The sequence below is a fragment of the Mobula hypostoma genome, chromosome 14 (assembly GCF_963921235.1).
Source record: "Mobula hypostoma chromosome 14, sMobHyp1.1, whole genome shotgun sequence".
In the NCBI taxonomy this organism is placed as follows: Eukaryota; Metazoa; Chordata; class Chondrichthyes; order Myliobatiformes; family Myliobatidae; genus Mobula; species Mobula hypostoma.
Window position 1 is genome coordinate 73,885,974 of NC_086110.1, and position 121,896 is coordinate 74,007,869.

The 121,896-nt window shown below is 44.3% G+C and overlaps 1 protein-coding gene across 1 annotated transcript; it reads left to right on the forward strand.

Moving 5' to 3' along the window:
- Positions 1–15,775: 15,775 nt before the first annotated feature.
- Positions 15,776–121,190, forward strand: LOC134356340 (cadherin-5-like). Its single transcript, XM_063067234.1, has 12 exons — positions 15,776–15,915; positions 54,245–54,422; positions 57,116–57,407; positions 64,353–64,472; positions 69,498–69,665; positions 72,598–72,776; positions 77,361–77,602; positions 91,026–91,159; positions 94,083–94,195; positions 97,977–98,085; positions 106,678–106,926; positions 116,466–121,190. The coding sequence occupies exons 2-12, from the start codon at positions 54,258–54,260 to the stop codon at positions 116,951–116,953; spliced, it is 2,259 nt and encodes a 752-aa protein (XP_062923304.1). The 5' UTR covers positions 15,776–15,915; positions 54,245–54,257; the 3' UTR covers positions 116,954–121,190.
- Positions 121,191–121,896: the final 706 nt, after the last annotated feature.

A 121,896-nucleotide genomic window follows, 5' to 3' on the forward strand; every position in this document is an offset into this window, starting at 1 on the left:
AGTCTCACACTCATTATTTCAGGAACAGCTTCTTCCCCTTTGCCATCAGATTCCTGAATGGACAATGAACCTCACTATTTTTGCCTCTCTTTTTGCACCAATTATTTAATTTTATTTATATATATGTTTCTTATTTCAATCTATTGTTTATTATTATTATGTATTGCAATACACCGTTGCCATAAAAGAACAAATTTCACAACATACGGTAGTGATATTAAACTTGATTTTGACAGACACAGAGAGAGAGAGACAAAGAGAGACAGACAGAGACAGAGGTGCAGAGAGACAGACAGGGAGTAAAGGATGGGAAGAGGCAAGAGGTAGAGGCTGGAAGGGCAGGCTGAGTGTGGGGACGGAGATCTGTGGGTGGGGGTAAGACAGCCCCCCACTGAGGACCAGCCAGTGTGTTGGTACATTTCTCTGTAGAAGCCAGAAGCCGCTGTTTGTTGTGGCTTCCTACAGCCACTCAGTCCTGTGCTCCTTGTACAATCACAGACCTCTGCCCCACCCAGCAATTTGTCTCTGCATTTAGCACAAAGTCATGATTTACCCAAACCAAGGGAACCGGTATCCCCAAGGCCTTTCATTAGATCAGTCATGAAACCACAGAGAGGAAGTGATTGTTAACAACGCACACAAAATGCCAGGGGAACTGAGCAGATCAGGCGGCATCTATGGAAATGAACAGTCAATGCTTTGAACCGAGACCCTTCATCAGGACTGGAGAGGAAGGGAGAAGATGCCAGAATAAAAATGTTGTGGGGTGGGGAAGGAGGAAGCTAGAAAGTGATATGTGAAGCCAGGTGGGCGGATGGGAAGCTGGTCTTTCAGGATCATAACCTCCATGCTCACAGTCTCTGCTCTGTCCAGGACTTCCAGCTCTGTAACTCAGACCTACCAGCAGATACCCAGGATCGGAAGCCTCGAAACCTTTTCCCTCTACATACCTGCCCAAATGTCTTTTAAACATAACTGTACCCACCTCTAGCACTTCCCTGACAGCTCGTTCGTTCCGCACACCCACAACTCAGTGTGAAAAAGTTGTCAGTCAGGTGCCCTTTAAGTCAAAGATCAAATTTATTCACCACATAGAGTTACATTGATTAGGAATTTACTGTGGTGTGTTCATCAGGGTGTGACATGCAACTAAAACAACTTTCAGCAATTCTAAAGAATAAAGAATTATATAAAAAATAAAGAATTACATAGAGAGATGCGGAGAGGACATTTCCTATAGTTGGGTAGTCTAGGACCAGAGGGCACAGCCTCAGAATAGAGGGACGTCCATTTAGAACAAAGATAAGGAGGAATGTCAGAGGTTGGTGAGTCTGTGGAATTTTTTTGTCACAGACAGCTGTGAAGGCCAAGTCATTGGGTATATTGAAAGAGAAGCGTGACAGGCTTTTAATTAGTCAGGGTGTCAAAGGTTATGGGAAGGAGGCAGGAGAATGGGGTTGAGAGGGATAATAAATCAGCCATGATAGAATGATGGTGCAGACTATGGGCCGAATGGCCTAATTCTGCTCCTATGTCTAATGGTCCTATATATAAAAAGCTAATAAAGTTAGAGGTTAAAGTATGGATATGGAATAAAATTAGCATAAATATATAAACAGCGTTACAGTTAATGGTTTAAAGTGTTCACAGTACTGTGACTGGGGTCGTAGATAGATGGGAGTGTGGGCTGCTAACTAGATTGACTGCCTGGGCAAGAAACTTTCAAGGTGGCGTGAAGTTTTTGTTTTAATAGCCCTACAGCACTTTCCAGATGGGAGCTTTTGGAAAAGGCATTTGCTGGGGGATAGTGTCCACAATGATTTGCACAATATATCTTTCCCCTCTCACCTTAGACCTGACCCTCTAGGTTTATCCTGGGGGAAAAGACTGTGGCTACCCACCTTATCTGTTCCTCTCATGATTTTATAAACGTTACCATTCAGCCCCCTTCACTGCAGTGAAAATGGCCCCAGCCTATCCACCTCTCCTTACAGCTCACCTGGCACAGTATTGAGCGCATCTACACGGAGCGCGGTCGGAGGAAAGCAGCATCCACCATCAACGGCCCCCACCATCTTCTCACTGTGGCCATCAGGAAGGAGGTACAGGAGCCTCAGGACCCACACCACCAGGTTATTACCCGTCAACCATCAGTGTGGATAACTTCACTCACTACAACACTGAACTGATTCCACAACCTATAGACACACTTTCAACAACTCCACAGCTCATGTTCTCAATATTTACTACTTTCTTATTTATTGTAATTATTTCATTTTTTAGTATTTGTGTGATTTGTTGCCATTTGCATGTTGATTGTCTGTCCACTTTTGCTTGTGTGCAGTTTTTCCATTGATTCTATTGTGTTTCTTTGTACTTACTGTGAATGCCTGCCAGAAAATGGATCTCAGGGTTGGATACGGTGACATCTATGGACTTTGATAATAAATTTACATTGAATTTTGAAATTTTGCTTTGAAGCCCAGTAATGTTGCGATGGATCTATCATGCACCCTCTCCAGCTTAAGGACAACGGCAGTAGAGATACGGTGCCTGCAGGTCCCACCACCCTGACTGACAGCCTTTCATCACTGGGTCCCCTGTCCAATAGTACCCATGGGAGCACCTTCACCCAAGGGACTGCAGTGGTTCAGGAAGGCGGATCACCCCCATCTTGACCCGGATAATCCCGGATGGCCAATAAACAATAATCTTGCTCGTGATCAGAATCAGAATCAGGTTTAATGTCACTGGCATATGTCGTGAAATTTGTGGTTCTGCTTCAGTAGTACATTGCAATACATAATAACAAGTTATAAAACCTCGAAGTATAATAAGCATCCGTAAAAAGGTGTTGGTTAGGCTGCAACTGGAGTGCTGTGTGCAGTTGGTCACTGCATTACAGAAAGGATGTGGAGACTTTGGAGAGGGTGAAGAAGAGATTCACTGCGAGGTTGCCTGCATTGGTGAGTATTAGCGATGGGAACTATTGGACAAGAATTGTTTTCTACTCAGTGAATTGTGCTCTCTTACTTTTATTGTTTCATGATTTGTTTTTATTTGCATATTTGGTGTTTGATGAATTCTTTAGAGTCTCTTTGTTTGGTGGCTGCCTGTGAGGTTGGATGTAGTATACATACTTCGATAATAAATGTACTTTAAAATTGAACACTCTTCCTCTCTCTGACACACACACGTGAAGGGAAATATATGCACATGAGAGGAACTCAGGAGAGTGAATGAGGGACACACACAGTATTGAAGGAGTGACACTCAGACACAGAGAGAAGTGTATACACACAAGTCAAATTTACACACTAGGGTGAAAGAGAGACACACACAACAGCCTCCTACAACCAAGTCCAGCTCCTGGCCTTCACGTGTGGCCTAGTTACTGAGCCCAACAGAACCACTTCTACTGACAGGAGAAGGGGCAAAGACAGGTTACTGGCCCCTTAAAACCAGCCACTTCAGGCAGATGGGGCTCGTCAGCCGTGGTTGGCAGCTCATCCAGGAGAAGGAAAACTCTAACCTCAAACCTCCGCTGCCTTGTAGCTGGGGAGGGCTTCGGGAGTAAACCCCAAGGGAAGAATCTGGGGCTAGAGTCGCTAAGCTGTCCTACACGGAGTTCGATGCTGACTGGCAACTCCTGCGATGCTGCTGGTACCAAACTGTATCGGCGTCCGCTATTCCTTTGGGGTCATCAGATGCGTGGAGAGGGGGAGCTTGCTGCATGGGGAACAGCTCGCTCTCCATATCGTACTGCCCTAGACAGCCAGGATGCAACATCCATGGTCAACTCTGACCGACAGAGGCCTCAAACAGAGACTCTGCAAAAAGAGAGCTCCTGTATCTCCTCCCTGAAATCTGATATCCACCAATGTTAGCAGTAAGTTATCAACTGCAGTAAACAAAAAGAGAGGCTAATGTGGGTGGGGTGGGGGAAGGGCACTTGTATACACACACACACACACACACACACAAAAGCACACTCACACAGACACACATACATTCACACTCAGACACACACACACGCAAACACACTCACTCACACACACATACAATCACACACACAGACACACATACATTCACACTCAGACACACTCACACATACACACTCACACATATACACACACACACACACACACACACACGCACACACACACACACACACACAAAAGCACACTCACACAGACACACATACATTCACACAGACACACACACACGCAAACACACTCACTCACACACACATACAATCACACACACACACACACACACACACGCACACACACACACACACACAAAAGCACACTCACACAGACACACATACATTCACACTCAGACACACACACACGCAAACACACTCACTCACACACACATACAATCACACACACAGACACACATACATTTACACTCAGACACACTCACACATACACACTCACACATATACATTCACACTCACTCACAGACATTCACTCACACGTTCGCAAACACATATACAATCACACACAGACACACATACACACACACTCACGTATACACACACACACACTCACACTCATACACTCTCACACACATGCAGACACACACACACTCACAAACACTCGCACACACTCACACACACACACACACACACACACACACACACACACACACACACACATACACACACGCACCGTAAGAACATGAGACCATAAGACATAAGAGCAGAATTAGGCCATTTGGCCCATCAAGTCTGCTCTGCCATTTCATCATGGCTGATCATTTTTCCTCTCAGCCCCAATCTCCTGTCTTCTCCCTGTGTCCCTTCATGCCCTGACCAAGTAAGAATCTATCAGCTTCTGTATGCGGTGAAATGCATTACCTTCACTAATGACGAACACAGCCGAAGGAAGTTCTGAGGATGGCCTGCAAGCGATGCCACACCTGCTGGTGCCAGTGCTCGGCAGAACAACACAGAACACAACAAGCAACAGACCAACAGTCAGACAAGCCCCGTCCTTCCCCTTCACTGGGTCTTCAATGTCAAACTCAGCACTTAGTGACCACAGCGAATAAAGACCCTGAACTCCAGACTCACAGGTTCATTGTACCTGTGCATAGGACCATAAGACATAGGAATGGAATTAGGCCATTCAGCCCATCAAGTCTACTCTGCCATTCCATCATGGTTGATTTGTTATCTCTCTCAACCCCATTTTCCTGCCTTCTCCCTGTAATCTTTGATGGCCTAACAAATTAAGAACCTACCAACCTTTGCTTTAAATATATCCAAAGACTTGGCCTCCCCGACTGTCTGTGGCGATGAATTGCACAGATTCTCCACCTTCTGGTTTAAGAAATTTTCTGTTCTGAATGGATGTGTCTCTATTCTGAGGCTGTACCCTCTTGTCCTAGACTCCGCCTCTATAGGAGACATCCTCTCCATATCCATTTTACCTGGGCCTTTTAATACTCGATAGGTTTCTGTGAGATATACATTCATAGTCATAGTCATATTCATACTTTATTGATCCCAGGGGAAATCGGTTCATATGACAATAGGCTCGGCTTTGACTTTGACTTTGGCACAACGGGGTGGATGGGACCAGCTCCATGAGGAATATCAAGGACCAGTTTATTTGGGAATCTTGGTAAGCATAAACCAGTTGGGCTGAAGGGCCTGTTTCTGTGCTCTATGACTCCATGACTATGACCAGCAGCAGGGAAGGTGTGGCTTGGATGCAGAGCTCCCTGTACTTGAGTCAAATGCTGGCTCACTAGCAGCGAACACAGAACAAGTAACTGGCCTTTGAAGAGCAGAGCAACAGGAACACGGTGTGATGGCTGGAGTTAATTTCAAACGGAAAAGCTGACTGACGAATGCTTTCCTCCAGCCTGGTGACCCAACTCCCCGAGAGGCCTAGACAATGAACACATAATTAGTCATTTGATTTCTTGGAAGCTGTGCCCGCTGACTAAATCACCCAGAAGAAGAGATGTGCTCACACTTTGGAATATCTGTTGCGCACGTTTGGTGTCGATATTTGTCCTCCTATCTATCCATATCCCTCCGAAGTTCAAACTACATACATGTCACCATACACAATGCTGGGATTCATCTTCTTATGGGCTTTCACAGTAAAAAAAAAGAAACACAATAGAATCAATGACAGACCACACACAACAAAATGAACAAACATCCCATTTGCAAAAGACAACAAACAAGTAAATAATAATTAAATATCGAAAACATGAGGTGAAGAGTCCTTGAAAGTGAGTCCATAGGTTGAGGGAACAGTGTTGGACGAGTGTAGTTGAGTGCAGTTATTCCCTCTGGTTCAGGAGCCTGATGGTTGAGGGGTAATAACTGTTCCTGAACCTGGTGGTGTGAGTCCTGAGGCTCCTGTACCTCCTTCCAGATGGCAGCAGTAAGAAGAGAGCATGACCTGGGTGGTGGGAGTCTCTGATGATGGATGCTGCTTTCCTGCGACAATGCTCCATGCAGATGTGACAGTGCTCTGTGCAGATGTGACAGTGCTCTGTGCAGATGTGACAGTGCTCTGTACAGATGTGACAGTGCTCCATGCAGATGTGACAGTGCTCTGTGCAGATGTGACAGTGCTCTGTACAGATGTGACAGTGCTCCATGCAGATGTGACAGTGCTCCATGCAGATGTGACAGTGCTCTGTGCAGATGTGACAGTGCTCCATGCAGATGTGACAGTGCTCTGTGCAGATGTGACAGTACTCCATGCAGATGTGACAGTGCTCCATGCAGATGTGACAGTGCTCTGTGCAGATGTGACAGTGCTCTGTGCAGATGTGACAGTGCTCCATGCAGATGTGACAGTGCTCTGTGCAGATGTGACAGTGCTCCATGCAGATGTGACAGTGCTCTGTGCAGACGTGACAGTGCTCTGTGCAGATGTGACAGTGCTCCATGCAGATGTGACAGTGCTCTGTGCAGATGTGACAGTGCTCTGTGCAGATGTGACAGTGCTCCATGCAGATGTGACAGTGCTCTGTACAGATGTGACAGTGCTCTGTGCAGACGTGACAGTGCTCTGTGCAGATGTGACAGTGCTCTGTGCAGATGTGACAGTGCTCCATGCAGATGTGACAGTGCTCTGTGCAGATGTGACAGTGCTCCATGCAGATGTGACAGTGCTCTGTGCAGACGTGACAGTGCTCTGTGCAGATGTGACAGTGCTCCATGCAGATGTGACAGTGCTCTGTGCAGATGTGACAGTGCTCCATGCAGATGTGACAGTGCTCTGTACAGATGTGACAGTGCTCTGTGTCGATGTGACAGTGCTCTGTACAGATGTGACAGTGCTCTGTGCAGATGTGACAGTGCTCTGTACAGATGTGACAGTGCTCTGTGTCGATGTGACAGTGCTCTGTACAGATGTGACAGTGCTCCATGCAGATGTGACAGTGCTCTGTGCAGATGTGACAGTGCTCTGTACAGATGTGACAGTGCTCCATGCAGATGTGACAGTGCTCCATGCAGATGTGACAGTGCTCTGTGCAGATGTGACAGTGCTCCATGCAGATGTGACAGTGCTCTGTGCAGATGTGACAGTACTCCATGCAGATGTGACAGTGCTCCATGCAGATGTGACAGTGCTCTGTGCAGATGTGACAGTGCTCTGTGCAGATGTGACAGTGCTCCATGCAGATGTGACAGTGCTCTGTGCAGATGTGACAGTGCTCCATGCAGATGTGACAGTGCTCTGTGCAGACGTGACAGTGCTCTGTGCAGATGTGACAGTGCTCCATGCAGATGTGACAGTGCTCTGTGCAGATGTGACAGTGCTCTGTGCAGATGTGACAGTGCTCCATGCAGATGTGACAGTGCTCTGTACAGATGTGACAGTGCTCTGTGCAGATGTGACAGTGCTCTGTGCAGATGTGACAGTGCTCCATGCAGATGTGACAGTGCTCTGTGCAGATGTGACAGTGCTCCATGCAGATGTGACAGTGCTCTGTGCAGATGTGACAGTGCTCCATGCAGATGTGACAGTGCTCTGTGCAGATGTGACAGTGCTCTGTGCAGATGTGACAGTGCTCCATGCAGATGTGACAGTGCTCTGTACAGATGTGACAGTGCTCTGTGTCGATGTGACAGTGCTCTGTACAGATGTGACAGTGCTCTGTGCAGATGTGACAGTGCTCTGTACAGATGTGACAGTGCTCTGTGTCGATGTGACAGTGCTCTGTACAGATGTGACAGTGCTCCGTGCAGATGTGACAGTGCTCTGTGCAGATGTGACAGTGCTCCGTGCAGATGTGACAGTGCTCTGTGCAGATGTGACAGTGCTCTGTGTCGATGTGACAGTGCTCTGTACAGATGTGACAGTGCTCTGTGCAGATGTGACAGTGCTCTGTACAGATGTGACAGTGCTCTGTGTCGATGTGACAGTGCTCTGTACAGATGTGACAGTGCTCTGTGCAGATGTGACAGTGCTCTGTGTCGATGTGATCAATGGTGGGGAGGGTTTTCATATTCAATTGTCTATCTAAATCCTCTGAAGCTTCTCCAAACTGCCAGATATCACAAGGCTCAAAGGTAAATTTATTATCAAAGTACACATGCTGAGATGTTGGTAAATCTTAAGTGAGGGATGGGGAAAGACATTGGAAAATGTGAGGTTATTCTCTTTGGTAAGAGGACTAGAAAAGCAGGTTTATTTTAAACCAGGGAGCAGTACAGCATGATCTGGATTCTCTGGTTCCTGACATGTAGATTGAACATAGAACAGAGACAAGGACACACTGGACAAGATATTTGGTTACAATGTTGTGCTAATTCTGATGCTAATTTATACTAAATGTCCTTCTCTTGTATGTTATCCATATTCTTCATTACCTTCAGATTGATGTGTTTCTCTAAAAGTCTCTGAGCATCCTCCAAACTGCCTGAATCCACTAGCCCCTCAAAGTTCAAAGTAAATTTATTATCAAAGTACATATACTACCTTCAGATACTTTTCCTTGCTGACAATTGCAGGAAAGTAAAGAAACGCAATATTTTTATAGCCCATTCTAAATACCTACCACTCTCCACATAAGGAATAAACTTGCCTCTCACATCTCATTTACAGCATGCACTCTGGGTTTTGGTCATTCTACCCGGCGGAAAAGATTCTAACTGTCTGCCCTATGTACTCGGGTGGCAGGGTGGAGATACATATCTACCAAAGGAGATGTAAGGCACTCCTTCCCTTCGCTAGCCAGAAAATCACCCTTAGGAAAGATGTGGCACCTCCTTAGCTCCCCGATCAGGGTCATGTGAAACCATGGGAGCAGGTGGTGGATGCTCGTATGAGCAGCCGGTCCATATCATAACTCTAGGTTATGTGACCACAGGCACCAGACAGACAATCTCTAAAGGGTATTGATAATGGCTGGGGTCACCCGTCTTGTAAAGACACTGCCCAGAAGAAGGCACTTCTGTAGAAAAATTTGCCAAGAACAATTATGGTCATGAATAGAGAAGAGAATGAAGTCTTCCCCACAGGTAACGACAGATGGAAGACCAAGATTGCCCATGTCATGATGATGATGATGATGATAGTGATGCTGACCCCATGAATGCTTTTCATCATTTTAAATTCTAGCAGGTCTCCTTTCAGTATCCGAAACACTTAGGATGACAACCCAGTTGTCCGACCTCTCCTTATATTCTCTAATTCAGGCAGCATCCTCATGAATCTCTTCTGCACGCTCTCCAAAGCCTCCACTTCCTTCCCATAATGTTTTGATCAGAACTGCACACAATGCTCCAAGTGCGGTCTGACTAACATTTTGTATAGCTGCAGTATGACTTCCTTACTCTTATACTCAACACCCCCTACCAAAGACACCAAGCGTGCCCTGCACCTTCTTTACCAGCCTAGCCACCTGTGTGGCCACTTTTAGTGAACTATGGAGACGGACCCCAAGATCATTCTGCGCTAATGGCCTCTGTGATCACTTTGCAGCAAAATGAACTTCTTTTTGTTTAGTTGTTTTTCACCCAATAAAAATTGAGTATAATTTATATTTAATTTATGTGTTTCTTGTGAACGTTGCTTATCTGATGCTCCGTGCCTGAGATGCTGCTGTATGTAAGTCTTTTATTGCTCCTGTGCGCATGCGTACTTGTGTAGATGGCAATAAACCCAGCTTTGACTTTGATTTTGAAGAACACACATAAATTGCTGGAGGAAATCAGCAGGTCAGACAGCTTTTATGGAAATGAATAAACAGTCGGCGTTTCAGGCCAGGACCCTTCATCAGGACTTCTCTATTTTTCTCTCTCATTGCTGTTCGAGTTGACTGTTGTAATGAGCTCTTTTAGCCTGTGCAAGGCACCGGACAGCATTGGGCTCCAAGGATTTTAGAGCACCTGAGTTGGTTAATTGTTGTTTAACGAAAGTCATGAATCATTTAGAGTTCCTTGTGCTTTTCTGAAGCGACTCGCTTGTAGTAATGTATCTCCTGGTGCTTTCTGTTTAAGCTTGTTAAGTTTATTTTGATAGGTTCAGGGATTCCATGTGACTTGGTATGATTTAAGTGGACGCCCGATTAGCACTAATTACAGGGCCCGAGTTTTGAGAAAGTTACTTCTCACAGTGTCGCTTGGTTGAGCCATCAATGTTCTTTAACAAATATGCTGAATAAACTCTCATCGTCGTCTCTACAAATGGTGTTGAAGTATATCAATTCCTGTCTGAATGGTGAATTGATTCCACTCCAATTCACCTACCAAAGTAATGGGTCTACAGCTGATGCTATTTTGTTGGCTCTTCACACAACTCTGGAACGTTTGGACAGCAAAGGTGCATCCTTCAGGAAGCTCTTTATCGCTTACAGCTCGGCATTTAATACCATCATCCCATCAAAACTAATCAGGAAACTCGAAGACCTGGACCTCAATACCCCCTTTGCAATTGGATCATGAATTTCCTCACTTGTAGACCCCAGTCAGTTCGGTTTGGCAAAAACATCTCCTCCACAATTTCCATCAGCACAGGAGCACTTCAGGGAAGTGTACTTAGTTCCCAGCTGTACTCGCTTTACACCAGTGACTGTGTGGCTATGAACAGCTCCAACACCATGTACAAGTTTGTTGATGACACCACTGGTGTAGGCTGTATCAATGGTGATGATGAATCAGCATACAGGAGGGAGATTGAAAACCTGGCTGAGTGGTGCAATAGCAACAACCTCTCACTCAATGTCAATAAGACCAAGGATCTGATTGTAGACTTCAAGAGAGGGAAACTAGAGGTTCATGAGCCAGTAATCATTGGAGGATCAGAGGTGGAGAGAGTCAGTAACTTTAAATTCCTGGGTGTCACTATTTCAGAGAACCTGCCCTGGATCCATCACTTAAATATAGTTGTGAAGAAAGCCCCTCTACTTTCTCAGGAGTCTGCGGAGGTTTGTCATAGAACCATAGAACCATACAAACTACAGCACAGAAACAGGCCTTTTGGCCCTTCTTGGCTGTGCCAAACCATTTTCTGCCTAGTCCCACTGACCTGCACACGGACCATATCCCTCCATACACCTCCCATCCATGTATCTGTTCAATTTATTCTTAAATGTTAAAAAAGAACCCGCATTTACCACCTCATCTGGCAGCTCATTCCATACTCCCACCACTCTCTGTGTGAAGAAGCCCCCCCTAATGTTCCCTTTAAACTTTTCCCCCCTCACCCTTAACCCATGTCCTCTGGCTTTTTTCTCCCCTTGCCTCAGTGGAAAAAGCCTGCTTGCATTCACTCTATCTATACCCATCATAATTTTATATACTTCTATCAAATCTCCCCTCATTCTTCTACGCTCCAGGGAATAAAGTCCTAACCTATTCAACCTTTCTCTGTAACTCAGTTTCTCAAGTCCCAGCAACATCCTTGTAAACCTTCTCTGCACTCTTTCAACCTTATTAATATCCTTCCTGTAATTTGGTGACCAAAACTGAACACAATACTCCAGATTCAGCCTCACCAATGCCTTATAAAACCTCATCATAACATTCAGCTCTTATACTCAATACTTTGATTAATAAAGGCCAATGTACCAAAAGTTCTCTTTACGACCCTATCTACCTGTGATGTTACTTTTAGGGAATTTTGTATCTGTATTCCCAGATCCCTCTGTTCCACTGCACTCCTCAGTGCCTTACCATTAACCCTGTATGTTCTACCTTGGTTTGTCCTTCCAACATGCAATACCTCACACTTGTCAGTATTAAACTCCATCTGCCATTTTTCAGCCCATTTTTCCAGCTGGTCCAAGTCCCTCTGCAGGCTCTGAAAACCTTCCTCATTGTCTACTACACCTCCAATCTTTGTATCATCAGCAAATTTGCTGATCCAATTTACCACATTATCATCCAGATCATTGATATAGATGACAAATAACAATGGACCCAGCACTGATCCCTGTGGCACATCATATCTTCAAAACCTTGGCAAACTTCTATAGATGCGTGGTGGAAAGTGTGCTGGCTGCTTTATACCAATGTCTTTGAGCATAAAATCCTATAAAAGGTAGGGGATTTGGCCCAGTGAGTTGGGGGTAAAACTCTCTCAACCATTGAAACATGAAACATTACCATAGAAAAGCAGCATCCATCATCAAAGATCCTCACCACCCAGGCCATGCTCTTTTCTCACTGCTGCCATCAGGTAGGTACAGGAGCCTTAAGACTCACACCACCAGGTTCAAGGACAGTTGCTATCCCTCAACAATTAGGCTCTTGAACAAAAGGAGATAACTCCATTCATTTAAGGACCCTTTTATCTTGTTATTTCATGATCGTTATTTATTGCTATTTATTTATATCTGCATTTGCACAGTTTGTTGTTCACTGATTCTGTTTACAGTTCCTGTTCTATAGATTTGCTAAGTATACCTGCAGAAACAGATCCTCAGGGCTGTATGTAGTGACATGTATGTACCCTGATATTAAACTTTACTTTGAACATTAGAGTCTATCTTTCCTCCGCACTTGGGTTCCAATATTGCCAGCGCACATCTTGGCAACTATAGTGACTCTTCTGCATTTTTGTTTCTCAAATGGAAGAACTTTGGATCAACATCCTTTCCTTTCAGCTGTCAGTAGAGGAAATGATCTTTGCCGAAGTGAATGCAAGCTCCTGTTTGTTCCGGTCAGCCCAGGGGACATGGACCTTTGTGTCTCTATAAAGGCCGTCTCTGAAATTATCCCATTTCCTTTCCTCTGAGGACATACCGGCACAGCGTTGATTTGTAGATGCAAGGTAGCAATGCAATTTGCAAGGTCATCTCGATGATCTATTTGAGATAGAATTGTGCTGAATGAATCACTGAACACGTAAGAATAGGTCGAGTGAGCTAGGGATTCTCTCTTTATTTTTATTTAATTTTATTTTATTTAGAGTTACAGCATGCTGTATAATTTATACATACTTTGATAATCAATGCACTTTGAACTTTGACAGCCACTTTATTAGGTATAGGAGATAATAATCAATATGGCCACTGAGTGTATGTTCTTATGGTTTTCCCTGCATGCTCCTATCCATAAAAAATGAGCCTACCATCACTTTAAATCCTTCCAATGATCCATCCTCCACAACCCTCTGGGGCAAAGAACTCCAAGGATCTACTAACCACTGTGAGAAAAATCGTCTGTATACCCCTCGGCTCCCACAGTATCAATTTCATGTTAGTTCTCTCTTATTAATCTCTGTCCAAGGAAATAATAATTCTGTTTTTATTATTTTTCCTAGAATTTTCAAGTTCAAGTTTATTGTCATCTAACTATACATATATACAACCAAACAAAACAACATTGATCAAAGTCACCATCATCATTTTGTGCCATGTCGTATGATGTGGTCTATCCATGGTCTTTAATCTGAGAAGTTCTCATAAGCTCTTCAAAACTTTTGTCTGTCCATCCCTTGATGTCACTCATGAATGTCATGATCTCCTGTACCTCCTTCTGGACAGTAGTGAGCGAAAGAGATTGCGGGATGGGTGGTAGGGATCCTCAACAAGTTACAGTTACATTGTGACTTGTCAGGGAACGCGGGTCAAAAACGAGGAAGTCTACTAAGAAGGAAAGTCACAGGAGTGGGATGGCATCTAATACTAGAGGACATGCACTGAAGTTAGAGAGGGAAAGTTCAAATGGGATTTGCAAGGCAAGTTTTTTTTTCACACAGAGAGTGGGGGTGACTGGAACGTGCTTCTGGGGTGATGATGGAGGTAGATCTGTTTCAGAGCCTCTTAGATAGTCAGATGAATGTGAAGTAAATGGAGGGGTAGGGACCATATGCAAACAGAAGAGATTGGTTTTAATTAGGAGCAATTAGCTTAATTATTTCAGCACAACATTGTGGACCAAAGGGTCAGTTCCATACTGTACTGTTCGGTGGTCTACGTTCTATATTCTATGTCCATTTTTCTGTACAACATAGAAAGAGATTGTTCAGCCCATCCAGTCAATGCCATCCCTCAGGTTAATCCCATTAAGTTTCTTTCCTGTAATTGATACTGCTCTTTCCCCATTCACCCATCTCAGGGGTGATGTGAAGCAGCAAACAGAGGAGGAAACAGAACACCTGGAGGAAATCCACCTGCAAACTCCACACAGACAGCGCCCAAGGTCAGCATTGAATCCAGGTCACAAAAGCTGTATTAAATTAGTTGCCCCACCACATTTTCTTCACTCACATTACAAGCAGCTTCCAAAACCTATTCAAAATCATAATCGGGTCTACTATCACTGACGCATGTCATGAAATCTGATTTTTTGAGGCTGCAGTGCAGTGCAATGCATAAAATAACTATAAGTTAAAATAAAACATATACAAAGTTCCAAATTCAAAGTACATTTATTATCAAAGTACAGGCACTTCACCATATGTAACTCAGATTTGTTTTCCTACAAGTATACTCAATAATTCTAATAACCATAACAGAATCAATGAAAGACCACACCCAAGAGGGTGGACAAACAACCAATATGCCAAACACAACTGTGCAAAGGAAAAAATAAATAACAATCATAAATAAATAAGCAATAAATATTGAGAACATGAGATGAAGAATCCTTGATAGTGAGTCCATAGTTTGTGGGAACAGTTCAGTGATGGGACAGGTGAAGTTGAGTGAAACTATTGTCTCTGGTTGAAGAGCTTGATGGTTGAAGGGTAATAACTGTTCCTGAACTTCGTGGTGTGAATCCTGAGGCTCCTGTAAATTCTTCCTGATGGCAGCAGGAACTGCACTTAAAAATTAAATGTAATAACTGGTGCAAAAAGAGGGCAGAATAGTGAGGTAGTGTTCACCATCTGTTCAGAAATCTGGTGGTGGAGGGGAAGAAGCTGTTCCTAAAATGTTGTGTGTGTGTCTTTGGGCTGAGATCCTTCATCAAAAGAGGGCATATCCTGGGTGATCGGGGTCCTTAAAGCTGGATGCCGCCTTCTTGAGGCATCACTACCCTCAGTGGTGGGAGGCTAGCCTCCATGATGGAGCTGGCTGAGTTTACAACCCTCGGCAGCGTTTTCCCCACCCTGTACAGTTGCCTGCTCAGACCAGTCAGTGATACTACAATACTGCGTGCAACAACATTACTTAAATTATTTTTCTGGAAGTCAAAAGGCTACTTTAGGATAATTGCGCTCGTTTATCTGGTTTCCGACACTCTCAACTCTCTACTCTGATATCACAAATGTGTCGGACAATGGCAGGAAATGAGTGAGCGGCAAACAGGCTGGGTCCCTCCAGCAGGCTGTGGAAGCCTGGGACTGCAGTGACCACACAGGTCAGTCCTGAGCACACTTACTCCACTCTGCCTGAGATAATTTCTCTTCTACTGATTCTTTTTTTGGATGTAAACTGCACAGCAAAAGGTGAACCATACCGTGGCCAGTGATTTAAAAAGAGGTGAGTGAGTTTCATTCAATTATCCAATAGGCTGTTCTCCTGTTGGAGATAATTCTCGGTGGTGGAGACAGGGATACGACTGGAACCAGAAAGGGACAGAGTTCCACCCTTAACTTTTTTGGTACTTGTCCCGGGAGTGTATGATGGGACTTTGAGGAGGGGGTTTCATTCTGTGTCTCACCCTCTCACCCCAAGTGTATGTGATGGGACTGTGTGGAGGGAGCTTCATTCTTTGCCTGATTTCAGGAGTGTGTGATGGGATGATGTGGAAGGAGCTTCTCTCTGTGTCTGGAAAACTGGGAATGTTTGATGGGAGGATGTAGAAGGAACTTCACTCTGTGCCTGACCCTGGGAGTGTGCAATGGGACAGTGTAACAGGAGCTTCACCCTGTGTCTGACCCTGGGAGTGTGTGATGGGATAGTGTAATGGGAGCTTCACTCTGTGTCTGACCCCGGGAGTGTGTGATGGGATGGTGTAGTGGGAGATCCACACCGTCTCATTACACACTCCCGGGGTCAGACACAGAGTGAAGCTCTCTCCACACTGACCCATCACACACTCCCGGGGTCAGACACAGAGTAGGCTCCCTCAACACCATTCATCACACATTTCCCCCTTGTGTGATTTAACAATCAGCTGCATTTTGATTCTTATTGAAAACTTGGTCAGTGCATTTCTCGAAACAGGAGCAAAATCTGTTCCTGCTTGGTGGGAATTAGAAGATAGAAGCAGATTGTTTGACCAACACAAAACTAAAGTTTGAAGGTAAGAGGACTTTCCATGGTGGACAAATTGTAACAGGCAGTGTGTCACGGAGTGCCATGGCCATTTACAATTGACTTACATGTGAAGATAACAAAGGTGCTTTTGTTCATTCTGCTGATAGAACAACAGGTAGGAAAATTGAAATATGCATATGCTGAGTGGGAGAAGGTCTAACAAGGAGTTTAATAGAAGATAGATGATAGAACATCGAACAGTACAGCATATGAACACTTCAGTACAGAACACTACAGCTTCAGACCCCGATAACAGTGATGAACATGATGCTGAATTAAATTAAACCTGGTCTGCCTGCTTAAAGATTAAAGATTAAAGATTAAAACTGAAGATTAAAATAAGATTGAAGGTGTACAGAGAAAATTGGCAAGGATGTTGCTGGGACTGGACAATCTGAGTTATATGGAAAGATTGATTAGGTTAGGACTCTATCCCCAGAAAACTGAGGATTGAGGGGAGATTTGATGGAGATGTATAAAATTATGAGGGGTATGGATAGGGTTAATGCGAGCAGGCTTTTTCCTCTGAGGTTGGGTGGGACTACTGCTAGAGGTTATGGGTTAAGGGTGAAAGGTGAAATATCTGTAGGGAACATGAGGGGAAACTCCTTCATTTGGAGGATTGTGAGTATGGAAAGAGCTGCCTGTGCAGGTGGGACATGTGAGCTCAATTTCAATGTTTAAGAGAAGTTTGGATAGGTACATGGAAGGGAGGGGTATGGAGGGGTAAGAGAAGTTTGGATAGGTACATGGGAGGGAGGGGTATGGAGGGGTAAGAGAAGTTTGGATAGGTACATGGAAGGGAGGGGTATGGAGGGGTAAGAGAAGTTTGGATAGGTACATGGAAGGGAGGGGTATGGAGGGGTAAGAGAAGTTTGGATAGGTACATGGAAGGGAGGGGTATGGAGGGGTAAGAGAAGTTTGGATAGGTACATGGAAGGGAGGGGTATGGAGGGGTAAGAGAAGTTTGGATAGGTACATGGAAGGGAGGGGTATGGAGGGGTAGGAAAAGTTTGGATAGGTACATGGAAGGGAGGGGTATGGAGGGCTATGGTCCTGGTGCAGATCATTGGGACTAGGTAGTGCAAATGGTTCAGCATGAGTGAAATGGGCTAAAGGTCCTGTTTCTGTGCTATAGTGCTCCATGAATCTATGACCCTATAAGTTTTATTTGTTACGTTTACCTTGAAACATCAAAACATACAGTGAAATGCGTTATTTGTGTCAACCACCAACACAGTCCAAGGATCTGCTGGGACAGCCTGCAAGGGTTGCCACGCTTCAGGAGCCAACATAGCGTGCCCATAATTTACTAACCCAATCTGTGCATTTTGGGATTGTGAGGAAAAGCGGGAGCACCTGGATGAAATCCACGCGGTCACAAGGAGAACGTACAAACTCCTTGCAGACAGTGGCGAAAATAGAACCCTGATTGCCGTTGCTGTGAAATGTTATGCTAACTACTATGCTACCATGATGCTTTTGTGCCATGTATGGTCTATATCTGTCCATTCCCTGCATTTCATGTGTCTAATATCCTATAAAACCACAATGATTTCTGCTCCTATCACCCCTGTCTATCATGAGCCCTACGGGCTTGTGTGGTCAACCATAAAGCATTGGTCTTTGAGGTTTCTCAAGCCCCTCTGTTTATTAGTTGTTCTCTTGAGTAGAGTTGTGAAACCCTTGAGCTTTCTATTTAATCTTGTCAAGTTAATCGTGATTGGCACGGGTTTTCCGCGCTCTGTGATTATTTATAACAGACTCCTGATTAGCGCTTATCGTGGGGTCCTTGTGAGGAGAATGTTTTGCCTCACAAGGTCACTCAGTTATGCCTTCAATGTTCTGTTGGAATTCCTATATTTAAACATCTTACATAGGAGTCTGTTGTTTCTCCACGCCTGGGTTCAGTCATTGTTAGTGCTCACTGTGAAACCAACAGCCTGTTCCAGGCACCTACCACTCTTTGCGTAAAAAACTAAAAGCACACATCTCCCCTAATCATTCTCCTCTCCCACTTTCAACACCCGTCCTCTAGTATATCACACTTCCACCCTGGGATAGAGGCTCCAAACATCTTCTCTATCTATTGCGTCTTGTACTTTTGTCGTGTCTCCCCTCAGCCTCTGACACTGCAGAATATACCTTTCGAATAAAACTACAATCGATAAAGAAGCCTATTTTTGAATTTTTACGTAACACACAGTATTGTGCAGAAGTCTTAAGTACATATGTGTAGCTAGAGTGTCCAAGACCTTTGCACTGTACTGTAGTAAATTTTTGTATTACACTGTGCTGCTTTCGCAAAAATAAACAAATTTCATGACATATGTGAGTGATGATAAACCTGATTCTGATGTGGGTCTGTATTGTGGACTGAGAGTGGGAGGGGAGAGAGGAATCATGGTTGGAAAAAGGGGAAGGGAGAGAGGAGGGAGTGGAAAGCACCAGAGAGATATTCTGTAGTAGTTGATAAGCCAATTGTTTGGAATCAAGTGGCCTTGCCTGGTGTCTCAGGGCTGGAGGTTTCTCAAGTCACATCAACCCCCGCCACTGGCTCTCCTTCTCTGCCACCTGTCCCACACTCCTCCCACAGCACTCCACCCTCGCCATTCCCAACATCCTTTCCTCTAGCCAGATTTACAAACTTGCTCTCCACTCCATGTTGACAAATACAGTACTGTGCAAAAGTCATAGGCACCCTAATACTTCTACACAGTACTGTTGAACATAGAGCATTACAGCATAGAACAAACCTTCCGGTCCATGTTGTTGTACTGACCTTTTATTTTTGGAAACATTATTTTAGAGATACTGTATGGAAAGGATCCTTACAGCCTTTTATGCTGCACTAAACAGCAATTCCCAACAACCCCCAATTTAACACTAGACTAATCAAGGAACAATTTACAATGACCAATTAACCTACCTCTTTAGACCGTAGGAGGAAACTGAAGCACCTGGAGAAAATTCATGCATTCCACGGAAAAGGACATGCAAACTCCTTACAGAGGATGCCAGGATTGAATGAAGAACTCCAATGCCACAGGCTGTAATAGCGTTGCACTAGCCACTATATTAGCCTACTCTAAGATCAATCTAACCCCTCCCTCCCACACTCCGGGACCTCCGGTTTCCTCTCACAGTCCAAAGACATGCCGGGTAGGTTAATTGGTCACTGTAAGTTATTCCGTGATTAGGTTAAGGTTAAATCGGAGTTGTCGGAGGTTGCTGGTTGTTGCGGCTCGAAGGGCTTATTCTGTGTTGTATCGCTAACTAGGTGTAGCACCTGCTTAGCCCCCCCGTCAGGGTCATGTGAAGGCATGCGAGCAGGTGGTAGATGCTCGTATGAGCAGCTGGTGCAGATCACCTGGTTATGTGACCACTGACATCAGGCAGACAATCTCTGAAGGGTATTGATAATGGCTAGTGTCAGCCATCTTGTAAAGACACTGCCCTGAAGAAGGCAATGGCAAACCACTTCCGCAGAAAAATTTGTCAAGAGCAGTTATGGGAATGGAAAGACCACAATCACTACATGGCATGCAACAAATCAACGATCTCTAAATAAACAAATAACCCTCTACTTTTTTATCACCCATGTGCTCATAGAAGAGTTTCTTAAATGTCCCAAATATATCCGTATCTACCACCACCATCACTGGCAGTGTGCTCAATGCACATACCACTCTGTGTGTTTTAAAACAATAGAGAATCCAAGGGGGTGAAATTTTAGCCCAGCCAGCTTCAAAAGTTTATTGTTTTGACCCCCAACTTTCAGCTATGAGAGTGTGAACCCTATTGTGTTCATACTTCTTTGTCTAAATGACTCACTGACTCCCAAGTACAGTATAATCAGAATCCCATTCACTTATCAAGAATGTGTGGGAAGTGAGAAGCCAGGAGGAAGTGAGAAATAAAAATAGATTACTGACTTAAACAGGAAACTCGTCAAAGAGATGGTGGAGAGGGTGCCTGTGCTATCAGTTCTGCCTCAGTGAGTCTCTCTCTCGTATCTCAGTATGGTGGCTAAAGCCCCAACTTCAAAGAGGGCAAAGCTTATCTGATGCTCCCAGTGCTGTCCTGGGAATGTTGCATTGTTGAAGGCATCAGACTATGTCTCACATTGGAACCCAAACTTCACAGAATCAGAATCAGGTTTATTATCACCGACATGCAATACTGTGCAAAACTCTAGGCACCTACAGTATATATATTGGTGCCTAAGAGTTTAACACAGTACTACAGTTATTTTATATATTGTACTCTACTGCTGCCACAAAAAAGAACAACTTCCAAGACATACATGAGTGATGATAATCCAGATTCTGATACAGGTCTCTATTGTGGACTCGAGTGGGAAGGGGATAAGGAGAGAGAAATCATGGTTAGGAAAAGGGGTAAGGAGAGGGAAGGGAGCAGGAAGCATTAGAGAGACAAATTACCTTGCCAGGTGTCTCATGGCTGGCTGTGTCTGCACCCACACCACTCCCTGCCCCTGGCACTCCTTCTCTGCCACCTGTCCCACACCCCTTCAACAGCACACCACTATTTCTAACATCCTTTACCCCCACCAGATTTACAAACTCACTCTCCACTCCATGTTGAGAAATACAGTACTGTGCAAAAGTCTTAGGCACTCTAGTTATATGTTTTGCCTAAGACTTTTGCCCAGTACTATACATTGTGAAATTCATTGCTTTGCAGTATCAGTACAGACTAACACATTAAAAATATTATAAATTACAGTAAGAAATATATTAAAAAACAAATGTAATTCAAAAAATGAGATAGTGTTCATGGTTTCGTTGACCATTCTGAAATTTTTTGGTGGAGGGGGAAGAAGCTGTTCCTGAAACATTGAGTGTGTATCTTCAGACTCCTGTACCTCCTCCTTGACGTAGCAATGAGAAGAGGGCATGACCCGGGTGATGGGGGTCCTTCATGCTAGATGCCACTTTGTTGAGGCATCACCTTTTGAAGATGTCCTAGTCGCTGAAGAGGCCAGTGCCCATAACGTAGGTGGCTGAGTTTACAACTTCCCACAGCTTTTTCCGATCCTGTGCATTGGCCTCTCCAAACCAGACAGTGATGCAACCAGTCAGAATGCTCTCCACGTACATTTGTAGAAATATTTTAGAGTCTTTGGTGGCATACCAAATCTCCTCAAACTCCTAATGCTGGTGTGCCTTCTTCATAATTTCATAAATACCTCGGTCCAAAGATAGATCCTCGGAGATGTTGACACCCAGGATCTTGAAACTACTCACTCTTTCCACTGCCGACCCCTCAATGAGAACTGGTGTGTGGTCCCTTGACTTCTCCTTCCTGAAGCCAAAAATCACTTCCTCGATGTTTCTGGTGGGGTGGAGGTACGCCTCTACCAAAGGAGGTGTAAGGCACTCCTTCCCTCCAATAGCCTGTATGTCAAGTGTAGCACCTGCTTAGTAACTCCAGTCAGGGTCACGTGAAGCCATGGAGGCAGGTGGGGGATGGTCGTACGAGCAACTGGTGTACATCACAAGTCCTGGTTATGTGACCACTGACACCAGGCAGACAGTCCCAGTAGAGCATTGATAATGGCTGGGGTCATCCATCTTGTAAAGACACTGCCCAGAAGAAGGCAATGGAAAATCACTTCTGTAGAAAAATTTGCTAATAATAGTCATGGTCATGGAAAGAAAATGTTCACTCACGTCATACATCAAGGCACATAGTGATAATGATGATAATGTTTCTGACACATTCTCAGCTGGAGGCAGAAGATTCTGTGACACTATTTCAAACAGGTCGACTTGGAACTTGCAAGAATGAGAGGTGACCTATTGGAATTGTTTTAAATTATGATGTATAGACAGAGTGGGTGGTAACGGTATGGCACAGTAGCATAGCGGCTAGCATAAAATAGTACAGCGCCAGAGACCCAGGTTCAATTCCTGCCGCCGTCTGTGAGAAGCTTGTACATTCTTCTCATGAACTTGTGTGTTTTCACTGGGTGCTCCAGTTTCCTCCCACCTTCCAAAGACCGAAGGATTAGGAGGTTCATTGGTCATATAGGTGGCTTGGACGGAAGGGCTTCTTACTGTACTGTATCTCTAAGTAAAAAAAAAACAGTCTTTTCCCCAGGATAGGAGAGTCCAAAACTAGGGAGATATATGTTTAAGATGAGAGGGGAAAGATTTAAGAAGGGCAACTTATACACCCAGAAGATGATGAGTATCTGGAATGAGCTGCCGGTGGAAGTGGTTGAGCCAGGTACAATATCATCTTTTAAGAAGCACTTGGACAGGTACGTGGAGGAGAGAGACTCAGAGAGATATGGATTGAACACAGGAAATTGGGACTAGCTGGATAGGTATGGTGATCGGCCTAGGTCTGTTGGGCTGAAGGCCTGTATCCATGTTGTATTGCTATATGACTCGAAGTACATATTAAAAATTTAACTTAAACTTAACTTGCAGAAAGTGTTGGATTCTTACTGATCTGAATCTTGAGCACCATCAATGACTGGTCATCTACAAACCTGACTCTTGGGAATCTCACAATATTTGCAATCCTTTGAGGAAAAAAAGTTCTCTGTGCCTCCCCCACACCCCTCCGCAATATCCCACCCTTTAATTCCAAGACCATGAAGAGGTAACAATCTTCTTGGCAAACTGACAAATTTAAAGAGAAATTAAATGGCACCATGCCCTTTAACTTCAAAGCTGATTCTGCCTCCTCTGTGTAATGAACACTACAGCGTGCGATAGTCCTATTGCTGAGAAAACCTCATGAATCCATCTCGAAGAACAAATTAAAGAGATAGAAATTAGCTTTATTTGTCACACGTATGTCGTACATCGAAACAGTGAAATGTGTCATTTGTGTCAAATCAGATCAGTGAAGCGTGTGCTGGGGGCAGCCCACAAGTGTTGCCACACTTCCAATGCCAACATGGATTATCAAATGTGTGGTGTGCATCTTCCAAACGTTTCAGTGTTTGGTCACACTGGGTGAAAAGACAGTGTCACCCACACCATCAGGAGGAACCTCTCAGCCATTGACCCGTCTCGGAGAAAAAATTAGCTTCATATGTCACATACGCATCAAAACATACAGTGAAACGCATCATTTTGCATCAAATCAAATCAGCAAAGATTGTGCCAGGCAGCCCACAAATGTCACCATGTTTCCGGCACCAACATAGCATTCACAATGTACTAACCTTAACCTGTATGTCTTTGGAATGTGGGAGGAATCTGATGCACGCACAGGAAACCCATGTCATGACTAGAACATACAAACTGTTTATAAAGAGCAGCAGAAATTAAGCCCTATTCTTATGTAATAGCATGCACCAACCATCACACTACCCTTCCCCAGCATGGTAAACAGAATAATTTCTGCAGAATTACTTAGCAAAACTTTTTCCTTCTACACAAGAATCAAAACTATTATTAGAAAACAGTGGAAATATTCAGGTGGGTCAGGCAGAACCGACGAAAGTCACTACCAGTGACATCCCATCCCTTGGGAATAACGCTTGGGTTGCCAGCAGATGAGAATGGCACAGTGTGGGTGACCTTTGCACTGACTGAGGATACAATGGCAGCATAACACTCAGTCTTTACTCTTGGAAGAAGCAAAAAGACAAGTTACTCGTCCAATATGTTTCGAAGAAGGAGTAGGTCAGCAGTCGTAAGGAATGTCTTCATTTATTGGTTTGTTAGATTAGACTGTTTAATTCAGTTTAACAATTAATTGGCTTCAGTTTAGTTTGATTTCCAGTGGTCATGGTATGTATTTGCAGCTGTTTAGTCTGGCCCCTAGCGGTTACACTTGTTTGATTCTGGAAAGCTCTGGAAGTTTCTCAGGTGCTGCGTTATTTGAATAGGGGCTTCCTGACTGGCTGACTTTTATCTGTGAGATTGAATGGAGTTTTTCTTGTCTCTGTGTATAACAAGAGCTGACTGTGCAGAGGCACATTTTCTTTTTGCTTCTATCTCCCTTCACTTAGTAGACCACTAAAACTCTCCAGTTTCGACTCTCTTTGTTCTATTCATGATTTAAAAAACCGTTAGTTAAGTTTTGTGCCTCTTTCCTGACTTCTGAACAAACCTTAGATGAAAAAAATATCAGAATGCAACACCAGTAACAATCCTACAACAACCTTCATACCGGTGACTGTTTCTTGACTTCTGAAAGAATCTTGGATCAAAAACAATAGAATCCAAAAGGAATAATCCTTGGTTGCCAGCAGAATCAAATGGCACAGTGTGGGTGACCTTTGCACTGACTGAGGGATACAATGGCAGCATTGCACTCAATGTTTATTCTTGGATGCGACAAAAGACAAGTTACTTGTCCAGTATGTTTGCAAGAAGGGTTAGGTCAGCCGTCGTAAGGAACACCACTATCCATGAATTACCCTTCTCCTTCATGGTTTGAAAATATACTCCAGTTCCTTCACTGGGTCTAAATGCTGGAACTTCCTTCCTCCCTCCTTTTGGTGATCATATACAGTACATTAGACTCAGGTTCAGATTTAGATTAAGATTTTCTCTGGGACAGAACCTGGGCACTGCCTGAATTCATGGAGAGATGGGCTCTTGACCTCATAGCCTACTTTATATATCATTGTCTGCCTGGACTGCACTCTCTCTCTGTAGCTGTAACACTTCATTCTGCATTCTGTGATTGTACTACCTCAGCACACTGTGTAATGCTGTATGAACAGTATGCAAGACAATTTTTTGGTACATCTGACAATAAGAAACCATTTGTAAGTACCTATGTCACAGTAAACAGGATGGTGTGCTTTTGTCCTGAGGTGTGAACTGAGAGCAATAACAACCCAAGCTTTATTGTTTGGCGACAATAAAGTATAAAGTAAAGTAAAAGCTGCTGTAATGCGGAGACAGAGTCTCAGCCATTAGCAGAGAAGCATTCTGTTACCATGTACAATAACAGTAGTCAAAGCACTCAGACCAAATTATTGATCAGAGACACGTTCAGATCTCACTACAACATGGGAAATGAATTTATTAATCTAAAATGATAATATTAGAGCCAGTAATGCTGACAATTATACTAATTAGATTGTCATAAAGAAAAACTATTTCAGTGATGTGCTCCAGGGAAGGAAAATGCCATTCCACAGAGGTGTGATGAGGTAAGACTGTAGACCTGTAGTAATGTAAACACAAGGAAATCTGCAGATGCTGGAATTTCAAGCAACACACATAAAAGTTGCTGGTGAACGCAGCAGACCAGGCAGCATCTCTAGGAAGAGGTACAGTCGACGTTTCGGGCTGAGACCCTTCGTCAGGACTAACTGAAAGAAGAGCTAGTAAGAGATTAGAAAGTGGGAGGGGGAGGGGGAACTCCGAAATGATAGGAGAAGACAGGAGGGGGAGGGATGGAGCCAAGAGCTGGACAGGTGATTGGCAAAAGGGATATGAGAGGATCATGGGACAGGAGGCCCAGGGAGTAGGAAAAGGGGGAGGGGGAAAAAAACAGATGATGGGCAAGGGGTATAGTGAGGGGGACAGAGGGTAGTGGGGCATTAGCGGAAGTTTGAGAAGGCAATGTTCATGCCATCAGGTTGGAGGCTACCCAGACAGAACATAAGGTGTTGTTCCTCCAACCTGAGTGTGGCTTCATCTTTACAGTAGAGGAGGCCGTGGATATACATATCAGAATGGGAATGTGATGTGGAATTAAAATGTGTGGCCACTGGAAAATCCTGCTTTCTCTGGCGGACAGAGTGTAGGTGTTCAGCGAAACGATCTCCTAGTCTGCGTCGGGTCTCGCCAATATATAGAAGGCCACATCGGGAGCACCGGACGCAGTATATCACCCCACCCTGTAGTAATGTGACTGATTTGTAGTGATCTCTGCAATAACCCAGTAAACTGCTCAGCTCAGGGGTAATTAGGACTGACCATTAAATGCCGGTCTTACTAGAATTTCACCTTATAAATGAATAAATGAAAGCAGAACAGGTATAGTGTAAGCTTGGGATTGGAATTAGTTTATTATGGTCACATGTACCAAGGTACGGTGAAAAGTTGGTTTTGCATGCTGTTCATACAGATCAAATCATTACACCGTCGATGGAGCTAGAACAAGGTGAAACAATAACAATGCAGAATAAAGTGTAACAGTGCAGTGCAGGTAGACAATAAGGTTCAAGATCATAACGAGGTAGACTGTGAGGGAATCATTCAATAGTCCAATAACAGTGGGACAGAAGCTGTCCTTGAGCTAGGTGGTACGAGCTTTCCGGCTTTTGTATCCTCTGCCCAATGACAGGGGGGAGAGAAGAGAATGTCTCCTATTGGTGTGAGGTTCAAATCGCCTCTTACAACCAAGTCCAGCTCCTGGCCTTCACATGTAGCTTAGCTACTAAGCCCTACTGACAGGAGAAGGGTCAAAGGCACATTACTGTTGCCTTAAAACCAGTTGCTTTGGGCAGATGGGGCTCATCAGTCATGGTTGGCAGCTCATCTAGGAGAAGGAAAACTCTGATCTCAAACCTCTGTTGCCCTGGAGAGGCTACTCATGGGGAAGCTTTGGTAGTAAACTCCGAGGAACTATCTGGAGCCAAGGTCCCTGAGGCAGTCCCACATTGAGTTCAACACTGACTGGCAACTCCTACAACACCGTTGGTGCAAACTGTATCAGTCTCACTGCTCCTTTGGATTCAACAGCTCCATGTCATACTGCCCTGGCTAGTACATCATGTAGACAGCCCGGACACACTATACACGGTCGGCCCCGATAAAAGGAGGGCCTATCACAGTACAGAAACACACCAAACTAATTGAACAACTGATGACTAATTATAGCAATTTCTTATAGAAGACTGAGTCCGAGATCTGTGAGGTAATGTTGCAGATCTATAAAACCCTGTTAGACCACTCCTGAAATATTGTGTTCGGTTCTTGTTACCTTATCATAGGAAGGATGTAGAAACTTCAGAGAAAGTGCAGATATTTATCAGGATTCTGCCTGCACAAGGGAAAATGTCTTGTAAGGAAAGGTTAAAGAAGTTTATTCAAAAGTACACAAGAGCTGAAAGCAGCCTGTGCTGATATCCACCAGGAAGTGGGGGTTAGCATTGAAATTATCCCGTTTGTCACACCGGTATCTCAGCAGAAAACAGCATGCAAAGCATACAGACGGTCTCAGTGGGAAGGATGCCAGAAGAACATCACATCAGAGATTTTCCCAGCTAAATAGCAGGAAGGGTGGAGTTAAAAAAAAAACACAGAGCTTTTTATAAAGCAAGGTTCGCCTATGGTTTATGTTCCGAACTGAGTAAGTTCAAATACAAAGGACCATCGTGGTGACCCTCAAGTTGGTCGGGGTCAAGGATGGATGTTACGTCCTAACGGTCTACATTGAAGCCAATATGCAAAGCTGTTCAGTATGATATGGAGAGCAAGCTGGTGCTCGCACAGCAGACTCTCCTCTCCACACATCTGATGAACCCAAAGGAACAGCACAGAATGATACATTTCGGCATCAGCAGGGTAGCAGGAGTTGCCAGTCAGTATTGAACTCAACGGAGGACTGCCTTAGGGACTCCAGCTCCGGATTTTTCCTCGGGGTTTACTCCCAAAGCCTTCGCTGTGAGTGGGTATAGCTGCAAGGCATCAAAGCTTTGAGATCAGAGTTTTCCTTCTCCTAGGTGAGCTGCTAACTATAGCTGACGAGCCCCAACAGCCTGAAGTGACTGGCTTTAAGGCACCAGTAACCCACACTTGCCCTTTCTCCTGTCAGTAAAATGGTTCCGTCAGGCTTAGTAGCTGAAGGTCAGGAGCTGGACTTGGTTGTCAGAAGTTATTTGAGACACACACCATTGGGAGCTTATCCCCTCTAGCCCAAACCCCGCCCCACCCCACCCCCAGCTATGACAACCTTAAGGAACCAAAGAGAGTATCAGTACTGTATGAATTGCTCCCTTTAAAATAATCCCTTCTCGAAGGTGCAGCTGGTATCCTGTCAGAAGGATCACGGCTTCAGGCTTCAGCAGGTCAAAGCAACAACATCAAAACATTCGGGCAAAGGAACGGAGCGCAGGATATAGCTTTGTTTGTTTATGACAGGAAAACGAGAAACTGAAGCGGGGGAGGTTGTCTGGATCCTTGGTTTTGTTTATGGCTTATCAATAAGACCATAAGACCTCGGAGCAGAAATTGACTGAAGCAGGACAGCCATGCCTTTGCTGCCTCCTGACATCTTCGCTACTAGTCAGAGGCCTGTACATAATTCCCATCAGGGTTCTCTTACCTTTGCAGTTCACCAGCTCCACCTAAAGTTCAAAATTCAAAGTAAATTTACTATCAAAGTATGTAAATGTCACCACACTGAGGTTCGTTTTCTTGCAAGCATTCACAGTAGAACAAAGAAATATAATAGAATCAATGAAGAACTATACCCCAAGACTGACAAAAAACCAACGTGCAAAAGAAGATATTCTGTGCAAATACGAAACAATATTAAGTAAATAGTACTGAGAACGTGATTTGTCGGGTCGTTGAAAGTGAGTCTGCGGGTTGTAGAGTCACTTCAGCATTGAGATGAGTGAGGTTACCCACGCTGTTTCGGGAAACTCATGGCTGCAGGTTAGTAACTGTTCCTGAAGCTGGGTGGTGTGGGACCTAAGGCTCCTCTACCTCCTTGTCAAAGGCAGCAGCAAGCTAAGAGCGTGGCCTGAATGGATGCTGCTTTCTTGTGGCTGTGCTCCTCATGAATGTGCTCAATGATGGGGAGTGTTTTCACTGTGATGGGCTGTCTGTATCTACTACATTTTCTGTTATTGGGCATTGGTGTTTCCAAACCAGGCTGTGATTCTTCATCTTCTGATCCTATAATGTTCCACAAAGATTCTTCATCTTCTGATCCTATTATGTTTCTAGCTCCTGATTTTATTTAATTTATTTTTACCAAGTGGGCACATGGCCAAGTGGTTAAGGCATTGGACTAGCGACCTGAAGGTCGTGAGTTCGAGCCCCAGCCGAGGCAACGTGTTGTGTCCTTGAGCAAAGCACTTAATCACACATTGCTCTGCGACGACACTGGTGCCAAGCTGTATGGGTCCTAATGCCCTTCCCTTGGACAACATTAGTGTCATGGAGAGGGGAGACTTGCAGCGTGGGCAACTGCTGGTCTTCCATACAACCTTGCCCGGGCCTGCGCCCTGGAGAGACAAGACTTTCCAGGCGCAGATCCATGGTCTCGCAAGACTAACGGATGCCTTTACTTTACCAAGACACTTGCGATCTGCCCCAGCACATCCTTAGTTGTATTGTTTGTTCATTAACACAAACAACATATTTAGTCATAGATTCATAGAGTCACAGAACACTACAGTACAGAAGGAGGCCCTTTGGCCCATCTGGTTTGTGCCTGACCATTATATTTTATTAACCATTATATTTCACTGTCTGTTTCCATGTACATGTGATAAATAAATCTGAAGAGGGCCACCCCTCCTCCTCGGCCCACATGCTCATCTGTTTGATAGGATGCACGTCCATTGTTCCCTCTAAGCTGTGTGGGTGCACGGCCATGTGGCCGTGCCATAACTAGAATGTTCCCACGCACATAGCCTTTGTTGCCACACAGCTGGAATAAAGGCAGACAAAAAAAGTTTACAAAACATAAAAAGATTTTCTTCATTGTACTGGATTTCATTCTATCCTTCAATTAATACATAAAATCAAAAATATGTGATTCTTCAATTTTCATTCTAAATATTCTTCGTATACATATTATGAAAAAAACATTTAAAGTGCCACACAGTTTGCAAGCGGCGTAAACATTTCCTGTTCAGAGCAATGGTTGGTCCGTGCAGCTGTAAAAAACAATTGGAGGGAACATTGAACATACATGTCCTCAGATGTTTTGCTCCCAGCTGCAAGCCTCTTCCACCCGTAATGCCCACCAATTCTGATCTGCATTGTAAACTCATTTACCTTGTTTTGTACACTGGGTGCACTCAAATACAGCATCCTCACTCCTGTGAAGTTGAAGATGATTTTTGATCCTTGTTCTAGTATTCACTATTCAGCTCTTCTCACAGTCATCCCCGTGTTACCTGAAGTTCAAATGGTTCAAATAGTTCAAAGTGTTCAATTTAATATCAGGGAATATATACAATATACAAACCTGAAATTCTTAATCTTCACAGACATCCATGAAACAGAAATGAATGAATGAATGAATGACAGAAATATCAGAACCCCAAAAGCCCCTCTCCACCTTCTCACGCACAAGTAGAACAGAAGCATCAACCCTCCTCTCCCCCACCCCCCATTTGCTTCAGGAAAAGCATCAACCCCCTGCCACACACCATGCGAGCAATAGCAAAAGCCCCCCAAAGAGACCATGATCTGGAGTCTATCAAAAAACTACTGTCCATCCCAACACTTCAACATCCCAGGCAGGCTCTTTCTCACCAGCGAGGAACAGAGAGATATCACTCCTGCAACAATGAGAGGGAAAACCAACAGCTCGCTGTTTCTGTGTTACAATCTGCTGCGTCGCTTGTTTGAGTTCGCCGATTCGAGGACCAGCAGACTCTCACTCACCATTGAGAGAGAGGGGGAGAGAGAGAAAAGAGAAGAGAGAGAGAAGAAAGAGAAGAGAGGAGAGAGAGAGAGAGAGAGAGAGAGAGAGAGCTATATCATGAAATGCTGGGGTCTTGATGCTGTCTCAATGTTTCAATTTCCCACGATAGTTCGGTCCTTACCCTGTGCCTTACGTGCTTGCTATGTCATGGAAAAAGGTTTTACAGCCCATTGTTTCCATGCAGGCTCCCATCATTCCATCTTAGCATTTATTTATTGTAATATATACTTTTTTATCTATTGCACTGTATTTCATTATGTGCCATGTCATATGAGAGCGGCGTATCTCCACCGTGCACTATACTGTTCTTGCAACACAACAAATTTCATGATGTATGCTAATTATAATAAATCTAATTCTGATGCAAATGTTGGGATCGAGCCTGGGTCTGTCATAAGGAGGTGGCTGGGAACGGACCCAAGTGCAAGACACAGGCACTGAAGTACTAGGGACAGGACTAGGATACAGGGTGAGGGCTAGGACATGGACACGAAAACCAGGAACCTGGAACAGGACTGGACAAGAGAGCTAGGAGCCCCAGCTTGGACTCCAAGCCAGAAACTGGACAAGGACCCAGAACCTGGATCTTGCCTCTGGCTCGGACCCCAGAACTGGTCAAGGATGTGACTTGGCTGGCAAGCAGGACGAGGCTGGAGTCTTCAGATTTGAGGCGAGGCTGGAGACCAGAGGCTTGAAGCTCCTCCTGGGCAGGGCGCAGTACACCTGGGCAAGGCGCGGTACTCCTGGGCAGGACTCAGTAATCCACCCGACGGAGGCAAGGGACAGAACCAACCGCAGGGTAACAGCAATCTGGTCTGACTTACCCGGTGGCAACAAGGGACAGGAAGGGACAGAACCCACCCCAGGGTAACGGCAATCTGGCCTGATTTACCCGACGGAGGCAAGGGATGGGACCCACCACAGGGTAATGGCAATCTGGCCTGGTTTACCCGACGGAGGCAAGGGACAGGAAGGGAGCTAGGTTCAGGGTGGCTCTAAGACAAGACTTCAGGCGAGATGAGGCAAGAGCTACCAGCAAGACAAGGCAAGACTTCAGGCAATGCAAGGCGAGACAAGAACTTTAGGCGAGGCGGGAGTTACTGGAAAGACAAGGCAAGGCTTCGGGCAATTCAAAGGGAGACAGGAACTTCAGGCGAGGCGAGAGTTACTGGCAAGACAAGGCAAGGCTTCAGGCGAGGAAACAGAAGGCAGGGGAAGGGATGCAAGGATTAAGGACAAGAACAATCCAGCCCCCCGCCCTGGTTTCTGGAGGTATTTATGCAGCCAGCCCCAATGAGAATCAGCTGCCTCAATTAGTGCTCAACAGGAACAGAAACAGGGTAGACAGAAAAACCTGGAGCAAGGGTCGATGGGCTGGACGATGAACTGGAATGTGGACTTCACGGACCGGACTATGACAGGGTCTCTGGAATTGTGAGAAAGCAGTACTAATGGCTGCACTACTGAAACAACTCCTCCTGGTCACCATGTCAAAAGATGTTTATTTTTTTTTGTAATTTATTATTTATTGAAGATCATCATCAAACAAACATTTCCATAAGATGTATTTAAGATACTGTGCATATATATCATATAATCATATTTTTCACAAATCTCCACATCATATTTATCTGAGGTATACAGAAAGGAGAGGAAAGAAAGAACAATCCTTCACTACACCCAGTCAGTGAGCCTCCACAGTCATCAACAGGGTGGAAAATTCCAATGATTCTTTCCTTGGAAGAAATGCAATTCCTCTTGAGAATTCCAATATTTTTTAAACTTCGGATTATTAACAACCAGTACAGGTATTGGTGAGTTTCCCAAGCCATGTTATCTACATGATTGACCAGGACAGGCTAGTTATGATGTTCACTGCTTGGAAGCTCTCAGCCAACTCAACTTCGGCAACATTGATGTAGACGGGATTGTGTGCTCCAACCCTTCCTGAAATCAACGACCAGCTTTTTTCGTTTTAAAGAAAATGCTGTTTCATTATACCACGTAACTAAGCTCTCAATCTTCTTCCTGCACTCTGACTCATTGTTATTTGAGATACACCCCACTATAATTTGTCATCTTGTAGATGGACTGAGAACGGAATCTGGCCGAGCAGTCCCGAGTTCACAGGGAGCTGAGTAGGGGGCTGAGGATGTAACCTTGTGGAATACCAGTGCTTAGGATAATCATGGTGGAAGTTATACTGCCTTTCCTTGATGACTCTGGTCTGTTGGTCAGGAAGTCAAGGATTCATTTGCAAAGAAAGTTGTTGAGACTAGGAGTCTAGGATTTGCAGGTCAGAGTGCTTGGAATTATGGCATTGAAGACAGAGCTTAGGTCAACTAACAATAGTCTAATGCAGGTGTCATACTGTCCAGGTGCTCCAGAGGTGAGTGGAGGGCCAGGGAGATAGTAGACAAGGTAGTGAAGAAGGCGCTTGGAATGCTTGTCTTCATCACACGGGGCACTGTCATTGGTCAGTCAGTATCTGAGTCCTGTAAAATTCTTGTCTCCATGCTAAAGCTGGGTTTCAATAATGTCACTTCCAGTACATAAGTGTAAAGGTTTATGAAATAATTATTATTCCAGATCAGATGCAGCATAAAAACACAATAAATAAAGAATGCAATAAAAAAACACAACAAATATAAATACTTTTATATATATAGGTTGCTTGTATATCCATAGACATATGTGGGCACATGGCCAAGTGGTTAAGGCATTGGACTAGTGACCTGAAGGTTGTGAATTCCAGCCCCAGCCGAGGCAACGTGTTACACATTGCTTAATCACACATTGCTCTGCGGCAACACTAGTGCCAAAGCTGTATGGGTCCTAATGCGTTGGACAACACTGGTGTTGTGGAGAGGGGAGACTTGCAGCATGGGCAACTGCCGATCTTCCATACAACCTTGCCCAGGCCTGCGCCTGCGCCCTGGAGAGTGAAGATTTTCCAGGTGCAGATCCATGGTCTCGCAAGACTAACGGACGCCTTTATTTATGTGATGCTGGCTGCAGGAGTATCTGTACATCAGGTGACTGACAGGAAATGATAAAGTAGTTGTGGTTGGGGGTGTGGAAGGGTGGGTTAGTGGGTGGAGGAGTTGATCAGCCTTACTATTTGGGAAAGTAACTGTTTTTGAGTCTGGTGGTCCTGGTGTGGATGCTGCGTAGCCTCCTCCCTGATGAGAGTGGGACAGACAGTCCTTGAGCAGGGTGGGTGGGATCCTTCATGATGTTACTGTTTTTTCCCCGCACCTTTCTGCCTATATGCCCTGGTGCCAGTGATACATCGGGAATTTTGACTAGCTGTTGCAGAGCATTCCCGTCCACAGCAGTTCCGTTTCCATAACAAGCAGTGATGCAACTTGTCAGGATGCTCTCTACTGTACATCTGCAGAATGATGCATGTATAGGTGTGCATAGAACATCTCTCTTCAGGATGTGATTAAGCTCGAGAGGGTGCAGAAAACTGGTAGCGTAGCAATTAGCATAATGCTAATACTGCAGCAGGAACCTTTATTCAATTCCGCCACCACCTGTAAGTAATTTGTATGTTCTCCCTGTGACTATGCGGGTTTCTCCCATGTTCCCTGAGTGTATGGTTTAGTATGTTAATTGCACACATAATAGCATAAGTTGTAGAAGCAGAATTAGTCTATGCACCACCTTATGGCTGGTTTACTATCCCTCTCAATCCCATTCTCCTGGTTTCTTTCCACAACATTTGACATCCTTACTAATCAAGAACCTATCAACCTCACTATAAATATAGCGATGACTTGGTCTCCACAGCCATGATTTCCACAGATTCACCACCCTCGAGCTAAAGACCCACCTCCTTATCCCTGATCTTGTAGTCTGAGGTTGTGCCCTCTGGTCCTAGAGTTCCCCTGCACATCCTCTCCACATCTACTCTATCTAGACCTTTTGATCAATCACCTCCATCCTCACGGTAGTGTAGTGGTTAGCGCATCACTATTACAACACAGCATCCGGAGTTTGCAGTTCAATTCCAGCACCATTGTGTAGGAAGTCTCTATACGTCCTCACCATGGAATGCATGGGTTTTCCCCTGGGTGCTCTGGTTTCCTCCCACAGTCCAACGTCGTACTAGGTAGATTAGATAAATTGTCCCATGATCCTGTGATGAGGTTAGGGCTAATAGGGGTTGTGGGGTTGGTGGCACGACGTGGCTCGAAGGGACGGAAGGGCCTACTACATGCTGTATTGATAAAAAGATAAAATAGTCTATTTCATCATTTAAGAGGTTCAGAAAACTGTAAGCATATGGCTGTAACTGGTCAGCACGGGCTTACTGGGCCAGAAGGTTCTGTTATTGTGCTGTATCACTGAAGAAGTGATTCACAAGGATGTTGTGAGAAGTAGAGGACTTGAAGGAGAACAAAGCACTGGACAGGCTGGGACTGTTTTGTCTGGTGGCTGAGTGGTGACCTTAAAGAGGTTTATAAACCACGAAGGGCACAGATTAGCTAGCTGTTCACAGTCTTTTACTCTAGGCAGGGGAGTCTAAAACTACAGGGCAAAGGTTAAAGGTGAGAAGGGTAAGATTTAAAGGGGACCTGAGGGGCAAATTTACACACGGTGATATGTATATGGACTAAGCTGCCAGAGGAACTGGTTGAGGCAGGTACATTCCCAACATTTAAAAAATGCCTGGACGGATATATGGATAGGAAAGGTTTAGAGAGATATGGGTGAAACAAGAGCAAATTGAACTAGCTTGGGTGGATACCTTGTTTAGCATGGGTGAGTTGGGCCAAATGGCCTATTTCCATGCTGTACAACTCTTGGATTCTGTTGTCTCATCACTAACTAGTCAATTGATGGGCCGAACTGTTATTTTCACATTTGAAAATGATGGGCCATTTTCAATTAACTCAACTCTCGAGAGGGTTGATCGGGAGATCTACGAGAAAACCTAAATCTGCCTACAAGTTTAGGAAGCAGTTTAGCACTATATCAGGAGCAGTCAGTGATATGAATAAATACTAGCAACACACACAAAATGCTGGAGGAACTCAGCAGGTCAGGCAGCGTCTATGGAGCAGAGTAAACAGTCAATGTTGGGGACTTGTGGCACTAATACTTTCTCCATTGTATGCCAGTGACTTGGAAGATGGAATCGATGACTTTGTGGCCAAGTTTGTGGGCGATACAAAGATAGGTGGTTTTGAGAAAGTAGATAGGCTACAGAAGGATTTAGACAGGTTAGGACAATGGGCAAATAAGCAGCAGATAGAATACAGTGTCAGGAAGTGTATTGTCATGCTCTTTGGTGGAAGAAATAAAAGGGTAGACTATTTTCTAAATGGAGAGAAAATTCAAAAATCTGAGATGCAAAGCGACTTGGGAGTCCTCGTGCAGGATTCCCGGAGTTTCACTTGCCGGTTGAGTCCGTGGCGAGGAAGGCTAACGTGATGTTAGCATTCACCTCATGAGGACGAGAATATAAAAGCAACAGTGGAATGCAGAGGCTTTATAAAGCACTGGTGAGGCTTCACTTAGAGTATTGTGAGCATTTTTGGGCCCCATATCTAAGAAAGGATGGACTGACATTGAAGGTTCGCAAAATTGATTCTGGGATTGAAAGATTTATCAATGAGGAGTGTTTGATGCCTCTAAGCCTGTGCTCCCTGGAAATCAGAAGAATGAGGAAACCTATCGAATGGTGAAAGGCCTTGATAATGTGGATGTGGAGAGGATGTTTCCTATGGTGGGAGAGTCTAGGACCAGAGGACACAGCCTCATTATAGAGGGTCGTCCTTTTAAAATGGAGATGAGGAGGAATTTGCTTAGCTAGAGAGTGAAGAATCTGTGTAATTCATTGCCACAGGTGGCTGTGGAGTCATTGAGAATATTTAAGGCAGAGGTTGATAGATTCTTGATTGGTCAGGCATGAATAGATTTGGGACAAAGCAGGAGATTGGGGTTAAGAGACAAAATAGATCAGTCATGATGAAATGGCAGAGCAGACTCGATGGGCCAAATGCCCTAATTTTCCTCCAGTATCTTATGGTCTTATGGTCTTATGGTCCAGAAACAGAGGCCACAGTTTAAGAATCCAGAACCAGAGGCCACAGTTTAAGAATAAGGGGTAGGCCATTTAGAATGGAGTTGAGGAAAAACTTTTTCACCCAGAGAGTGGTGGATGTATGGAATGCTCTGCCCCAGAAGGCTGTGGAGGCCAAGTCTCTGGATGCTTTCAAGACAGAGATGGATAGAGCTCTTAAAGATAGCGGAATCAAAGGTTATGGGGATAAGGCAGGAACTGGTTACTGATTGTGGATGATCAGCCATGATCAGTGAATGGCGGTGCTGGCTCGAAGGGCCGAATGGCCTACTCCTGCACCTATTGTCTATTGTCTATTGTCTATTATCATTTACCATGTCATATGATGTGGGCGATCATGGGTTTTGACCATGATTGGTTTTGGCAAATGTCACAACTGGGATGATTTTTTTTAAACTGATTTTTTTTTCAGTTAGTATGTGGACTGTTCTTTCTCAGTGTAACCTCGTGGGTATGCTGTGTTCCTTGTCTAATTGTTTGTCTTTGGACTAGCTCTGTTTTTTTTTTACTTTGTCTCATTTGGGATCATGGGGATTGTTAAACTCCCTTTGTATTTATCACATTTATTCAATCTGGGATAATTTAATTAGCACTAGATTTTCAATGTCTTGTATTGTAGTTGTTGGCTTTGGGAATTATTGTTTCATCTGGTCACCTATGTTGTCTGATTGATCCTGAATTTCTACATGCTTTGGGGTCTTGCCAATCCCTCTTTCTTGTGGTTCCTTGTCTGGTGAAATTCAGACCGAGTTCTTCTGTGTATCAGGAGTGATTTCAGTTCGTCAAGGTTCTGTCCGGACTCTTGTTAGATTTCTGGATAATTCCAGTAATAAACCTTTAGTTTTGTTTGAATTGCCAAAGTCTCTGTGATTCCTGCCTTCAGTACGACTCAGCCAGGAAAAATGTACTAAGCAGGACTCGGCCTCCGATCAGATTTGGCAAAGCAGAATGCACAAGCAGCAGCTGCGGGAAATGGCCACGTCTTTCTCTGCCATCAAGGAAAGTCTATAACTCAGGAATCAGGTACCCCACCGACTCAGGGGGAAGAGTGCCGATAGCTCCGTAATTCTGCCTACTCTGGAGCACTTTGACTGGAGTCCCAAGTCGTGCTGTGGATTTATAACCTAGTGTTCACTGGTGGTCGAACTGATGCCGCACAAGTTTCCTGCCGAACTAAGTGGCTTACATTATTTCCCTCCTCTCTGGTAAAGCTCTGTATTGGGCAACAGCGAAGTGGGAGAGAGAAGACCCCGAATGTTCCTTTATTGACCCATTTATCAGCGCTCTAAAGAGAGTGTGTAATCACCCATCAGTGGTCAGCAGGCGGATGCGAGACATCTTGGCATAAGACAGGGGTCAAAGAGCGTGGCGGACTGTTCAATTTAATTCAGAGCTTTGACTCTAGAGAGTGGATGGAATGGCCAAACTCCAGTGGCCATATTCTACAAAGGGGTTAACAACAAACTTAACTATGAGCTGGCAGCTCACAACCCTGTATTGGACCTTAATAGGCTAACAGATTTAGCCATTCGTCCACAGCTTCCATCTTACCTGCACCAAACTTGCCACTTTCCCCTCCAGATCCTACTCGCCAGATGCCGCGGAACCTATGCAGCTGGGAAGGACGCGCCTCTCTGTTGCTGAAAGCGGCAGAAGGGTTAAAAAGAGGCGTTGTTTGTACTGTGGGGAATTGGATGTGCCCCAAAAACATCAAGGAGCCACCCAGTGGAGAGAGAGCTGTGACGATCCCTAGAGCTTTCCCCATAAGTACTTCCTCAGGGTAACATTTACCCTTTTGTTTGACATGGAATCAAAAGGAGTTTCCCATTCGGGCATTTGCTGACGGGTTCAGCGGGTAACTTTTTAAGATCTAGGGGTGGCACTACAAATGGGGTTCCGGTCTCTAAACTTGATCATCCCCCTTACCCTTACCGCCGCTGCCCTGGACGGTGGGCCTCCTGAGCCGGGTAAAGTTTACGACATTTCCAAACCATTATCCTTCCAGATTGGGAATCACTCTGAAACTTGAAACTTGAAATTTGATAGGGAGAAAGTAAAGTCTGATGTAGCAGTATTTCAGTGGAGGGAGGGAAATGACAGTGGTATGAGAGAGGAGCTGGCCAAAGTAAATTGGAATGAGCTGCTGGCAGGAATGTCAGCAGAGCAGCAATGGCGTGTGTTTCTGGGAAAAATAGGGAAGGTGCATTCCAAAAAGGAAGAGGTACTCGAATGGTAAAATAGTACAACCGTGGCTGACAAGGGAAGTCATAGCTATTGTAAAAGCAAAAGAAAGGGCATAAAACAAAGAAAAAATAGTGGGAAGATAGAGGATTGGGAAGTTATTAAAAACCTGCAGAGAGCAACAAAAGAATCATTAGAAGGGAAAAGATGAAATATGAAAGCAAGCGAGCAAATAATATCAAAGTGGATGGTAAAAGTTTTTTCAAGTATGCTAAAAATAAAAGAGAGATGAGAGTGGATATAGGACTGCTAGAAAAATGAGGCTGCAGTAATAATAACAGGGGACAAGGAGATGGCTGGTGAACTAAATGAGTATTTTGCATCAGTCCTCACACTTAGCAGTATGTCTGACATAGGGTGTGAAGGAAGAGAAGTGGGTGCAGTTACTATTACAAAAGAGAAGGTGCTCAAAAAGCTGAAAGACATAAATGTACATAAGTCACCTGGAACAGATGAACTGCACCCTAGGGTTCTGAAACAGGTGGCAATAGAGATTGTGGTGGGATTAGAAATGATCTTTCAAAAATCATTGGACTTCAGCATAGTGCCAGAGGACTAGAAAATTGAAAATGTCACTTCACTCTTTAAGAAAGGAGGAAGGCAGCAGAAAGGAAATTATAGACCAGTTAGCCTGACCTCAGTTGTTGGGAAGATGTTAGAGTCAATTGTTAAGGATGAGGTTATGGAGTACTTGGTGACACAGGACAAGATAGGACAAAGTCAGCATGGTTTCCTTCAGAGAAAGTCCTGCCTGACGCACCTGTTGGAATTCTTTGAGGAGATTACAAGTAGGATGGATAAAGGGGATGCTGTGGATGTTATATATTTGGACTTTCAGAAGGCCTTTGTCAAGGTGCCACACACGAGACTGCTTACCAAGTTAAGAGCCCAAGGAATCACAGAAAAGTTACTAACATGGTTAGAGCATTGGCTGATTGGTAAGAGGAAGCGAGTAGGGATAAAAGGATCCTTTTCTGGTTGGCTGCCTGTGAGTAGTGGTGTTCTGCAGGGGTCAGTGTTAGGACCACTTCTTTTTATGCTGTATATCAGCGGTCCCCAACCACCAGGGCGCGGACCGGTACCGGGTCGCAAGGAAACGATATGAGTCAGCTGCACCTTTCCACGTTCCCTTTCACGCACTGCTGAACTTGAACATAGGGTTGCCAACTGTCCCGTATTTGCCAGAACATCCCGTATATTGGACAAAATTGGTTTGTCCCATACAGGACCACCTGTATCCCATATTTCCCCTGCTAAGGTAGAGTGTTCCTATGAAACCTTTCGTGCTGAAACGGCGTGAAGCGAAGAAGCAATTACCATTAATGTATATGGGAAAAATTTTTGAGCGTTCCGAGACCCAAAAAATAACCTAACAAATCATACCAAATATCACATAAAACCTAAAATAACACAAACATATAGTAAAAGCAGGAATTGATATGATAAAGCAGGAGGAGAGAGAGCAGCGCGTCGCGTGTGCGCAGCCCTCCGGTAAAAAATGATATCGTATTCGTTAAATAGGGGCAGTGGACAATTCTCATTTGATGGAGATGGCCATGAAAGAACAGAGGAACATCTGGAGAATTTTCTGAAACGCCAGTTCACTGCTGTTGTTACTGCGCAGTCGGGAATCTTCCGGAAGGAAGGCCTCAAAATCCCCGGCTTTGCCTGCTGTTGGCGACCGAGATTGAGGTCGAATCGTTCGGACAGAGATGGCGCTCAGTACTCGGTGTCGGGGAGCTGATTGGAGGCTCGAAGTTTTCGGATGACTCAGAGTCGGACAGTGGTCGGTATGGCAGGGAGCGTTTTTCTTCCTTCTCCCATCTGCGTGAGATGTAGGACATTTGAGAGATTTTGAACTTTTTATTGAGCTCATGGACCTCTTCATCAAGTTATGGTATTGTTGCACTGTTGTAACTATATGTTATAGTTATGTGGTTTTGTTAGTTTTTCAGTCTTGGTTTGTCCTGTGTTTTGTGATATCACACTGGAGGAAATATTGTATCATTTCTTAATGCATGCATTACTAAATGACAATAAAAGAGGACTGTGTGTCTTCATAATCTAAATACACAGCCCATATAAAGTAGAAATAATGTATGTACAGTATAGTCGGGAAGATGAAGGCAAAACCAATTTCTGGGGGGGAGGGAATCGGCAGGTACGCGCATGCGCACACAGCTTCCCACTCAAGGCTTCATGGTCATGGTAGTCTTTTCCCGGGGCAGTGTCCCGAGATTTGACTGCTACTTTTGTCCCTTATTTGGGAGTAAGAAAGTTGGCAACCCTAACTGTAAAAGACATGTTGAGGTGAGTTTAACCCTACTTGAACACCCCCCCCAACCCCCCGCCTCCGGTTGGCCGGTCCACAAGAATATTGTCAATATTAAACCGGTCCGCGATGCGATAAAGGTTGGGGACACCTGCTGTATATAAATGATTTAGATGATGGAATAGACGGCTTTTTTGCCAAGTTTACAGATGATACAAACATTGGTGGATGGGCAGGTAGTATTGAGGAAACAGGTAGGATACAGAAGGACTTAGACAGATTAGGAGAATGGACAAGAAAGTGGCAAATAAAATACAATGTTGGAAAATGCATGGTCATGCACTTTAGTAGTAGAAATAAATGTGCAGCTTATTTTCTAAACGGGGAGGAAATCCAGGAATCTAAGATGCAGAGGGACTTGGGAGTCCTTGTGTAGAACATCCTGAAGGTTAACTTGCCGGTCAGCTGGTGGTGAGGAAGACAAATGCCATGTTAGCATTTATTTCAAGAGGTTTAGAATACAAGAGCAAGGATGTGCTGCTGAGGCTTTATAATGCACTGGTGAGACCTCACTTTGAGTATTGTCAACAATTTTGGGCCTCTCAACTTAGAAAAGGTGTGCTGGCATTGGAGAGGGTCCAGAGGAGGTTCACAAGGATGATTCCAGGAATGAAAGGGTTATCATTCGAGGAACGTTTGATGGCTCTGGGTCTGTACTCACTGGAATTCAGAATAATGGAGGGGTGTCATTAAAACCTTTCAAATGTTGAAAGGCCTAGACAGAGTGTATATGGAAAGGACGTTTCCCATGGTACGAGAGTCTGGAACAAGAGGGCACAGCCTCAGGATAGAGGGGTGCCCTTTCAAAACAGAGATGCGGAGAAATTTCTTCAGCCAAAGGGTGGGGAACTTGTGGAATTTGTTGCCACATGAGCTGTGGAGACCAGGCCACTGGGTGTATTTAAGTTAGAGATTGATAGGTTCTTGATTGGACATGGCATCAAAGGGAGAAGGCCAGGAAGTGGGGCTGAGGAAGAGGAAAGAAAAGGATCAGCCATGATTGAATGGTGGAGCAGACTCGATGGGCCAGATGGGCTAATTGTGTTCCTATCTTATGGTCTTGTGAAAACATTAAAGTTCCACTTGATCCAGTCTACAGATATTCCTCTTACCCTTGGGCACCCACGGTTGTCACAGCATGTCCCGGCGACTGCCTGGCCCGGGGGACTTATTATTGGCTGCTCCCCTAACTGCCAGAATATGAGTTTTACATCGGCTTCCCAGGATCGCGAGTAGGTGTCCCGAGTGCCGGCGATCACAGTGAAGATCTCTGAACCCGCGCCCGACATTCCAGAGTCAGAATGATCCACGAGATTCAGAGAGTCCCTCCTAAATACTCAGATCTCCTTTCAGTTTATAGAACATAGAATAGTACAGCACAGTACAGGCCCTTCGGCCCACAATGTTGTGCCGACCCTCAAACCCTGCCTCCCATATAAGCCCCCACCTTAAATTCCTCCATATACCTGTCTAGCAGTCTCTTAAACTTCACTAGTGTATCTGCCTCCACCACTGACTCAGGCAGTACATTCCACGCACCAACCACTCTCTGAGTAAAAAATCTTCCTCTAATATCCCCCTTGAACTTCCCACTCCTTACCTTAAAGCCATGTCCTCTTGTATTGAGCAGTGGTGCCCTGGGGAAGAGGCACTGGCTATCCACTCTATCTATTCCTCTTATTATCTTGTGCACCTCTTTCATGTCTCCTCTCATCCTCCTTCTCTCCAAAGAGTAAAGCCTTAATCTCTGATCATAATGCATACTCTCTAAACCAGGCACCATCCTGGTAAATCTCCTCTGTACCCTTTTCAATGCTTCCACATCCTTCCTATAGTGAGGCAATCAGAACTGGACACAGTACTCCAAGTGTGGCCTAACCAGAGTTTTATAGAGCTGCATCATCACATCGCGACTCTTAAACTCTATCCCTTGACTTATGAAAGCTAACACCCCATAAGCTTTCTTAACTACACTATCCACCTGTGAGGCAAATTTCAGGGATCTGTGGACATGTACCCCAAGATCCCTCTGCTCCTCCACACTACCAAGTATCCTGCCATTTATTTTGTACTCTGCCTTGGAGTTTGTCCTTCCAAAGTGTACCACCTCACACTTCTCCGGGTTGAACTCCATCTGCCACTTCTCAGCCCACTTCTGCATCCTATCAATGTCTCTCTGCGACCTTTGACAATCCTCTACACTATCTACAACACCTCCAACCTTTGTGTCGTCTGCAAACTTGTCAACCCACCCTTCTACCCCCACATCCATGTCATTAATAAAAATCACGAAAAGTAGAGGTCCCAGAACAGATCCTTGTGGGACACCACTAGTCACAACCCTCCAATCTGAATGTACTCCCTCCACCACGACCCTCTGCCTTCTGCAGGCAAGCCAATTCTGAATCCACCTGGCCAAACTTCCCTGGATCCCATGCCTTCTAACTTTCTGAATAAGCCTACCGTGTGGAACCTTGTCGAATGCCTTACTAAAATCCATATAGATCACATCCACTGCACTACCCTCATCTATATGCCTTGTCACCTCCTCAAAGAACTCTATCAGGCTTGTTAGACACGATCTGCCCTTCACAAAGCCATGCTGACTGTCCCTGATCAGACCATGATTCTCTAAATGCCCAGAGATCCTATCTCTAAGAATCTTTTCCACCAGCTTTCCCACCACAGACGTAAGGCTCACTGGTCTATAATTACCCGGACTATCCCTACTATCTTTTTTGAACAAGGGGACAACATTCGCCTCCCTCCAATCCTCCGGTACCATTCCCGTGGACAACGAGGACATAAAGATCCTAGCCAGAGGCTCAGCAAACTCTTCTCTCGCCTCGTGGAGCAGCCTGGGGAATATTCCATCAGATCCCGGGGACTTATCCGTCTTAATGTATTTTAACAACTTTTTTTGTGACAGACAAACAAGCAACTTTGTTTGTCACCCTATCGTAATTATGATTGCGCCTTTGCATTATTCACGGGTTCCTACCCTTCCCGAGGCAAGCTGTTTCCCTATCCTGTCCTGAGAGACTCGCAGGGGGCAATGGCAGCGAGGTTTATCAACGTCCCCTGCAGGGGCGGGGTTTTTCTTTGTCACTCAGGACGACAGCCTGAGACCCTGTATTGATAATCAATATCTTAAAAAGATCCATTATGCCTTACCATTATTGAACTCAGACTTTATTTACTGCAAGGGGCCAGGATTTTCACTAAATTGGATCTCAGGAATGCCTGCAATTTAATTCGGCTTCATCGGGGGGGCGGGGGGGGAATGAATGAAAGACGACATTCAACCTCAACCGGGCATTATGAATACCTAGTGATGCCCCTTGTGCTTGTTAATCTCGCAGCGGTATTTCAAGCATTCATTAATGGCGTCTTGAGGGAGATATTAATCTACTTTGGCTGTATATTTAGAGGATATTTACATTTTTCAAGTTCTTATCAGGAACGTGTATCTCATGTTCAGCTGGTTCTTCTGTGTTTATTAGAAAACAACTTTTTTTTGTGGAGATAGAGAAGTGTGAATTTCTTTTTCCTTTTTAGGATTTTTATTTCCCAGGGTCCGGATAAAACTCGTGCTGTTCGGGACTGGCCCACTCCCACCTCTGTCAAGCAGATTCAGAGATTTTTGGGCTTTGCTAACTTTTATAGGAGATTTATTGGAAATTTCATCTCCATGGTAGGCGCTTGAGGCCGACGCTTCCAACATCAGAGTAGGGGCCGTCTTGTTCCAGCACAGATAAAAAGTTGTATCCCTGCGCTTACTTTTCGAAATGGCTGTCACCAGCCAAATCCAATTCTGATACAGGTAACCAGGAGTTAACTTGGTTTTACAAGAGTGGCAGCACTGGTTGGAAGGCGTAGAACATCCATTCATAGTTTGGAGCAGCCTTTCTCAAACTTTTTGCCCTGGAGGAACCCTTGAAATAATTTTCAGGTCTCAGGGAACCCCTCGGTAAAAATTATATCTACAGTTCACCGTACATGAGCATAATCAGTAAGTTGTAGATGTAATAATCCAAAAATAATTATCAATGTAGAGAACCAATCTTTCTTGAAAAATGATAGTTAAGCTCTTTCTTTCTCTTTCATAAATTTCAATCTCATAAGGTAAACATAATACATTTCTCATTTCTGGGTCGAACTTAAGATAAGCACACACGGATTTCACTTTCACCTGAACTGAAATCATCCTACCGTCCTCCCCTCCGTGTAATACAGCGCGCACCAATTATCAGCCTATCACCCTCCACTCCGTGTAATACAGCGCTCACCAATAATTAATGGCCTCCCCTATCTCACGTCAAATAAACCCAAGCAAATAAACACGGCCCTACTGTGAACTGCCATAATGGGCTGAGACCTCTAACGATACTAGTAACTGGGCCGTTCGGTCACTGCCCACACTACGAGCGCAGGCATCGCGCGTTGCGCGGTTCAAAAATTTTTTATCTTTTTAACCACGATCTCTTGCGGAACCCCTAGCGACCTCTCATCGAACCCTAGGATTCCGCGGAACCCCAGTTGAGAAACCCTGGTTTGGACAGATCATAAGAATTTAGCTTATATCCAGAATGCCAAGTGACTTAACTCACGAGAAGCCCAGTGGGCATTGTCTTTAACCGTTTAAAAGCGTTAGAGTTCCAAGAACCTAAAGTCTGACGCCCTATCTGGGCAAATTGATCTCCTCGAGTTGATAGATAGGCCGGAATCAATAATTTCGGAGAATAAACTTTTGGCTCCTGTCACTTGGGATATTGATTCCCACGTCAGCCAAGCACCCGAGGGAAGTACTCTAGTTCCCAGAAATGTTCTCTTAGGTTGCCTTTTTGTGCCACCTGACGTCCTCGGATGGAAGTACGCATCCAAGAAAACAGTACATCCTGGGATTACACGCATCCCAGAATTCATAGAAAGACGTTACTATGGCCTGGTTTTAATAGGGAGGTCAAGTCACTTGTCCAAGCCTGTGACGTGTATGTCTGTTCCAAATACTGAAATTTTCCTCCCCAGGGTCTTCCCCATCCCCTCCCGCCCTAGTCCCACCTCAAGCTGGATTTTATCACTGCCCTGCCCCCTTCACGCTCCTCCACTGTTATTTCAGTCTTGGCTGATCGATTTTCCAAGTCTAGTGAAGTTTTTTCCCGTCACTAAGTTGACCACAGCCCATGAAACTACGGAACATTTATTGCAGCAGGTCATTGGTACATGGATTTACTTCCTATATTGTCTCTGACAGGGGTCCACAATTTACAGTACGTCCAAGTTTGGCAAGCGTTTGTAAACTTATCGAGGCTACTTCTAGCCTTTCCTCCAGTTTTCACCCTCAAACGAATGGTCAGGCCGAGAGGACGAACCAAAAATTTGAAACGCACTCTTCGAAGCCTTGTTTCTTGTATGACTATTTAATTCGGCCAGAGATATCTTATAACACCCTTCACCATTCTTCGCTTAACCTGACTCCTTTCGCATGTCAATGTGGGTTTAAGTCTCCTCTCTTTCCCGAGCTGGAAGTGGAAGCTGGTGTGCTGTCTGTTAAATGGTTTGTCGAGTGCCTTAGATAGCGATGGCTTTTAAAGCCAAGAGAACTTTGGCACGTGCTTCATTGCGGCAGCAGTTCCCTGCCAACAGGAGGGTCCTTTTTGCGTGTGTCAGCAGGTTTGGCTCTCTACCCAAGACCTCCCCCTTAAAACTGAATCCCGGAAGCCAGCCCCTCATTTCATTGGGCCTTTTAGAATTGATAAAAGGATCAATCCTATAATTTCTAGATTACAGTTTCCCAGGTCTCTCCGAATCCATCCCACCTATCAAGCCTCTATACTGAAACCACTACTCTGTAGTCCAGCCCCTACTCCTAAGCTCCCCCCACCATCCACCGAGATGGCCTTAAGCCACCAGAAGTCGCCTTTAGAAGGGTGGGGAGGGGAATTCTGTCACAACCAGGGGTTGTTTTTAATGAAAAAAAACAAGCGATTTTTTCAGCCAGTCCGTGAGTTGTATTTTCTCAATGTAACCTCATGGATATACAGCGTTCCTTGGATTGATTGCATTTTATATCTAATTGTTTGTCTTTGGACTAGCTCTGATTTTTCACTTTATGTTGCAGGTATCTGATTTGGGATCATGGGGATTTTTAATCTCTCGGTCACATTTATTCCATTTGGGATAATTTAACTAGTGCGCTATTTTCAATGCCCTGCATTCTCTTGCATGCTCCAGGGTGTATTTCAGGGAGTGTACCAATCCCGCTTTGCCTGGTGGTTGTGGATCCTTATCTGGAAGAACTCAAAGTTCTGTGTACCATGAGCGACTTCAGTTCTTCAAGATTCTGCACTTTCCCTCAGTTCTGTTTTGTTGGTTAATTTCTACAATAAATATTTTGTTTAGTTTGGATTGCCGATGTCTGTGATTCCTGCACATGAGTTCACTACTAACCCTTACAACATTTACAGAATGATCAAGGAACTCAGCAGGCCAGATGCAATCTATGAAGAAGAGTAAACAGTTGACGTTTTGGGCTGAGACCCTGCAGCATTGGCTGACTGGCAGGAAGCAAAGAGTGGGTATAAAGGGAGTCTTTTCTGACTGGCTGCCGGTGACTAGTGGTGTTCCACAGGGGTCTGTGTTGGGACCGATTCTTTTTATTTTATATGTCAATGACTTGGATGACAGAATTGATGGCTTTATGGCCAAGTTTATGGATAATACAAAAATCGGTGCAGGGGCAAGTAGTTTTGAGGAAGTAGAGGGCTACAGAAGGACAGACAGATTGGGAGTATGTTCCAAGAAACTGCGATGGAATTCAGTGCCTGGAAGTGTGTGGTCATGCACTTCGGTAAAAGAACTAACAGCGTAGACTATTTCCTAAATCAGAAGAAAATTCAAAAATCTGAAGTGCAAATGGACTTGGGAGTCCTTGTGCAGGATTCCCTAAAGGTTAAATTGCAGGTTGAGTCTGTGGTGAGGAAGGCAAATGCAATGTAATGAAGAGTCTCGGCCCAAAACATCAACTGTTTACTCATTTCCATAGATGCTACCTAACCTGCTGAGTTCCTCCAGCATTTTGCATTTGTTGCTCTGGATTTCCAACATTGCAGATTTTCTCGTTTGTGATGTTAGTATTCACTTCAAGAGGACTCGAACATAAAAGCAAGGATGGTATTTTGAGGCTTAATAAAGCACTGCTGAGGCCTGACTTGGAGTACTGTGAAGAGTTTTGGGCCCTCTATCTAAAAAAGGTTGTGTTGGCATTAGAGAGAGTTCAAAGGAGGTTCACGAAAACTATTCCAAAACTGAAAGGCTTGTCATATGAAGAACTTTTGGTGGCTCTGGTCCTGTAATTACAGAAATTCAGAAGAATGAGGGGAGACCTCATGAAGAGGATGGCAGCAGTAATAGGGGACTCTATAGTCCAGGGGACAGATAGGCCATTCTGTAGATGCAAAAAGGTATGTAGATGGTAGTTTCCCTCTCAGATGCTAGAGTCCGCAATGTTTCTGAGGAGGATACTGGCGAGGATAACAGCAGAGCAGAGATGGCTGAAGTTACTGGGAATAATTCTCAAGGTGCAGGACAGATATGCTCCACAGAAGAAGTTGTTCTCAAATGACAGGGGTAGGCAACCGTGGCTGACAAAGGAAGTTGTCTAAAAGTGAAGGAAAGGGCATATAAGGTAGGAAAAGTGAGTGGGAATTTAAATGGAGGAAAAAGTTCCAAGCAAACTCAAAGGACTTAAGGTAGATAAGTCACCTGGACCAGATAGACTACATCCCAGAGTCCAGAGACAGGTTGCTGAAGAGATACATGCGTAGAGGAGTGTGCTGAGCACACATGCCTGGTACACACACAGCTTGGTCTTCTTTGTCAGCTGTCTGTTGTTCCACACTCTCTCATTCAGCCTGGCCATGACAGCTGCAGCTTTGGCAACCCCACTCTTCAACTCTGCTTCAAGGGACAGGGAGTTGGTGATGGTCGACCTAGATAGGTGAAGCAGTCAAGAGAGGAACCATCAATAGTGACGTTTGGGGGAAATTCTGCACCCCGGGCCGTGACATTTGTCTTCTTCAGACTGATGGTTAACCCAAACTCCTTGTGGGCGTGGGTAAAGCGGTTAATCAGTTGTTGGAGTCTGCCTTTAGTGTGTGACATCAATGCTGCATCATCTGCAAACAGCATCTCGCAGATGAGGGTTGTCCTAACTTTGGTCTTGGACTACAAGTGAGTGATGTTGGACAGCTTGCTATCAGCTCTTGTGTGAAGGTACTCTGCGAAAGCACAGTGAAGGAGCCTAGAGAAGAAGATTCCAAAGAGGGTCGGTGGCAGGACGCACCTTGTTTCACTCCGCTGCTCACTGGAAAGGCATCAGAAATTGCTCCATTGAAGCAGACAGCACTGTGCATGTCTTTATGGAAGGGTGATATGAAGCTGTGCAGTCTTGGGGGGACAGCCAATCTTTAGCACAAGTTTGAAGAGTCTGCACCTGCTGACGAGGTCGAACACCTTGGTCAGATCAATGAAGGCTGTGAACAGTGGCTTCTGCTGCTCTCGACACTTCTCCTGCAGCTGGTCCGCTGGCCCAGTGAGAAGATCATGTCCACTGTAGACCTGCCTGCTCCGAACCCGCGCTGGGACTCTGGGTAGACTCTGGGTGCAAGGCTCTGAAGTCGTGCCAAGACAACACGGGCGAACACTTTCCCCACAATACTGAGAAGAGAGATGCCACGGTAGTTGTTACAATCACTATGATCACTCTGGTTTTTGTACAGTGTGACAATGTTGGCATCTCACATGCCTTGGGGAGGGGGGGCGTGGCCTTTCTCCCAGAAAACACAGAAGCTCAGGCAGATGATGTAGCAGGCAGGCTTCCTGTTCTTCAAGACAACGGGGGGAATTCCATCTTTCCCTGGGGCTTTCCCATTGGTGAGATAGTCGATGGCTTTGCTGAGCTCCTCCATAGATGGCAACGCATCAAGCTCTTCCCTGACTGGCAAGTCGGTCAGTGCCTCCAGGGCAGCATCAGTCCCCATGTGCCGGGTTGCAAACAGCTCCAGCTAGTGCTGTAGCCAGCATTCAGGCTGCTAGTCTGGTCCGTGACCACCACCCCATTTTTCCACTTTGATAGGGCTGTCTTGGTGGCTGAAGTGCCCGTTGCCATCAAGCATCCCTCTTGCATTCCGACTGTCAGCAGCGGATTGAATTCTGCTGCACCAATTCAGCCAGACGCTGTTGGCACGGCGTCGGGCAGTTTGCTGTGCCTTGTTCCCAGCAGCTCCGAGGGTGTCGCGTGTGCTGGTGCAGGGGTTCTGCTTGCAGACCAGCAGGGCTTTTCTGTCACTCCATTTCTTCCCAGTGCACTTTGTACCAGTCTGCATTCTTGTGTTCCCTTTTTCCAAATGCTGTTATGACTGAGCTGCAGATAGCATCATGGAGTTGCGACCACTTGGAGTCAGTAGAGGTGCTGACACTAGAACTGTTCTTCATTGTGGCTTCAAAAGCATCTGTGAACTGCTGTGCTCTGTCAGAGTTTGCTGCACAGTGGGTATTGATGCGAGATTGGCCCTTAGTCTTGGAATGATGGAGCCTGTTTAGCATTAGCCCCATTCTACTGACAACAAGGGAGCAGTTTGTGTTGCAGTCTATGGGAAACATCCATTCTATCTAGGCCTTTCAGTATTAGACAATAGACAATAGACAATAGGTGCAGGAGTAGGCCATTCAGCCCTTCGAGCCAGCACCACCATTCACTGTGATCATGGCTGATCATCCACAATCAGTACCCTTTTCCTGCCTTCTCCCCATATCCCTTCGCTCCACTATCCCTAGGAGCTCTATCTAACTCTTTTTTGAAAGAATCCAGAGAATTGGCCTCCACTGCCTTCTGAGGCAGAGCATTCCACAGAACCACAACCCTCTGTGTGAAAAAGTTTTTTCTCAACTCTGTTCTAAATTGTCTACCCTTTATTCTTAAACTGTGGCCTCTGGTTCTGGACTCCACCAACATCGGGAACATGTTTCCTGCCTCTAGCGTGTCCAATCCCTTAATAATCTTATATGTTTCAATCAATAGATTTGTATTATATATACAATATCAATGTATTCAATAGGTTTCAATGAGATTGTACCCTCAATCTTCTAAACTCCAACATTCAAAGTAAAAATTATTATCAGAGTACATACATGTCACTGAATACAACCCTGAGATTCTTTTTCTTGTGAACATACTTAGCAAATCTATGGAACAGTAACTATGAACTGTAAACATCAGTAACCGTTAACTGTAAACAAATTATGGAAATGCGGATATAAACAAATAGCAATAAATAACGAGCTTGAAATAACAATATAACAGAGTCGTTAAATGAGTTTAGCTATCTCCTTTTATTCAAGAGCCCAATGGTTGAGTAGTAGTAACTGTCTTAAGGCTCCTGTACCTTCTGCCTGATGGCAGCGGTGAGAAAAGAGCATGGCCTGGGCGGTGAGGATCTGTGATGGATGCTGTTTTTCTACGGCAATGTTTCATGTAGATATGCTTAATGGTTTTACCCATGGTGTACTGGGCCAAATCTAATACGTTTTGTAGGATTTTCCATTCAATGGCATTGGTGATCCTACACGAGATCCAAACACAGCCGATCAGCACGCTTTCCACCACACATCTATAGGAATTTTCCGAAGTTTTTGATGACATGCCAAACCTCCGCAGGCTCTTGAGGAAGTAGAGGTGCAGTTGTGCTTTCTTTGCAATAATATCCATATGATGGATCCAGGTCAGGTCTTCCGAGATAGTGACATACAGGAATTTGAAGTTACTGACCCTCTCCACCCCGATCCTCCAATGATTACTGGTTCATGGAATTCTGATTTCCCTCTCCTGAAGTCTACAATCAGATCCTTGGTCTTATTGACATTGATTGAACATAGAACATAGAACATAGAATAGTACAGCACAGTACAGGCCCTTCGGCCCACAATGTTGTGCCAACCCTCAAACCCTGCCTCCCATATAAGCCCCCACCTTAAGTTCCTCCATATACCTGTCTAGTAGTCTCTTAAACTTCACTAGTGTATCTGCCTCCACCACTGACTCAAGTAGTGCATTCCATGCACCAACCACTCTCTGAGTGAAAACCCTTCCTCTAAAATCCCCCTTGAACTTCCCACCCCTTACCTTAAAGCCATGTCCTCTTGTACTGAGCAGTGGTGCCCTGGGGAAGAGGTGCTGGCTGTGCACTCTATCTATTCCTCTTATTATCTTGTACACCTCTATCATGTCTCCTCTCATCCTCCTTCTCTCCAAAGAGTAAAGCCCTAGCTCCCTTAATCTCTGATCATAATGCATACTCTCTAATCCAGGCAGCATCCTGGTAAATCTCCTCTGTACCCTTTCCAATGCTTCCACATCCTTCCTATAGTGAAGTTGTTGAGGAGTTGTTGCTATTACACCACTCAGCCAATACAGGCCCAGAACCATCAAATATTGCAACTTTATAAAACGCTGGTTAGGCCACATACAGTTCTGATCGCTCCACTATAGGGGGATGTTGAGGCTTTGGAGAGAGTGCAGAAGAGGTTTACCAGGATGCTGCCTGGTATAGAGGCTATGTGCTATCACAAGAGGCTGGATAAATTTGGGTTGTTTTCTCCTGAGTGCCAGAGGCTGAGGGGGAATCTGATAGAGGTTTATAAAATTATGGGAAGCATAGACGGGGTGGGCAAAGAGTATCTCTTTCCCAGGGTTGAAATGTCCAATGCCATTGGGGATGCACTGCAGGTGAGGGGTGTAGGCTCAAAGGGGAAGTGACAATATATTTTTTACTCAGAGAGTCATGGGTACCTGGAATGCACTGCCTGGTATGGTGGTAGAAACATTAGAAACATTTAAGAGACATTTGGACAGGCACATGGATGGAGGGATAATGACAGGTGGGAGGGATTCGTGTTTGGGTGTTTTTGATTTCCTTTTTAGCTGGTAGGGTGCAACATTGTGGGCCAAATGGCCTGTTCCTGAGCTGTATTGTTCTATGTTCTAAATGCTCCCATGGGAGGGACGAGTGGACAAGGGAGTCATATAGAAAGTGATCCCTATTTAAAGTGAAGACTGGGAGAGGACAGGGAAAGATCTACATATTGGCCTTTCCAACGACGCCTATTTCAACAAAACGGATGAGAGAAAAACACACTGTTCTATTGTGACCTCTGGCAACCACCGTATAGTTTAAAGTAACCTCTGCCCTGTGTTGTTTCAGATTTGTAATCAGCATGATCAGAGCAGGTGTCTCCGTGCTGCTGGTGATTTCCTGTGTGGGCTATGCAGCAGGGCGTGTCTTCGGAGTGAGCAGTAATAGCAGTAAGTCTCCATCGGACTGGATTTGGAACAAAATACACTGCTGGGAGGGCCTTAAAGAGCCCACAGGGATTGGAAAGGTGAGTCTATCTCATCCCACTGCTCCCATTCAGTCAAGAGTAACTTGGTAAGTTGGTAAATCAGTTCATGATTCTCATTTGTACTGAGGAGCAGTGGAAAAACACACACAAAATGCTGGAGGAACTCAACAGGTCAGGCAGCATGTATGAAAGTTTAAAAAATAGTTGACATTTTGGGCCAAGACCCTGCATCAGGGGAGAAGATGCCAGATTAAAAAAGTTAGGGGGAGGGGAAGGAGGATAGCTAGAAGGGTGACAGGTGAAGCCAGGTGGGTGGGAAAGGTAAAGGGCCGAGAAGAAGGAATCTGATAGGAGAGGAGAGTGGACCATGGGAGGTGGGCACCAGGGGGAGGTGATAGGCAGGTGAGGAGCAGAGGTAAAAGGTCAGAGTAGGGAATAGAAGAAGAGGGAGGTAGAGGGGAAAGATTACCGAAGAAATCTATATTCATGTCATCCGATTGCAGACTACCCAGACAGAAGATAAGGTGTTGCTCGTCCACCTGAAGGTGGCCTCACCTTGGCACAAGAGGAGGCCCTGGACAGATATGTTGGAACAAGAATGGGGATAGGAATTAAAATAGTTGGGCACTGAGAAAAACCACAATTGACGATGGAGCCGAGATACTCACCAGGAAATTCTGCTTTTGGTGGATAGAACAGAGGACGTCACTGCTTTTGCAATGTAACAACTGTTTTGCATGGAATTTTTGAACAGAATTGAATTGACTTTATTACTTACATCCTTCATATACATGAGGGGTAAAAATCTTTACATTACATCTCTGTCTAAATGTGCAACATGCAAATTATAGTAATTTGTAATAAATAGTTTGTACAACAGGACAGTCAATAGAGCATAGAAATACAATTGTATCAGTGTGAATTAATCAGTCTGATTGCCTGGTGGAAGAAGTTGTCCTGCAGCCTGTTGGTCCTGGTTTTTATGCTGCGGTACCGTTTCCCAGATGGTAGCAGCTGGAACAGTTTGTGGTTGGGGGTGACTTGGGTCCCCAATGATCCTTCGGGCCCTTTTTACACACCTGTCTTTGTAAATGTCCTGAATAGTGGGAAGTTCACAACTACAGATGGGCTGGGCTGTCCACACCACTCTCTGCAGAGTCCTGCGATTGAGGGAAGTACAGTTCCCATACCAGGCAGTGATGCAGCCAGTCAGAATGCTCTCAATTGTTCCCCTGTAGAAAGAAATTTTGTTGTCTGTAGGAGAAAGGGATTTGTAGAGGAAGAGACTATCTATGGAATGGGAAGATGAAATACCAAATTGAAAAGCACATAAATACCTAACAAGAAATAATGTCAGAAAGCAAACTACTTTCTTTGTAACTTATAAGCTGTAGTAGGTTAGGAATTATAAGGTATATCTGTGTAAACAATTTATATTTTCTAATGGAAGAGTGCAGTGTTGGGAGACACTTGACACAAGTAGTTGGAACACTGATTAATGGATTTATACAGACAAAAATTGGCTGTAGATACAGATTTTTTTGTCAGGAAAAAATTTGACACTGGCCTGGAGTCAACTATTTTTGTACACAGACCTGCCGATAACAATGACCTAGTGCATGTTCAAGAAGCTTATCAATGACTTCAGGAGGAGGAAGCTAGAGGTCCATGAGGCAGTCCTCATCAGAGGTGGAGAGGGTCAGCGACTTTAAATTCCTAGGTGTTATCATTTCAGATGATCTGTCCAGGTACCAGCACATCAGTGCTATTACAAAGAAAGCATGGCAGTATACCTACATTCTTAAAAGTTTGTGAAGGTTCAGCATTGACAGTTTATCCATCCTGTTGGGTGTGGAGTTTCATTGATTCTATTGTGTTTCTTGTATTTACTGTAAATGCCCACAAAAAATGAAGTGCAGGGTTGCATGTGGTGAAATACTGTATAAGTAGAAACAGAGAAAACCTACAGCACAATACAGGCCCTTCAGCCCACAATGCTGTGCGGAACATGTACTTACTTTAGTAATTACCTAGGGTTACCCATAGCCCTCTATTTTTCTGTGCTCTATGTACCTATCCAAGAGTTTCTTAAAAGACCCTATAGTATCTGTCTCCACCACCGTCGCTGGCAGTCCATTCCACGCACTCATCACTCTCTGCGTAAAAAACTTACCCCTGACGTCTCCTCTGTACCTACTTCCAAGCACCTTAAAACTGTGTCCTCTCGTGTTAGCCATTTCAGCCCTGGGGAAAAGCCTCTGACTATCCAGACGATCAATGCTTCTCATCATCTTATACACCTCTATCAACTGTCCATCGCCCCAAGGAGAAAAGGCCAAGTTCACTATACACCTCTATCAAGTCACCTCTCATCCTCCGCCACTCCAAGAAGAAAAGGCTGAGTTCACTCAACCTATTCTCATAAGGCATGGCCCCCAATCCAGGCAATGTCCTTGTAAATCTCCTCTGCACCCTTTCTGGAGTTTCCACATCCTTCCTGTAGTGAGGCGACCAGAACTGAGCACAGTACTCCATGTGGGGTCTGACCAGGGTCCTATAAAGCTGTAACATTACTTCTCGACTCTTAAACTCAATCCCACAGTTGATGAAGTCCAATACACTGTATGCCTTCTTGACCACACAGTCAACCTGCGCAGCAGCTTTGTGTGTCCTGTGGTACTTTGATAATAAATTTACATTGAACTTCAAATCTTTTAAATCCTATTTTCCAGATCCAGTCAGTTTGGCACAAGGAAGGACAAACTAGGTATCAAATCCAGGGTGAGGGAGCTGGCACTATTTTTAAGGTGGACCCCGACACTGGCGATATTGTTGTCTACAGAGAGTTGGACCGGGAGAAGAAGGATCACTACAAATTGCAAGGAACTGTGATTGACAAGAAAACTTCGCAGCCAGTTGGCCCTGTCACCAACTTTACTATTCAAGTACTGGACGTCAATGATAATGCACCCATATTCATCAAAGATCCATTCAATGGAACTGTCGCTGAAATGTCCAGCAAAGGTAAGGACCTGGCCACATCAACAGGGGTCAGGGAGCAAATAAAGCTTGATCTACCTGTCCCTCCATCAATTCCCGGGGCAGGAAAATTACAGGTTCAATAGCGAGTACAGCTCCTTCCTGAGGCTTTTACTGTTCAGACTGCTTTTGGAGTATTCGGAGCAGTTTTGACCCCTTATCTAAGAAGGGACGTGCTGGCATTGGACAGGATCTAGAGCAGAGGTTTGTAACCTTTTTTATGCCTTGGATGCCTACCATAACTGAGGGGTTTGTGGACCCCAGGTTGGGAATCCCTTGTCTAGAGAAAACATCAGAGAAGTAGCTGGGCTATGGAGACCCAGGAAGGTGTTGGACCCATCAACAGCTGACAACTGTGGAAGCCTAAGGATCACCTTTCCCACCGCACTCACCTCTCCTCTGGTTTTAAAAAAATATATCACAGGAGAAGAATGACTATTTTTGTATAGTTCCTGTGGGAATCATCAATATTCCCATTTAGAACTAAACTAAATTAAATTAAAGGCATCCGTTAGTCTTGCGAGAACATGGATCTGCGCCTGGAAAGTCTTCACTCTCCAGGGTGCAGGCCTGGGCAAGGTTGTATGGAAGACTAGCAGTTGCCCATGCTGCAAGTCTCCCCTCTCCACGACACTGATGTTGTCCAAGGGAAGGGCAAGGGCCGATACAGCTTGGCACCAGTGTCGTCACAGAGCACTGTGTGATTAAGTGCCTTGCTCAAGGACGCAACACGCTGCCTTGGCTGGGGCTCGAACTCACGACCTTCAGATTGCTAGTCGAACGCCTTAACCACTTGTCCATGTGCCCACATTTAGAACTACTAGAGCTGAAATCTGCAGCCACAGATACGGCAATAATCAGAACTGTTTCAACCCACTCAGTAAGCTAGCAACTTCAAGCCCCGTCGCCATCAGATTTCTGAATGGTCCATGAACCATGAGCCCTCACTATTATTTGAAATATTTGTTTGTGTAACAAATAGCATTTTTTCTCTGTTAACACAAAAGAACAAATTTAACATCAGATGTTAGTGTTAATAAACCTGATTCTGGTTCTGATAGTGATACCAATCATCTTAGACAGGTTCATATTGGAATTGGTTTATCATTGTTACGTGTGCCAAGACCCAGTGGAAAAATTTCCTTGCATTCTATTTATACAGATCAGATCTTCACAAAGTGCATTGAGGTAGAACAAGGTAAAATAATAACAGAATGCAGAATAAATTAACAGCTACAGCCACAGTCCAGGTAAATGCTAAGGTGAGAAGTGGTAATGAGGTTGTGAGGTCAGGAGTCCACCTTAGATCATAAGACCATAAGATCTAGGAGTGGAATTAGACAATTTGGCCCATCAAGTCTGCTCCACCATTCCATCAGGGCTGATTTATTACCCCTCTCAACCCATTCTCCTGCCTTCTTCCCTTTGACACCCTGGCTAATCAAGAACCTATCTTTGGGGTGCAGATCTCGGACAATCTCACCTCGTCCAGGAACACCACTGGGATTGTGAAACGGGCCCAGCAGAGATTGCACTTTCTGAGGAAGCTTAAACAAGCATCACTCCCCACTAACATCTTAACTACAATCTACAGAGGCGTGGTTGAGAGTGTGCTGACCTTTTGCATCACAACCTGGTACTCCAGCTGCAGTGCTGTCGACAAAAAAGCCTTGCAGAGGGTGGTTAGGGGAGCAGAGAAGGTTATTGGGGTCTCCCTACCTTCTGTCCAAGACCTCTTCAGAGTCGATGCCTCCAGAAGACGCGGTACATCATTAAAGACCCCTCACATCCTCTCCATGAACTGTTTGTTCTTCTGCTATCAGGCAAACGTTACAGGAGCATCAAAACTAAAACCACAAGGCTACTAAACAGCTGCCTCCCACAGGCAGTCAGACTGCTAAATAGCTGCTCTACCTGACACGGCTTTGGACACTTTTAACTTGCACTGGACACTTATAACTTGATTTTAACTGACATGTGGCTGTTGTGTTTTACTATTTATTGTTATGTTTATTATTTAGTGTTGCATTTGTTATGTTATGATTGCACTGCTCCTGGGAAACGTTGTCTCATTCTGCCCTGCAGAGCTGATGTACGGTTAGAATGACAATAAAGTTTTTTGTATCTTTGAACTTCCACTTTAAATATACTCAATAACTTTGCCTCCCCAGCTGTACAAGGCAATGAATTCCACAGTTACGTTACCCTCTGGTTAAAGAAATTCCTCCTCAAAATAGGAGACATCCTTGTTCTAAATGGATGTCCCTCTCTTATGAGGCTGTGCCCTCTGGCCCTAGATTCACCCTATAAAAAATATCCACTCCACATCCACCCTGTCTCGGCCTTTCGAGAGGCTTCAATGAGATCCTCCCTCATTTTCTAAACTCTAGAGAGTACAAGCCCAGAACATCAAATGCTCTTCATACATTAACCCTTTCATATATACAGAAAGGTGCCAGAAAATGGTCAGTAGCATCATGAAGGATCCCATCTACCCTGCTCATGGACTGTTTGTCCCACTCCCTTTAGGGAGCAGGCCACATAGCATGCCAGAAACAACAGATCCAAAACAGCTACTTTCCCCAAGCAGTAAGGCTGATCAACACCTCCACCCACTAACTCCACCACTACTTTATTATTTCCTGCCAGTCACCTTACGTACAACCTAGCGTCACTTTATGGACATAAAATCATTGACATGCAACATGAAAAGAAGTGGTTCCAATATTGACCCCTGCAGATCACTTCTAATCACCGGCAGCCAACCAGAAAAGGCCAATTTTATTCCAATTCTGCCTCCTGCCATTCAGCCAATCATCTATTTCCTAGCCATATAATACCATGGGTTTTTATCTTGTTAAGCAGCCTAATGTGCAGCACCTTGTCAAAGGCCTTCTGAAAATCCAAAGAAACAACATCCACTGACTCTCCTTTGTCTACCTTGCTTGCTATTTCCTCAAAGAATTCCAACAGATTTGTCAGGCAAGATTTCCCCTTAAGGAAACAATGCTGACTTTGGCCTGTTTTACCATGTGCTTCCAAGCTCCCCAAAACCTCATCCTTAATAATGCACTCCAACATCTTGCCAACCACTGAAGTCAGACTTTACTGGCTTATAATTTCCTTTCTTGTGTCTACCTCCCTTATTAAAAAGTGGAGTGACATTTGCAATTTTCCAGTTGTTCAGAACCATTCCAGAATCTAGTGATTCTTGAAAGATCATTACTAATGCTGCCATAATCTCTTTAGCTAACACTTTCAGAAACCTGGGGTGTAGTCCATCTAGTCCAGATGACTCATCTGCCTTCAGACCTTTCACCTTTTCCCTAGTAATAGCAACGACACTCACTTCTGCCCCTGGCACTCTCGAACCTCCAGTATTCTGCTGGTGTCTTCCAAAGTGAAGAATGATGCTAAATACTTAAGTTTGTCTGCCATTTCTTTATCTCCCATTACTATCTCTCCAGCATCATTTTCCAGTGGTCTGGTATCCACTCATACCTCTTCTACTCTTTATACTGTATATCTGGGGGTGAAAACTTCTGGTATCCTCTTTTATATTGGCTAACTTGCATTCATTCATATTTCATCTTTTCTCTCCTCATAGCTTTTTCAGTTTGTTTCCGTTGATTTTTAACTTCCCACTAATTTTATTATGTCTTCTCTTTTCCTTTTATGCTGCCTTTGACTTCCCTTGTCTGCTATGAGTACTTCAGCCTCTCTTTCAGAATACTTCTTCATCTTTGAGATGTATCTATCCCACACCTTCTGAATTGCCCCAGAAACTCCAGCCATGGCTTTCTGCCATCATCCCCTTCCAATCAACTTTGGCCAGCTTCTCTCTCATACCTCTGTAATTCCTTTTACTCCATTGTAATACTGATACATCCGAGAATTCCTTCTCCCTCTCAAACTGCAGTGTGAATTCTATCATATTATGATCAAAGGCCCCTAAGATTTCTTTTACCTTAAGCTCTCTAATCAATTCCAGTTTATTGCACAACACCCAATCCAGAATAGCCTTTCCCCTAGTTGTCTCAACCATAAGCTGCTCTGAAAAGCCATTTCATAGGCATTCTACAAATTCTCTCTCTTAGGACCCAGCACCAACCGAATTTTACCGATCTACCTGCATATTGAAATATCCCATTACTATCAGAACATTGCCTTTCTATCTCCCCTTGTAATTTATACTCCATATCCTGTCTACTGTTCAGAGGTCTGTATATGGCTCTCATCAGAGTCTTGTTACCTTCGCAGTTTCTAAACTCTACCTACAAAGATTCTACATCTTCCAGTTCTATGTTGCCTCTCCCTAAGGATCTATTGTCTTATTTTATATAAGGTCCATTCAAAAGTCAGATAACAGTAGCGTAGAAACTGTCCTTGAAACTGGTGGTAGGTGCTGTCAGGCTTTTGTGTCTTCTACCTCATGGGAGAGGGGAGAAGAGAGAATGTCCAAGGTGTATGGAGCCTTTGATTATGCAGGCTGCTTTACTGCGGCACTGAGTAAAGTGTGGAATAAGTTCTTAACGGAAGGTTGGATTCTGTAATGCCCAGAGCTATGTCCACAACTCTCTGCAGTTTCTTGCAGTCACGTGCAGAGCAGTTGCCATACCAACCCTTAATACATCCAGTTGGGATGTTTTCTGTGGTGCCTTGATAAAAATTGATAAAGGTCGACAGGGATATGCCGAAATTTTTTAACCTCCACAATACTGTGGAAAAGCTTATCTTGCATACTGTTCATACAGATCAATTCATTACACAGTGCATTGAGGTAATGCAAGGTAAAACAATAAAATGCAGAATGAAGTGTTACAGTTACAGAGAAAGTGCAGGCAATAAGCTACAAGATCATAACAAGGTAGATTATGAGGTCAAGAATCTACGGTGCCTATAAAAAGTATTCAGCCCCTTGGAAGTTTTCATGTTTTATTGTTTTTACAACATTGAATCACAGTGGATTTCATTTTAAGCAACACACATAAAAGTTGCTGGTGAACGCAGCAGAAATTCCAGCATCTGCAGATTTCCTCATGTGTGGATTTCATTTTGCTTTTTTGACACTGATCAACAAAAAAAAAGCCTTTCATGTCAAAGTGAAAACAGATCTCTACAAAGTGATCCAAATTAATTACAAATATAAAACACAAAATAATTGATTGCATAAGTATTCACCCTCTCCCCTTAATATGACACACCAAATCATCTCTGGTGGAGCCAATAGGCTATAGAAGTCACATGATTAGTTAAAGTGTCCTAGCTATATATAAATCTGAGTGCAGTCAAGGTGTTTCAATTGATTGTAGTAAATAGATACCTATACCTGGAAGATCCAGCTACTGGTGAGTCAGCATCCTGACAAAAACTACACCATGAGGACAAAAGAACACTCCAAACAACTCCACAAAATAGCTTTTCTATGTTTCTATGTTATTGAAAACTACAAGTCAAGAGATGGATACAAGAAAATTTCCAAATCACTGAATAACCCTTGCAGTACAGTTAATTCAATCATCAAGAAATGGCAAGAATATGGCACAGCTGTAAATCTGCCTAGAGCAGGTCATCCTCAAAAACTGAGTGACCGTGCAAGAAGGGGACTAGTGAAGGAGGCCACCAGGAGACCCAAGACAACTCCAGAGCAGTCGCAAGCTTCAGTGGCTGAGATGACAGAGACTGCACATACAACTGTTGCCCAGGTGCTTCCCCAGTCGCAGCTTTATGAGAGAGTGGTGAAGAGAAGGCAGATGTTGATTAAAAACTCACATGAAGTCTCAGCTAGTTTGCCAGAAGGAGACTCAGAAGTTAGCTGGAAGAAGGTTCTATAGTCTGATGAAAAAAGGATTGAGCTTTGTGGCCATTTGATTAAACACTCTTTTTGCCGTAAGCCAAACACCACACATCATCAAAAACACACAGTGAAACATGGTGGTAACTGCATCAGGCCATGGGGATGCTTCACTGCAGGAGACCCTAGAAGTCTTGTGAAGGTAGAGGGTAAAATGAATGCAGCAAAATATAGGGAAATCCTGGAGGAAAACCTGATGCAGTCTGCAAGAGAACCGCAACTTGGGAGATTTGTTTTCCAGAAAGACAATGACCCCAAGCATAAAGCCAAAGCTACACAGGAATAGCTTAAAAACAACAAAGTTAATGTCCTGGAGTGGCCAACTCAGAGTCCAGACCTCAATCCAATTAAGAATTGTGGCTGGACTTGAAAAGGGCTGTTTACTCACGATTCACATGCAATCTGACAATACTTGAGTAGCTCTGTAAAGAAAAATGGGGAAAAATTGCAGTGTCCAGATATGCAAAGCTGATAGAGACCTATCCACACAGACTCAAGGCTATAATTGCTGCTAAAGGTGTATCTACTAAATACTGACTTGAAGGAGGGGTGAATACTTAGGCAATCAATGATTTTGAGTTTTGTATTTGTAATTAATTTGGATCACCTGTTTTCACTTTGACATGAAAAAGTCTTTTTTCTATTAGTCAGTGTCAAGAAAGCCAAATTAAATCCATTGTGATTCAACATTGTAAAACAATAAAACATGAAAACCTCCAAGGGGGGGTGAATCCTTTTTATAAGCATTGTATCTTATTGTACTCGGGGATTGCTTAGTAGTCCTGTATTGACACAGACATGCCACATTTCTTCGTCCTCCTCAGGAAGCAGAGGTGTTGGTGAACTCTCTTGGCCATGACATCAATATGGTTGGACCTGGACAGGCAATTGGTGATATATATACCTAGGAACGCAACAGGAATCATTTATATTTTAACCAGAAATGATAGAAGATGGGAGTGTGGTATATATGCATTGGGTATTTTCCTGTGACAGAGGTGTATGACATGTGGCAGTTCTGATCTGACTATCATCAGTTTATGTCAGTTCTGATTTGATTTCTTCGCCCACCACAGGAACCTCCGTTCTGGCTGTCAGTGCTCATGATCCGGATGATCCAACAGTTTACAAAAATGCCAAAGTAACATACAAAATTCTGAGCAAGCAGGAAGATTTCAACATGGACCCATACACAGGTAAGTAGTACACATGATCTAATCAGAGCACTTCTGTCTGATGAGTGGGAAATGAATGGGAACTATTGATTTAGCAGAATAGGCCCCCATGCTTTTCAAGCCACACTATCCACAACCTCTGATTTAACCCAAGCATAATCACAGGAGAATTTACAATGACCAATTAACCTAATAACTGGTGCTTTGGACTGTGGGAGGAAACTGGAGCACCCAGAGGAAACCCACACATTCCATGGGGAGGACGTACAGCCTCCTTACAGAGGATATTGAGATTGAACTCTGAAACTCTGATGCCCTGAGCTGTAACAGTGTCACAGTAACCACTACACTGCTGTGGAACACTATAAATTGATCTTCCATGGAAGCACATGGTGAATCAGAGACCATCAACAGCTTGTGTGGAGACCCTCTCTGATTGAATACAGATAGTGAGGGATAATCTCAAGCACCCTGGCCAATAGCAATTAGGTTATTATGTCACTGCCTCTAAACTTCTGTTGGAGGAACTCAGCCTCTGTGGAGGGGAATAAACAGTCAACATTTTGGTCTGAGGCTTTGCAGACTCAAGTTCTGATAAAGTATCTCAGCTCAAAATGTCAGCTGTTTATTCCCCTCCCGAGATGCTGTCTGACCTGCTGAGTACTCCAACATTTTATGTGAATTACTCAGATGCATCTGCCGAATCTTTTGTGTAATCTGAAGTTCTGTCTCCTACTTTTCCTGACAAACTTTCTTTACTCTTTGGATGAGGCATACAATGAGGTGAGGATGTAGAAGACCCCACATTCACTACTTTGTTGGCAAGTAGTGCAAAGCCAACACGTTCCTAGTGTCACATTTGGGGTTTGATGTTCTTGGTGCTGTTAGCATGATTTGTTTTTTGCACTTGGGAACATCGGTGTGTTTCTTTGAATGTTTTTTTCTATTTCGTAGCTGTCTGGAGAAGACGAATTTCAGAGTTGTACACTGCATACGTACTTTGGTAATAAATGTACCTTGAAGTATTGTGCACAGCTTTGGTCACCGTGCTATAGAAAAAATGCCATTGATCTGGAAAAGGTGCAGAAGAGATTTACGAGGATGTTACCACACTGGCAATATTGTGTTCAGTTCTGGATGTCACATTATAAGGCAGAGATCATAAGCTGCTGCATTTAGAGGGGATGCAAAGGAGATTTACCAGGGTATTGCCTGGATTAGAGGACATGTCTGATTCGATACAGTGAATAAGGGACTTTCTAAAACAGACTAGACAATACCAGTTTTGACATTATTTCCCAGCCATTTAAACCTCTCTGCACTGCCCAACAACCCACCAATTTAACCCTAGCTTAATCACAGGACAATTTTCATTGGCCAGTTAATCCAGTAATTGGTACATCTTTGGACTGTGGGAAGAAACCCACGCAGTCACACGGAGAACGTACAAAATTTCTTATGAAGAATGCTGGAATTGAACTCAGAACTCTGACACCCCAAGCTGTAACAGTGTCACGCAAACCACTATGCTACCGTGACATCTACGTTTCTTCTTACCTGTGACTGATGCAGTACGTCAGTGTGCAATCTCTACTTACACTGATACTGAGGGGCAATGGGCAGGCTAGGTCACAGGTACACAAGCGACCTTCAGCTAGCGCTGCTCCAGGTGAATGAGGGAAGGAGCAGCATGCTGACTGGACTGGAGAGCATTGTTATGAGGGTAGGTTTGCTGAATGAGGGCTTTCCTCTTTGGAGCAAAGCAGCATGAGAGGTGACTTGATAGAAATGTATAAGATGATACTTTATACTTTATTGTCGCCAAACAATTGATACTAGAACGTACAATCATCACAGCGATATTTGATTCTGCGCTTCCCACTCCCTGGATTACAAATCGATAGTAAATATTAAAAATTTGAATTATAAATCATAAATAGAAAATAGAAAAATGGAAAGTAAGGTAAAGCAAAAAAACCGAGAGGCAGGTCCGGATCTTTGGAGGGTACGGCCCAGATCCGGGTCAGGATCCGTTCAGTAGTCTTATCACAGATGGAAAGAAGCTGTTCCAAATATGGCCGTACGAGTCTTCAAGCTCCTGAGCCTTCTCCCGGAGGGAGGAGGGACGAAAAGTGTGTTGGCTGGGTGGGTCGTGTCCTTGATTATCCTGGCAGCACTGATAAGATCAAGGGGATGGACAGACTTTTTTCCCCAGAGTGGAAATGGCCAATATGAGGGGGTATAATTTTGAGGTGACTGGAGGAAAGTATTGGGGGGAATGTCAGAGGTAAATTTTTTTACACAGAGTGGGAGAGACAGGCACAGTGCCATGAATGCTTCCTCAGTATTTTTCCATCTCTTTTTCCACTACTTGTTTACTTTATTTTTTAGATATTCTTATTGTAATTTATAGTTTTTATTACTATATATATAAATGATGGTGATATTAAACCTGATTCTGATACATTAGATTAACGTAACTCGTAGATAGACATCTGAATGATAGAAAAATAGAGGGCTTTGTGGGAGGGAAGAGTTAAATTGATCTTTAGAGTAGGTTAACGGCCATTGTGGGCCAAAGGACCTGTACTGTGCTGTAATGATCTAAGTTCTATATTTTATGTTCTCAGCACAATAAGGGGATGAGTTATGGAGAGAGGCAGAGCATGCTGGGACTTTATAGAACATAGAACATAGAATAGTACAGCACAGTACAGGCCCTTCGGCCCACAATGTCATGCCGACCCTCAAACCCTGCCTCCCATATAAGCCCCCACTTTAAATTCCTCCATATACCTCTCTAGTAGTCTCTTAAACTTCACTAGTGTGTCTGCCTCCACCACTGACTCAGGCAGTGCACTCCACACACCAACCACTATTCCTTCAACCACAGCAGAATGAGGGGTTGATTTAATCTGGTGTAATAATCATTGGGGCATAGATAGGGTGAATGCACCTGCAGCCTATTTAAACCCAGCTCTCATCCACAGTTCTTGTTCATTCATCGAGCCAGCCAGCCACAACCAGTTGCGCCGAGCTTTCACTCTCCCTGCCTAAAGTTGACCTTGTTGCCTGTTGTGTTTTCCCCTGTGCCCATGGCCATGTTTTTATACAATCAGTAGCTGAATAGCCTGGATAATTATCACACTGCAGTCTACAAGACATTGCTACATGTTAGTTGGTTAGTGAGGCATCACTTAATTCATTCACAGAAGGTAGATATTGCTGGCAAGGGCAGCATTTATTGTCCATGCTGGCTACCCTTGAGAAGATGGTGAGCTTGTTCTTTGGGCCAGATTGAGAAGGTCAAGTTGTTGCAACTGGAGGCCAGTTCAGCTTGCTGCTGCACAGGGGTTACTCACCTCCATGCTAAACTGAAACTGTCACCTGCAACTAACAGGCTACTGAATTTGCTGCAGTGATATCTGGCTTTGCAAATGTGGACTCGCTTTCATGAATTTCAGTTTGCACAATTTGCTTTTTTCTGCACGTTGTGTGTTTGATAGTATCTTTTTATAATGGGTTCCACGGGTTTCATTGTTTTGTGGCTGCCTGTAAGGAGGCAAATCTCTTGGTTGTATATAGTACAAATACTTTGAGATTGAATGTACTTTGAACTTTGAAGTGGAGGTGCTCCCCTGGTGTTATTGGGCAGCTAATTCCAGGATTTGGACCCAGTGTGGAAGTTGCGGGAAGGCAAAGGTTAAAGACAACATCCAGGTAAGAATGGAAGGATGTGAAATACACCCAACAAATTAGGGAAAACTGCTTTACTAACTCCAAAATGTCATTGGTTGTCAGCTTGTAGTTTCTATTGACTTTTTACATTTCTACTGTGAATGGCGATTAACCTTGCAAGCAAAGAATTCAACCATACACAAATTGCCAAATGGTCAAAATCCATAACTGATAAGCTAATTCTGTATAGAAATAGCAGTTTTCAAGTTCAATTTCAAGTCTAATTATCATTCAAGCATACATGAATTAGCTGGTGGTGTTGTGGATTCCACACCAGAGTTTGAGGTGAGTGCTCCCGGGTTTGAATCCAGTCGGCTCCTTGCATGATTTCCATCCGTGTTGAGCGTCGAGCTAGCAACTCGGCCACATAAAAAAGCAGACAAATGTTAAAGAACTGGCTGGGTTGCTGCCTGGCACAGAGTGGAACAACAAATACAAGAATACCAGTGAATGTAGTCAAACAAAACAGCGTTCCTCCGCGGCCAAGGTGCAAAACACAGTACCAAAAGCATACAGCACAAAGCACACATAGCACATATAAGATAGCAATTAAACATACCTCGGCGCATGCACGCATGCAACCCGGCTTATCATTTCACCAATCAAACAATAGAGGGCAGCGCTGACGAAAGGGGCCTGCCCCCAACCCAGCATAGACGTCCAGCATCTTCTGTCCTGGCTTCTGAACAGCGTGGGTGACAGGGGCCATGCTGTTCTCCTTGTGCACAAGTAAATAAAGTATGTCTGAGTCGTTTGTGCATGCATTCTGGGCCCAGTTATTCTTATTCATCGACGACGACACCAGCAGTGAATGATACCTTCCCAAGGTAGGATGCTGTTTAACTTGGAGTGAACATGTGTTCCATGCACACGCTGACTTTGTCCTTCTTGGTGAAAGGTTTTCGGTTTGGGGAGATACTGGGTGATTGACTGCAGAAGTTTATCAATAATATACACTGGTGGTGAGGGGGGATGAGTATTCAGGGCAGTGAATGGGGTGCCAGTTAAACAGGCTGCGTTGGCTGGACTGGTGTCAGGCTTCTTGGCCAACTTGGTCATGGAAAGAATGTGCCAACTCCACACAAACAGAGGCCAGGGTTGAACCCGGGTCTCTGCTGCTGGGAGACCATGGCCCTGCCAACTGGCGAGAGTAGGTGCTCTAGATGATGAATGTTGAAACTTTCTGAGAACTTTCTAAAGTTTTTACATAAAGATGGCCTTCCTTTTCAGAAAGTTTTGCCTGTGAAGAATCCCACATTCAGAATCATAAAAGGATGCTCTTAAATAATATATTCTTTTTTTACCTAGGAATCATATATGTAAACAACTCAAAACTGGACCGAGAAAAGAAGAAAAATTATCAGCTGGTAGTACAGGCCAAGGACATGGAATTTGAAATAGGAGGAAAGAGTTCTTCAGCAACTGTATACATCTCTCTGACCGACATTAATGACAACGCACCCTACTTCGAACACAGTAAGATCTATTTCTGACTACTGGCGACCAAAGTCAGGGACATAGCATGCAGGATCTCCTTACGCATGGCAGACCTTAACTTTAGTTCCACTGCTAAAGTTATTTGTATCCACAGATGAGAAATACCATAGAACTCAGTCTGCAAAAGTCTAATTAATACCACAGCATTCCAAGATCACTGAGGAGAGATAAAAGCGGAAAATGCGGGAAACAACCAGCGAGTCAGGAAGTATTTCAGATTGGGGATTCTTAGCAGTGTGGAGGTATGAGGGATCTTGGGGTCCAAATTCATAGATCCCTCAAATTTGCCATGCAAGTTGATAGGATGGTTAAGAAGACATGTGATGTGTTGGTTAGTGTGGGCACGTGGACAAGTAGTTAAGGCATTGGACTAGTGACCTGAAGGTCGTGAGTTCGAGCCCCAGCCGAGGCAATGTGTTGTGTCCTTGAGCAAAGTACTTAATCTGCGATGGCACTGGTGCCAAGCTGTATGGGTCCTAATGCACTTCCCTTGGACAACATTGTTGTCATAGAGAGGGGAGACTTGCAGCCTGGGCAACTGCTGGTCTTCCATACAACCTTGCCCAGACCTGCGCCCTGGACAGTGAAGACTTTCCAGGCACAGATCCATGGTCTCGCAAGACTAACGGTGTGTTGGTCCTGATTCATCAGCGGATTAAGTTCATGAGCCGAAATGTAATACTGCAGCTCTATAAAAATGTGTTCATACCACACGTCAATCATTGGAGAGCCTGCCTTAAGGTGGAGTCAGCTAGGCCTTTTTTTTCAGAGCAAAGGATGATGAGAGGCAATTTGATAGAGGTGTACAAGATGATAAGGTACACAGTTAGAGTAGAAACCAGTGCCTTTGTCCCAGGGTGGCAATGGCTAATAACAGTTGACATTCTTTTAAGGTGATTGGAATATCAGAGGTAGGTGTTTTTTTTACAGAGAGTGGTGAGTGCATGGAATGCACTCCCAGGCTAGTGCAAGAGGCAGACACAAAAGTACAAAGTAAATGTATTATCAATGTACATATGTATCAGCAGGAACAACGCTGAGATTCATTTCCTTGTGGGCATACTCAACAAACCTACAGAATAGTAACTGTAACAGAATGAGTGAGTAACCAACAAACTAGGACCATAAGACCAAAAGAATTAGGCCATTCAGCCCAGAGAGTCTGCTCCACCATTCCATCATGGCTGATCCTGGATCCCACTTAACCCCATTCACCGGCCTTCTCGTCATATCCTTTGATGCCCTGACCAATCAACGTCTGCTTTAAGTATACCCACAGACTTGGGCTCCACCACAGTCTAGGGCAGAGCACTTCACAGATTCACCACCCTCTAGCTAAAAAAAATTCCTCTTTACCTCTGCTCTTAAAGGTCACCTGGGAGTCTTGCACTAAGTCCTTCTGCACCTCTTTCCTAACCACAAGAGGAGGCTAAGGGTGAGAATGAAGCGAGTTTGTCGATCGGCTAAACTTGCTCAGCATTCTTGAGAAATTCTGAACCAACGATATTTTGTTTTGTGGAGAGTCAAAGCTGTTGTGTGGGTCAGGATTAGTTTTGGTCTGATAGAGATACACATCACTACTGTTGAATTGACTTTGACTATAAGATGTAGGAGCAGGATTAGGCCATTTGGCCCATCGATTCTGCTCCACCATTCCATCATGACTGATTTATTATCCCACACAAGCCTATTTCTTGCTTTTTCCCCATAAAACAAAGAGGAACCTATCAACTTCTGCTTTAAATATACCCATTGCATTGGGATTTATTAGCATTGGAATTAGGACTTTTAACCAACTGATAAAGATTAGCTATATTTATCACATGTACATCGAAATATTGAAACATGAGTTGTTTCGTGCCCAATCAGCGGGGATGCTGGGAGTAGCCCACATTTTGCCATGCTTCCGACCCAAACATAGCATGCCCACTGCTCACTAACCCGAAACATATACATTTGGAATGTAGGAGGAAACCGGAGCACCCAGAGGAAACACACACAGACACAGGGAGAACGTTCAGACTCCCTACATAGAAAGGCAGAATCTGAACCCTAATCAGTGATCGTTGGTACTGTAAAGCAATGAGCTAACCACTATGCTACTGCACCACAGGCAGTAATGATACAAAGTAATTTATTATCAAAGTACATACACGTCAGGCAAGCGCCATGGCAGACTGCAACATCGAAACAGCCGACTGTTGCTCTCCCCTCTCGCTGTTGCAGGAGTGATATCTCTCTCTCCCGCTCTAGTGCAAGAGAGCCTGTCTGAGATGTCGACGTGTTGCCATGGACAGTAGTTTTTGATGGACTCTGGTCTCTGGGGGCTTTGCTGTGGCTTGTTTGGTGGGTGGTGGTGGTGGGGGGGGGTTATGCTTTTGCTGGAGCAAGCGGGGGGAGGGAGAGGGAGGAAGGTTGATGCATTTGCTGCTGCTTTTGTATGGAAGGGGGAGGAAGGGCTTTGGGGTCTAACATTTTCAGTCACTCATTCTTTGGGGATATTATTTCTGTTTCATGGATGTCTGTGAAGAGTAGGAACTTCAGGTTGTAAACTATACATCCTTTGATATTAAATTGAACCATTGAACCATATACAGTAATGTCCTGAGATTCATTTTCTTGCAGGCATTTACTGTGGAACAAAGAATCAGAAGTACAATAGAATGAATGGAAAACTACACACAGAGTGATGAACAATGTCTCCTGCCCCATAACCCACTTACCGTTATTAAACAAGTACTTAGTATTTTCCAATCAAGCCCCAGCCTTGATTAATGTGAGCAACACATGAAATGCTGAAGAAACTCAAGGGGTCAGGGAACATTTATGTTGGGGAATGGACGGTTGACATTTTAGGTCAAGAGCTCTTTTTTATGGGTCTGAGTAATGTGGAGTTTTGTTGTCTGAGCAGGCCAATATAATCATACGGTGCCAGAAAACACCTCGATTGGAGTTGAATTCGGACGAGTGAAGGCAAAGGATCTCGATGAAGGAGAGAATGCAAAGATCTTGTACACAATTGAATCTAACAATATGTTTCAGATCACAACCGATCCGCGTACACAGCAGGGTGTGATAATGCTAAAAAAGGTAAATTTTCATAAATGCTAAAATTCTAAACTTATCTTTTACTGTCTCTGCCCTGAGACTGTGTAACAGGACAGTGTAGAGGAAGATTTATCCTGTATCAAATGAGTACTGTCTCTGCCCTGGGATTCTGTGACAAGACAGTGTAGAGAGAGCTTTACTTTGTCTCTAATGAGTGCTATCCCTGCCCTCGGACTGTGTAGAGGGAGCTCCGTCCTACAGTTTCCCTGTGCTTGGATACGAAGATTTATGACACTGGAAATCTGAGAGTGTACATAACAGGAAAGGCTGAAAAGGCTCCTTGCTCTGGGATGCTGAGAGACAATTTCACAGAGATCTTGAAATGATGGTAGATTTTGATGGTGTTAGTTCAGAGGGAATGTTTTCAACTGAAGACCATGGCTGGAAACCATCAATGAAAGAGAGTCACCAGGAATCCCAATGGGGAATTCAGAAGAGATTTCTTTGTCCAAATTGTATTCATCCCACAGGGTGTGACATGCAAGTCGAGATACATTTAAGGGGAGCTTGAAGGAGATGCAAAGTGATGATTACCCTAGTATAATAAGACCATAAGATATAGGAGCAGAATTAGGCCATTTCACCCATCGAGTCTGCTCTGCCCTTTCATCATGGCTGATTTTCTCAGCCCCAATCTCCTGACTTCTCCCCGTTTTCCTTCATGCTCTGGCTAATCAAGAATCTATCAACCTCTGCCTTAAATATACCCAATAACTCTGCCTCCACAGCCACCTGTGGCAACAAATCCCACAGATTCCCCCCTCTCTGAGTAAAGCCAAAATGGGAAAAACTACCTTGGACATCAGCATTGACTAGATGGGCTACATGGGTTATTGGAAGGACTAAGAGGTGATTTTTTTTTTTTTGTTTGTGATGTGTTTTGCTCATGATGGGGCTATGAGACCTTAAAGCTATGTCCTCTCATTTTAGACTCTGCTGTTCTGAGAAAGAGATAACCCATCCACCCTGTCAAGTTCAAGTTTATTGTCATCTGACTGTACATGTATACAACCAAATGAAACAATGTTCCTCCGTATCATGGTGCACCCACAAAATATATATCACACACAGCACATAAAACAAAATTTTACCATAAATAAGTTAATAAAAGATAACTCAAAGTGCATAGCACAGATAAACAGTGAAAATATATACAAACAAATGAAACAACATTGACCAGAGTTATCATCATCATTTTGTACCATGTCGTATGATGTGAGTGATCCATCGTCTTCCATCTGTCTTTAATCTGAGAAGTTCTCATAAGCTCTTCAAAACTTTTGTCTGTCCATCTCCTTGATGTAACTCATGAATGTCATGTGCTATGCCCCTAACTTTTTCTTCCATTAATTTTTCCCATCACTGCACCCACAAAACATATAGCCAACCAAATCCAACAGCATTAACCACAGTGCACCCACAAAATGTATATATAACCAAATCCAACAACATTAACCACAGTGCACCCACAAAATGTATATATAACCAAATCAAACAACATTAACCATAGTGCACCCACAAAATGTATATATAACCAAATCCAACAACATTAACCACAGTGCACCCACAAAATGTATATATAACCAAATCAAACAACATTAACCATAGTGCACCCACAAAACATAACGACAACCAAATCAAACAACATTAACCACGGCACACCCAAAAATTGTATACATCACCAAATCAAACAACATCAACCACAGCGCACCCACAAACCGTACAGACAACCACATCAAACAACATTAACCACGGCACACCCAAAAACTTCATAGACAACCAAATCAAACAACATACCCAGTCCAGCAGTCTTGGTCCTGATGTCCCTGTACCTCCTTCCCGGAGGTAGAGGGTCAAAAAGACTGTGGGATGTGTGGTAGGGATCCTCAACAATGCTCCAGGCCCTTCATCTGCAACACTCCTGGTAAATGTCACAAAGTGGGGGGAGGGGTTGAGATTCAGGTAATCCTCTCATGTATGCCTTTCCTAATTTAATTCACTTCTATCAAGTCACTCCTCAATCTTGGACACTGCAGAGAAATCAACCCAATTTTCTCCAATCTCTCCTTATGGCTAATACTCCCTCATCCAGACAGCATCCCAGTGAATCTCTTCTGCAGCCTTTCTAAAGTCTTCACATCCTTTCTGTAACGGGGTGACCAGAACTGAACACAACACTCCAGAAGTGGTCTAACCAAACCTGTTTCATGATTTCTTCATCCTTGTACTCAGAGCCCCATCTGAAGAAGGCAAGCACGCCAAACGCAATCTCCAGCATCTTGTCTACCTCGTTCTCCATATTCAGGGAACTATATACAGTACTGGGCAAAACTCTTGGGCACCCTCAGTTTTTTTAATATAGTTTCAGGTGGTATGGCCTCCACAGGTCCCTGCCTGGATTACCTGGAGAGACAGAAGCAAGCGAGACAGCCAGAGTCTACAGAAGAACTGTAGCAAGTTCTCCAAGATGCTTGGAACATCCTTACAGCCGATTCTCTTATAAAACTGCACAACAGTGTACCTAACAGAATTGATGCAGTTTTAAAGGTCAAACTAAAAATTTGGTTTTAAAGGTCACACCAAATATTAACTGGATTTAGTTTTTTACTATTTACTGTTCTTTATAGTTTTTTTTATATTTGGAAACCTTTCACTTCATTATTTTTGAAAGTATCTTGGTTTTACAGAATGTTTTTACATGTGCCTAAAACTTTTGAACAGTACTGTACTCATATCCCTAGCTCCCTCTGTTATACAAACAAAGCCCAATTGTTTGACATGTCCTGCCCTAATGTAACTTTTCCCCTACACCTGGGACATATTTAAATTGACGTTGCTGGGACTTGAGGACCTGAGTTATAGGGAATGGTTGAGTAAGTTCGGATTTTATTCCCTGGAGTGTGGGAAAATGAGAGGCGATCTTATAGAGTTATACAAAATTACAAGGGTGCAGATGGAATAAATTCCCCTGAGGTTGGGCAAGACCAGAACTGCAGGTCATGGGTTTATGGTGAGAGGGGAAATATTTATGGAGAATTAGAGAGGAACATCTTCATTCAGAGGATGGTGTAATTGTGGAATGACCTGCCAACGGAAGTGGTGGATGTGGGTTCAATTATAACATACAAGAGATTTTTTTTTATATTTCTTATTGTAGCTTTTAGTAACTTTTTATGTATTGCACTGTTCTGCTGTCACAGAATAAGACATTTCACGCTGTACAGTAGGTAGGTGATAATAAATCTGATTCTGTGAATTTAGATTGGTACGTGGATGGGAGGGGTATGGAGGGCTTTGGTCAGGGTGCAAGATGATGTGATGAGGCAGAAGACCAGGCCAGCACAGTGAGATGGGCTGAAGGTCCTGTTTCTGTGATGTATTGCTCTATGGCTCAATGACTACATGACTAACCTAGAACAATACAGCATGGGAACAGGCCCTTCAACCCATCATGACCGTGCTAGCCATGATTCCAAATGAAACTAATCCCATCTTCCTACACATGATCCATATGCCTCCATTCACTTCACCATCATTTGTCTGTGTAAGTGCCTCTTAATGACATATTGCATCTGCTTCTACCACCTCGCTGGCAGCCTGTTCCAGTCACCCAAAACTCTTTGAGTAAAAAAGAGTTGCCCCATCCATTTCCCATTAACTTTTCCCTTCTCACCTTCAGTCTAGACTCTCCTAGTACCTGATGTATCTACTCTGGGAAAAAGACACCTTTTTCTACTCTGTCCTTGCTTCATAATTGTACGTATATCTGTCAGGTCTTCCCTTAGCCTCTGATGTCCCAGAAAAATAATGACCTAATTCTGTCCAACCTCTCCTTATTGATTATACTCTCTGGTCCAGGTGACATCCTGGTGAACCTCTTCTTCCAACCAGAAATCCACACAACACTTTGAGAGCAGCGGGACCAAAGTTTTACACAACCCTTCTTCCCTGGCCTAGCCAGAAGACATAGGAGCAGAATTAGGCCATTCAGCCCATTAAGTCTGCTTTGCCATTCCATCATGGCTGATTTACTATCCCTCTCAACCCCCATTCTTCTGCCTTTCCCCATAACTTTTGGCACACCTACTAATCAAGAACCAATCAATCTCTATTTTAAATATACCCAATGACTTGGCCTCCACATTTGTCAGTGAGAAATGAATTCCAAAGATTCACCATCCTCTGCCTAAAGAAATTCCTTTTCGTCTCTGCTGTGAAGAGACATCCTTCCATTCTGAGGCGGTGCCCTATGGACCTGGACTCACTCACTATAGGAAACACCCTCTCCACATCCACTCTGTTGAGGCATTTCAATAGTCAATAAGATTCAATGAGATGCTTCTCATTCTTCTAAACTCCAGCAACTACAGGCCCAGAGCCATCAAACACTCCTCATACATTAACCCTTTCATTCCAGGGATCATTTTCGTAAATTTCATCTGGACCCTCTCTAATGCCGAAGGAAATGTTCATAGTTGTTCCTTTGGGGAGTTTGTTCTCCTGCAGGACAAATCTTTCTCCTTCATTGAACTGAACTGAGCTGATCACTGTTTTCCATCCTCACAGCCCCTGGACTTTGAGACCAAGCAGCTACACCATGTACGAGTGGAAGCCGAAAACCCCACACTGGTGAAGGGGAAGAGGTACAAGACCAGCACCACACTGGTGATCAAGGTGCTGGACGTTGACGAGCCTCCTGTGTTCAGCCGTTCTCGGTACCTCTTCAAGGTGTACGAGAACCAGCCCAAGTCCACTCCCGTGGGACTCGTTTCTGCAAGAGACCCGGATCTGGTGAAAGAGCACATCAGGTGAGAGGTTAAACCACGATGCAGTCAACTTTCAAGTGCAAGTTCTTGTCTTGGGCATGCACACTCAGGGTATAAATGCCAGGAAAGTTGGCTTTCTCCAACAGCAGAACACTGTTGGTCTAAGTGCAGGTCAATGGGACTAGGCAATTTAAAAAGTCTGGCACGGACTTGAAAGGCCGAAGGGCCTGTTTTTGTTCTGTAGTTTTCTATGACTCTGCACTGCAGACATGACAAACGAAAGTTAACATAAACTTAAATTACCTTGAGGCCCGCCGTTGGTTGGGGTCAACCATGGATGCTGCATCCCATCTGTCTACATGATATACAAGCCAGAGCAGTATGGTGTACAAGCTGTTGCCCGTGCAGCAAGCTCTCCATCTCCACGCAGCTGATGAAACATAGAAAACCTACAACACAATACAGGCCCTTCGGCCCAAAAAGGTGTGCTGAACATGCCCCTACCTTAGAAATTACTAGGCTTACCTAAAGCCCTCTATTTTTCTAAGCTCCATGTACCTATCCAAAAGTCTCTTAAAAGACCCTATCGTATCTGCCTCCACCACCATTGCCGACAGCCCATTCCACACACTCACCACTCTCTGAGTAAAAAACTTAACCCTGACATCTCCTCTGTACCTACTCCCCAGCACCTTAAAACTGTGTCCTCTTGTGGCAGCCATTTCAGCCCTGGCAAAAGGCCTCTGACCATCCACACGATCAATGCTTCTCATCATCTTACACACCTCTATTCAAAGGAAATGGCGGAGACCAACACAGTTCGGCACCAGCGGTGTCACAGGAATTGCCGGTCAGCATTGAACTCGATGTAGGACTGTCCCAGGGACTCCAGTTCCAGATTTATCCTCGGGGGTTTACTCCTGAAGCTTTCCCCATGAGGGGGAGTGGAAGTTTGAGATCAGAGTTTTCCTTCAACTAGGTGAGCTGTCAATAACAGCTGATGAGCCCCATCTGCCTAAAGCCACTGGGTTTAAGGTGCCAGTAACCCACCTTTGCCCCTTCTCCCGTCAGTAGAGACAGTTCTGCAGGGCTTAATAATTAAGCCACACGTGAAGGTCAGGGACACAGAGGCTATTTGAGAAACAGGCCATTGGGAGCGTTTAAGTTTCCCACTACCCCCTTCCCCAGCTATGGCAACTTTAAGGAACCTCAAATTAACTAAGTTAAACATCAAAGTTGAAAGTACATTTATTATCGAAGTATGTATAAATTATATAATCTTGAGATTGGTCTGCTTGCACAAGGCAAGAAACCTGAAAGAAAACAATTTTTAAGAAAAGACCAACACCCAATGTTCAGAGAAAGAGGAGAAAAGTCATGCAAACAATAAAAGCAAACAGCAGCATTCTGAAGCAAATTGAGTCCGTAGACCCGAATCCTGGAGCAACTGAAATAGGCCTGTAGCCTCAGTCTCAGTTCATCACATAGCAGGGCAAATCACTGTGAGCCATAATCAAACTAGTGCAAGTTGAGAGAGAGAGAAAAAGAAATCCTGTCCCAGAGTTTTTCAGGTCATTTCAAGAACCTGAGCACAAGAGATTCTGAACCTAAGCACAAGAGGCTGTGCACACAAGAGAAAATCTGCAGATGTGGGCAATCTTGAGCAACACACACAAAATGCTAGAGGAAATCAGCATTTAGGTCAGCGTCTATGGAGGGAAATAAACAATCCTGATGAAGCGACTCAGCCCGAACATCAACTGTTTATTCCCCTCCATAGATGCTGCCTGTTTTGCCGAGTTCCTCCAGTATTTTGTGTGTGTGGTTCAGAACCCGATGGAAGGGAGGAAGAAGCTGTCGTTGAACATTGGGTCTTCAGGCTCCTGTACTTCCTGCCCGATGTAAATGGATCTTTCTTTTTTAAGAAGACGATATTCTCACAGGACGTGAATCACGGGGAAACAAGCAAAGTACTTAAGCTGTGTGGAGTTGAGATTATTATTATTGGCCAGTATGCAACTCTGGCCTACATCCACATACTGACCGAAGTGGCCTAGCAACCTCTTGTACTGTCCATGGTCCACCATCACTCTCTGATGAAAATATTAGTAAATAAAAGATATCCAAAATAGCAACAGAAAGTGCTGCAGATATTCCATAGTTCAGACACAGGCAGAGAGAAAGCAAGAGAGAATGAGGCAGGGGAGGGGAGGGGGAGGAGGATACTGATGTTGTTTACGTTTCAGACTGGCAACCTTTTATCAGAACTGGAATATGTTGGCAATTTTAAATTTCAAAAAGGAAGGGTGGGGGGAGATGATTACATTTCAGGTCGATGGCCTTTTACCAGAACAGGAATTAGTCATTGTAAGATTGAAAGCAACGTGCAGAGATAGTAAAAGGGAAATGGGAGGGAAGACCAGGAGGAATGTGATGAAAGATCATTCACCAGATCATTGACCCTTTTTCTCTGCACAGGCACGTGCTGACTTACACATCATAGGACAATACGAGAAAGGGGCAGAATTCAGCCCATCGAGATAGCTCTGTCATTCCATCACAGCTGGTTTATTATCCCTCACCCCATTCTCCTGCCTTCTCCCCATAACCTTTGGCACTCTGACTACTCATCCTCCACTTTAAATATACTAATGACTTGGCCTCCACAGTTGTCTGTGGCAAAGAATTCCAGAGATTCACTACCCTCCGGCAAAAGAAATTCCTCTCCATCTCCGTTCTAAATGGACATCCCTCTATTCTTAGGCTGTGTCCCCTGGTCCTAGACTCCCCCCCCACAGGAAACATCCTCTCAGAGTCCACTCTGTCGAGCCCTTTCAATACTCGATAGGTTCCAATGAGATCCTCCCTCATTCTTCTAAACTCCAGTGAGTACAGGCCCATTTGTTGATCCTTCAGAACATTTAATCAAGACAGCTTCATAGTCATAGTCATAGTCATACTTTATTGATCCCGGGGGAAATTGGTTTTCGTTACAGTTGCACCATAAATAATTAAATAGTAATAAAACCATAAATAATTAAATAGTAATGTGTAAATTATGCCAGGAGATAAGTCCAGGACCAGCCTATTGGCTCAGGGTGTCTGAACCTCCAAGGGAGGAGTTGTAAACTTTGATGGCTACAGGCAGGAATGACTTCCTATGACGCTCTGTGTTGCATCTCGGTGGAATGAGTCTCTGGCTGAATGTACTCCTGTGCCCACCCAGTACATTATGTAGCGGATGGGAGACATTATCCAAGATGGCACGCAACTTGGACAGCATCCTCTTTTCAGACACCACCATCAGAGAGTCCAGTTCCAACCCCACAACATCACTAGCCTTACAAATGAGTTTGTTGATTCTGTTGGTGTCTGCTACCCTCAGCCTGCTGCCCCAGCACACAACAGCAAACATGATTGCACTGGCCACCACAGACTCATAGAACATCCTCAGCATTGTCCGGCAGATGTTAAAGGACTTTAGTCTCCTCAGGAAACAGACGGCTCTGTCCCTTCTTGTATTCAGCCTCAGTGTTCTTTGACCAGTCCAGTTTATTGTCAATTCGTATCCCCAGGTATTCGTAACCCTCCACCATGTCCACACTGACCCCCTGGATGGAAACAGGGGTCACCGTTACCTTAGCTCTCCTCAGGTCTACCACCAGCTCCTTAGTCTTTTTCACATGAAGCTGCAGATAATTCTGCTCACACCATGTGACAAAGTTTCCTCTCGTAGCCCTGTACTCAGCCTCATCTTTCTTGCTGATGCGGCCAACTATGGCAGAGTCATCAGAAAACTTCTGAAGATGACAAGACTCTGTGCAGTAGTTGAAGTCTGAGGTGTAAATGGTGAAGAGAAAGGGAGACAAGACAGTCCCCTGTGGAGCCCCAGTGCTGCTGATCACTCTGTTGGACACAGTGTTGCAAGTGTTTGCAGTGTTTCATTTTACAGTGAGCTGTTGGAAATGACCATGTCGGAGATAGAGACAATGACCCTGTCCCCTCACCCTCTGAACCGTAGCCACTGTCAACTGCACTGGGAGCGATGTCGCAAACTTACATTTAAAATAAAACAACTAAAAATCAGAGTTAGATCCAGGAAATGTGCGTTTCCACTAAAGGGGAAGGATATTACTTCATGTTGTTGCTAAGCAGAGTACCCATTCAGTTCTATACGTACCGGAAGCACATTCGAATATTAAAAAAACATTGAAATGGAGTCTCGCACACAAAATGCTGGAGGGACTCAACAGGTCAGGCAATAGCTGTGGAGAGGAATAAAGAGTCAACGTTTCGGACTGAGACCCTTCATCAGGACAGGAAAGGGGAAACAGCTAGAGAGAAAACAAAAATGGAGTCTGATACTGTACTTTATTGGATTAAAACTCGTGAAACCGTTAGACATAGAAGCAGAAATAGGCCATTCAGCCCATCATGCTGCTCCACCATTCCATCATGGCTGATTTATTTTCCCTCTTAGCCCCATTCTCTTGCCTTCTCCCTGTAACCTTTGCCACCCTGACTAATCAAGAACCTCTCATCCTCTGCTTTAAAGACAGAGCCTCCACAGCCATCCGTGGCAGTGAATTCCACTGATTCATCACCTGGTAACCCCATCTGGAACTCTCTTCCAGAGACCTATTGTTCTATATATGAAACCCAAATTCCACCAATTAGATTCCAGTCTTTATTTCACTCCAAGGAATCTATTATTTTATATATAAACCCAGAATTCCTCGATTAGATCCCAGGTTGTAACTCCTTCCCTGAGATCTGTTGTTCTACATATAAATCTCAAAATTTATATATGGAACAACTCACTCCTGGGATTCAGAACCTCTCTGTTAGAACCCAGACTGTAACACAAAGTCAAAGTATACTTTGTTGTCACATGTGCAAGTATATTCATTTTATTTTTTTATTTTGAGATACAGCACGGTAACAGGTCCTTCTAGCCCAGCAAGCCCACGCTACTCAATTGCACCCATGTGACCAATTAACCATTTAACCATTTAACCCTGCACATCATTGGCCTGTGGGAGGAAACCAGAGCACCTGGAGTCACGGGGAGAATGTACAAACTCCTTACAGACAGCGGTCTGACTTCCAGTCCGATCTCTCTACATTGGTGAGACCCGGCGTACAGTGCCTATAAAAAATATTCACACCCCCTTGGAAGTTTCCATGTTTTATTGTTTTACAACACTGAATTGTACTGCCCTGCACTGTTTTGTGCACTTTATGTAGTCCTGTGTAGGTCTGTAGTCTAGTGTAGTTTTTGTGTTGTCTTACGTAGTCTAGTGTAGCCTTGTGTTGTCTCACATAGTCCAGTGTAGTTTTGTGTTGTTTCATGTAGCACCATGGTCCTGGAGGAACGTTGTTTTGTTTTTACTGTGTATGGTACCAGCAGTTTATGGTCAATATGACAATAAAAAGCTACTTAACTTGACTTGACTAGAATCACAGTGGATTTAATTTGGCTTTTTTGACACTGATCAACAGAAAAGACTCTTTCATGTCAAAGTGAAAACGATTTTTTACATGTTGGTCTCAATTTATTACTACTATTATACACAAATTAATTGATTGCATAATTACTCACCCCGTTCAAGTCAGTGTTTAGTAGATGCACCTTTGACAGTAATTACAGCCTTGAATCTGTGTGGATAGGTCTCTATCAGCTTTGCTCATCTGGACTCTGCAATTTTTCCCCATACTTCTTTACAAAACTGCTCAAACACCTGTATCTGGAAGGTCCAACTGCTGGTGAGTCAGTATCATGGCAAAAACTACACCATGAGGACAAAAGAACACTCCAGGTAACTCCGTGAAAAGGTTATTGAAAAGCACAAGTCAGGAGATGGATACAATCTTTATGGCAGAGTGGCAAAGAGAAAGCCACTGTTGGAAAAAACTTATGAAATCTCAGCTAGAGTTTGTCAGAAGGCATGTGGGAGACTCTGAAGTCAGCGGGAAGAAAGTTCTATAGTCTGATAAAACCAAAATTGAGCTGTTTTGGCTATCAGACTAAACAGTAAGTTTGCCATAAGCCAAACACCGCACATCATCAAAAACACACCATCCCTACCATGAAGCATGGTGGTGGCTGAATCATGCTGTGGAGATGTTTCACTGTGGCAGGCCCTGTAAGGCTGGTGAAAGTAGAGAGTAAAATGAATGCAGCAAAATACAGGAAAACCCAGGAGGAAAATCTGATGCAGTCTGAGAGAACTGCAGCTTGGGGGAAGGTTTGTTTTCCAGTAAGACAGTGATCCCAAGCATAAAGTCAAACCTACACAGGAATAGCTTAAAAACAACAAAGTTAATGTCCTGGAGTGGCCAACTCAGAGTCCCGATCTCAATCCAATTGAGAATCTGTGGCTGGACTTGAAAAGTGCTGTTCACTCATAATCCCCATGCAATCTGACAGAGCTTGAGCAGTTCTGTAAAGAAGAAAGGGGGAAAAGTTGCAGCGTCCAGATGTGCAAAGCTGATAGTGTCATGGCCCAGATCGGGGTCCCTTTAAATTTACCTTGTTTATGTTACGATCCGGACCGTTGGTTCCCTGTTTTCCCGTGTCCCTCGACTTTGGTGATTAGAGGCAATTAACATTCCACTGAACCGTTAGTTTATAGTCTCCGGCTTTCAGCCGTTCAGTGGGAGCATCTGCAAAGTCATCCAAGGTACAGTGTGCCGATGTCATCTGGCTGGAGTATGCCTAGTCTCTGCCGAAGCGAGTGCCGGTAATTCACCTCTCCTCACCAGAGCAACCCTGTCCAGTTACCTCGCCAAAGCGAGCCTGCAAAGTTTCCTCACCGAGGTGGGTCTGTCAGTTAACCCGCCGGAGGGAATCAAGAACCGCTGTCTACTGTTCCCGGGCTGAGTCGAGAGCTCGCCACTACCCGGAGACTCCAAGTCAAGTCCTGCCCCTGGCGGCATTCAAGCACCAAGTCAAGTCCTGGCCCTGGCAGCATTCAAACACCAAGTCAAGTCCTGGCCTGGCGGCATTCAAGCACCAAGTCAAGTCCTGGCCCTGGCGGCTTCCCAGTTCAGAGTCAAGTCCTGGCCCTGGTGGTCTGTGATTCCTGTCCTACCCCCTTGTCTGAATCCCTTCTCTGCCCCTCTTGCCTCTAGCCCTCGTCTGCAGCCCCCGTCTGCACTTCGGTCTAGTTCCATCACCGGAGCTAGATAGTTACTGTCTGGTGTTCATTCATGTTGGCCTTGTCTTGTCTTGTCCTCGCCTCCGTGGGGTAAGTCAGGCTGTCTTGTCGATGCCCCGCGGGGAGTCATGTCTTGACTTGTCTTGTCCTCGCCTCCGTGGGGTAATTCAGGCTGTCTTGCTGTTGCCCCGTGGAGGGGGGGGGTGATGTCTTGTCATGTCTTGTCCCCACCTCTGTGGGGTAAGTCAGGCCGTCTTGCCGTTGCCCCGCGGAGGATCATGAGTCCTGGCCCTATGTCCTGTACCCAAGGAGGGGTCCCGACTCTCTGTTCTGTGTATGTGTCCATGGTTCCACGTACCTGCTCTCCCGAGACCAAGGCTCTGTGTTCCCATGTTCCTCCTCTCCCTAGCCCATGTCATGTCCTTGCCTGGTTCTGGGGTCCGAGCCCGAGGCAAGACCCAGGTACTGGGTCCTTGCCTAGTCTCTGGCTCGGAGTCCATACCCTAGCCTCTTCATGCCTCCTCTAGTTCTGGGAGCCGATTCCGAGTCCTAGCCCAGACCCTTGGTCCCAGCCTAGTCGTAGTCCTCAGTCCTTGTCCAGTTCGCTACTCCTGCTCCTGCTTAGCTCTCCTGATATCGAACAATAAACTAAATTTAATTAACCTCACAAGATGTGTCTTGCATTTGGGTCCACCCTTTCTCCTAATGCGCCCGCCCATTGTGACAGATAGAGCTCTATCCACACAGAATCAAGGCTGTAAATGTTGACAAAAATAAATCCACTAAAATCTTCACTGACTTGAAGGGGGTGAGTAATTATGCAATCAATTATTTTGTGTATAATAATTGTAATAAATTTAGATCAATTTGTAGAAATTTGTTTTCACGTTGACACAAAAAATTCACTTTGATTCGGTGTCAAAAAAAACAAATTAAATCCTGAAAACTTCCAAAGGGGGAGTGAGTACTTTTTATAGGCACTGTAAACTGGGGGACCGCTTTGTTGAGCACCTCCACTCCATCTGGAAAAAGGCAGAATTTCCCAGTGGCCAACCATTTCATTTCCTCTCCCAATTCCTGTTTAGACACGTTAATCCATGGCCTCCTCTTCTGCTGTGATGAGGCCACTCCCAAGCTGGAGGAGCCACCTCATAATCTGTCTGGGTAGCCTCCAACCTGATGGCATGAATATCGATTTCTCCTTCTGGTAATGTTTTCCCTCTCCTTCCCTCATCTTCTGTTCCCTTCCCTGGTCTCTTTCTTCTTCTCCTCAGTGGCCTATCACCTCCCCTTGGTGCCCCTCCTCCTCCCCTTTCTCCCACGGTCCAATCTCCTCTCCTATCATAAACACGAGGAAATTCGCTTGAATTTCCAGCATCTGCAGAATTCCTTGTGTGCTTGACTTTCCTCTCCTATCAGATTCCTTCTTCCACCTTGCCTTTTCCACCTATCACCTCCCAGCTTCTTACTTCATCCCCCTTCCCCCACCCACCTGGCTTCACCTATCACCTCCTAGCCTGGCCTCTGCCCTTCCCCCACCTTATTTAGGTGTCCTCCACTTTCCTTTTCAGTCTTGATGAAGAGTTTTGACCTGAAATGTAGACTATTTATTCCCCTCTTTGAGATGCTACTTGATCTGCTGAGTTCCTCCAGCAGTTTGTGCACGCTACTCAGTGATTGAAGTATTGCCAGTTGTGTTGTGTCTATGCACAACTGCATAAAAGCGCACGCATGGGAGATGGCTTTAACTGGTGTGTTCACATTGCAGCGAGAGAGAGCGAGAGCACAATGCACATTCGCAGACAGCAGATCAATATGTAGTGCTGGGGGGGGGGGCAGGGTTAATGCTGTAAAAGAAATAGATCCATATATTAAACTTGTTCCCCTTCAGATTAATGCAGCGTAAAACCGTATATGTTCAAAACATTCAATTTCCCTTTCATGAACCCTTATTCCAAATAAGCATGCTTTCACAATAACAGTCCATAACTAATTTCACTATACTAAAGATTCAGTCTTTTGGGTGGCGCTCTGTTTCTTTCAGGATAGCGCCCCTGGACCTGTGGAGTGGCATCAGGTTTGGCAGGTGTCTTGTCTAAGACAACATTCTCGGTTTCCGGAGTCACGTTGCTGTCAGTGACGTGATCATCACTGAGAGGGAAGTCGGTGACTGTAATGTGTCAGTCTTGTTGGAGGCAATCAGCTCACTTGTGTTCTTCAGTTCAGCATCCAGTATCTGGTACATGACGTCTCCATATCTGATCTCCAACATCCACTGTGTACATCAGTGCCCAGTTCCTGTAGCTATCCTACCAGGTGTCCAATTGTCTTCGCGGTAATCACGCGCTAAGACTTCCTGTCCAATCTCACTTGGCAACTGACTGAACTGTTTATTCTGCACTTCCCTCTGTAGATCTGGTTTCAGGAGGTCTCTGCGAGATTTTAGATTCCTGCTCATGAACAGCATTGCAGGTGTTTGATTTGTTGCTGCATGAACAGAGTTCCAATACACAAAAAGGAAATTGTCCACCTTCTGACGTAAAGAAATGTCCTCCTTGTCCAGTGCTTTAATGGACTTCTTTAATATTTGGATAAACTTTTCAGCTAACCTATTCATTACTGTGTGGCAAGGAACTAAATTGAAACGCCTGATGCCATTTTTCTTCACGAACAGTCGTGATTCTTCTGGTGTGTATTGTGGTCCATTGTCACTCATAATTTGTTCTGGTAAGCCATTTCTCGTGAAGATAGTTCCTATAGCAGAGACGGTCTTTGCTGAGGTAGTTGACCTCATTGGTATGACCTCCGGCCTTTTCGAATGAGCATCCACAGCAATCAGAAACATTGAGCCCATGAATGGCCCAGCAAAGTCAATATCTACTCTTTACCATTGTGATGATGTCCACTCCCACAGCTTTAACAGTGCCTTTTCGGGTGCACTTTGAACTTATTGGCATCCTGAATAGCTTTTGGCCAAGTCTTCAATCTATTTATCAATTCCCAGCCACCATACATAGTTCTGGGTGAAACTCCTCAACTTGACTGTACCCAGGTGTCCTTCATGCAGATTTTCTAACACTCTGGTGTGTGGTTTAGAGGGGACCACCACATGAGATCCACACATCAGCGTCCTTTGACATACCAACAGTTGTTCTCATCTCATTGAGAACTTTGTAAACATAGGGTTACCATGAGCTAGCCATCCTTGCGTGGTGATTTCATAAACTTTTGATAAATGTCAGGTCATTCTTTGTTTCACTTTGTATTTCGGAATTTGGTACAGGCAACTGGTCGACCGATGCTGTGTGGAACACCTCTGTTGGGTCAGAGTATGGAGACTTTTCATCTTCAGTTATCAATAGTGGAAGATGTGACAAGCCATCAGTGTTCCTGTGTTGTTTGGTACCCTTAAACTCTATGTGATAAGAATGAGCTCTTGGGAATAGTGGCCAACGTTGTAACCAGGTAACAGTCACACTGAAATTCTCTTTCAGGGACTGAAAATGGATGCAAGGGGCTGGTGGTCTGATACTAGTGTAAACTTTTGTCCATAGAGGTAGTGGTGGAATTTCTTTATTCCCCATACTAGATTAAGGGCCTCTCAGTCAATCTATGCTTAGTTGCATTCTACACTTGTCAATGATCTTAAAGCAAACGCAATCTGACGTTCAGATCCATCTTTCACAGTGTGTGACAAAATGGTTCCAATGCCATAAGGGGATGCATCGCACACCAGTCTGATGGGCAGAGATGGATCATAGTGGATGAGCAATTCATCAGATGTTATTAGTCTCCTTGTTTCCTTGAATGCTTTTTCACATCTTTCTGACCATTCCCACTTTGCTCCTGTCTGTAACAGTGTGTCCAATGGATGCAGTACTCTAGCAACGTTTGGGAGAAACCAGTAGTAGTAGTTTACAAGACCCATGTAAGACCTGAGTTGTGACACATTTTCTGGTTTGGGTGCCTGCAACACTGCTTCAGTCTTCTCTTGTGACTTCTGTAAGTCGTGCTTCTCAGTATGCCCACAATGTGAGATTTCATTCTTGAAAAACTCACATTTCTCTCTCTTTGCACGCAGACCATATTCACTCAGCCTAGTAAGCACTTTACCAAGGTTCTGTAGATTTTCTTCATCAAGATAACATTGTGTTCCTGGGGGATATCTTGGAGCACTCGGTCCATTCTCTTTACCAAATTGCTGGAGCTGATGCGACGCCAAAGACAAGATGATTATACTGAAACAGTCTCTTGTGAGTGTTGATTGTGAGGAACTTCCTGCTCGACTCCTCAAAATCCATTTGCAGGTAGGCTTGTGACAAGTCAATCTTTGAAAACCTCTTCCCACCTACCAAAGATGCAAAAATGTCTTCTATTTGAGGCAGAGGGTACTGCACAGTACACAGCACCGGGCTGGTGCTCATTTTGAAATCCCCACATAATGCGAATGGCTCCTGCTTCCATTTCTTGATCACTGGGACAGTGGGCATGGCCCAATCACTCCACTCAGCCTTAGAGAGAATTCCAGGCACCTCCATACTCTGCAGTTTAGCATCCACTTTAGGACGTAGTGCGTAAGGTACTGGCCGTGCTTTTTGGAATGTTGGTGTTGCTGTTTCATGCCGTTGAATTCTGGGCTTGATGCCTTTGAGTTTTGCAATCCCCTTCTCAAATACCTTCTCATTAGCATTAAGCAGCTTTGACAGTCTCTGGTTAGTACTTCCGTTTGGGCTGCAGTTACCTGTTGATATCATACTGCGAACTTTGATTGAGTGCCAGTCTGGTTGGATTTTTCTCAACTATTCACGTCTGAAACGGGCTGGCCCTCCACTTTTCAACACATAAAACTTTAACTGCTGTGCTTGGCCTTCATATATCACATTTACTTTCAGTTTGCCTTTGGGAGACACTTTTTCACCTGTGTTAAGTCTTTAGCATCACTGAGGTCTTCTCTGATGGTATTTAAGAAAACAGTCTGTAGTAGTCAGTCTCAGGAATTATGGACAAAGCTGACCCTGTATCTAGCTCCATTTTCAGTTCTACACACCTATTACAGCCCAGATAATTTTGTGATCTACTTCAGTAATACTCTGCAGTTCTAGGCATGACAGTTCACCTTTGCCAGACTCTTTGTTGTCTGATTCTGTTTTACATTCAGTAACTTTATGCATTTGCTTAGTTTTGTGTTTGAGACTTTTCACTTGGTTGTGTTTTTTGTCTGCCTTGCACATTCTCTCTATATGACCTTGTCTGTGACACTTTCTGCAGACATTTTCTTTGTACCAGCAGTTATTTGCATCAAGGGAGGATTTACCACATCGATAAAATTTTTGGCTTTTTGCATGATTCAAGGACAGTTTGTGCATTTCACATTCTAACCTCCTTTTCTGTAGTTCTGCAGCATCCTTTGCTGCAGTCTCTAACAATATTGCAATGGTCAATATCTGTTCAAAGATTAGGTCTCTTTCGGACAGTAGCCTCTTTGGAGTGCTTTGACTATGCATGCCACATACAATCCTGTCCCTTAATGCATCAGAAAGTCCATCTTTAAGGTCACAGTACTGGGAAAGTTTGCACAGATCAGCAATGTATTCAGAAATGCTTTCATTTTTTGGCTGGTTCCTTTTGTAAAATCCAAATTTCTCAGCTATTACCAGCGGTTTAGGGTTCAAGTGATTTTGTAAAATTGTAATAATTTCATCAAACATCTTGCTTGTTGGCTTTTCGGGATTACTAGGTTACATATGAGACTGTACGTTCTTGGGCCCATTAAGCTAAGAAGAGTAGGGTCTTTCTTTTGCTCCTCCACCTTGTTCACATGACAATACAGTTCCATCCTCACCATATATGACTCCCAGCCTTCACTAGCGCTATCAAATTCATCAACTTTTCAACTGAAACCATCGCCACGTTATTTTCACCCAATTCTATATAAACCAGTCGTGTGTGTAAAGAGAGTAGAACAGTGAGCTAAGCACGCACCAGTGTTGATTGTCAGCGAGGAGGAGATGTGATTTCCAATCAGCACAGACTATGATCTCCCAATGAGGAAATCAAAGATCCAGTTGAGAGGGAGGTACAGAGGCCCAGGTTTTGGAGCTTGCTGATTAGAACTGAGGGTATGATCATGTTGAGCACTGAGCTGTAATCAATAAATGACAGCCTGACATATACAGTGCATATAAATCCCAACATTCATCAACTACATTCAAAGATAACACACTGTGACCTTGTTTCTTTACATTATGGCTTGTTAGATATATAATTTAACCATTTTCAGTTCTGACAGTGTTATTTGTTCCCAGCTATTCTTTACAGAATGGGACGGAACTATTCAGAATTGAGGATGATGGAATGATTTACACCAGAAAGCGACTGGATAGAGAGCAGTCTGCGTGGCACAGCATTATAGTGGCTGCCAGTGAAGCTGGCAAGAGTGGTAAGTGGTTTTCCCCACTCAAAGTTCAAAGTAAATTTATTATCTAAGTGCCTATATGTCACCATATACAACCCTGTGGGTGAGACGCTTCATCAGAGCTCAAGTCTCACCCCGAAACATCGACGGTTTATTCCTCTCCATAAATTTCATGACATACTTCAGTGATATTAAAACCTGATTCTGATTCAGTCTTGATTGCTCCAATGCTCACTTGCCCAGACACCAGAGAGATATTGAGATATATATACCTCTGAAAATGGGCCTGGTGGCCCATCAGGTCCTTGTCATGATATAACGCTTCTCTCATGTGTCCATTTTCAAAGTGAGAGTAGTTACTCGTACTCATTAACACAAGAGACTCTGCAAAACGGGAGACGGCAGTCAGAGAAATTGATGTTCATGCCATAAAGTTGGAGGCTACCAAAATGGAATATGAGATGTCTTCTCCTCCAACTTGGCCTCATCATGGCAGCAGAGGAGGCCCTCAATCGACATGTCAGTGTGGGAATGGGAAGTCAAAACGAAATGGGTGGCCTCTGGGAGATCCTGGCCTTTGTGGCAACAGAATGAAGCTGTTTGATGAAGCAGTCCCCCGTGTCAGGTAGCCAGTCTCACCGACCAAGGATGGATTTTGACATCTTCCCATCAGAATAGATTTATTATAAAGAAAAGAGACTCTTCAGATGCTGGAAATTCAAAGTAAGACACAAAATGCTGGAGGAACTCAGCGAGTCAGATAGCATGCCTGGAGAGGAGTAAACAGTCAATGTTTCAGCCTGAAACCCTTCATGAGGACTGGAAAGGAATGGAACATAAGCCAGAATAAGGAGGAGGAGGGAAAGGGGAGGAGTAGATGAGACCTGGTGAGGGGAAATGTGGGTGGGTAAGGGAGGCAAAGTTGAAGAAGCCCGAAGGTGATAGGTGGAAGAGGTAAAGGGCTGAAGAAGAAGTGTTTAATAGGAGAGGACAGTGGAACACGGAAGAAAGGGAAGGAGGGGAGGAACCAGGCAAGTGAGGGGAAGAGAAGAGGTAAGAGAGTAACCAGAATGGGGAATGTAAAAAGAGAGAAGGGGAGGGGAGAAATAGCCAGAAATTCAAAGTTGTTCTGGTTGTTGGGGCTGGGAGCTGGCCTTGCTGATGAGTACACTCTGTCATGATGTGCGCAGGCAATTTGGGAATCCAAGTGTGGAGGAAAGACAGACTCCAATGTAGAGATGGCGACTAGAATTTATTCATAATAATTCCAAAAAGCATTTGTGGCTCGGCCGAGTGACACTGTGAGAAGTAACATTCTCAAAACTAGGACCTGGCGATTAGTGCAAATCAAGTGTCTGCTTAAGCAATACAAGTAACCTGCATCCCCTGGCCTATCAAAATAAACTTGCACAAGTTTATATAGAAAGCACTAGGAGACCACATTACAAAGAGCAAGTTGCTTGTGAAAATCACAAGGAATTCTAAATGATTTACAACTCTCATTAAACAACAATTAATTAATTCAGGTCCTCTCAAAACCTTAGAGCCCAATGCTCTCCAGTACCCCACGCAGGTTCAAAGTGTTCACTACACACTCACTTTGAAGTGACCTGCAGTTTTTCCTGGAACCAATAGTCCTAGAAGACAACTAACCTTTATCCTTTCACCTTCTTTAACCCACAAGGGCAGAACACAGATATACCGAGAGCAATCAAAACTGCCCAATGTATCACCAGAATCAGCCTACCTGCCCTCAAGGACATACATACAGAAAGGTGCCACAGAAGGGCCAGTATCATCATGAAGGATCCACCACCCTGCTCATGGACCATTTGTCCAACTCCCATCAGGGAGGAGGTTATGTAGTATCCAAGCCAGGACCACCAGACTCAAAAGCAGTTGCTTTCCCCAAGTAGTAAGGCTGATCAACACCTCCACCCACTAACTCCACTACAGCTTTATTATTTCCTGACCGTCAGCCTAGCACATTACTTTATGAACATATAATCTATCTATGTATAGTACTGTGCAGAAGTCAGGTAGTTCCTAAGACATTAGCACAGAACCATAATTTGTCAACATGGAGTGGAGAACAAGTTTGTAAATCTGGTGGGACAAAGGCCATTGGGAATGGCGAGAGTGAGAGGTGGGAAAGGTGTGAGACAGGTGGCAGAGATGGAGTGCCGGGGTGGGGACTGCCACAGGTTCAGCTACACCCAGCCCTTAGACATCAACCAAGGTCATTTGATTCAAACAATTGGTTTATTGATCATTACAGAATGTCTCTCTGATGCTTCCCGCTCTTTCCCCTTTCCCTTCCTCTTCCCAATCATGATTTCCCTCTCCCTGCCCCCTTCCCATTTTCGGTCCACAAAAGAGACCCATATCATAATCAGGTTTATCATCACTCACATGTCATGAATTCTTTTTTTTTTGAAGCAGCAGTACAGTGCAATACATAAAATTACTACAGTATTGTGAAAAGGTCTTAGGAACCCTAACCTTATATATATATCAGGCAGAAGTCATTCCTGCCTGTGGCCATCAAACTTTACAACTCCTCCCTTGGAGGGTCAGACACCCTGAGCCAATAGGCTGGTCCTGGACTTACTTCCTGGCATAATTTACATATTACTATTTAATGATTTATGGTTTTATTACTATTTATTATTTATGGTACAACTGTAACGAAAACCAATTTCCCCCGGGATCAATAAAGTATGACTATGTATATGCCTAAGATTTTTGCACAATACTGCATATAAGCTATCTTATGTATTTATATTTATTGTGTTCTTTATGGTGTTGTGTTTTTTTTTGCTGCATCGGTTCTGGAGTAACTATCATTTTGTTCTCTGTTACAACTATGTACAGGAAATGACAATATGCCTGTTCTTATCGCAGATGTCTGGATATTTCAGAATGCTTCTCTTCATTTGTTTTACAGATTCGGTATCCACTACGACCGTACTTATTAAAGTTCGGGACAAAAATGACAACGCACCAACACTTGCAGACAGTTATCCTCCCCATGTGTGTGAGAACGACCCAATTGGAACTGTAAGTGGAACTTGTGTGGAATGGTAGAACAGTGTTAGCACATTGCTTTAAACCACCAGTGATGACCAATTACTCTCTAATCCAGGCAACAGTCTGGTGAACCTCTTCTGCACTCTCTCCAAATCCTCCACATCCTTCCTGTAGTGTGGTAACTAGAACTGCCCACTCCAAGTGCGGTCCAACCAGCTGCACAGGACAGCATGATAGAGAGATGGCACGGTAGCATAGTGTAGTATAATACATAGATCTGGGCTCAATTTCAGCCCCTGTATGCTCTTTGGCTTTCCTTTGGGTGCTCCTGGTTCCTCCAACGTTCCAAAGACATACAGGTTCAAGTTAATAAGTTGTGGGCATGGTGGAGTTGGAAGCATGGCAATCCTTGCAGGCTGCCCCCAGCTCATAGATTATATGTTCATAAAGTAATGTGTTCGTTGTTGATGCAAAACGACACATTTCACTTTCTGTCTCGAAGTTTCGATGTACATGTGACAAATAAAGCTAATCTTTTTTAATTGGGTAGTGCAAGATCTAAACCAGCCACTCACCTCTCCATCTCACACACTCTCTCGCTTTGCCCTTGCTCCTGTCTGTCTCTTTCAGCTGGTATTCCCCCCACTTTACCCCCCTGCTTTTGCCTCATCTCTGTTTCACTCTGGTTACAGTAAATCTCCAATAATCTATTGTGCTGAGACCTTGTTGGCAGCGCTCTGGCAGAATTACCAGATTATTGGATGTTATGCCAATTAATAATCCAACAAGGGTCTCTGCCTGAAATGTCGACTATTTATTCCCACCTACAGATGCTGCCTGACCTGTTGAGCTCCTCCATCCATTGTGTGTATTGCTCCAGATTTTCACCATCTGCAGTACCTCTTGTCTATTCTTTCAGTTTGCATGTTTTTAGGAAAATACAGTACAGTAATAACAATAAATTTTGCAGTGAATTTGGTAAGTTTCAAGGGAGTGTGGGAAATGATACCCCAATGGGTTAGTGCAGGAGTTATGCCATGGACCCCTATCATTAACCAAAGAGTCTGTGTAACACGGGTTGGGAACCCCTGGTCTAAAGGTTAATTGGTTTAATTATCTTATTATTATTGTCGCCTGTACCGAGGTACTGTGAAAATCCTTGCTTTGCATGCCAGCCATACTGATAATTTCATTGCATGGATCAATACATTGAGGTGGTACAGGATCTGAATCAGATGGGCAGACAATAACAGAACTGAAAATACAGTGTTAGATTTACTGGGAAGGTATAGTCTAGGTAGACAATAAGGTGCAAGACCATGAGGTAGGTTATGAGGTCTAAAGTCCATTTCATCATTCAGTAGTCTAATAACAGTGGGGTAGAAGCTATCCCCAATGGGAGAGGAGAGGAGGAGAGTATGTGCAGGGTGGGATGGGTCTTTGATTATGCTGGCTGCTTTGCCAAGTAGCAACAAGTGTAGACGGCTCCTGTGATGTGCTGAGCTGTGCCCAAAACTCTGTAGTTTCTTGAGGTGATGGGCCTCTGAATAGGATGCTTTCTATGGTGCTTTGATAAAAATTGGTGAGGGTTGATGGGGACATGCCAAATTGCTTTAGCTTCCTGAGGGAGCAGGGGTGCTGGTGAGCTTCTGGGCCATGGCTTCTACGTGGTTGGACAAGCTGTTGGTTATGTTCACTCCTTGGAACTTGAAACTTTCAACAAGATTGAGGATGTAAGGGCAAGATAGCTGATCGAAGGGAAATGAGGAATTGCTGTGTTCTGTGTTTCCTGGAAACATGGCTCACACTGGACATACCAGATGCATCAGTAAGACCCCAATGCTTCTCAATACATGGGATGGACCAGACTGATGATTCAGAGAAGGCAAAAGGTGGGAGTCTGTGTTTCATGATAAACAGTGGTGCTCGAACCTGGTGGTCTTGTTACACTCTTGCTGCTCTGATCTGTAACACCTAATGTTAAGCGCTGACTAATCTACTTAGCAAGAGAGTTCTCCTCCATGAACCTGACCATAGTTTCCTTACTGCCAAAAGCCGATGTTAACCAGACAATCAAGATATTCAATGCTGCCATCACCAAACAAAAAACAGTCCACCCCATGCATTTCAAATCCTAGTCAGGGATTTCAGTCAGACCTGTTTGAAGAAATTCCTGTCCAATTTTTATCAGCATGTAACGTGCAGCTCCAAGAGTCCCAACACTAGACCATTGCTGTACTACGACAAGAAATGCTTACCGCACCATGCCTTGACCACATTTTGGGAAATCTGATCACAAGGCTGTCCTTCTCTGACCTGCATACAGGCAAAGCTCCAAAGATAAGGGCAACAAAGAGATGGTCACGGGAGGCAGAGGAGCGGCTACAGGATTGCTTTGAGTCGGTGGACTGGGCTATGCTCAAGGATTCCTCAGAGGGTCTGAATGAGTACACCATGGTTGTCATGGACTTTATAAAAAAACAGATGTGGACAAATATGTGTCCACAAGATTATTCAGTTTCCCCCAACCAGAAGCCCTGGATAAACCTTGAGATCAGCAATCTGCTAAGGGCCAGATCAGTGGCATTAAGGTCTGGTAATCCAAGTTAAGAGACAAGGGGTCCAGATACGATCTCTAGAAAGCCATCTCGTGGGCAAAGTGGCAATTCCAGTCTAAATTTGAAACACTATGTCTCCTGTATAGGTCCCACCTTCCCCGGAAGAGAGCCCAATGATCCAAAACTGCAAAATCTTCCTAGTTTTAGCCTCACTAGCATCTGGCACGGGTAGCAATCCTTTAACCAGACTTCTATAGATGTGTGGTGGAGAATATATTGACTGGTTGCATCACATCCTGGTATGGAAGCACCAATGTCCTTGAACGGAAAATCCTACAAAATGCAGTGGATATAGCCCAGTCCTCTCCACCACTGAGCACATCTACGGAGCACTGTTGCAGGAAAGCAGTACCCATCACTGAGGTCGTCCACCAACCAGGCCATGCTCTCTTCTTGCTGCTGGCATCAGGAAGAAGGTACAGGACCCTCATGACCCTCTGTCAGATTCAGGAACAGCTGTTAACCCTCAGCCATCAGGTTCTTAAACCAGAGAGGATAACTTCACTCAACATCACTCACCTCAACACTGAACTGTTCCCACAACCTATGGACTCACTTTCAAGGACCTTTCATATCATGTATTTATTTATTTTTCTCTTTTGTATTTGAATTTGTTTATTGTCCTTTGCATATTGGTTGTTTGTACTGATGGGTGTGGTCTTTTGTTGATTCTATTACATTTCTTGGACTTACTGAGTATAAGCCACCTTGACTGATTTGACTGACTCGGTCAAAGTCACTTAGGTTAGAGTTCTTCCCTGTTCTGATGTTCAGTCTGAACAACAACTGAACCTCTTGACCATGTCCGCATGCTTTTATGCATTGAGTTGCTGCCACATGATTGGCTGATATTTGCATTAATGAGCAGGTGTACATAATACAGTGGACACTGAGTGTGTACGTACTTTATTTACTTTGAACTTTTGAAATATCAAGTCACCGCTCATCCTCCTTCATTCCAAAGAGGAAAGCCCCAGAGGCTGCAGAATGTATATTTCTGGGAACCTGTTTTACATTACATATTACTGAAAATTTATTTCTGGAAATCTCAGCTCACACATACAGAGTCACTGATTGAACTATTTCTTGTACATTACTTAACAGTCCACCACAAGTCTCTGAATAGAAGCTGTTAGTATTATATTAAAACATGCCACACCTGAGTGGATCTAACATTGCAATTTGATTTTCAGGTAATCCAAATTATCTCTGCTGTTGATCAGGATGAAATGGCACCAGATGGTAAATTCTCCTTCAGTATTCCACTGAAGGTCAGCAACTTCTCTGTGAAAAACAACGGCGGTGAGTAGATTACTCCGGGAACTGAGATCAAACTATGGGATATGATTGTTTGATGCATGTTCAACTGTGCTGTGTAATCCTGGTCTGCGGTGGCCGGAAACAAAAGCAGACGATTCTGGAAACACTCAGTGGGCCATGCAGCAGCTACAGCGGCAGTAACAGTTGACTTTTCAGGTGTGGGACCTTCATCAGAACTGCGAAAGTGAGAAAATGCTGGTTTTCAAAAGCAGAGAAATTGGAGGAGGGGTGCAAACAGCAAAGGAATATCTCTGATGGGGAAAGACATGATAAGTAGATGCCATAGGGAAGTGCTAGGAAGGATACCTGTGTAATTAAAAGGGAGTTGCCGGAACATTGCCTTTATGGAATCACAGAAATCTACAGCACATTACAGGCCATTCAGCCCAAAATGTTGTGCCAACCATGCAACCTACTCTAGAAACTGCCTCGAATTTCCCTACCACATAGCCCTCTATTTTTCTAGGCTCCATATACCTACCTAAGAGTCTCTTGAAAGACTCTATTGTATCCGCCTCCACCACTGTTGCTGGCAGTGCATTCCACACACCCACCACTCCCTGTGTGAAAAACTTACCTCTGACATCCCCCTTGTACCTATTTCCGAGCACTTTAAAACTATGCCCCCTCGTGTTAGCCATTTTAGCCCTGGGAAATTAACCTCTGGCGATGCACATGATCAATGCCTCATCATCCTCTCTCCAATCACAATCTCTGACTCATCTCTGGTCCAGTCACGGTCCCCAACTCATCCTCTCTCCAATCACAGTCCCTGTCTCATCTCTGCTCCAGTCACAGTTCCCAGCTCATCCTCTCTCCAATCATAGTCCCTGACTCATCTCTGTTCCCGTCACAGTTCCCAGCTCACGGTCTCTCCAATCACAGTCCCTGACACATCTCTGTATTATTCACAGACCTGGATCAGAATCAGAATCAGAATCAGGTTTATTATCACCGGCATGTGTCGTGAAATTTGTTAACTTAGCAGCAGCAGCACAATGCAATACATAATATAGAAGAAGAAGAAAAATAATAATAAATAAATAAGTCAATCAATTATATTGAAAAGATTAAAAATCGTGCAAAAAAACAGAAATAATATATATTTAAAAAGTGAAGTAGTGTCCAAGGATTCAATGCCCATTTAGCAATCGGATAGCAAAGGGGGAGAAGCTGTTTCTGAATTGTTGGGTGTGTGCCTTCAAGCTTCTGTACCTCCTACCTAATAGTAACAGTGTGAAAAGGGCATGCCCTGGGTGTTGCAGGTTCTTTAAAATAATCGCTGTCTTTCTGAGACACCACTCTCTGAAGATGTCCTGGGTACTTTGTAGGCTAGTACCCAAGATGGAGCCGACTAAATTTACAGCCCTTTGCAGCTTCTTTTTGTCCTGTGCAGTAGCTCCCCCCCGCCCCACAACATAGCAGAAGCCTGTCAGAATGCTCTCCACAGTACATCTATAGAAGTTTTTGAGTGTATTTGTTGACATACCAAATCTCTTCAAACTCTAAATGAAGTGTAGTCGCTGTCTTGCCTGCTGTATAACTGAATTGATATGTTGGGACCAGGTTAGATCCTCAGAGATCTTGACACCACAGGAACCTCAAACTGCTCACTCTCTCCACTTCTGATCCCTCTATGAGGATTGGTATGTGTTCCTTCGTCTTACCCTTCCTGAAGTCCACAATCAGCTCTTTCGTCTTACTAACATTGAGTGCCAGGTTGTTGCTGTGACACCACTCCACTAGTTGGCATATCTCACTCCCGTACACCCTCTCGTCACCACCTGAGATTCTACCAACAATGGCTGTATCGTCAGCAAATTTATAGATGATATTTGAGCTATGCCTAGCCACACAGTCATGTGTATATACACAGAGTAGAGCAGTGGGCTAAGCACACACCCCTGAGGTGCACCAGTGTTGATCATCAGCGAGGATGATATGTTATCACCAATGCGCATAGATTGTTGTCTTCCGATTAGGAAGCTGAGGATGCCATTGCAGAGGGAGGTACAGAGGCCCAGGTTCTGCAACTTCTCAATCAGGATTGTAGGAATGATGGTATTAAATGCTGAGCTATAGCCCAGGAGGTCTAAAGCCAGGGAGAGAGCCAGTGAGCTGCGTCTGCCATTGACCTATTGTGGCTATAGGCAAATTGCAATGGGTCCAGGTCTTTGCTGAGGCAGGAGTTCAGTCTAGTCATGACCAACCTCTCAAAGCATTTCGTCACTGTAGATGTGAGTGCTACTGGGCGATAGTCATTAAGGCAGCTCACGTTACTCTTCTTAGGCACTGATATAATTGTTGCCTTTTTAATGCAAGTGGGAACTTCCACCTGTAGCAGTGAGAGGTTGAAAATGTCCTTGAGTACTCCACTAGTTGGTTGGCACAGGTTTTCAGAGCCTTACCAGGTACTCCATTGGGACCTTCTGCCTTGCGAGGGTTCACTCTCTTTAAAGAGAGCCTAACATCGGCCTCTGAGACAGAGCTCACAGGGTCACCAGGTGCAGCAGGGATCTTCACAGCTGTAGTTGTGTTCTCCCTTTCAAAGTGGGCAAAGAAGGCATTGAGCTCATCTGGTAGTGAAGCATCATTCATGCTATTGGGTTTCGCTGTGTAGGAAGTAATGTCTTGCAAACCCTGCCAGAGTTGCCGTGCATCCGATGTTGCCTCCAACCTCATTCAAAATTGTCTCTTCACCCTTGAAATAGCCCTCTGCAAATCATCCCTGGTTTTCTGGTACAGGCCTGGGTTGCCAGACTTGAATGCCACAGACCTAGTTTTCAGCAGACGATGTACCTCCTGGGTCATGAACAGATTTTAGTTTGGGAATGTGCAGTAAGTCTTTGTAGGTACACACTCATCCACACAGGTTTTAATGAAGTCAGTAACAACTGCACCATACTCATCCAGGTTCGAAGATGAATCCCTGAATACAGTCCAGTCCACCGATGCAAAGTAGTCCTGTAGGCGCTCCTGTGCTTCCCTTGTCCATATCTTCTTGGTCCTCACTGCTGGTGCTGCAGTCTTCAGTCTCTGCCTGTACTCAGGGAGTAGAAGTACAGCCAGGTGATCAGACTTTCCTAAGTGAGGGTGTACAATAGCATGATAGGCATTCTTGATGGTGGTATAACAGCAGTCTAGTGCGTTGTGTTCTTTGGTATTGCAAGTGATCTATTGATGGTAATTCCTTAGTGATTTTTTTTCCTGGCCTGGTTAAAATCCCCCAAAACGATGGTGAAGATGTTAGGGTGCAGTGTTTCATGCAAGTTGATCCCATTGCTCAGATCATCTAAAGCCTGATTGACATTGACCTAAGGTGGAATGTAAACTGCTGCCAGAAGGATCCCGGAGAAATCCCGTGGTAGGTAAAAAGGACAGCACTTTACTGCTAGATATTCCAGGTCTGGTGAGCAGAGCTGGGACAGCACTGGTATATTTGTGCACCAAGAAGAGCTGATCATGAGGCATACTCCTCCACCTCTGTTTTTAAGAGACTCTATTGATCTATCCTGACAGTGTATAGTAAACCCACAGATCTGAATTGCTACATCCAGTATGGAAGGAGTTAACCAGGATTCCATGAAACAAAGGACACACGTGGTCAACAGGAACACGTGCTACACATGCCCTTACACTTCCTCCCTTACCACCATTCAGGGCCCCAAACAGTCCTTCCAGGTGAGGCGACACTTCACCTGTGAGTCGGCTGGGGTGATATACTGCGTCCGGTGCTCCCGATGTGGCCTTCTATATATTGGCGAGACCCAACGCAGACTGGGAGACCGCTTTGCCGAACACCTACGCTCTGTCCGCCAGAGAAAGCAGGATCTCCCAGTGGCCACACATTTTAATTCCACATCCCATTCCCATTCTGTCATGTCTATCCACGGCCTCCTCTACTGTAAAGATGAAGCCACACTCAGGTTGGAAGAACAACACCTTATATTCCGTCTGGGTAGCCTCCAACCTGATGGCATGAAAACCGACTTCTCTAACTTCTGCTAATGCCCCACCTCCCCCTCGTACCCCATCTGTTATTTAATTTTATACACACATTCTTTCTCTCACTCTCCTTTTTCTCCCTCTGTCCCTCTGACTATACACCTTGCCCATCCTCTGGGTTCCCCCGCCCCGCTTGTCTTTCTTCCCGGACCTCCTGTCCCATGATCCTCTCGTATCCCCTTTGCCAATCACCTGTCCAGCTCTTGGCTCTATCCCTCCCCCTCCTGTCTTCTCCTATCATTTTGGATCTCCCCCTCCCCCTCCAACTTTCAAATCCCTTTCTCACTCTTCCTTCAGTTAGTCCTGACGAAGGGTCTCGGCCTGAAACGTCGACTCTACCTCTTCCTAGAGATGCTGCCTGACCTGCTGCGTTCACCAGCAACTTTGATGTGGGACACACGTGGTCCTAATATCCCTCTGATTCAGTACCCTAGCTCTGAGATCATCGATTTTATTCACCAGAGACTGTACGTTTGCCAGCAAGATAGTCGGTATTGGGAGTTTAAAACCCCGTTTCCTTAAACGCACTTGTATCCCTGACCTGCAACCATGCTCCCTGCGTGGAACCCTACGCGGATGAATACATCCCCAATCAGCATTGTTTCCGTCAGTTTTAAGCAGCAATAGTTCATTTAAACACATTAGTTCATTTAAAGACATAGTTCATTTAAAGACATTGTTGTTAACTGTACTGACCTTGGAAGCAGTTGTGCTTTTTTAGCTGTATCAGGCTTAAATGAGAATATTTAATCACATCCATTGAGAGTTCTGCTGCCACACCAGTCACCTCAAGGCGCCCTAGAAGTAGTTCTGTTCTGATTATCCCTGCTCAGATCACATTGGAATGTTTTTGTTGTTCGTCCATTGTCGATGTCGATGAGTCCTCGACATCATTATGATGGTGTCAAGACCAGCGCTTGATTTGGATTTTGATCTTGGTGATGGGGAGTTGCGTTGCGTCAGCCTCACTCTCTTCCCAATTCCCATCTGGATCCAGTGACAAGACAGAGTTGAGACGGCTGGAGATGGGACGAGGCACAATGGATGACCAGGACGTCTTCTGTGTCTTGTCCTGCTCTACGCGTTCCACAACGCTTGCAGAGACCTCCTTCTTGACCATTGGACCTTCCATTGGTCTCGTCCACTCAATCTGCCGGAGTCTGTGTTCACATTCTGGGATAGACAACTCCCCATCTCACGGAGGGTTTGAGACCCGTCAGCTACCCTCACCTGGTTTAGCCGGCTTGTCAAAGCCGTTGCCCGGGGTGTGGCCGCTGTCGCATGCAAACAGCTACAGGGAGCCACAGGTGAGAGCTGAGTGTCAGATAGGGACCAAAGGTGGACAAACCACCCTGAAAAGGACGCGACATGTTCCCCCACCAGACGTGCTACCCCTCCCTGACAACCCATACACCCCTCACATTGTAATAAGCTGATAAAGAAGGCGTACAATATTCTTGCTTTCATCGATTATAGAGTATAAAAGTTGGGAAATCATGTTTCAGTTGTATAAAGCTTTGATTAGGCTTCAATTAAAGATTATATTAAATATTAGCTTTATTTGTCACATGTATATCGAAACATCTGTGAAATGTATTGTTTGGGTCAATGACCAACACAGTCTGATGAAGCGCTGGGGGCAGCCCACAAGCGTCTCCTTTCTTGTGGCGCCAACGCAGCGTGCCCACAATGTACTAACCGGTACGTCTTCAGACTGGGGGAGGAAACCGGAGCACCCGAAGGAAACCCACACGGTCATGGGGAGAATGTACAAACTCCTTGCAGACAACGGTGGGGATTGAGCTTGCGTCGGTGACACTGCGTAGCATTGCGCTAACTGTGATGCTACTGCTAAAAGCCTGGAAATCACGTTGCAGCCGTCAAAAACTTTGGTTAGGCCACACCGGGAGTATTGTGTGCCCTTGGTCACCCTGTTACAGGAAGGATGTGGAAACTTTGAAAAGGGTGTGGTAGAGTGTTGCTTGGATTAGAGAGCGTCACCTATAAAGAGAGATTGGACAAAACTGAAATGTTTTCTCTGGAGCATGCAAGGCTGAAGGGAGACCAGACTGAGGTATATACATTATAAGAGGCACAGATAGTGTCTTTTTCTCAGGGTGAAGATACAAATATTAGAAGGCATAGTACAGGTTGGGTGAGTTTAGAACTAGAGATCATAGATTAAGGGTGAAAAGGTCACACACTCAGTGAATCAGGAACAGCTTCTTCCACTCTGCCATCAGATTTCTGAATGGACATTTTTTCTCTTTTTGCACTACTTAGTTAATCTACCTTTTTAAAAAGAGAGATACATCCTGTAATTTGCAGTTTTTATTATGACGAATTACAATGTACTGCTGCCGTAAAACAACAAATTTCACAACATATGCCAGTGATATTAAACCCGGTTCTGAGTCTGAGGGGAAACGTTGTCACTCAGAGGCTGGTCGGGTGTGGAGCGAGCTGTCAGCAGAACTGGTAGATGCAGGTTTAAAGGAAGTTTGGATAGGTACATGGACGGGAGGGGTATGGAAGGCTGCGGTCCGTGGGCAAGTCCTTGCAACCAGGCAGAATAACAGTTTGCGTGGAAAGGATGGGCCTGTTTCACAGCTGTAGCACTGTATGATTCTATGACAGCCTTAAGGTGAGAGGGGAGATTTATGAGGAAAGATATTTACACAGAGAGTGGAGGGTATTTGGAATGTGCTGCCAGGAGAGGTGATGGAAGCAACACATTTAGACAGACACATGGGGAGGCAGAGAATGGTGGGATATGGACCATGAACGGGTAGATGGGATTAGTTCAATTTAGCATCTCGATCACAAGGGACAGAGCCTGCAGCCCACAATGTCTTCTATGTTCGGCGTTCCTAGCTCAGTGTGAGAACAACAACCTGGTTATTATTCAGCGCCATCCATGAGAAAGCCCGAACATGTAACAGGGTAAACTGGAAAAGTGTGAAGTGGTTCATTTTGGAAGGTCAAATTTGAAGGCAAAATATAGGGTTAATGGCCGTTTTCTTGGCAGTGTGGAGGAACAGAATTTTGGGGTCCATGTCCATTTTGTTCCGGGATTGAATGACTTATCATATGAAGAGCACCTGATGGCTCTGGGCCTGTATTCACTGGAATTCAGAGAGATGAGGGGTGACCTCATTGAAACTTATCAAATGGTGAAAGGCCTTGACAGAGTGGATGTGGAGAGGATGTATCCTATGGTGGGAGAGTCTAAGGCTAGAGAAAACAACCTCAGAATAGTGTACTTTTAGAACAGAGATGACAAGGAATTTCTTTAGCTAGAGAGTGGTGAATCTGTGGAATTCTTTGCCACAGGCAGTTGTGGAGACCAAGGCTTTATGTATATTTAAGACCGTGGTTGATAGATTCTTGATTGGTCAGGGCATGAAGGGGTATTGGGAGAAGGCAGGAGACAGGGAGGAGTAATGAATCAGTCATGATGAAATGGCACAGCAGACTTGATGGGCCAAATGGCCTAATTCTGCTCTTATACCTTGATGGTCTTATGGTCCTATCCCTCAAATTTGCTGTGCAAGTTGATAGGGTTGTGAAGAAAGCATATAGCATTAGTCAGGGGATTGAGTTCAAGAGCTGTGAGACAGTGTTACAAGGTAAAACTCTGGTTAGACCACACTGGGAATATTGTGTTCAGTTCTGGTCATCTCATTAGAGGAAGGATGTGAAAGTTTCAGAGAGTGTGCACAGGAGATTTACAAGGACACTGACTGGATTAGAGAGCAAGTCTTATGAGGAATGTTGTGCGAGCTAGGGATTTTCTCTTTGGAGTGATGGAGTATGTGAGGTGACTTGACAGAGGTGTACAAGGCAATAAGCGATATCAATAGAGTGGACTTCCCAGGACAGAAATAGCTAATACAAGGGGGTATCATTTTAAAGTGACCGGAGGAAAGTACAGGGAAGTTTGTCAGAGGTATGTCCTTTACACATAGATTGATGGGTGAGTGGACAGTCCTGCCAGGGGAGGTGGTAGAAGCAAATACGTTAGGGTCATTTAAGAGATTCTGATAGCACATGGGTGACAGAAAAATGGGGGATTATGTAGGAAGGAAGGCTTAGATTGATCTGAGAGTAGGTTAAAAGATCAGCACAACATTGTGAACCGAATGGCCTGTTCTGTCTGGACTGTTCTATGTTCAACATTTATTTACTTCCTGTTACGCTGCTGATGGTTAGGGCACCAGTGAAGGTTCTCCATCTCTGCCTGTGTAGAAGGATTCTTCACTGCTGTTTCCATAACCACTGGTTTTTGACCATTCAGCAGGTGTGAGCCCTGAGCTGAACCTCTGAACCTTGAGGACCCGTGGACCACTCTTACTGGCCTCTAACCTTCGAGCTGTCTGGCATGGATGATCTGACCAAGCGCCAAAGCACAAGGCTCTGACTCCAGCCAACATAGCTCTCCAGGTCATTGAAGCATGCAAGCCTCCAAACGCCACGGCAAGATGGTGGCCCTTTTAGAAGTCTACATCCAGTTTTTTTAAAACAAACGTCCATTCCTACGTTCATTATTTTCTCTCTGTTGCTCTCCAGATCACACTGCCAACATCACCGTGAACCAGGCAGGCTTCGATCGAAATGAGGTTCAAGAGTACTCCGTCCCCGTCATTGTTTCCGACAATGGATCACCAAACATGAGCAGCAATGCCACTCTAAGAATTAAAGTGTGTCCCTGTGACAAAGACCGGAACCCAATCAATTGCGACAACCACAACACCCTCGTCTCGAAGATTACCGTCACCATCTTGCTGATAATATTTCTCTGTATCATCGCTACTGCAGGTGAGTCATTCCAAGCAGTAAACCCTCTTTGTGTTTCCATGTTGACACTCTCCATCTTTTCTCTAACTTTGTGTACAGTTTCAGTCACCTACCTACAGGAAAGATGAAAAAAAGTTCAGAAGTAAATTCATTATCGAAGTACCTACACATCACCATATAGATTCAGTGTCTTGTGGATATTCACACTAGTGCAAAGAAATACAATACAATCAATGAAAAACAACACACAAACAAAAATGGACAGACAATTAATATTCAAAGGAAGACAGCCTGCGCAAAAACAAACAAAACAATTAATACTAAAAACATTGGAGAAAGGCCAATTATTGACGGTATGGATTGGGACAGGCTGTACTTCTGGCAAAAGTGTACTTGGTAAGTGAAATTTTGAGAATACAAAGCTTGAATGTGCCTGTCAGAATAAAAAGTAAAGATTACCGGTTTTCAGACTTCCATTTTCAAGAAATATTGTGGCCCTGATTAGGAAGAAAGAGCTCTGCATTGCAGGTTTTAGGCAGATAGGAGCAAATGAGGAAATGCAAGAGAACACCTAAGGAAGAAATCAGGGGGCTAAAAGAAGACAAAACAATCCATATTTTATGAGCATTTGCCCAGGTGCATACCCGTGAATTTTTACAAGGGTGTTTCTTTCCTTCATTTGATATCTGCCATTATAATATTCTCAGCCTCATTTTTTGTCTAATGCAAAGTATGCAGATGAATGTTGGTTAACTTACTAAATGTGTCCAGTGACGTGGACTGCAGACCTAACTGAAGCCCACCTCCTCATCCAATTCAGATTAATATACACTCAGTGGCCACTTTATCAGGTTGGGGAGTGGAACCCGGTGTGATCTTCTGCTGGTGTGATGTGTTGTGAATCCAGAGATGCCCTTCTGCATGCCACTGTTGTAACTGTCAGCTTGAGCCAGTCTTGTCATTCTCTGACTCTCTCATTAACACGATATTTTTGCCCACAGAACTGTCACTCACTGGATGTTTTTTTTTTGTTTTTCGCACCATTCTCTACAAGCTCTTGAGACTGTTGTGCCTGAAAACCCCAGGGGAACAACAGTTTCTGAGATACCCAAACCACCCAGTCTGGCACCAACAATCATTTCACAGTCAAAGTCACTTAGAACACATTACTTCCCCATTCTTGACCATGTCTGCATGCTTTTATGCATTGAGTTGCTGCCATATGATTAGCTGATTAAATATTCGTTGTTCTGCTGCTGTTTCACAACATATGCCAATGATATTAATCTTGATTCTGATTCTGGAAGATCAGAACAGTTAGCTATGAGCGAAGCCAAAAGAGATTTTGGGGGAGATCTTAAATGGATTTTTCGCATCTATATTTACTCAGGAGACAGACATAGTTTCTATAGAAGTGAGGCAAAGCAGCAGCAAGGTCGTAGACCCCTGTACAGATTACAGGGGAGGAGGTGTTTGCTGTCTTGTGGCAAATTAGAGTGGATAAATCCCCAGGGCCTGACAGGGTGTTCCCTCGGGCACTGCAGAGGCAAGTGCAGAAATTGTAGGGGCCCAGCAGAGATATTTAAATCATCCTTAGTGACAGGAGAGGCGCCTGAGGACTGGAGGATAGCTGATGTTGATCTATTGGTTAAGAAAAGCTCTAAGAATAAGCCACGAAATTGTAGGTCGACAAGTCTGACGTCAGCAGTGGGAATGTAATTGGAAGGTATTCTAAGGGACCAGATATATAACTATTTGGATAGACATGGACTGATTAAGGATAGTCAGCATGGCTTCGTGCATGATAGGTCATGTCAAACCAGTCTTATAGAGTTTTCGAGGAAGTTACCAGGAAAGTTGATGAAAGCAAGGCAGTGGATGTTGTCTTCATGGACTTAGTAAGACATTTGACAAGGTCCCAAATGGGAGGTTGGTTAAGAAGGTTCAGTTGCTTGCCATTTAAGTTGATGTAGTAGATTGGATTAGACACTGGCTTTGTGGGAGAAGCCAGAGAGTGGTAGTAGAGGGTTGCCTCTCCAACTGGAGGCCTGTGACTAGTGGTGTGCCACAGGGATCAGTGCTGGGTTCATTGTTGTTTGTCATCTATATCAATGATCTGGATGATAATGTGGTTAAACGGATCAGCAAATTTGCAGTTAACACCAAGAGCGGGGATGTAGTGGACAGCGAGAAAAACTATCAGAGCTTGCAGCAGCATCTGAACCAGCTGGAAAAATGGACTGAAAAATAGCTGATGGAATTTAATGCAGACAAGTGTGAGGTGTTGCACTTCGGTAGAACCAACCAGGGTAGGGCACTAAGGAGTGCAGATCTGGGAATATAGGTCCATAATTCATTGAAAGTGGCATCACAGGTAGACAGGGTTGTAAAGAAAGCTTTTGGCACATTGGCCTTAATAAATCAAAGTATTGAGTGCAGGAGATGGGCTGTTATGTTGAAGTTCTATAAAATGTTGGTAAGGCCTATTTTGGAGTATTGTATGCTGTTTTGGTCACCTACCTTGAAGAAAGATATCAATAAGATTGAAAGAGTACAGAGAAAATTTACAAACATGTTGCTGGGACTTGAGGACCTGAGTTATTAGGAAAGATTGAATCGGTTAGGACTTCATTCCCTGAAGTGTAGGAGAATGACAGGAGATTTGATGGAGGTATACAAAATTATGAGGAGTATAGATAGGGTAAATGCAAGAAAGGTTTGTCCACTGAGGTTTGGTGAGACTAGAGCTAGAGGTCATGGGTTAAGAGGGAAAGATGAAATGTTTAAGGGGAATCTGAGGAGGAATTTCTTCACTCAGATGGTGGTGAGAGTGTGGAACAAGCTGCCAGCAGAACTAGCAGCTTCGGGTTCAATTGAAACATTTAAGAGAAGTTTGGATGCGTATCTGGATAGGAGAGGTATGAAGTGACATTGTCTGGGTGCAAATGGTTGGGACTAGGCAGACAGGTCAGCATGGACTAGATAGGCTGAAGGTCCTCCTTCTGTGCAGTACTGTTCTATGACTCTCTGACATGTGACAACAATTACGCTAAAGTTTAACTTGTAGCAGGCAATTAGCCTTTCAGCACTGGTATAAGGAATGGAGTGGAAAACCAGAGCACCCAAATGAAGGCTATGTGGTCACAGGGTGAACAGACAAATTCCACACTTACAGTGCCCGAGGTCAACATCGAACCCAGGTCACCGGGGACCGGGGCTGTGAGCTGTAATTACTGTAGCATCCTGTCCATAGATACAGGTTCTATCATTCTTGAATTGTTCAAAGAGCAAGCAGGTCTAACTAGAAAATACCTTTTTAATAGAGATAAACTCCTTTTCATTTCTGTCCCTCTGGAAATGAACGTGAGTGTTCTGTTTACTTAGTTCAAGATTATAAAAGGACAAATTGTAGTTTTCAGCATGAAGACAACACTGTAATATGAACAGACCAGTTGTTTCTCCCACCGTACAATTAAATTCACCAGATTAAGATGAAGATTGGGCCGGCTGGTGGCGCAGTGACATCGGTGCCGGACCCGGGAGCGGAGGTTCCCAGGTTCGAAACCAGTCGGGGCGGCTCCTGAGTACGCTTTCCATCCGTGCCAGGTTGAGTGTCGAGATCGCAACTCGACCTCGTAAAATAAAAGGGAAAATACTGCGAAAATGTGTGTGTGAGGAGTAGCCCACCACACAGTCTCTCTCTCGCTCCGCGCCTTGTAAAAGCCATGAAAAAGACATCATCGCGGACGCACGCACACACAGACGCACATGCACAGGTGCGCATGCACACAGGTACACACTAAAAAAAAAGATTAAGATGAAGATTAGTTTTATTTGTCACATGTGCATCGAAACATTGAAACATACAGTGAAATGCTTCCATCAATGACCAACACAATCATAGGTTGTGCTGGGGGCAGCCCGCAAGTGTCACCACACTTCCAGCACCAACATAAGAACATAAGAAATAGGAGCAGGAGTAGGCCATCCGGCCCATCGAGCCTGCCCCACCATTCAATAAGGTCATGGCTGATCTGTCCGTAACTCAGCTCCATCTACCTGCCTTTTCCCCATAACCCTTTATTCCCCTACTATGGAAAAATCTATCTAACTGTATCTTAAATATATTTAGTGAAGAAGCTTCAGCTGCTTCCCTGGGCAGAGAATTCCACAGATTCACCACTCTCTGGGGAAAACAGTTCCTCTTCATCTCCATCCTAAATCTTCTCCCCTGAATCTTGAGGCAATTTCCCCTAGTTCTAGTCTCACCTACCACTGGAAACAACTTTCCTACTTCTATCTTATCTATCCCTTTCAAAATTTTGCATGTTTCTATAAGATCCCCTCTCATTCTTTGGAATTCCAGAGAGTATAGTTCCAGGCGACTCAATCTCGCCTCATAAATTAACCCCTTCATCTCTGGAATTAACCTGGTGAACCTCCTCTGCACTACCTCCAAAGCCAGTATATCCTTCCTCAAGTATGGAGACCAGAACTGCACACAGTACTCCAGGCGCGTTCTCACCAGTACCCTGTATAGTTGCAGCATGACCTCCCTACTCTTGAATTCAATCCCTCTAGCAATGAAGGCCAACATTCCATTTGCCTTCATAATAACCTGTTGCACCTGCAAACCAACTTTTTGCGATTCATGCACAAGCACTCCCAAGTCCCTCTGCACAACAGCATGCTTCAATCTTTCACCATTTAAGTAATAATCTGCTCTTCTATTATTCCTTCCAAAGTGGGTGATCTCTCATTTACCAAAGTTGTATTCCATCTGCCAGACCTTGGCCCACTCACTTAACCTATCTATATCCCTCTGCAGACTCTCCACATCCTCAGTACAATTTGCTCTTCCACTCAGTTTAGTGTCATCAGCAAATTTTGCTACGCTACACTCATTCCCCTCTTCCAAATCATCAATGTAAATTGTAAACAGCTGCGGGTCCAGCACCGACCCATGCGGCACCCCACTCACCACTGACTGCCAGCCGGAGAAACACCCATTTGTACCAACTCTCTGCCTTCTATTGGTTATCCAATCCACTATCCATGCCAATACACTTCCTCTGACTCTATGCATCCGTATCTTATTTATAAGTCTCTTGTGTGGCACCTTATCGAACGCCTTCTGGAAATCCAAGTATACGACATCCACCTGTTCCCCTCTATCCACTGCACCCATTATGTCCTCGAAGAACTCCAAAAAGTTTGTCAAACCGGACCTGCCCTTTCTGAATCCATGCTGCGTCTGTCTAACGGAACCACTCCTTTCTAAATGTTTCGTTATTTCTTCCTTAATGACAGCTTCAAGCATTTGTAACATAACATGCCCAGAACTTACTAAACTCTGATCTGTATGTCTTTGGAATATGGGAGGAAACTGGAGCACTCGGAGGAAACCCTTGCATTCACGGGAAGAATGTACAGAACTTCTTACAGACAGCAGCAAGACTTGAACCCACTCACCATCGCTGGCACTAGGCATGACGCTAACCGCCATGCGACCATGCTGCCCGTGACAGGGAGCGCTGTTAAGGAAGTTTTCTCTTTGTGCCCACATATTCCTTTTTGAACTGACCATCTGTTATTTGTATACCTTTATTATTCTTTTCACAATTTGTTCTTTTTTCATTAATTGGTTGTTTGGCAATCTTTGTTGTGTGGGGTTTTTCCTTAATGGATTCTATTGAATTTCTTTGTCTTCTGGCTTCCTGCAAAGAGACAAATCTCAAAGTTGTATAGAACCATAGAACCATAGAACATTACAGCACAGAAACAGGCCTTTTGGCCCTTCTTGGCTGTGCCAAACCATTTTTCTGCCTAGTCCCATTGACCTGTACCTGGACCATATCCCTCCATACACCTCCCATCCATGTATCTGTCCAAGTTTATCTTAAATGTTAAAAGTGAGCCCGCATTTACCACTTCATCTGGCAGCTCATTCCACACTCCCACCACTCTCTGTGTGAAGAAGCCCCCCACTAATGTTCCCTTTAAACTTTTCCCCCTTCACCCTTAACCCATTTCTCTCTGGTTTTTTTCTCCCCTAGCCTCAATGGAAAAAGCCTGCTTGCATTCACTCTATCTATACCCATCATAATTTTATATACTGTATACATAATTTGATAAATGTACTTTGAACTTTGAGAGTAGAAACAACTTCTGCTTTTATTCTCCAATGGAGCCCCCAGTTAACTGAACACCAGTGTTAAATCTCCCCATAAACTTCACTGACCAATGGAGTTCAGATACAAACTCTTCACTTGACTGAAACCCCTCAACCCACTAGAGCACTCTGCATTATTTCCAAGGTCTTGACAAAATTGGCTGCAGTCCTCCAGCTGTGACCTAAATCGAGATAAATTATTTAATCTGTATTTATAAAATATTTAAAATTTATCAATAATGCATAACTTTGTACAAGTTTATTGTGTAAGCTTTTGCAAGAATTTCATCTGCCTTTCCTGCAACTAACAGCAAGACCTGGCACCCTCAGCACCCTCTGTCAACTCAAAAGAGTGTCAAATCAGGGCTCAAAGGCTTAAAGGAAATGGACTGAGATAGAAGGGAGATTTCTTCACACAGAGCATGGCTGTGGAGGTTTCACCCTTGAAAACTGAGGACCAGGGCCAGGACAAAGGATGAACTGAGCTGGGTGACCAGACGTGACTTGATTGATTGAATCAAAATTTTAATCAGTTCTATTATCACTAACATATGTTGTGAAATTTGTTGTTTTGTAGCACCAGTATGGAGTAATACATTAAAAATATTATAAATGACAAAGAAATTAAACAAGTAGTGCAAAAATAGAGCCAATATAGTGACGTAGTGCATGTCACCCTTGAGCAAGGTGTAGCCCCTGCTTAGTCCCCGGCCTTCCCATCCTGGATTAGGGTCACCTGAAGCCATGGGACCAGGTGGTGGATGCTCGTGTGAGCAGCTGGTGCACATCACGTCCTGGTTATGCGACCACTGACACAAGGCAAATTTTTCTACACAAGTGGTTTGCCATTGTCTTCTTCAGGACAATGTTTTTATAAGACGGATAACCCCAACCATTCTCAATACTCTTCAGAAATTGTCTGCCTGGTGTCAGTGATCACACAACCAGGTCTTGTGATATGCACTAGCTGCTCACACGACCATCCACCACCTGCTCCCAGGCTTCATGTAACCCTGATTGGGGGAGGGCGGCTAAGTAGGTGCTGCAGCTTGCCCATGGGTGACCTGCAGGCTAGTGAAAGGAAAGAGCACAGGTAGAGATGTATCTTCACCCCGTCACCCAGTTGATTCTTCTATCCTTGAAAAACAACTGACCATTCACCTTATCTATGATCCTCATGATTTTATACACCTCTGTAAGGTTATCCCTCAGTCTCTTATGGAATTGGAATTGGTTTATTATTGTCACAGGTACTGAGATACAGTGAAAAGCTTGTCTTGTGTACTGTTCATACAGATCAGATCATTGCACAGAGCATTGAGAGAGAACAAGGGAAAACAATAACAGTGCAGAATGAAGTGTAACAGATTCAGAAAAAGTGCAGTGCAGGTAAACAATAAAGTCAAAGATCGTAACGAAGTAGTCTGTGAGGTCAAGCGTCCATCTTATCATACAAAGGTCCATTCAAGGGTCTGATAACGGTTCGATAGCAGCCATCCTTGTCTGGTGATGTGTGCTTTCAGGCTTCTGTACCTGAAGAGGAAATGGAGGAACAGGAGAAGAGGGAATGTCCAGGGTGGGTGGGGTCTTTGATTATGCTGACTGCTTTACTGAGGCAGTGAGAAGTACAGAAGGAGATTAGCTTTAGTTGTCACATATGCGTCGAAACATTGAACCACACAGTGAAGTGCATCATTTGTGTCAATAACCAACACAGTCTGAGCCAGGGCCAGCCTGGGCCCTGAGTTTAGGAATTCACCCCACTAAGAATTTCCTCCCCTCTCTTCTCCCTAAAATGACATCCTGCTATCTTCTCTTCCACAGAACAGTACAGCAGAGTACGGGTTCTTCAGCCCATTCTGTTATAATGACCTTTTCATCGACTCCAAGTTCAATCTAACCTTTCCCTCCCACATAATCCTCCATTTCTTTCGTCCTTATGTCTATCTAATAGTCTCATAGATGTCCCTAATAGATCTGCTTCTAGTACCTCCTCTGGCAAGAGGGTTCCGTGCACCCACTGCTGTCTGTATAAAAAAATTACCTCTGATATCTCCCCCGAACTTCACTCCAATCACTTTTAAAGTATATTATATTGTATTAGCTATTTCCACCCTGGGGAAAAGGCATTGGTTGTCCACTCCATCTAAACCTCTTACCATCTTATACCCCTCTATCAAGTCACCTCTCATCTTCCTTTGCTCCAAAGAGAGAAGCCCTATCACTCAACCTCTCCTCATAAGGCATGCTCTCAAGTCTAGGCAGCATTCTGGTAAATCTTTTCTGCACCTTCTCTAAAGCCTCCATTTCTTCCCTGTAATGTTGTTGTTCCTCTCCCTGCCTTGTGGACACATCGGGTGGCAGCCTGGCCATTTCTTTAGCAAATCCCCGTCTTTTACAAGGCTGAGTTGCTAGCTCGATGCTCAACCCAGCAACACGATGGAAAACGTGCAAGGAGCTGGCCTGGTTTGAACTCAGGACCACTCACGTCTGAGTCTGGTGCGATTGCCACTACACCTCCAACCGGTATTTGCTATAATGAGGCCACCAGAACTGAACACTATGGAACATAGAACCGTCTCCTAAATGACCTTAATGTATCTGCCTCTAGCTCAGGGCCGACAACCCTGAATGGTCAAAAGGAAAGTGTTACAACAATGAAGAATCCTTCTAAATTTGTGTGTAACTGTATGGGCAGACAGAGACGGATGATCTTCACTGTTGCCCTAAATGCCAACAGCGTAAACAGGCAGAAAGTAAGTATGTATTTGCCTCTACCACAAGCCCTGGCAGTAGGTCCCAAACACCACCACCCTGTGTGAAGAAAAACTACCTCTGACATCCTCCCCATATGTTTCTCCAGTCATAAATTTATGCCCTCTTGTATTGGCCAGTTCCATTGTAGGAAAATGTCTCTGGCTGTCCTCTCGATCTATGCCTCTTATCATTTTATACACCTCTATCAAGTTACCTCTGATGCTCCTTCATTCCAAAACGAAAAGCTCTAACTCACTCAACCTCTTGCGCAGGATGTTGTTGAAACAAGTTGTTGTACATTGAACACAGGTCAGGCAGTATCTATAGAGGTGAGTAAACACACGATATTTCAGGCCAAGACCCTTCACCAAGACCTGATGCTCAGCGTCATGAAACCTGATGAAGGGTCTTGACCCAAAATGTCAAGTGTTTATTCCCCTCCATAGATGCTGTCTGACTTGCTGAGTTCCTCCATCATTGTGTGTGTGTGTGTGTGTGTGTGTGTGTGTGTGTGTGTTGCTTGGATTTCCAGCATCTGCAGAATCTCTTGCGTGTATGATTGTTGTACATTTGCCTCTTTTGGTTGCACCTTCCCAAGTTCACACCCTTCCTCTCTCTCTTTTCCCGCCAGCCCTGGTCTTGCTGATCGTGCGTCAGAAGATACATAAGAAGAGTGCCTTTGTGGGTTTGGTGAAGGCGCCGGGCGAGATCCGTGAGCAGCTGGTGCAGTACGACGAGGAGGGTGGCGGAGAGATGGACACCAACAGCTTCGACATCACTGTGCTGAACTCCCTCCGGACAAAGGGGGGGCAGCCCTTGGAGGTGAGAGACTGTGCCCCGGTGTACGCCCGGCTCAGGAAGAACCGCAACGACATGGGCTCAGTGGTCCAGATGAAGAAGGACGAGGCAGACGGCGACAGGGACGGTCTGCCCTACGACACCCTCCACATCTATGGCTATGAGGGCTCTGACTCAGTCGCTGAGTCGCTAAGCTCCCTAGACATCTCCTCCACTGACTCTGAGCAAGACTATGACTTCCTCAATGACTGGGGTCCCAGGTTCCAAATGCTGGCCGAACTCTATGGGTGTGACCCAGACGGGGACAGCCTGGGTTACTGAGGCAGGAGAAGCATGTTGGAAGAGGGAGGGGAAGTGGGATCGTGGGAGAAATCGATACCAAAAGCAACTGGATCATCTGGAGATACACACATTTGGGAGGTCACTCACCCTCAGCCAGTCTGATTGTTTCAGTCTCAATTAGTTTAAGTTTATTGTCATTCAATCTATATGCCAAATGAAACAACATTCCTCTGGACCAAGGTGCACAACACGGTAAATACAACTCACACAAACAACACATGAAATAATATTACCAAAACTAGATTAACACATAATAAGATTCATTTACAACACTAGTTAAACAGTGTAACACTACTGGCACTTCATACGTGATGAGACCCAGGTGGTGGCAGGGAGTTCAGTGGTCTCACGGCCTGGGGGAAGAAGCTGTTTCCCATCCAAACAGTTCTTATTCTGATGCTACGTTACCTCCTGTCTGATGGTAGGAGGTCAAAGAGATGGTTGGACGGATGGGAGGGATCACTGACAATGCCAAGGACCCTTGTCAATCCAGTGGCGCCACGGTACCATAGTGGCTGGCGTAATGCTATCACAGCTCAGGGCATCAGAGTTTGGAGTTCAATTCCAGCGTCGTCTGCAAGAATTTTGTATGTTCTTCCCATGAACACGTGGGTTTCCTCCTGGTCCCTCGGTTTCTTCCACTGTCCATAGATGTTCCAGTTATTAGGTTAATTGGTCATTGTAAAGTTGTCCTGTGATTGGCTAGGGTTGCTGGGCAGTGCAACAAGTTGGGCCAAAAAGGGTATTTTCCGGCTTAACAAACACCACCACCCAGAAACTCACAGTGGTGCATCTCTAAATAAATAAAAATTAAGTTGATAATTCCCAGTCTATCTACCCCACCTTGGCCCCCAACACCCTTAATACACCCCCCAACAATAATATATTGAAACAAAGTCAGAGAAGGGGTCACCGTCTTTCAAACTTGGATCACAGCTGACCTAAGTCTTATCTCCATCTGTCCCCTGCGTGGGAGATTTCAACAGCTAGTTTTCAATCAAAGGTGACGACCTGATCCATACATAAGAGCCTTAGGAGATTTCAGCGCCTGGATCTCGGAACTACTCTCCAACCACAGATGGTGGAAATATCATTGTTATTGTCAGAAAAGATTCAAATCTCTCATGGAATCATAGCTGGGATTGGAACTAGAGTGGGATCAGGTCAAGAGAATTATAATATCATGCCTTGTACAAGAGCTGCAGAGCAGAATTAGCTTGAAGATGAAAGATGCTGAGGTGGCAAAGAACTAGAAGAACTCATTGGGTCAGCCAGCATCTGTGGAAGGAAAATTACAATTATATTTATATATATATATAATCCTCCATTGGTCAGGGTCGACCAGGGATTTTGCATCTCAGCTGTCTACATGATACACAAGCCAGGGCAGTACAATATGAAGAACAAGCTGTTGCCCATATAGCAGGCTACCCTTCTTTCCACACAGCTGATGAATCCAAAGGAATGGCAGAGACCAATGCAGTTTGGCACCAGCATCTTTGCAGGAGTTGCCAATCAGCATTGAACTTGATGTAGGGACCTTAGGGACTCGAGCTCTGGATTATTCCTTGGGATTTACTCCCAAAGCCTTCCCCATGCAAGGCAGCAGAGGTTTGAGATCAGAGTTTTCCTTATCCTAAATGAGCTGCCAACCACAGTTGATGACCCCAACTGCCCAAAGCAAATGAGTTTAAGGCACCAGTAGCCTCCCTTTGCCCCTTCTCCTGTCAGTAGAAATGATTCCACCAGGCTCAGAGGCCAAGCCATACGTGAAGGCCAGGAGCTGGATTTGGTTGTCAGAGGCTATTTGAGATGCACACTATTAGGAGGATTTAGTAGGTAGTGGGAGCTTTTCCCCACTACCATCCCTGCATTAAACAAGTAGTGCAAAACGAGACCAAAAAAAGTGAGGTAGTGTACAAAGGTTCATTGACCATTCAGAAACCGATTGCGGAGGGAAAGAAGCTGTTCCTGAAACATTGAGTGCTTCTCTTCAGACTCATCTACCTCCTCCTTTGTGGTAGCAATAAGAAGGCATGTACTGGATGGTAGGAACCCTTCATGGTGGACGCTACCCTTTTTGAGGCATGACCTTTAGAACACCCTGCATCGGGACTGAGTGGAAATAGCAGTCCTACATCTTTAACTCCACAGATGCTACTTGACTTACTGAGTTTTTCCAAAGTTCTGTTTGTTTTATTGCTGATGACTTGCTTTCTTCCAGTAAGAATATGATACACGAATGGCCTCTATCTCTGATCTAAATTTCTACAAAACCAGACTGACACACACAGCGCTGCAGTGGTGGAGCAGTTGGCTCAACATCATTGCAGCTCAAGGCATTCCTGAGTTCGGAGTTCAATTCTTTAAGGACTCTCTGTGTATCCTCACCATGGAATGTGTGGATTTTCCCTGGGTCCTCCAGTTTCCTCCCACAGTCCAAAGACCTACTGTGCAAGTTAATTAGTCATTGTAAAGTGTCCTGTGATTAGGTTGGTATTAATCACAGTTGTGGGCTTGCTGGGGCAGTGTGCCTCAGAAGGCATGATGAGCCTATCACTAAATAACTAACAAAGATGCTAGAGGAACTCAACAGGTCAGGCAGCATCCAGGAAGAGGAATAAACAGTTGATGTTTCAGGCAGAGACCCTTCATCAGAAATCCTTGATCTTATGGCTGAGATCTCTCAAACTTCAGTGCTGTCATCAAAGCCAACAACCAGCTGATGTCACAAATTTATTCCAATGCAATATTATTCTAAAATCTTGTCTAACCATCTCAAGTTCAAGTTTATTCTCATTCAACCGTACACATGTGTACAGATAAGCGAAGTAAAGTTCCTCTGGGACCAAGGTCCAAAATAACTTCACTACAGTGAGGATGGGAGAGGACCCATTTGCACGGAGAGTGCTTGATCAATGCAGGCACGGTTTGAAATTGGAAATGGATTTCTCAGGACTTGGCCCAAAGCAACAACTGTTTATTCCTCTCCATTGATGCTGCCTGATCTGCTGAGTTCCTTCAGCTTTTGTGTGTGTGTGTGATGGTCTGGATTTCCAACAACTCCATAATCCCTTGTGTTTATGGAAAACTAGTCTGCATCCAAGTTAAGGCAGAGCTGGGATGGGCTCCTTGCATGGTTTACATGTAGACTGGGCTCCACACAATTTATATGAATGAATTAACTGACATTATAAGAAGCCTCAGCATTGACATAGGATCAAGGAATTGCTAGCCACAGTAGGGATTGGATTTTGTTCACTCACTGTTGCAAACCTCCAGGAACTCACAGTCACAGGGGCAGCACAGTAGTGTAGCAGTTAGCGTAATGTTTTCATAACACCACCAATGACTGTGGATTAGTCCCGTCTACAGGGAGTTTGTACGTTCTGCCCATGACAACATGATGCTCCTCGGGGTGGTCTAGTTTCCTCCCACATTCCAAAGATGTACAGGTTATGTTGGCATCAGAAACTTGGCGACACTTGCAGGCTGCCCAGTACAGTCCTCGCCGATGTGATTTGATGTAAACGATACATTTCACTGTATGTTTCGATGTTTTGATCTGCATGTGACAAATAAAGCTAATCTTCTAAAAACTATTTTTAATTGACGCTCCTACAGGAGAACCAAGGTGTGCATTCTACATGGCCTTTTAGTTCTGTAACAATGAAACCCCTCAGGTTTAATCATTCCTCATTGGATTTCAATGTATTCTAATTTTTTTAAGTCTTGTGTTTTAGTATTCAAAGTAATGTGTTGGAATAGTAGTGAAAGTTTGGTGTCTTTGTGCAGTATTCTTATCTAACTTTTTTTTGATCTGTGGGAGCAAACTCATTGTAATTTCAGTAAAGTCCTGAAGCTTTGCACAACAGGATTTTCTCATCAATGCCTCCCAAGAAGTGTGTTTTTTTTTAGTAATTTTATTAACATTTTATATTGAATGGGCTTGATTGCTACCTGGCCAGTGTAGATGTAGAAAAGGGTTTGTTTTTGAGACGTTCTTTGTTCATAACTAGTAATCCTCAATAAAAAGTTGTTGATAACTGTTTGTAAATTTCAATAAAAATAATTAAATGTGAAAAAGGATGAACTGAATCTAAATTCAAGAGAGATTCATGATTTTTTAATGTAATTTCCATTCCACGGGTGTAAAGGAGAATGAAATAATTGTTACTCTTGATCAGATGCAGCACAAAAAACACACATTAAGATAAAGAACAGAAATAATAATAACAAAAAATAAAAGTAAATAAATAAGATAGCTTATATACATGGTGATTGTCTGTTGTATCCAGGAGACCTGTGTGGGAGAGTTTTTAAAGTGGAAAAGCCATTGCACTAAGTTCCACTCCCTCAACCTAAGAAATCTGAATCCAGTGGTACGAACAAGCATCACAAACTGGGGTCTTTCTTGGTTACAGTGGATGACCGTGATGTCTTCTGTGCTCTCCACAGAGTGTTGCAAAATCACCTTCCTGGTGGACTTTACTGTTGATCTCATCCACCCAGTCCACTGGAGATGAACATGCACTAGGACATGTTATCTCATTGGAATATGAGGCCACCAGCTACCTTCACCTGGTTTAGCCCACTTGTCGAAGCTATGTACTGGGGTGTGGCCACTGTCCCCTTCCAACAGCTACTTGGAGCCACAGGTGAGAGTTAAGAGTCCAGTGGGAACCAGAGGTGAGAGAGCTGCCCTGGAACGGCCACGACAAGAACACAATAATCTTTTTTTAACAATAAATATTAATACATAGACAGATTACATACATAGACTGATTGAATGTCCATGAAGTGATGCCAGGCACAGAAGGAGACTCTGATGGGAAATGATAAAGTAGTGGAGATTGGGGGTGTGGAGGGGTGGGTTACTGGGTGGACGTGTTGATCAGCCTTATTGTTCATACAGATCAGAT

Excerpts from the sequence above, each read along its gene's own strand:
- LOC134356340 (XM_063067234.1), top strand. The coding sequence starts at position 54,258 with ATGATCAGAGCAGGTGTCTCCGTGCTGCTGGTGATTTCCTGTGTGGGC. Across the intron at positions 64,473-69,497 it reads CAACATGGACCCATACACAG|GAATCATATATGTAAACAAC; the intron begins GTAAGTAGTACA and ends TTTTTTACCTAG. Across the intron at positions 77,603-91,025 it reads CTGGTGAAAGAGCACATCAG|CTATTCTTTACAGAATGGGA; the intron begins GTGAGAGGTTAA and ends ATTTGTTCCCAG.